This window comes from Anomalospiza imberbis, chromosome 2 (assembly GCF_031753505.1).
Source record: "Anomalospiza imberbis isolate Cuckoo-Finch-1a 21T00152 chromosome 2, ASM3175350v1, whole genome shotgun sequence".
NCBI classification, from domain to species: Eukaryota; Metazoa; Chordata; class Aves; order Passeriformes; family Viduidae; genus Anomalospiza; species Anomalospiza imberbis.
The window spans coordinates 81,716,415-81,860,593 of record NC_089682.1 but is presented as its reverse complement, the minus strand read 5'-3'; the positions used below and the strand labels follow the sequence as shown (position 1 = coordinate 81,860,593).

General features: G+C 39.4%; 1 protein-coding gene and 1 long non-coding RNA gene across 3 annotated transcripts in view; one reads left to right on the top strand and one right to left on the bottom strand.

Annotated features, from left to right (window-relative positions):
- Positions 1-43,809: 43,809 nt before the first annotated feature.
- Positions 43,810-125,512, bottom strand: UFM1 (ubiquitin fold modifier 1). Of its 2 annotated transcripts, none has more exons than XM_068182065.1 (6): positions 125,509-125,512; positions 52,174-52,230; positions 51,393-51,450; positions 49,237-49,276; positions 48,815-48,847; positions 43,810-45,157 (listed from the first exon to the last, which is right to left on the bottom strand). In XM_068182065.1, coding segments are annotated over exons 1-6 (258 nt in total). In that variant the 5' UTR covers positions 125,511-125,512; the 3' UTR covers positions 43,810-45,089. The 2 variants fall into 2 exon arrangements, with proteins under 2 accessions (XP_068038166.1, XP_068038165.1); XM_068182064.1 differs by lacking the exon at positions 125,509-125,512 and adding an exon at positions 52,328-52,415.
- A 13,626-nt stretch (positions 125,513-139,138) lies between these two features.
- The window catches only part of LOC137466860 (uncharacterized), an 11,157-nt gene continuing 6,116 nt past the window's right edge, over positions 139,139-144,179 (top strand). The window contains exon 1 of the long non-coding RNA XR_010995315.1: positions 139,139-139,266. This is a non-coding gene — a long non-coding RNA (uncharacterized lncRNA). The remainder of the gene's footprint in view (positions 139,267-144,179) is intronic.

Here is a 144,179-nt window from a genome sequence, read left to right as displayed (position 1 = left end):
CACCAAAGCTTGCCCCTTTGGTCCCCATTGGAATCGCAAGATTTCGTTTCCCTTCCCGAAAGGAAACTTTGTTTCCTTTCGGGAAGGGAAACGAAATCTTGCGGATCCGAAAAGAAAGGCTCCCTAAGACTCTGGAAAGGAGATATGAGCAAGTGAAATGCCCTTGAGAAAAAAAGCCAAAAATGGGAAATTGGGAAACGCAGTGAGCACCAGAAATCGGTCTGGGAGCAAAAGAATTGCAGTGGAAAGGAGCAAAACGTGCCAAAATTAAGCTGAGAAATGCTGCAAAATCAGGGAAAAAATCACGGAGGAAGAGAGGACACAGAGGGGAAGAGGGATGTGACATGGCATGCAGAGGGAAACAAAAATTGGAAAAACCTCGGCCCAAGCCAAAGGCAGCAAAAGTGATGGCATGGCAGCAAGAGCAGGGCTATGCACCAAAGCTTGCCCCTTTGGTCCCCATTGAAATCGCAAGATTTCGTTTCCCTTCCCGAAAGGAAACAAAGTTTCCTTTCGGGAAGGGAAACGAAATCTTGCGGATCCGAAAAGAAAGGCTCCCTAAGACTCTGGAAAGGAGATATGAGCAAGTGAAATGCCCTTGAGAAAAAAAGCCAAAAATGGGAAACTGGGAAACGCAGTGAGCACCAGAAATCGGTCTGGGAGCAAAAGAATTGCAGTGGAAAGGAGCAAAACATGCCAAAATTAAGCTGAGAAATGCTGCAAAATCAGGGAAAAAATCACGGGGGAAGAGAGGACACAGAGGGGGAGAGGGATGTGACATGGCATGCAGAGGGAAACAAAAATTGGAAAAACCTCGGCCCAAGCCAAAGGCAGCAAAAGTGATGGCATGGCAGCAAGAGCAGGGCTATGCACCAAAGCTTGCCCCTTTGGTCCCCATTGAAATCGCAAGATTTCGTTTCCCTTCCCGAAAGGAAACTTTGTTTCCTTTCGGGAAGGGAAACGAAATCTTGCAGATCCGAAAAGAAAGGCTCCCTAAGACTCTGGAAAGGAGATATGAGCAAGTGAAATGCCCTTGAGAAAAAAAGCCAAAAATGGGAAACTGGGAAACGCAGTGAGCACCAGAAATTGGTCTGGGAGCAAAAGAATTGCAGTGGAAAGGAGCAAAACGTGCCAAAATTAAGCTGAGAAATGCTGCAAAATCAGGGAAAAAATCACGGGGGAAGAGAGGACACAGAGGGGGAGAGGGATGTGACATGGCATGCAGAGGGAAACAAAAATTGGAAAAACCTCGGCCCAAGCCAAAGGCAGCAAAAGTGATGGCATGGCAGCAAGAGCAGGGCTATGCACCAAAGCTTGCCCCTTTGGTCCCCATTGAAATCGCAAGATTTCGTTTCCCTTCCCGAAAGGAAACTTTGTTTCCTTTCGGGAAGGGAAACGAAATCTTGCGGATCCAAAAAGAAAGGCTCCCTAAGACTCTGGAAAGGAGATATGAGCAAGTGAAATGCCCTTGAGAAAAAAAAGCCAAAAATGTGAAATTGGGAAACGCAGTGAGCACCAGAAATCGGTCTGGGAGCAAAAGAATTGCAGTGGAAAGGAGCAAAACGTGCCAAAATTAAGCTGAGAAATGCTGCAAAATCAGGGAAAAAATCACGGAGGAAGAGAGGACACAGAGGGGGAGAGGGATGTGACATGGCATGCAGAGGGAAACAAAAATTGGAAAAACCTCGGCCCAAGCCAAAGGCAGCAAAAGTGATGGCATGGCAGCAAGAGCAGGGCTATGCACCAAAGCTTGCCCCTTTGGTCCCCATTGAAATCGCAAGATTTCGTTTCCCTTCCCGAAAGGAAACTTTGTTTCCTTTCGGGAAGGGAAACGAAATCTTGCGGATCCAAAAAGAAAGGCTCCCTAAGACTCTGGAAAGGAGATATGAGCAAGTGAAATGCCCTTGAGAAAAAAAGCCAAAAATGTGAAATTGGGAAACGCAGTGAGCACCAGAAATCGGTCTGGGAGCAAAAGAATTGCAGTGGAAAGGAGCAAAACATGCCAAAATTAAGCTGAGAAATGCTGCAAAATCAGGGAAAAAATCACGGGGGAAGAGAGGACACAGAGGGGGAGAGGGATGTGACATGGCATGCAGAGGGAAACAAAAATTGGAAAAACCTCGGCCCAAGCCAAAGGCAGCAAAAGTGATGGCATGGCAGCAAGAGCAGGGCTATGCACCAAAGCTTGCCCCTTTGGTCCCCATTGAAATCGCAAGATTTCGTTTCCCTTCCCGAAAGGAAACAAAGTTTCCTTTCGGGAAGGGAAACGAAATCTTGCGGATCCGAAAAGAAAGGCTCCCTAAGACTCTGGAAAGGAGATATGAGCAAGTGAAATGCCCTTGAGAAAAAAAGCCAAAAATGGGAAATTGGGAAACGCAGTGAGCACCAGAAATCGGTCTGGGAGCAAAAGAATTGCAGTGGAAAGGAGCAAAACGTGCCAAAATTAAGCTGAGAAATGCTGCAAAATCAGGGAAAAAATCACGGAGGAAGAGAGGACACAGAGGGGAAGAGGGATGTGACATGGCATGCAGAGGGAAACAAAAATTGGAAAAACCTCGGCCCAAGCCAAAGGCAGCAAAAGTGATGGCATGGCAGCAAGAGCAGGGCTATGCACCAAAGCTTGCCCCTTTGGTCCCCATTGAAATCGCAAGATTTCGTTTCCCTTCCCGAAAGGAAACTTTGTTTCCTTTCGGGAAGGGAAACGAAATCTTGCGGATCCGAAAAGAAAGGCTCCCTAAGACTCTGGAAAGGAGATATGAGCAAGTGAAATGCCCTTGAGAAAAAAAGCCAAAAATGGGAAATTGGGAAACGCAGTGAGCACCAGAAATCGGTCTGGGAGCAAAAGAATTGCAGTGGAAAGGAGCAAAACGTGCCAAAATTAAGCTGAGAAATGCTGCAAAATCAGGGAAAAAATCACGGGGGAAGAGAGGACACAGAGGGGAAGAGGGATGTGACATGGCATGCAGAGGGAAACAAAAATTGGAAAAACCTCGGCCCAAGCCAAAGGCAGCAAAAGTGATGGCATGGCAGCAAGAGCAGGGCTATGCACCAAAGCTTGCCCCTTTGGTCCCCATTGAAATCGCAAGATTTCGTTTCCCTTCCCGAAAGGAAACAAAGTTTCCTTTCGGGAAGGGAAACGAAATCTTGCGGATCCGAAAAGAAAGGCTCCCTAAGACTCTGGAAAGGAGATATGAGCAAGTGAAATGCCCTTGAGAAAAAAAGCCAAAAATGGGAAACTGGGAAACGCAGTGAGCACCAGAAATCGGTCTGGGAGCAAAAGAATTGCAGTGGAAAGGAGCAAAACGTGCCAAAATTAAGCTGAGAAATGCTGCAAAATCAGGGAAAAAATCACGGGGGAAGAGAGGACACAGAGGGGGAGAGGGATGTGACATGGCATGCAGAGGGAAACAAAAATTGGAAAAACCTCGGCCCAAGCCAAAGGCAGCAAAAGTGATGGCATGGCAGCAAGAGCAGGGCTATGCACCAAAGCTTGCCCCTTTGGTCCCCATTGAAATCGCAAGATTTCGTTTCCCTTCCCGAAAGTTTCCTTTCGGGAAGGGAAACGAAATCTTGCGGATCCGAAAAGAAAGGCTCCCTAAGACTCTGGAAAGGAGATATGAGCAAGTGAAATGCCCTTGAGAAAAAAAGCCAAAAATGGGAAATTGGGAAACGCAGTGAGCACCAGAAATCGGTCTGGGAGCAAAAGAATTGCAGTGGAAAGGAGCAAAACGTGCCAAAATTAAGCTGAGAAATGCTGCAAAATCAGGGAAAAAATCACGGGGGAAGAGAGGACACAGAGGGGGAGAGGGATGTGACATGGCATGCAGAGGGAAACAAAAATTGGAAAAACCTCGGCCCAAGCCAAAGGCAGCAAAAGTGATGGCATGGCAGCAAGAGCAGGGCTATGCACCAAAGCTTGCCCCTTTGGTCCCCATTGAAATCGCAAGATTTCGTTTCCCTTCCCGAAAGGAAACTTTGTTTCCTTTCGGGAAGGGAAACGAAATCTTGCGGATCCAAAAAGAAAGGCTCCCTAAGACTCTGGAAAGGAGATATGAGCAAGTGAAATGCCCTTGAGAAAAAAAGCCAAAAATGGGAAATTGGGAAACGCAGTGAGCACCAGAAATCGGTCTGGGAGCAAAAGAATTGCAGTGGAAAGGAGCAAAACGTGCCAAAATTAAGCTGAGAAATGCTGCAAAATCAGGGAAAAAATCACGGAGGAAGAGAGGACACAGAGGGGGAGAGGGATGTGACATGGCATGCAGAGGGAAACAAAAATTGGAAAAACCTCGGCCCAAGCCAAAGGCAGCAAAAGTGATGGCATGGCAGCAAGAGCAGGGCTATGCACCAAAGCTTGCCCCTTTGGTCCCCATTGAAATCGCAAGATTTCGTTTCCCTTCCCGAAAGGAAACTTTGTTTCCTTTCGGGAAGGGAAACGAAATCTTGCGGATCCAAAAAGAAAGGCTCCCTAAGACTCTGGAAAGGAGATATGAGCAAGTGAAATGCCCTTGAGAAAAAAAGCCAAAAATGTGAAATTGGGAAACGCAGTGAGCACCAGAAATCGGTCTGGGAGCAAAAGAATTGCAGTGGAAAGGAGCAAAACATGCCAAAATTAAGCTGAGAAATGCTGCAAAATCAGGGAAAAAATCACGGGGGAAGAGAGGACACAGAGGGGGAGAGGGATGTGACATGGCATGCAGAGGGAAACAAAAATTGGAAAAACCTCGGCCCAAGCCAAAGGCAGCAAAAGTGATGGCATGGCAGCAAGAGCAGGGCTATGCACCAAAGCTTGCCCCTTTGGTCCCCATTGAAATCGCAAGATTTCGTTTCCCTTCCCGAAAGGAAACTTTGTTTCCTTTCGGGAAGGGAAACGAAATCTTGCGGATCCAAAAAGAAAGGCTCCCTAAGACTCTGGAAAGGAGATATGAGCAAGTGAAATGCCCTTGAGAAAAAAAGCCAAAAATGGGAAATTGGGAAACGCAGTGAGCACCAGAAATCGGTCTGGGAGCAAAAGAATTGCAGTGGAAAGGAGCAAAACGTGCCAAAATTAAGCTGAGAAATGCTGCAAAATCAGGGAAAAAATCACGGGGGAAGAGAGGACACAGAGGGGGAGAGGGATGTGACATGGCATGCAGAGGGAAACAAAAATTGGAAAAACCTCGGCCCAAGCCAAAGGCAGCAAAAGTGATGGCATGGCAGCAAGAGCAGGGCTATGCACCAAAGCTTGCCCCTTTGGTCCCCATTGAAATCGCAAGATTTCGTTTCCCTTCCCGAAAGGAAACTTTGTTTCCTTTCGGGAAGGGAAACGAAATCTTGCGGATCCGAAAAGAAAGGCTCCCTAAGACTCTGGAAAGGAGATATGACCAAGTGAAATGCCCTTGAGAAAAAAAGCCAAAAATGGGAAATTGGGAAACGCAGTGAGCACCAGAAATCGGTCTGGGAGCAAAAGAATTGCAGTGGAAAGGAGCAAAACGTGCCAAAATTAAGCTGAGAAATGCTGCAAAATCAGGGAAAAAATCACGGAGGAAGAGAGGACACAGAGGGGGAGAGGGATGTGACATGGCATGCAGAGGGAAACAAAAATTGGAAAAACCTCGGCCCAAGCCAAAGGCAGCAAAAGTGATGGCATGGCAGCAAGAGCAGGGCTATGCACCAAAGCTTGCCCCTTTGGTCCCCATTGAAATCGCAAGATTTCGTTTCCCTTCCCGAAAGGAAACTTTGTTTCCTTTCGGGAAGGGAAACGAAATCTTGCAGATCCGAAAAGAAAGGCTCCCTAAGACTCTGGAAAGGAGATATGAGCAAGTGAAATGCCCTTGAGAAAAAAAGCCAAAAATGGGAAACTGGGAAACGCAGTGAGCACCAGAAATCGGTCTGGGAGCAAAAGAATTGCAGTGGAAAGGAGCAAAACATGCCAAAATTAAGCTGAGAAATGCTGCAAAATCAGGGAAAAAATCACGGGGGAAGAGAGGACACAGAGGGGGAGAGGGATGTGACATGGCATGCAGAGGGAAACAAAAATTGGAAAAACCTCGGCCCAAGCCAAAGGCAGCAAAAGTGATGGCATGGCAGCAAGAGCAGGGCTATGCACCAAAGCTTGCCCCTTTGGTCCCCATTGAAATCGCAAGATTTCGTTTCCCTTCCCGAAAGGAAACTTTGTTTCCTTTCGGGAAGGGAAACGAAATCTTGCGGATCCAAAAAGAAAGGCTCCCTAAGACTCTGGAAAGGAGATATGAGCAAGTGAAATGCCCTTGAGAAAAAAAGCCAAAAATGGGAAATTGGGAAACGCAGTGAGCACCAGAAATCGGTCTGGGAGCAAAAGAATTGCAGTGGAAAGGAGCAAAACGTGCCAAAATTAAGCTGAGAAATGCTGCAAAATCAGGGAAAAAATCACGGGGGAAGAGAGGACACAGAGGGGGAGAGGGATGTGACATGGCATGCAGAGGGAAACAAAAATTGGAAAAACCTCGGCCCAAGCCAAAGGCAGCAAAAGTGATGGCATGGCAGCAAGAGCAGGGCTATGCACCAAAGCTTGCCCCTTTGGTCCCCATTGAAATCGCAAGATTTCGTTTCCCTTCCCGAAAGGAAACTTTGTTTCCTTTCGGGAAGGGAAACGAAATCTTGCGGATCCAAAAAGAAAGGCTCCCTAAGACTCTGGAAAGGAGATATGAGCAAGTGAAATGCCCTTGAGAAAAAAAGCCAAAAATGGGAAATTGGGAAACGCAGTGAGCACCAGAAATCGGTCTGGGAGCAAAAGAATTGCAGTGGAAAGGAGCAAAACGTGCCAAAATTAAGCTGAGAAATGCTGCAAAATCAGGGAAAAAATCACGGGGGAAGAGAGGACACAGAGGGGGAGAGGGATGTGACATGGCATGCAGAGAGAAACAAAAATTGGAAAAACCTCGGCCCAAGCCAAAGGCAGAAAAAGTGATGGCATGGCAGCAAGAGCAGGGCTATGCACCAAAGCTTGCCCCTTTGGTCCCCATTGAAATCGCAAGATTTCGTTTCCCTTCCCGAAAGGAAACTTTGTTTCCTTTCGGGAAGGGAAACGAAATCTTGCGGATCCGAAAAGAAAGGCTCCCTAAGACTCTGGAAAGGAGATATGACCAAGTGAAATGCCCTTGAGAAAAAAAGCCAAAAATGGGAAATTGGGAAACGCAGTGAGCACCAGAAATCGGTCTGGGAGCAAAAGAATTGCAGTGGAAAGGAGCAAAACGTGCCAAAATTAAGCTGAGAAATGCTGCAAAATCAGGGAAAAAATCACGGGGGAAGAGAGGACACAGAGGGGGAGAGGGATGTGACATGGCATGCAGAGGGAAACAAAAATTGGAAAAACCTCGGCCCAAGCCAAAGGCAGCAAAAGTGATGGCATGGCAGCAAGAGCAGGGCTATGCACCAAAGCTTGCCCCTTTGGTCCCCATTGAAATCGCAAGATTTCGTTTCCCTTCCCGAAAGGAAACTTTGTTTCCTTTCGGGAAGGGAAACGAAATCTTGCGGATCCAAAAAGAAAGGCTCCCTAAGACTCTGGAAAGGAGATATGAGCAAGTGAAATGCCCTTGAGAAAAAAAGCCAAAAATGGGAAATTGGGAAACGCAGTGAGCACCAGAAATCGGTCTGGGAGCAAAAGAATTGCAGTGGAAAGGAGCAAAACGTGCCAAAATTAAGCTGAGAAATGCTGCAAAATCAGGGAAAAAATCACGGAGGAAGAGAGGACACAGAGGGGGAGAGGGATGTGACATGGCATGCAGAGGGAAACAAAAATTGGAAAAACCTCGGCCCAAGCCAAAGGCAGCAAAAGTGATGGCATGGCAGCAAGAGCAGGGCTATGCACCAAAGCTTGCCCCTTTGGTCCCCATTGAAATCGCAAGATTTCGTTTCCCTTCCCGAAAGGAAACTTTGTTTCCTTTCGGGAAGGGAAACGAAATCTTGCGGATCCAAAAAGAAAGGCTCCCTAAGACTCTGGAAAGGAGATATGAGCAAGTGAAATGCCCTTGAGAAAAAAAGCCAAAAATGTGAAATTGGGAAACGCAGTGAGCACCAGAAATCGGTCTGGGAGCAAAAGAATTGCAGTGGAAAGGAGCAAAACATGCCAAAATTAAGCTGAGAAATGCTGCAAAATCAGGGAAAAAATCACGGGGGAAGAGAGGACACAGAGGGGGAGAGGGATGTGACATGGCATGCAGAGGGAAACAAAAATTGGAAAAACCTCGGCCCAAGCCAAAGGCAGCAAAAGTGATGGCATGGCAGCAAGAGCAGGGCTATGCACCAAAGCTTGCCCCTTTGGTCCCCATTGGAATCGCAAGATTTCGTTTCCCTTCCCGAAAGGAAACTTTGTTTCCTTTCGGGAAGGGAAACGAAATCTTGCGGATCCGAAAAGAAAGGCTCCCTAAGACTCTGGAAAGGAGATATGAGCAAGTGAAATGCCCTTGAGAAAAAAAGCCAAAAATGGGAAATTGGGAAACGCAGTGAGCACCAGAAATCGGTCTGGGAGCAAAAGAATTGCAGTGGAAAGGAGCAAAACGTGCCAAAATTAAGCTGAGAAATGCTGCAAAATCAGGGAAAAAATCACGGAGGAAGAGAGGACACAGAGGGGAAGAGGGATGTGACATGGCATGCAGAGGGAAACAAAAATTGGAAAAACCTCGGCCCAAGCCAAAGGCAGCAAAAGTGATGGCATGGCAGCAAGAGCAGGGCTATGCACCAAAGCTTGCCCCTTTGGTCCCCATTGAAATCGCAAGATTTCGTTTCCCTTCCCGAAAGGAAACTTTGTTTCCTTTCGGGAAGGGAAACGAAATCTTGCGGATCCGAAAAGAAAGGCTCCCTAAGACTCTGGAAAGGAGATATGAGCAAGTGAAATGCCCTTGAGAAAAAAAGCCAAAAATGGGAAATTGGGAAACGCAGTGAGCACCAGAAATCGGTCTGGGAGCAAAAGAATTGCAGTGGAAAGGAGCAAAACGTGCCAAAATTAAGCTGAGAAATGCTGCAAAATCAGGGAAAAAATCACGGGGGAAGAGAGGACACAGAGGGGGAGAGGGATGTGACATGGCATGCAGAGGGAAACAAAAATTGGAAAAACCTCGGCCCAAGCCAAAGGCAGCAAAAGTGATGGCATGGCAGCAAGAGCAGGGCTATGCACCAAAGCTTGCCCCTTTGGTCCCCATTGAAATCGCAAGATTTCGTTTCCCTTCCCGAAAGGAAACTTTGTTTCCTTTCGGGAAGGGAAACGAAATCTTGCGGATCCGAAAAGAAAGGCTCCCTAAGACTCTGGAAAGGAGATATGACCAAGTGAAATGCCCTTGAGAAAAAAAGCCAAAAATGGGAAATTGGGAAACGCAGTGAGCACCAGAAATCGGTCTGGGAGCAAAAGAATTGCAGTGGAAAGGAGCAAAACGTGCCAAAATTAAGCTGAGAAATGCTGCAAAATCAGGGAAAAAATCACGGGGGAAGAGAGGACACAGAGGGGGAGAGGGATGTGACATGGCATGCAGAGGGAAACAAAAATTGGAAAAACCTCGGCCCAAGCCAAAGGCAGCAAAAGTGATGGCATGGCAGCAAGAGCAGGGCTATGCACCAAAGCTTGCCCCTTTGGTCCCCATTGAAATCGCAAGATTTCGTTTCCCTTCCCGAAAGGAAACTTTGTTTCCTTTCGGGAAGGGAAACGAAATCTTGCGGATCCGAAAAGAAAGGCTCCCTAAGACTCTGGAAAGGAGATATGAGCAAGTGAAATGCCCTTGAGAAAAAAAGCCAAAAATGGGAAACTGGGAAACGCAGTGAGCACCAGAAATCGGTCTGGGAGCAAAAGAATTGCAGTGGAAAGGAGCAAAACGTGCCAAAATTAAGCTGAGAAATGCTGCAAAATCAGGGAAAAAATCACGGGGGAAGAGAGGACACAGAGGGGGAGAGGGATGTGACATGGCATGCAGAGGGAAACAAAAATTGGAAAAACCTCGGCCCAAGCCAAAGGCAGCAAAAGTGATGGCATGGCAGCAAGAGCAGGGCTATGCACCAAAGCTTGCCCCTTTGGTCCCCATTGAAATCGCAAGATTTCGTTTCCCTTCCCGAAAGGAAACAAAGTTTCCTTTCGGGAAGGGAAACGAAATCTTGCGGATCCAAAAAGAAAGGCTCCCTAAGACTCTGGAAAGGAGATATGAGCAAGTGAAATGCCCTTGAGAAAAAAAGCCAAAAATGGGAAATTGGGAAACGCAGTGAGCACCAGAAATCGGTCTGGGAGCAAAAGAATTGCAGTGGAAAGGAGCAAAACGTGCCAAAATTAAGCTGAGAAATGCTGCAAAATCAGGGAAAAAATCACGGGGGAAGAGAGGACACAGAGGGGGAGAGGGATGTGACATGGCATGCAGAGGGAAACAAAAATTGGAAAAACCTCGGCCCAAGCCAAAGGCAGCAAAAGTGATGGCATGGCAGCAAGAGCAGGGCTATGCACCAAAGCTTGCCCCTTTGGTCCCCATTGAAATCGCAAGATTTCGTTTCCCTTCCCGAAAGGAAACTTTGTTTCCTTTCGGGAAGGGAAACGAAATCTTGCGGATCCGAAAAGAAAGGCTCCCTAAGACTCTGGAAAGGAGATATGAGCAAGTGAAATGCCCTTGAGAAAAAAAGCCAAAAATGGGAAATTGGGAAACGCAGTGAGCACCAGAAATCGGTCTGGGAGCAAAAGAATTGCAGTGGAAAGGAGCAAAACGTGCCAAAATTAAGCTGAGAAATGCTGCAAAATCAGGGAAAAAATCACGGGGGAAGAGAGGACACAGAGGGGGAGAGGGATGTGACATGGCATGCAGAGGGAAACAAAAATTGGAAAAACCTCGGCCCAAGCCAAAGGCAGCAAAAGTGATGGCATGGCAGCAAGAGCAGGGCTATGCACCAAAGCTTGCCCCTTTGGTCCCCATTGAAATCGCAAGATTTCGTTTCCCTTCCCGAAAGGAAACAAAGTTTCCTTTCGGGAAGGGAAACGAAATCTTGCGGATCCAAAAAGAAAGGCTCCCTAAGACTCTGGAAAGGAGATATGAGCAAGTGAAATGCCCTTGAGAAAAAAAGCCAAAAATGGGAAACTGGGAAACGCAGTGAGCACCAGAAATCGGTCTGGGAGCAAAAGAATTGCAGTGGAAAGGAGCAAAACATGCCAAAATTAAGCTGAGAAATGCTGCAAAATCAGGGAAAAAATCACGGGGGAAGAGAGGACACAGAGGGGGAGAGGGATGTGACATGGCATGCAGAGGGAAACAAAAATTGGAAAAACCTCGGCCCAAGCCAAAGGCAGCAAAAGTGATGGCATGGCAGCAAGAGCAGGGCTATGCACCAAAGCTTGCCCCTTTGGTCCCCATTGAAATCGCAAGATTTCGTTTCCCTTCCCGAAAGGAAACTTTGTTTCCTTTCGGGAAGGGAAACGAAATCTTGCGGATCCGAAAAGAAAGGCTCCCTAAGACTCTGGAAAGGAGATATGACCAAGTGAAATGCCCTTGAGAAAAAAAGCCAAAAATGGGAAATTGGGAAACGCAGTGAGCACCAGAAATCGGTCTGGGAGCAAAAGAATTGCAGTGGAAAGGAGCAAAACGTGCCAAAATTAAGCTGAGAAATGCTGCAAAATCAGGGAAAAAATCACGGGGGAAGAGAGGACACAGAGGGGGAGAGGGATGTGACATGGCATGCAGAGGGAAACAAAAATTGGAAAAACCTCGGCCCAAGCCAAAGGCAGCAAAAGTGATGGCATGGCAGCAAGAGCAGGGCTATGCACCAAAGCTTGCCCCTTTGGTCCCCATTGAAATCGCAAGATTTCGTTTCCCTTCCCGAAAGGAAACAAAGTTTCCTTTCGGGAAGGGAAACGAAATCTTGCGGATCCGAAAAGAAAGGCTCCCTAAGACTCTGGAAAGGAGATATGAGCAAGTGAAATGCCCTTGAGAAAAAAAGCCAAAAATGGGAAACTGGGAAACGCAGTGAGCACCAGAAATCGGTCTGGGAGCAAAAGAATTGCAGTGGAAAGGAGCAAAACGTGCCAAAATTAAGCTGAGAAATGCTGCAAAATCAGGGAAAAAATCACGGGGGAAGAGAGGACACAGAGGGGGAGAGGGATGTGACATGGCATGCAGAGGGAAACAAAAATTGGAAAAACCTCGGCCCAAGCCAAAGGCAGCAAAAGTGATGGCATGGCAGCAAGAGCAGGGCTATGCACCAAAGCTTGCCCCTTTGGTCCCCATTGAAATCGCAAGATTTCGTTTCCCTTCCCGAAAGGAAACTTTGTTTCCTTTCGGGAAGGGAAACGAAATCTTGCGGATCCAAAAAGAAAGGCTCCCTAAGACTCTGGAAAGGAGATATGAGCAAGTGAAATGCCCTTGAGAAAAAAAGCCAAAAATGGGAAATTGGGAAACGCAGTGAGCACCAGAAATCGGTCTGGGAGCAAAAGAATTGCAGTGGAAAGGAGCAAAACATGCCAAAATTAAGCTGAGAAATGCTGCAAAATCAGGGAAAAAATCACGGGGGAAGAGAGGACACAGAGGGGGAGAGGGATGTGACATGGCATGCAGAGGGAAACAAAAATTGGAAAAACCTCGGCCCAAGCCAAAGGCAGCAAAAGTGATGGCATGGCAGCAAGAGCAGGGCTATGCACCAAAGCTTGCCCCTTTGGTCCCCATTGAAATCGCAAGATTTCGTTTCCCTTCCCGAAAGGAAACTTTGTTTCCTTTCGGGAAGGGAAACGAAATCTTGCGGATCCAAAAAGAAAGGCTCCCTAAGACTCTGGAAAGGAGATATGAGCAAGTGAAATGCCCTTGAGAAAAAAAGCCAAAAATGGGAAATTGGGAAACGCAGTGAGCACCAGAAATCGGTCTGGGAGCAAAAGAATTGCAGTGGAAAGGAGCAAAACGTGCCAAAATTAAGCTGAGAAATGCTGCAAAATCAGGGAAAAAATCACGGGGGAAGAGAGGACACAGAGGGGGAGAGGGATGTGACATGGCATGCAGAGGGAAACAAAAATTGGAAAAACCTCGGCCCAAGCCAAAGGCAGCAAAAGTGATGGCATGGCAGCAAGAGCAGGGCTATGCACCAAAGCTTGCCCCTTTGGTCCCCATTGAAATCGCAAGATTTCGTTTCCCTTCCCGAAAGGAAACTTTGTTTCCTTTCGGGAAGGGAAACGAAATCTTGCGGATCCGAAAAGAAAGGCTCCCTAAGACTCTGGAAAGGAGATATGAGCAAGTGAAATGCCCTTGAGAAAAAAAGCCAAAAATGGGAAATTGGGAAACGCAGTGAGCACCAGAAATCGGTCTGGGAGCAAAAGAATTGCAGTGGAAAGGAGCAAAACGTGCCAAAATTAAGCTGAGAAATGCTGCAAAATCAGGGAAAAAATCACGGAGGAAGAGAGGACACAGAGGGGAAGAGGGATGTGACATGGCATGCAGAGGGAAACAAAAATTGGAAAAACCTCGGCCCAAGCCAAAGGCAGCAAAAGTGATGGCATGGCAGCAAGAGCAGGGCTATGCACCAAAGCTTGCCCCTTTGGTCCCCATTGAAATCGCAAGATTTCGTTTCCCTTCCCGAAAGGAAACTTTGTTTCCTTTCGGGAAGGGAAACGAAATCTTGCGGATCCGAAAAGAAAGGCTCCCTAAGACTCTGGAAAGGAGATATGAGCAAGTGAAATGCCCTTGAGAAAAAAAGCCAAAAATGGGAAATTGGGAAATGCAGTGAGCACCAGAAATCGGTCTGGGAGCAAAAGAATTGCAGTGGAAAGGAGCAAAACATGCCAAAATTAAGCTGAGAAATGCTGCAAAATCAGGGAAAAAATCACGGAGGAAGAGAGGACACAGAGGGGAAGAGGGATGTGACATGGCATGCAGAGGGAAACAAAAATTGGAAAAACCTCGGCCCAAGCCAAAGGCAGCAAAAGTGATGGCATGGCAGCAAGAGCAGGGCTATGCACCAAAGCTTGCCCCTTTGGTCCCCATTGAAATCGCAAGATTTCGTTTCCCTTCCCGAAAGGAAACTTTGTTTCCTTTCGGGAAGGGAAACGAAATCTTGCGGATCCGAAAAGAAAGGCTCCCTAAGACTCTGGAAAGGAGATATGACCAAGTGAAATGCCCTTGAGAAAAAAAGCCAAAAATGGGAAACTGGGAAACGCAGTGAGCACCAGAAATCGGTCTGGGAGCAAAAGAATTGCAGTGGAAAGGAGCAAAACATGCCAAAATTAAGCTGAGAAATGCTGCAAAATCAGGGAAAAAATCACGGGGGAAGAGAGGACACAGAGGGGGAGAGGGATGTGACATGGCATGCAGAGGGAAACAAAAATTGGAAAAACCTCGGCCCAAGCCAAAGGCAGCAAAAGTGATGGCATGGCAGCAAGAGCAGGGCTATGCACCAAAGCTTGCCCCTTTGGTCCCCATTGAAATCGCAAGATTTCGTTTCCCTTCCCGAAAGGAAACTTTGTTTCCTTTCGGGAAGGGAAACGAAATCTTGCGGATCCAAAAAGAAAGGCTCCCTAAGACTCTGGAAAGGAGATATGAGCAAGTGAAATGCCCTTGAGAAAAAAAGCCAAAAATGGGAAACTGGGAAACGCAGTGAGCACCAGAAATCAGTCTGGGAGCAAAAGAATTGCAGTGGAAAGGAGCAAAACATGCCAAAATTAAGCTGAGAAATGCTGCAAAATCAGGGAAAAAATCACGGGGGAAGAGAGGACACAGAGGGGGAGAGGGATGTGACATGGCATGCAGAGGGAAACAAAAATTGGAAAAACCTCGGCCCAAGCCAAAGGCAGCAAAAGTGATGGCATGGCAGCAAGAGCAGGGCTATGCACCAAAGCTTGCCCCTTTGGTCCCCATTGAAATCGCAAGATTTCGTTTCCCTTCCCGAAAGGAAACTTTGTTTCCTTTCGGGAAGGGAAACGAAATCTTGCGGATCCAAAAAGAAAGGCTCCCTAAGACTCTGGAAAGGAGATATGAGCAAGTGAAATGCCCTTGAGAAAAAAAGCCAAAAATGGGAAATTGGGAAACGCAGTGAGCACCAGAAATCGGTCTGGGAGCAAAAGAATTGCAGTGGAAAGGAGCAAAACGTGCCAAAATTAAGCTGAGAAATGCTGCAAAATCAGGGAAAAAATCACGGGGGAAGAGAGGACACAGAGGGGGAGAGGGATGTGACATGGCATGCAGAGGGAAACAAAAATTGGAAAAACCTCGGCCCAAGCCAAAGGCAGCAAAAGTGATGGCATGGCAGCAAGAGCAGGGCTATGCACCAAAGCTTGCCCCTTTGGTCCCCATTGAAATCGCAAGATTTCGTTTCCCTTCGCGAAAGGAAACTTTGTTTCCTTTCGGGAAGGGAAACGAAATCTTGCGGATCCGAAAAGAAAGGCTCCCTAAGACTCTGGAAAGGAGATATGAGCAAGTGAAATGCCCTTGAGAAAAAAAGCCAAAAATGGGAAATTGGGAAACGCATTGAGCACCAGAAATCGGTCTGGGAGCAAAAGAATTGCAGTGGAAAGGAGCAAAACGTGCCAAAATTAAGCTGAGAAATGCTGCAAAATCAGGGAAAAAATCACGGAGGAAGAGAGGACACAGAGGGGGAGAGGGATGTGACATGGCATGCAGAGGGAAACAAAAATTGGAAAAACCTCGGCCCAAGCCAAAGGCAGCAAAAGTGATGGCATGGCAGCAAGAGCAGGGCTATGCACCAAAGCTTGCCCCTTTGGTCCCCATTGAAATCGCAAGATTTCGTTTCCCTTCCCGAAAGGAAACTTTGTTTCCTTTCGGGAAGGGAAACGAAATCTTGCGGATCCAAAAAGAAAGGCTCCCTAAGACTCTGGAAAGGAGATATGAGCAAGTGAAATGCCCTTGAGAAAAAAAGCCAAAAATGGGAAACTGGGAAACGCAGTGAGCACCAGAAATCGGTCTGGGAGCAAAAGAATTGCAGTGGAAAGGAGCAAAACATGCCAAAATTAAGCTGAGAAATGCTGCAAAATCAGGGAAAAAATCACGGGGGAAGAGAGGACACAGAGGGGGAGAGGGATGTGACATGGCATGCAGAGGGAAACAAAAATTGGAAAAACCTCGGCCCAAGCCAAAGGCAGCAAAAGTGATGGCATGGCAGCAAGAGCAGGGCTATGCACCAAAGCTTGCCCCTTTGGTCCCCATTGAAATCGCAAGATTTCGTTTCCCTTCCCGAAAGGAAACTTTGTTTCCTTTCGGGAAGGGAAACGAAATCTTGCGGATCCAAAAAGAAAGGCTCCCTAAGACTCTGGAAAGGAGATATGAGCAAGTGAAATGCCCTTGAGAAAAAAAGCCAAAAATGGGAAATTGGGAAACGCAGTGAGCACCAGAAATCGGTCTGGGAGCAAAAGAATTGCAGTGGAAAGGAGCAAAACGTGCCAAAATTAAGCTGAGAAATGCTGCAAAATCAGGGAAAAAATCACGGGGGAAGAGAGGACACAGAGGGGGAGAGGGATGTGACATGGCATGCAGAGGGAAACAAAAATTGGAAAAACCTCGGCCCAAGCCAAAGGCAGCAAAAGTGATGGCATGGCAGCAAGAGCAGGGCTATGCACCAAAGCTTGCCCCTTTGGTCCCCATTGAAATCGCAAGATTTCGTTTCCCTTCCCGAAAGGAAACTTTGTTTCCTTTCGGGAAGGGAAACGAAATCTTGCGGATCCGAAAAGAAAGGCTCCCTAAGACTCTGGAAAGGAGATATGACCAAGTGAAATGCCCTTGAGAAAAAAAGCCAAAAATGGGAAATTGGGAAACGCAGTGAGCACCAGAAATCGGTCTGGGAGCAAAAGAATTGCAGTGGAAAGGAGCAAAACGTGCCAAAATTAAGCTGAGAAATGCTGCAAAATCAGGGAAAAAATCACGGGGGAAGAGAGGACACAGAGGGGGAGAGGGATGTGACATGGCATGCAGAGGGAAACAAAAATTGGAAAAACCTCGGCCCAAGCCAAAGGCAGCAAAAGTGATGGCATGGCAGCAAGAGCAGGGCTATGCACCAAAGCTTGCCCCTTTGGTCCCCATTGAAATCGCAAGATTTCGTTTCCCTTCCCGAAAGGAAACTTTGTTTCCTTTCGGGAAGGGAAACGAAATCTTGCGGATCCGAAAAGAAAGGCTCCCTAAGACTCTGGAAAGGAGATATGAGCAAGTGAAATGCCCTTGAGAAAAAAAGCCAAAAATGGGAAATTGGGAAACGCAGTGAGCACCAGAAATCGGTCTGGGAGCAAAAGAATTGCAGTGGAAAGGAGCAAAACGTGCCAAAATTAAGCTGAGAAATGCTGCAAAATCAGGGAAAAAATCACGGAGGAAGAGAGGACACAGAGGGGAAGAGGGATGTGACATGGCATGCAGAGGGAAACAAAAATTGGAAAAACCTCGGCCCAAGCCAAAGGCAGCAAAAGTGATGGCATGGCAGCAAGAGCAGGGCTATGCACCAAAGCTTGCCCCTTTGGTCCCCATTGAAATCGCAAGATTTCGTTTCCCTTCCCGAAAGGAAACTTTGTTTCCTTTCGGGAAGGGAAACGAAATCTTGCGGATCCGAAAAGAAAGGCTCCCTAAGACTCTGGAAAGGAGATATGAGCAAGTGAAATGCCCTTGAGAAAAAAAGCCAAAAATGGGAAACTGGGAAACGCAGTGAGCACCAGAAATCGGTCTGGGAGCAAAAGAATTGCAGTGGAAAGGAGCAAAACATGCCAAAATTAAGCTGAGAAATGCTGCAAAATCAGGGAAAAAATCACGGGGGAAGAGAGGACACAGAGGGGGAGAGGGATGTGACATGGCATGCAGAGGGAAACAAAAATTGGAAAAACCTCGGCCCAAGCCAAAGGCAGCAAAAGTGATGGCATGGCAGCAAGAGCAGGGCTATGCACCAAAGCTTGCCCCTTTGGTCCCCATTGAAATCGCAAGATTTCGTTTCCCTTCCCGAAAGGAAACTTTGTTTCCTTTCGGGAAGGGAAACGAAATCTTGCGGATCCAAAAAGAAAGGCTCCCTAAGACTCTGGAAAGGAGATATGAGCAAGTGAAATGCCCTTGAGAAAAAAAGCCAAAAATGGGAAACTGGGAAACGCAGTGAGCACCAGAAATCAGTCTGGGAGCAAAAGAATTGCAGTGGAAAGGAGCAAAACATGCCAAAATTAAGCTGAGAAATGCTGCAAAATCAGGGAAAAAATCACGGGGGAAGAGAGGACACAGAGGGGGAGAGGGATGTGACATGGCATGCAGAGGGAAACAAAAATTGGAAAAACCTCGGCCCAAGCCAAAGGCAGCAAAAGTGATGGCATGGCAGCAAGAGCAGGGCTATGCACCAAAGCTTGCCCCTTTGGTCCCCATTGAAATCGCAAGATTTCGTTTCCCTTCCCGAAAGGAAACTTTGTTTCCTTTCGGGAAGGGAAACGAAATCTTGCGGATCCAAAAAGAAAGGCTCCCTAAGACTCTGGAAAGGAGATATGAGCAAGTGAAATGCCCTTGAGAAAAAAAGCCAAAAATGGGAAATTGGGAAACGCAGTGAGCACCAGAAATCGGTCTGGGAGCAAAAGAATTGCAGTGGAAAGGAGCAAAACGTGCCAAAATTAAGCTGAGAAATGCTGCAAAATCAGGGAAAAAATCACGGGGGAAGAGAGGACACAGAGGGGGAGAGGGATGTGACATGGCATGCAGAGGGAAACAAAAATTGGAAAAACCTCGGCCCAAGCCAAAGGCAGCAAAAGTGATGGCATGGCAGCAAGAGCAGGGCTATGCACCAAAGCTTGCCCCTTTGGTCCCCATTGAAATCGCAAGATTTCGTTTCCCTTCGCGAAAGGAAACTTTGTTTCCTTTCGGGAAGGGAAACGAAATCTTGCGGATCCGAAAAGAAAGGCTCCCTAAGACTCTGGAAAGGAGATATGACCAAGTGAAATGCCCTTGAGAAAAAAAGCCAAAAATGGGAAATTGGGAAACGCAGTGAGCACCAGAAATCGGTCTGGGAGCAAAAGAATTGCAGTGGAAAGGAGCAAAACGTGCCAAAATTAAGCTGAGAAATGCTGCAAAATCAGGGAAAAAATCACGGGGGAAGAGAGGACACAGAGGGGGAGAGGGATGTGACATGGCATGCAGAGGGAAACAAAAATTGGAAAAACCTCGGCCCAAGCCAAAGGCAGCAAAAGTGATGGCATGGCAGCAAGAGCAGGGCTATGCACCAAAGCTTGCCCCTTTGGTCCCCATTGAAATCGCAAGATTTCGTTTCCCTTCCCGAAAGGAAACTTTGTTTCCTTTCGGGAAGGGAAACGAAATCTTGCGGATCCAAAAAGAAAGGCTCCCTAAGACTCTGGAAAGGAGATATGAGCAAGTGAAATGCCCTTGAGAAAAAAAGCCAAAAATGTGAAATTGGGAAACGCAGTGAGCACCAGAAATCGGTCTGGGAGCAAAAGAATTGCAGTGGAAAGGAGCAAAACATGCCAAAATTAAGCTGAGAAATGCTGCAAAATCAGGGAAAAAATCACGGGGGAAGAGAGGACACAGAGGGGGAGAGGGATGTGACATGGCATGCAGAGGGAAACAAAAATTGGAAAAACCTCGGCCCAAGCCAAAGGCAGCAAAAGTGATGGCATGGCAGCAAGAGCAGGGCTATGCACCAAAGCTTGCCCCTTTGGTCCCCATTGGAATCGCAAGATTTCGTTTCCCTTCCCGAAAGGAAACAAAGTTTCCTTTCGGGAAGGGAAACGAAATCTTGCGGATCCGAAAAGAAAGGCTCCCTAAGACTCTGGAAAGGAGATATGAGCAAGTGAAATGCCCTTGAGAAAAAAAGCCAAAAATGGGAAATTGGGAAACGCAGTGAGCACCAGAAATCGGTCTGGGAGCAAAAGAATTGCAGTGGAAAGGAGCAAAACGTGCCAAAATTAAGCTGAGAAATGCTGCAAAATCAGGGAAAAAATCACGGAGGAAGAGAGGACACAGAGGGGAAGAGGGATGTGACATGGCATGCAGAGGGAAACAAAAATTGGAAAAACCTCGGCCCAAGCCAAAGGCAGCAAAAGTGATGGCATGGCAGCAAGAGCAGGGCTATGCACCAAAGCTTGCCCCTTTGGTCCCCATTGAAATCGCAAGATTTCGTTTCCCTTCCCGAAAGGAAACTTTGTTTCCTTTCGGGAAGGGAAACGAAATCTTGCGGATCCGAAAAGAAAGGCTCCCTAAGACTCTGGAAAGGAGATATGAGCAAGTGAAATGCCCTTGAGAAAAAAAGCCAAAAATGGGAAACTGGGAAACGCAGTGAGCACCAGAAATCGGTCTGGGAGCAAAAGAATTGCAGTGGAAAGGAGCAAAACGTGCCAAAATTAAGCTGAGAAATGCTGCAAAATCAGGGAAAAAATCACGGGGGAAGAGAGGACACAGAGGGGGAGAGGGATGTGACATGGCATGCAGAGGGAAACAAAAATTGGAAAAACCTCGGCCCAAGCCAAAGGCAGCAAAAGTGATGGCATGGCAGCAAGAGCAGGGCTATGCACCAAAGCTTGCCCCTTTGGTCCCCATTGAAATCGCAAGATTTCGTTTCCCTTCCCGAAAGGAAACTTTGTTTCCTTTCGGGAAGGGAAACGAAATCTTGCGGATCCGAAAAGAAAGGCTCCCTAAGACTCTGGAAAGGAGATATGACCAAGTGAAATGCCCTTGAGAAAAAAAGCCAAAAATGGGAAATTGGGAAACGCAGTGAGCACCAGAAATCGGTCTGGGAGCAAAAGAATTGCAGTGGAAAGGAGCAAAACGTGCCAAAATTAAGCTGAGAAATGCTGCAAAATCAGGGAAAAAATCACGGGGGAAGAGAGGACACAGAGGGGGAGAGGGATGTGACATGGCATGCAGAGGGAAACAAAAATTGGAAAAACCTCGGCCCAAGCCAAAGGCAGCAAAAGTGATGGCATGGCAGCAAGAGCAGGGCTATGCACCAAAGCTTGCCCCTTTGGTCCCCATTGAAATCGCAAGATTTCGTTTCCCTTCCCGAAAGGAAACAAAGTTTCCTTTCGGGAAGGGAAACGAAATCTTGCGGATCCGAAAAGAAAGGCTCCCTAAGACTCTGGAAAGGAGATATGAGCAAGTGAAATGCCCTTGAGAAAAAAAGCCAAAAATGGGAAACTGGGAAACGCAGTGAGCACCAGAAATCGGTCTGGGAGCAAAAGAATTGCAGTGGAAAGGAGCAAAACGTGCCAAAATTAAGCTGAGAAATGCTGCAAAATCAGGGAAAAAATCACGGGGGAAGAGAGGACACAGAGGGGGAGAGGGATGTGACATGGCATGCAGAGGGAAACAAAAATTGGAAAAACCTCGGCCCAAGCCAAAGGCAGCAAAAGTGATGGCATGGCAGCAAGAGCAGGGCTATGCACCAAAGCTTGCCCCTTTGGTCCCCATTGAAATCGCAAGATTTCGTTTCCCTTCCCGAAAGGAAACTTTGTTTCCTTTCGGGAAGGGAAACGAAATCTTGCGGATCCGAAAAGAAAGGCTCCCTAAGACTCTGGAAAGGAGATATGAGCAAGTGAAATGCCCTTGAGAAAAAAAGCCAAAAATGGGAAATTGGGAAACGCAGTGAGCACCAGAAATCGGTCTGGGAGCAAAAGAATTGCAGTGGAAAGGAGCAAAACGTGCCAAAATTAAGCTGAGAAATGCTGCAAAATCAGGGAAAAAATCACGGGGGAAGAGAGGACACAGAGGGGGAGAGGGATGTGACATGGCATGCAGAGGGAAACAAAAATTGGAAAAACCTCGGCCCAAGCCAAAGGCAGCAAAAGTGATGGCATGGCAGCAAGAGCAGGGCTATGCACCAAAGCTTGCCCCTTTGGTCCCCATTGAAATCGCAAGATTTCGTTTCCCTTCCCGAAAGGAAACAAAGTTTCCTTTCGGGAAGGGAAACGAAATCTTGCGGATCCAAAAAGAAAGGCTCCCTAAGACTCTGGAAAGGAGATATGAGCAAGTGAAATGCCCTTGAGAAAAAAAGCCAAAAATGGGAAACTGGGAAACGCAGTGAGCACCAGAAATCGGTCTGGGAGCAAAAGAATTGCAGTGGAAAGGAGCAAAACGTGCCAAAATTAAGCTGAGAAATGCTGCAAAATCAGGGAAAAAATCACGGGGGAAGAGAGGACACAGAGGGGGAGAGGGATGTGACATGGCATGCAGAGGGAAACAAAAATTGGAAAAACCTCGGCCCAAGCCAAAGGCAGCAAAAGTGATGGCATGGCAGCAAGAGCAGGGCTATGCACCAAAGCTTGCCCCTTTGGTCCCCATTGAAATCGCAAGATTTCGTTTCCCTTCCCGAAAGGAAACTTTGTTTCCTTTCGGGAAGGGAAACGAAATCTTGCGGATCCAAAAAGAAAGGCTCCCTAAGACTCTGGAAAGGAGATATGAGCAAGTGAAATGCCCTTGAGAAAAAAAGCCAAAAATGGGAAATTGGGAAACGCAGTGAGCACCAGAAATCGGTCTGGGAGCAAAAGAATTGCAGTGGAAAGGAGCAAAACGTGCCAAAATTAAGCTGAGAAATGCTGCAAAATCAGGGAAAAAATCACGGAGGAAGAGAGGACACAGAGGGGGAGAGGGATGTGACATGGCATGCAGAGGGAAACAAAAATTGGAAAAACCTCGGCCCAAGCCAAAGGCAGCAAAAGTGATGGCATGGCAGCAAGAGCAGGGCTATGCACCAAAGCTTGCCCCTTTGGTCCCCATTGAAATCGCAAGATTTCGTTTCCCTTCCCGAAAGGAAACTTTGTTTCCTTTCGGGAAGGGAAACGAAATCTTGCGGATCCAAAAAGAAAGGCTCCCTAAGACTCTGGAAAGGAGATATGAGCAAGTGAAATGCCCTTGAGAAAAAAAGCCAAAAATGTGAAATTGGGAAACGCAGTGAGCACCAGAAATCGGTCTGGGAGCAAAAGAATTGCAGTGGAAAGGAGCAAAACATGCCAAAATTAAGCTGAGAAATGCTGCAAAATCAGGGAAAAAATCACGGGGGAAGAGAGGACACAGAGGGGGAGAGGGATGTGACATGGCATGCAGAGGGAAACAAAAATTGGAAAAACCTCGGCCCAAGCCAAAGGCAGCAAAAGTGATGGCATGGCAGCAAGAGCAGGGCTATGCACCAAAGCTTGCCCCTTTGGTCCCCATTGAAATCGCAAGATTGCGTTTCCCTTCCCGAAAGGAAACAAAGTTTCCTTTCGGGAAGGGAAACGAAATCTTGCGGATCCGAAAAGAAAGGCTCCCTAAGACTCTGGAAAGGAGATATGAGCAAGTGAAATGCCCTTGAGAAAAAAAGCCAAAAATGGGAAATTGGGAAACGCAGTGAGCACCAGAAATCGGTCTGGGAGCAAAAGAATTGCAGTGGAAAGGAGCAAAACGTGCCAAAATTAAGCTGAGAAATGCTGCAAAATCAGGGAAAAAATCACGGGGGAAGAGAGGACACAGAGGGGGAGAGGGATGTGACATGGCATGCAGAGGGAAACAAAAATTGGAAAAACCTCGGCCCAAGCCAAAGGCAGCAAAAGTGATGGCATGGCAGCAAGAGCAGGGCTATGCACCAAAGCTTGCCCCTTTGGTCCCCATTGAAATCGCAAGATTTCGTTTCCCTTCCCGAAAGGAAACTTTGTTTCCTTTCGGGAAGGGAAACGAAATCTTGCGGATCCGAAAAGAAAGGCTCCCTAAGACTCTGGAAAGGAGATATGACCAAGTGAAATGCCCTTGAGAAAAAAAGCCAAAAATGGGAAATTGGGAAACGCAGTGAGCACCAGAAATCGGTCTGGGAGCAAAAGAATTGCAGTGGAAAGGAGCAAAACGTGCCAAAATTAAGCTGAGAAATGCTGCAAAATCAGGGAAAAAATCACGGAGGAAGAGAGGACACAGAGGGGAAGAGGGATGTGACATGGCATGCAGAGGGAAACAAAAATTGGAAAAACCTCGGCCCAAGCCAAAGGCAGCAAAAGTGATGGCATGGCAGCAAGAGCAGGGCTATGCACCAAAGCTTGCCCCTTTGGTCCCCATTGAAATCGCAAGATTTCGTTTCCCTTCCCGAAAGGAAACTTTGTTTCCTTTCGGGAAGGGAAACGAAATCTTGCGGATCCGAAAAGAAAGGCTCCCTAAGACTCTGGAAAGGAGATATGACCAAGTGAAATGCCCTTGAGAAAAAAAGCCAAAAATGGGAAATTGGGAAACGCAGTGAGCACCAGAAATCGGTCTGGGAGCAAAAGAATTGCAGTGGAAAGGAGCAAAACGTGCCAAAATTAAGCTGAGAAATGCTGCAAAATCAGGGAAAAAATCACGGGGGAAGAGAGGACACAGAGGGGGAGAGGGATGTGACATGGCATGCAGAGGGAAACAAAAATTGGAAAAACCTCGGCCCAAGCCAAAGGCAGCAAAAGTGATGGCATGGCAGCAAGAGCAGGGCTATGCACCAAAGCTTGCCCCTTTGGTCCCCATTGAAATCGCAAGATTTCGTTTCCCTTCCCGAAAGGAAACTTTGTTTCCTTTCGGGAAGGGAAACGAAATCTTGCGGATCCGAAAAGAAAGGCTCCCTAAGACTCTGGAAAGGAGATATGAGCAAGTGAAATGCCCTTGAGAAAAAAAGCCAAAAATGGGAAACTGGGAAACGCAGTGAGCACCAGAAATCGGTCTGGGAGCAAAAGAATTGCAGTGGAAAGGAGCAAAACATGCCAAAATTAAGCTGAGAAATGCTGCAAAATCAGGGAAAAAATCACGGGGGAAGAGAGGACACAGAGGGGGAGAGGGATGTGACATGGCATGCAGAGGGAAACAAAAATTGGAAAAACCTCGGCCCAAGCCAAAGGCAGCAAAAGTGATGGCATGGCAGCAAGAGCAGGGCTATGCACCAAAGCTTGCCCCTTTGGTCCCCATTGAAATCGCAAGATTTCGTTTCCCTTCCCGAAAGGAAACTTTGTTTCCTTTCGGGAAGGGAAACGAAATCTTGCGGATCCAAAAAGAAAGGCTCCCTAAGACTCTGGAAAGGAGATATGAGCAAGTGAAATGCCCTTGAGAAAAAAAGCCAAAAATGGGAAACTGGGAAACGCAGTGAGCACCAGAAATCAGTCTGGGAGCAAAAGAATTGCAGTGGAAAGGAGCAAAACATGCCAAAATTAAGCTGAGAAATGCTGCAAAATCAGGGAAAAAATCACGGGGGAAGAGAGGACACAGAGGGGGAGAGGGATGTGACATGGCATGCAGAGGGAAACAAAAATTGGAAAAACCTCGGCCCAAGCCAAAGGCAGCAAAAGTGATGGCATGGCAGCAAGAGCAGGGCTATGCACCAAAGCTTGCCCCTTTGGTCCCCATTGAAATCGCAAGATTTCGTTTCCCTTCCCGAAAGGAAACTTTGTTTCCTTTCGGGAAGGGAAACGAAATCTTGCGGATCCAAAAAGAAAGGCTCCCTAAGACTCTGGAAAGGAGATATGAGCAAGTGAAATGCCCTTGAGAAAAAAAGCCAAAAATGGGAAATTGGGAAACGCAGTGAGCACCAGAAATCGGTCTGGGAGCAAAAGAATTGCAGTGGAAAGGAGCAAAACGTGCCAAAATTAAGCTGAGAAATGCTGCAAAATCAGGGAAAAAATCACGGGGGAAGAGAGGACACAGAGGGGGAGAGGGATGTGACATGGCATGCAGAGGGAAACAAAAATTGGAAAAACCTCGGCCCAAGCCAAAGGCAGCAAAAGTGATGGCATGGCAGCAAGAGCAGGGCTATGCACCAAAGCTTGCCCCTTTGGTCCCCATTGAAATCGCAAGATTTCGTTTCCCTTCCCGAAAGGAAACTTTGTTTCCTTTCGGGAAGGGAAACGAAATCTTGCGGATCCGAAAAGAAAGGCTCCCTAAGACTCTGGAAAGGAGATATGACCAAGTGAAATGCCCTTGAGAAAAAAAGCCAAAAATGGGAAATTGGGAAACGCAGTGAGCACCAGAAATCGGTCTGGGAGCAAAAGAATTGCAGTGGAAAGGAGCAAAACGTGCCAAAATTAAGCTGAGAAATGCTGCAAAATCAGGGAAAAAATCACGGAGGAAGAGAGGACACAGAGGGGGAGAGGGATGTGACATGGCATGCAGAGGGAAACAAAAATTGGAAAAACCTCGGCCCAAGCCAAAGGCAGCAAAAGTGATGGCATGGCAGCAAGAGCAGGGCTATGCACCAAAGCTTGCCCCTTTGGTCCCCATTGAAATCGCAAGATTTCGTTTCCCTTCCCGAAAGGAAACTTTGTTTCCTTTCGGGAAGGGAAACGAAATCTTGCGGATCCAAAAAGAAAGGCTCCCTAAGACTCTGGAAAGGAGATATGAGCAAGTGAAATGCCCTTGAGAAAAAAAGCCAAAAATGGGAAACTGGGAAACGCAGTGAGCACCAGAAATCGGTCTGGGAGCAAAAGAATTGCAGTGGAAAGGAGCAAAACATGCCAAAATTAAGCTGAGAAATGCTGCAAAATCAGGGAAAAAATCACGGGGGAAGAGAGGACACAGAGGGGGAGAGGGATGTGACATGGCATGCAGAGGGAAACAAAAATTGGAAAAACCTCGGCCCAAGCCAAAGGCAGCAAAAGTGATGGCATGGCAGCAAGAGCAGGGCTATGCACCAAAGCTTGCCCCTTTGGTCCCCATTGAAATCGCAAGATTTCGTTTCCCTTCCCGAAAGGAAACTTTGTTTCCTTTCGGGAAGGGAAACGAAATCTTGCGGATCCAAAAAGAAAGGCTCCCTAAGACTCTGGAAAGGAGATATGAGCAAGTGAAATGCCCTTGAGAAAAAAAGCCAAAAATGGGAAATTGGGAAACGCAGTGAGCACCAGAAATCGGTCTGGGAGCAAAAGAATTGCAGTGGAAAGGAGCAAAACGTGCCAAAATTAAGCTGAGAAATGCTGCAAAATCAGGGAAAAAATCACGGGGGAAGAGAGGACACAGAGGGGGAGAGGGATGTGACATGGCATGCAGAGGGAAACAAAAATTGGAAAAACCTCGGCCCAAGCCAAAGGCAGCAAAAGTGATGGCATGGCAGCAAGAGCAGGGCTATGCACCAAAGCTTGCCCCTTTGGTCCCCATTGAAATCGCAAGATTTCGTTTCCCTTCCCGAAAGGAAACTTTGTTTCCTTTCGGGAAGGGAAACGAAATCTTGCGGATCCGAAAAGAAAGGCTCCCTAAGACTCTGGAAAGGAGATATGAGCAAGTGAAATGCCCTTGAGAAAAAAAGCCAAAAATGGGAAATTGGGAAACGCAGTGAGCACCAGAAATCGGTCTGGGAGCAAAAGAATTGCAGTGGAAAGGAGCAAAACGTGCCAAAATTAAGCTGAGAAATGCTGCAAAATCAGGGAAAAAATCACGGAGGAAGAGAGGACACAGAGGGGGAGAGGGATGTGACATGGCATGCAGAGGGAAACAAAAATTGGAAAAACCTCGGCCCAAGCCAAAGGCAGCAAAAGTGATGGCATGGCAGCAAGAGCAGGGCTATGCACCAAAGCTTGCCCCTTTGGTCCCCATTGAAATCGCAAGATTTCGTTTCCCTTCCCGAAAGGAAACTTTGTTTCCTTTCGGGAAGGGAAACGAAATCTTGCGGATCCAAAAAGAAAGGCTCCCTAAGACTCTGGAAAGGAGATATGAGCAAGTGAAATGCCCTTGAGAAAAAAAGCCAAAAATGGGAAACTGGGAAACGCAGTGAGCAGCAGAAATCGGTCTGGGAGCAAAAGAATTGCAGTGGAAAGGAGCAAAACATGCCAAAATTAAGCTGAGAAATGCTGCAAAATCAGGGAAAAAATCACGGGGGAAGAGAGGACACAGAGGGGGAGAGGGATGTGACATGGCATGCAGAGGGAAACAAAAATTGGAAAAACCTCGGCCCAAGCCAAAGGCAGCAAAAGTGATGGCATGGCAGCAAGAGCAGGGCTATGCACCAAAGCTTGCCCCTTTGGTCCCCATTGAAATCGCAAGATTTCGTTTCCCTTCCCGAAAGGAAACTTTGTTTCCTTTCGGGAAGGGAAACGAAATCTTGCGGATCCAAAAAGAAAGGCTCCCTAAGACTCTGGAAAGGAGATATGAGCAAGTGAAATGCCCTTGAGAAAAAAAGCCAAAAATGGGAAATTGGGAAACGCAGTGAGCACCAGAAATCGGTCTGGGAGCAAAAGAATTGCAGTGGAAAGGAGCAAAACGTGCCAAAATTAAGCTGAGAAATGCTGCAAAATCAGGGAAAAAATCACGGGGGAAGAGAGGACACAGAGGGGGAGAGGGATGTGACATGGCATGCAGAGGGAAACAAAAATTGGAAAAACCTCGGCCCAAGCCAAAGGCAGCAAAAGTGATGGCATGGCAGCAAGAGCAGGGCTATGCACCAAAGCTTGCCCCTTTGGTCCCCATTGAAATCGCAAGATTTCGTTTCCCTTCCCGAAAGGAAACTTTGTTTCCTTTCGGGAAGGGAAACGAAATCTTGCGGATCCGAAAAGAAAGGCTCCCTAAGACTCTGGAAAGGAGATATGAGCAAGTGAAATGCCCTTGAGAAAAAAAGCCAAAAATGGGAAATTGGGAAACGCAGTGAGCACCAGAAATCGGTCTGGGAGCAAAAGAATTGCAGTGGAAAGGAGCAAAACGTGCCAAAATTAAGCTGAGAAATGCTGCAAAATCAGGGAAAAAATCACGGAGGAAGAGAGGACACAGAGGGGAAGAGGGATGTGACATGGCATGCAGAGGGAAACAAAAATTGGAAAAACCTCGGCCCAAGCCAAAGGCAGCAAAAGTGATGGCATGGCAGCAAGAGCAGGGCTATGCACCAAAGCTTGCCCCTTTGGTCCCCATTGAAATCGCAAGATTTCGTTTCCCTTCCCGAAAGGAAACTTTGTTTCCTTTCGGGAAGGGAAACGAAATCTTGCGGATCCGAAAAGAAAGGCTCCCTAAGACTCTGGAAAGGAGATATGAGCAAGTGAAATGCCCTTGAGAAAAAAAGCCAAAAATGGGAAATTGGGAAACGCAGTGAGCACCAGAAATCGGTCTGGGAGCAAAAGAATTGCAGTGGAAAGGAGCAAAACGTGCCAAAATTAAGCTGAGAAATGCTGCAAAATCAGGGAAAAAATCACGGAGGAAGAGAGGACACAGAGGGGAAGAGGGATGTGACATGGCATGCAGAGGGAAACAAAAATTGGAAAAACCTCGGCCCAAGCCAAAGGCAGCAAAAGTGATGGCATGGCAGCAAGAGCAGGGCTATGCACCAAAGCTTGCCCCTTTGGTCCCCATTGAAATCGCAAGATTTCGTTTCCCTTCCCGAAAGGAAACTTTGTTTCCTTTCGGGAAGGGAAACGAAATCTTGCGGATCCGAAAAGAAAGGCTCCCTAAGACTCTGGAAAGGAGATATGAGCAAGTGAAATGCCCTTGAGAAAAAAAGCCAAAAATGGGAAACTGGGAAACGCAGTGAGCACCAGAAATCGGTCTGGGAGCAAAAGAATTGCAGTGGAAAGGAGCAAAACATGCCAAAATTAAGCTGAGAAATGCTGCAAAATCAGGGAAAAAATCACGGGGGAAGAGAGGACACAGAGGGGGAGAGGGATGTGACATGGCATGCAGAGGGAAACAAAAATTGGAAAAACCTCGGCCCAAGCCAAAGGCAGCAAAAGTGATGGCATGGCAGCAAGAGCAGGGCTATGCACCAAAGCTTGCCCCTTTGGTCCCCATTGAAATCGCAAGATTTCGTTTCCCTTCCCGAAAGGAAACAAAGTTTCCTTTCGGGAAGGGAAACGAAATCTTGCGGATCCAAAAAGAAAGGCTCCCTAAGACTCTGGAAAGGAGATATGAGCAAGTGAAATGCCCTTGAGAAAAAAAGCCAAAAATGGGAAATTGGGAAACGCAGTGAGCACCAGAAATCGGTCTGGGAGCAAAAGAATTGCAGTGGAAAGGAGCAAAACGTGCCAAAATTAAGCTGAGAAATGCTGCAAAATCAGGGAAAAAATCACGGGGGAAGAGAGGACACAGAGGGGGAGAGGGATGTGACATGGCATGCAGAGGGAAACAAAAATTGGAAAAACCTCGGCCCAAGCCAAAGGCAGAAAAAGTGATGGCATGGCAGCAAGAGCAGGGCTATGCACCAAAGCTTGCCCCTTTGGTCCCCATTGAAATCGCAAGATTTCGTTTCCCTTCCCGAAAGGAAACTTTGTTTCCTTTCGGGAAGGGAAACGAAATCTTGCGGATCCGAAAAGAAAGGCTCCCTAAGACTCTGGAAAGGAGATATGACCAAGTGAAATGCCCTTGAGAAAAAAAGCCAAAAATGGGAAATTGGGAAACGCAGTGAGCACCAGAAATCGGTCTGGGAGCAAAAGAATTGCAGTGGAAAGGAGCAAAACGTGCCAAAATTAAGCTGAGAAATGCTGCAAAATCAGGGAAAAAATCACGGGGGAAGAGAGGACACAGAGGGGGAGAGGGATGTGACATGGCATGCAGAGGGAAACAAAAATTGGAAAAACCTCGGCCCAAGCCAAAGGCAGCAAAAGTGATGGCATGGCAGCAAGAGCAGGGCTATGCACCAAAGCTTGCCCCTTTGGTCCCCATTGAAATCGCAAGATTTCGTTTCCCTTCCCGAAAGGAAACTTTGTTTCCTTTCGGGAAGGGAAACGAAATCTTGCGGATCCGAAAAGAAAGGCTCCCTAAGACTCTGGAAAGGAGATATGACCAAGTGAAATGCCCTTGAGAAAAAAAGCCAAAAATGGGAAATTGGGAAACGCAGTGAGCACCAGAAATCGGTCTGGGAGCAAAAGAATTGCAGTGGAAAGGAGCAAAACGTGCCAAAATTAAGCTGAGAAATGCTGCAAAATCAGGGAAAAAATCACGGGGGAAGAGAGGACACAGAGGGGGAGAGGGATGTGACATGGCATGCAGAGGGAAACAAAAATTGGAAAAACCTCGGCCCAAGCCAAAGGCAGCAAAAGTGATGGCATGGCAGCAAGAGCAGGGCTATGCACCAAAGCTTGCCCCTTTGGTCCCCATTGAAATCGCAAGATTTCGTTTCCCTTCCCGAAAGGAAACTTTGTTTCCTTTCGGGAAGGGAAACGAAATCTTGCGGATCCGAAAAGAAAGGCTCCCTAAGACTCTGGAAAGGAGATATGAGCAAGTGAAATGCCCTTGAGAAAAAAAGCCAAAAATGGGAAACTGGGAAACGCAGTGAGCACCAGAAATCGGTCTGGGAGCAAAAGAATTGCAGTGGAAAGGAGCAAAACATGCCAAAATTAAGCTGAGAAATGCTGCAAAATCAGGGAAAAAATCACGGGGGAAGAGAGGACACAGAGGGGGAGAGGGATGTGACATGGCATGCAGAGAGAAACAAAAATTGGAAAAACCTCGGCCCAAGCCAAAGGCAGAAAAAGTGATGGCATGGCAGCAAGAGCAGGGCTATGCACCAAAGCTTGCCCCTTTGGTCCCCATTGAAATCGCAAGATTTCGTTTCCCTTCCCGAAAGGAAACTTTGTTTCCTTTCGGGAAGGGAAACGAAATCTTGCGGATCCGAAAAGAAAGGCTCCCTAAGACTCTGGAAAGGAGATATGAGCAAGTGAAATGCCCTTGAGAAAAAAAGCCAAAAATGGGAAACTGGGAAACGCAGTGAGCACCAGAAATCGGTCTGGGAGCAAAAGAATTGCAGTGGAAAGGAGCAAAACGTGCCAAAATTAAGCTGAGAAATGCTGCAAAATCAGGGAAAAAATCACGGGGGAAGAGAGGACACAGAGGGGGAGAGGGATGTGACATGGCATGCAGAGGGAAACAAAAATTGGAAAAACCTCGGCCCAAGCCAAAGGCAGCAAAAGTGATGGCATGGCAGCAAGAGCAGGGCTATGCACCAAAGCTTGCCCCTTTGGTCCCCATTGAAATCGCAAGATTTCGTTTCCCTTCCCGAAAGGAAACTTTGTTTCCTTTCGGGAAGGGAAACGAAATCTTGCGGATCCGAAAAGAAAGGCTCCCTAAGACTCTGGAAAGGAGATATGACCAAGTGAAATGCCCTTGAGAAAAAAAGCCAAAAATGGGAAACTGGGAAACGCAGTGAGCACCAGAAATCGGTCTGGGAGCAAAAGAATTGCAGTGGAAAGGAGCAAAACGTGCCAAAATTAAGCTGAGAAATGCTGCAAAATCAGGGAAAAAATCACGGGGGAAGAGAGGACACAGAGGGGGAGAGGGATGTGACATGGCATGCAGAGGGAAACAAAAATTGGAAAAACCTCGGCCCAAGCCAAAGGCAGCAAAAGTGATGGCATGGCAGCAAGAGCAGGGCTATGCACCAAAGCTTGCCCCTTTGGTCCCCATTGAAATCGCAAGATTTCGTTTCCCTTCCCGAAAGGAAACTTTGTTTCCTTTCGGGAAGGGAAACGAAATCTTGCGGATCCGAAAAGAAAGGCTCCCTAAGACTCTGGAAAGGAGATATGACCAAGTGAAATGCCCTTGAGAAAAAAAGCCAAAAATGGGAAATTGGGAAACGCAGTGAGCACCAGAAATCGGTCTGGGAGCAAAAGAATTGCAGTGGAAAGGAGCAAAACATGCCAAAATTAAGCTGAGAAATGCTGCAAAATCAGGGAAAAAATCACGGAGGAAGAGAGGACACAGAGGGGAAGAGGGATGTGACATGGCATGCAGAGGGAAACAAAAATTGGAAAAACCTCGGCCCAAGCCAAAGGCAGCAAAAGTGATGGCATGGCAGCAAGAGCAGGGCTATGCACCAAAGCTTGCCCCTTTGGTCCCCATTGAAATCGCAAGATTTCGTTTCCTTTCGGGAAGGGAAACGAAATCTTGCGGATCCGAAAAGAAAGGCTCCCTAAGACTCTGGAAAGGAGATATGACCAAGTGAAATGCCCTTGAGAAAAAAAGCCAAAAATGGGAAATTGGGAAACCAGTGAGCACCAGAAATCCGTCTGGGAGCAAAAGAATTGCAGTGGAAAGGAGCAAAACGTGCCAAAATTAAGCTGAGAAATGCTGCAAAATCAGGGAAAAAATCACGGGGGAAGAGAGGACACAGAGGGGGAGAGGGATGTGACATGGCATGCAGAGGGAAACAAAAATTGGAAAAACCTCGGCCCAAGCCAAAGGCAGCAAAAGTGATGGCATGGCAGCAAGAGCAGGGCTATGCACCAAAGCTTGCCCCTTTGGTCCCCATTGAAATCGCAAGATTTCGTTTCCCTTCCCGAAAGGAAACTTTGTTTCCTTTCGGGAAGGGAAACGAAATCTTGCGGATCCGAAAAGAAAGGCTCCCTAAGACTCTGGAAAGGAGATATGAGCAAGTGAAATGCCCTTGAGAAAAAAAGCCAAAAATGGGAAATTGGGAAACGCAGTGAGCACCAGAAATCGGTCTGGGAGCAAAAGAATTGCAGTGGAAAGGAGCAAAACGTGCCAAAATTAAGCTGAGAAATGCTGCAAAATCAGGGAAAAAATCACGGGGGAAGAGAGGACACAGAGGGGAAGAGGGATGTGACATGGCATGCAGAGAGAAACAAAAATTGGAAAAACCTCGGCCCAAGCCAAAGGCAGCAAAAGTGATGGCATGGCAGCAAGAGCAGGGCTATGCACCAAAGCTTGCCCCTTTGGTCCCCATTGAAATCGCAAGATTTCGTTTCCCTTCCCGAAAGGAAACTTTGTTTCCTTTCGGGAAGGGAAACGAAATCTTGCGGATCCGAAAAGAAAGGAAAAATGTAACCTAGGAGGGGAAGCTTGCATCTTCCCAGGAGACCTAATGCTCGGGTTGAAGGAAGGGCTCCAGGGTGCAAGAAGCAGGAGCTGGAAAAATGCAGCGAGGAAGACGAAGATGCCTAAAGAGGTAAAAAACTTCCCTGAGACCAGAGGGATGGCACAGAGTGGTCTCCAATACAGAACACCATTGAGCTGTGTGTAAAGAAAAACCTGCTCCACTGGGTATGGCAGATGAGCAAGACAATAATGGACAAAGCCTGTTTCCTTTTTCATTAGTCTACTTATTGCCCTCGAGTTTTCAATATTTAAAAAATATAATATATAATTTAGTCAAAAAGGGTGTGTTTCACATTCCCCCAAATCTCACAAAGCAGACACACAAGATGAGGCCTTGGTCAAACAATGATGCCACCTTGCTGCCAAGGGGTGCAGTCAGAGTTCCCTCCACAGTTTTAAGAAAATTCAATATTTAATGTTGCTGCTAGCAAGAGTCTGTACCAAACCCTACACTTTTAACGACTTCAGGTATTAATTTTTGTAAACAGGAATTTATTCTGGATTTTTAGATAGAAATCAAATTTCCCAGGCAGCTCTACATAATAATACTGTATCAGAAAGTTTTTCCTGGTCCTTAAATAGACATTTTTTGTCTTTGTGCTATGGTAGTCTTGCTTAGAAGTGTTATTTTACATAGTGCCAAAATGTACAATTTATGTTTTTAAGAGATGAAACAGATGTGTACTGAGTTTGTAGCCATTTAAGGCATTTTCCTTCACAGAAAGCTACATCATGAGGCATTCATTTAAACTCTCACCTGCCCTCTGCTACACAAAAAACTGAACTCAGAAAGCAGCCTTAATGAAGCAATAAAGTTTGATTAATTAAATTCTTTTGCCTTGCTTTCTCTTAAGAACATAGCAAATGCACTTTTGTCCCCTTCTGGAGTCATAGATCTGTATAAAAAATCCTAATATTTTCAGAGGAATAAAATAAGTTCTTCCTCGACTACTTTCCATCTTGCAATGCCTTTGTGTCTTCCATACACAGAAGTGCAGCCACACCAGTTTTTGTCACTTGAGGCTTTTCATTCTCTGGGGTGATTTTATCCCCTCCCTCACACACCTGAGATTTTAAGAAGAAAGCTTTCCCATTCCATCAACTTTGTGTTTTTCCTGATGAAAAAAACCCTGTGATCAAAACCAAGACTGATCTGAAATCCTACCCTAAAAATGTATGAGCCAACAGGAAGTGCTCACTGAGGAATTAGAAACTGAAAATTCCTGTTGTCTTATTGACTGATGAACATCTGCACCAGAAAAGCAATTTATATTGGGTTCATATACACACTGTTCTGCTTGGTTTCTCATCTGTATATAACCTACATCAATGGTTCCAGCATTGCTGGCTCTCCTGCTTGATATTAGTACCTACTTGCTGGAACTGTATCTCCTGAGACAAAACTTTCTAGGGCTTTCAGTACTGGAAATAAACATTTTTCCAAGATAATCTAACTTTCATTGCTAGAACAAAAATGTCTGTAGCTCAGTACAGCCCTTGAAGGAAACAGGTCAGGAAAGAAAAGTAAAGCTCTTCCAGTGTTATCATACCTCTGGTGTCAGGGAGCCCTTATGTTACATTTACCCTCTTTTCTGGGGAAACACATGTTCTTTTAGGGGTGGGGAGGAAGTTTTGCAGTTTAAAGTCCTTCCTCAGTGATGTGCAGAAGGGACCTACATTGGGAATACTAGAAATGAAAGGGACAGAGTTGGAATAGGACCAGGTCTAATGTCTTCCTTCTCTCCATATCCCACCTTGGTTTATGTATGAGACAAGGGCAGGTATTCCAAGTGCAGCAGATAGAAAGCAGCCATAACTAAAGAGAAGGCTTGTGTATCAATTCTCTTGCCTGTAAATTGGATTAAAAATGTTAAGTTAGCATTTCTTGGGGCCAGACAGCTGAATTGCTATAGAGTTTTCTGAAACAAATCAAGTCACCCACGGTTTGAGCTAGTAAGCCACAAAGCTGAAAGTTAATACAGGTTGCTTTCCACAATCCACTAATAACAGGAACATTGCTATTCAACAAACCACAGAGCTTTGCAAAGTGTTTTCTTTAACAATAGCATAAATGTGCTGCAAAGTGGAAAGATCAAACACAGTAAGAATCCACCAATTTGTGCACCCCTGCAAGGCACACACTGGATGAAATGCATGAGCTGTACCCTCCAACAACACAAACCCTATATTAGATTTCACATTTCTGAAGGGAAGGCAGATTTGCACTGTGTTTGGGGTGGGATGGTGCCAATCTGTCAGATTCTGCTCCCTTTATTCAAGATAAGTGGACCTTTGCTCAGCAATGAGTAGATGGAGATGCTATTTAGCAGGAGAAAAGGCAGTGCATGGGGGTGGGGGCACAGCACCAAACATGTCAGGAATTCACACACACACACACACACACACACACACACACACCCCTTTAGAGATATCAGTATCCTATTTCAAGATAAGCAGACTCTTGGATGCTGAGGCCCCTGCTGTAACTTCACCTCCATTTTTTTCCTAGATCAGGTAATTTCACTTAGATCATCTCCCACTTATAATAAAAAACCTTCATGAGGTGTTCCCTCCCTCCTCAGAAGAGGACAGTTCTGTGCATCTGCCTGAGATTAGCCCCTCACTGCTTGAGTTTTTTCATACCTCCATTACCACAAAAATCCTATGTCCCTTAATTGAGTAAACTGCAATTTTTAAAGTCTCTTGCTGCAGTTAGGATTATTTTAAAATGCCTGAAATAGTTTCTTATGCTCTGTTTATTGTCTTTCTCACTGCTCTGCATGAGCTGGCTGGACTCATTATCAGCTGCTGTAGTTAGCAAGGAAATAATGTATGGAGGATTTGTAGGATAATGGGATTAAAGCATGCTTTTAGAACTATTCCAGAAGGAAGAAAAAAGCTAAAAAAAGTAAAAAGAGAAAATAAACAGACCAAAAAGTTTAAAACAAGAGAAAACTACAGAGAAAAATCAGGCACAACAGCATTAGGTTTCCTAGCTCACACAATGGCCTTCCAGCTCTCAACCTTTTGAGTAACACAGACTTAGTTCTGTGTGGAGCTATGTGGAGAATATGAAGAAGCAGACAAAACTAATTTCATGTTTGAGTTGTCCAGACTGATATAATGTGCTTGATATTTCCATATTTCCAGAATACTAGAGCCTGTGTTCTGCATGCCAGATTTTTTTTTTTTTTTGTAAAACTCTATTTGGTGTAGAGGATACTTTTTCAGCTACCTATATTAATATTCTAGCACATCCTCATACACCAAATCAGCCATGGGGCCAGGAAGAGCAAAAATATAGTCAGGGTATCAGCTAGATTGGGAATTAAGAAAACTGAACTGGCAGGAGTGTTGTTCAGCAATCCATAACAAGCTAGCCACACAGACTTTAATTTTCCTACATTAATTAACAGAAATCAGGACTGTGGAAAGGTCTCAGGAAAATAAGGGAAAAATGGAATTCAAAAAGCTGTGGTGGAACAAGGTAATGTCAGACAATCTGAATTGGATTAAAACAAAGGAAGAAGAAAATTATTAAAAAGTAGATGAGAAGAGAAATCTAAGGGGAAAAAAACCCAAGGATGGGCACTCGGAGTCTCCAAGGAACTGGTCACAGCACTGAGCCTGACAGAGTTCAAGAACTGTTTGGATAATGATTTCAAGCACATGGTGTGACTCTTAGGGTTGCCCTGTTCAGGGCTGAGAATTGGACTCGATGATCCTTGTGGATCCCTACCAACTCAGCATATTCTGTGATAAAGTGTGAAAATGGCAGCAAAACCTAAGTGAAAAAATCACCTTGGAGAAGAAAAATTAGCATCTTTAAATGTACGACACAATAAATTGAGTTATTTATAAGATCTTAAATTCATTTATTGCCTGAATACCTCTGACAGGAGTTTAATTAAAGCACAATCTACAGAGATTGTTTCAAACAGATTCTTAAACTGCCTGTGTTTATGACCAGCAGTACTGTGGTTAGCTAAAGAAGCTCATAAAACCAATGATATGCAGGGAACAGGAAGCATCATCTTCCCCACCTGGGCTGGTTCATGCTTGTTTTCCGTAAAAGCCTCCCTGACTGGAATCCATCATACCTGAGCTAGCACTAGCAGTTCACTTAGCATGAACTTATAGACCAGGCTTCTCCTATGGTCTGTAGAAATAGGTACCTGCAGGCATTGGTCCCATTGGTTGTCCTAGATACATGCTGGGAAAGGAGGAAAAAAGCAGGCTTAATTTTCACAAATTAAAATGGAGTTTGCTTAAAACTTTCTAAATATAAGTGTAGTAGAGCACTGGTCTACAAAACTCCAGAGACTGGCACTACATTTTAAAGAACCATATTTACAGAGACACTTTCTAGTACTGTTAGAATTATTCTTGCCTTTTTCTTTAAATGCTGCAAGACCAGCAGTTATACCAGATCAAATTTATTCTGCCTTTTCAACTTTGGGCCCCTAACAAATTTCCAGAACAGTTCTAGAGCCCTTTGGAAATTCTACATATGTAGAATGTACATAATTCACACAAGTCAACAACAAAAGTAGTTGAAGAATTACTGTATTAAAGAAATTAAATTTCTTTGTACATAATCTTCTGCATTAAATCAAATGGAATGGTGCTGAGGATTCTTCTGGCAAACCAAAATGATGCATAGTCTGCATTTTGGTTGCAGATCTTCCCCACCCATAAGAGTATTACATTTTTTAATACTAAAAATTTTTCTTGAGCTCAAGTAGATGATCATACATTTTATTGATACCATAACTGTTTATTTGCCACCTCACAGTTCAGAGTTCCTTCTTTTTCTTTTTTGGACAGAATTGATGTTCCAGTCCACAATCACTAAATAATGGAAATGATTATTTGTCTTTCTTTAGCTTTTACACTGGAACATGAACTGCAGTACAGTGTACAAGATTTGAGGTGCAGTGACATGCCTCACTCATACCAGAGAAGCAATATTAAAACTAATATTTGAGCACTAATAAGCAGGGATTTGTTCTGCATTAAGCAATTGTCAAATGTTCAGAAAAAAAAAAAAAAAAAACCAACAAAAAAACAAACCTGTGCAGGATTTTATTTAAATAATTTTGCCTAACCAGCCAAACCCTAAGTTAAAACATCTTGACAAATATCTTAATTTTGTGCTGAACACTAGAGGCTGTTACAGCCTTTCTTTGCCATTCTAATTTGAGGTCATCAATCAATGCAAGCATATCACAGCGGCAATTTAATAGGCTTCATTTTCCAGGTGATTTCACTGTCCAAGCTAAAAGTAAAATTCGCAGTTAAGGCAAAATATGAAGAAGAATGCATACTTTAACTTGGATAGCTGACACTTTCAGGATGACATGGTAAAGTTACAGGTTTTCTTTCAATTTCATTTTAGAGAACTAAAAATACCTGATAACTTTAAATTAGAATAGAGGACAATTTATGTATTTGCTATGTTTCCTTAGGTGCAAGGACTTTCCCAGTGTAAACTGCATTACTTAATCATCTAGAGATAAATTAGTCTACACTACTGCAATGACAAAAGACATGATATCTGCAAGTGAAGCATAATTGATATCAGACAGATGACAGCCCTGAATGATCAGAATTGAAAGCAGGATATTTCTTTAGAGATGTTTAGAGACAAGTCACCTCTTCAGTTTGTAAGTGTATGGAACTGGGGTAACAGAATGATGACAGGGCAGAGGTCACCAATAAATTTCAACCAACAAAATTTTGAGAACTGCAAAACTGAAATAGGATGTCAGGTTTCATCAGGCCCTGTAGTACCCATGTGCTCTCATTTTTAGATTCTCCTTTTTTTTTACTCTCCCTTAATATTTTTCATGGCTGCAAAATTTTCTGACATTATTAAACTCCTCTGGCATCTCAGTAGGGCAGAAGAAATTTAAGCCTAATTCACAAAATCACATGGCTAAAATTGCTTTCCTGTTATTTACAGACATTTAGATATGGCACTTTAAACTTCAGCAGTCCCTGACCAGAAGAGCTGAAAATCAGTGGAAGCTCTCCACTTTAAATTTTCATGGCCACAGGATGAGAAATAAAAATGAAATGCATAAACTTCAGAACAACAACAGATTCTCAGATGTGAGGCCCCATAGAACTGACTGTCCTGCAATCACACTGTGGAACAGACCTCTCTTGGACAGAGTTGGAGCTGTCCAAAACAGAGTCATGAAATGAGAATGATGAGTACCTGAGGTCACTGTGGACACTCTGTGCTACACACACATATTAATCTGGAACAGCATTTAGCCAAGAAGTGGGAATTAAATGAACCTGACATAAATAATAAGACCATTTGATTATCACTGTCACCTATAATGGATCATGTCAACTACAGAACAGCTGGCAAGATGTACTGTGCTCTTGCTCATGTACTAATAACCACCCAGCTCTGCATGGGTGGTGCTTTACTGACTTTGAGTGCTTATACAAACCTTCACCCTTCGTGCTGCTGGTAAGGATGCCTGGCTGCTCTTATTGTTAGCCACTATTATTTGTATACTATTCAAGAGCCCATAGCAATAGAACAGAACCCTGTCACAAATTAATGGGTCTCTACTAACTGAAAATGTCAATGCAAAAATGAATTTAAAGATGTTAATTTTTCAAGCAACATGAATCGCCTGACAGCACTTTATTACAGCAATGTTATTTACTCCTTCCCCCTCCCACGGTTTAAAAAGCTACTGCAATAAACATCAGCCGATTAGCTACATCCAGCATTGCCTTTTTGTTTTCAGTTTACACATAAAAAATTTAATTTATAGAATGGCTGAGAGCAGCCTGGCCTAATGGAAAGCATCCCTGCCCATGGCAGAGGGATTGAATCTAGATGATCTTTAAGGTCCCTTCCTCAGGGGAGTTATGAGTGCTGCTTATGTCAGTCACTTTCACATGGATATATATTCAAGGTCTGCATAAACCCAGCTTGAGGCATAAGCAGCATCCCTAAACTCTACAAAAATCATAGCACGAAGTTTGGCCCATAGTAAAAATTAACAGCACTTTAGCAAATCTAGCAAGCAATCAAAAGTATTACAAACTACTTCACAAAAAACAGACCTGAAAAGCAGTTCAAAACAAGGCCTGATGCTTTTAAAGCATTAGAAGCATGCATCATTATTAAAACCAAGCTATTTCTGATCATCCATAGCAAGGGTTCCCTAGATGTGGATATGCTTCATATGTCTATTTGTTTCGCATTTACTGCCTTACAAATAGCCCTCAGCTCTTTAGCTGAATTTCTAAGATGTTTAATAGCAAACATTTACTAAAATCTGGTTGTTTCTCCAATAAGAAGTCACACAGCGTGATCCTCGAATTGCAAAATGATCTCATGGCTCAATAGGCACGACAAAGATTATTCCCCACTCCCTTTTCATTTTAAACTTTTCATCAGACAGCATGGATTTTTATGAAGCCAAGTCTTCTGAAGATACAGATGCTGCACTTCTCAGTTTACACTTCACCTTTGAGACAGAATTCCACAGGGAGAAGTCCAGTTATTTAATGGTAAGACTGTCCCAGACTTACTTCTTGTCAAATATAATCAAATTTATCTATTGTCCAAAATCAAAGAGCAATTCTATCCATTAAAATGATCAAAAGCCTCTAGGGTTGTTACAGCTGTTACCACATCTGGTATTTCTCAGCAGTGAGAGACACTGACAGCTCCCACTCATAGCCTCAGGATTGTCTCTTAGTAGTAAACAGGAGCACCTGCACCCAGTCCTTTTATTAGTGGCTATTTGTATACATTCAAAACCCTTCAAAATCTGCTTGCCAGGAACATTTAACCACTTCAGAGAGATAAAGGAGACCAAATCCATATTCTAAAAAGATGCAGTAATAGAATCTTCTGTTTTCTTCTTCAGTACACACATTTTCTTATTTGTAAAGAGAACTAATTTTAACCTGGAAAAGCTTTCTGTAAAAAAATGAAAAGCCTTCCTCGCACTACTACCAAGGTAGTAGTAACTAACTGAACCTACTGTAGAAGGAAAAAAAAATTGTTTTAAAGTAATTACATTAGAAAGTAGTTTTGATTTCATGCAAAAAGGTTCTTGTGATTTTGAACAAGTCCCTGGGAACTGTGCATCATGTGTTAATCAAGATCAAACAAGACTGAGTGTATATAACATATAACAGGTATATAACACATATTTAAGGGAGGGGAAAAGTATGAACTGGGGAAGGTATACAGAAGGGTTAACATTAGCCCCTGCAGGCTCTCTAGCCAGTGAAGAGATAAAGGATTCTCAGAGAGTCATTCACAACTGCAGATTTATTTAGCTACACTGAATCTCTCTGGAGGCCTTCAGCTTGTTAACTTCAGAAGCAGCCTGCAGAGATTAGCTTCAAAAAGATCACACTTGCTTTTGTCAACACTCCCCAGTATTTATTTATTTACCTTCCATCAGCAGCTGAAATTCACTACTGAGATGTACTGTTGGGTATACTGTATTTAACTCTGAACACTGTGCATTGCACATAGACTGAGGTTCACCCAGCTGGAGCTTAGCACTCCTGCTAGAATCACTGGAACAGTATCCACAGCACTGCTAGGATGACTGCAGGATTGAATTTTTCCAAGGGCCCCATTGAAGTGCTCTGTTTGAAGGCCACCTGCATGCTGCCGTACAAAGGACTGCCGTGCTCCAGCACCTTCAGAATCCACTCTGTGCAGCCATGCTGGCACAGCTCCTTCTCTCACTCTGACTGCTCCTTGTATCTCTGGAGCAGCAGTGGGAGCTGGGCTTTTGTGAGCAAGCTAAACACAAAGAATAAGAATTCTCAACTTTTGAGAGCTACTCTCAACAATTTTTAAGATTCTTACATAGTAACAAGAAAGAAAAATTACTTTTTCATCTCAAACACATAATAAAGTTGGATTTTGTGACAAAAACACAGGAAAAAGCCATACTGCTGGCAGAACTTATTAAAAGGGCCATTTTCTAACCTCTCCTGTTCTACTGTATTTCATCAGATCAATATGCTTTCCTCCCTGAAAAATGTCCATGATATTTTCAAATTTTATCAAAATAAAACTTCTATGAACTCATATAAACCAAAAGAAAAGTAAGAGATACTTGAAAGTTTTGGTGGGAGCTTTCACAATTTATGTTTCCACCAAATTTTTTTTTTTCCACAGACTATCTTTGTAACATAAATCAGCCATCCTTTCATAAATGTAGAATACAGAAAAAAGACTCTTCAAATAGACTTCATCAAAGGTGCAACAAAATGAATCATGCACACCAAAAAAATCTTTTTTTTTAATACCATTCAGGTTATAATCAGAACTGAAAACAACACAACTGCCAGGTAGAGTTGATTTCCAAAGTACACCATAAAGTATGGACAGACAGTCCAGTACTAAACTGGGAGCACAGCATTTCCAGAATCTTCTAACAACTCCCAAGCCCTAGAAACTAAAAGTTGCCTATACAACCACATCAAACATGACTTAATAAAATGAACTTGCAAAGGTCAAGTCAACTTGCAAAGTTTGGTAAATATGTTTTAGCACTGAAATCATCTCTTTACCAAACAGAAAAGGCATGTTCAGATTTTAGAGGCCATACTGAGACAAAGGTGTAATGAACAGAGTACTAAAAATACCAGTTATTTTTCCAAATGAACAAATCCTTAGCATGTTACATAAACTACCTGCAATGCAGTATGTCAAATACTTTATGCTCTGTTATAACCTAAGTAACAGTGTGAGAAATGTTAGCCACCACATGAAATAATTTTTAAATAACCCTCAGTTATATAAACATCAGAGCATCCTAGTTTCAAAATGCAATTAACCATGATTCCCTTTCAAAAACACTGCACCTTTAGACAGGAATAAAAAGATTCCTGTTTGTTATACTCCAGTATCAGGTGCTTTCTCAAGCATTCAGTCAAGAGATCTGCAGCTAAAAATTAAAAGCAATTAATTTTGCTCATACTAATTATATTGTGGCATTAGACTAACAAAAAACAAGGCACTCTGCCCTTGGGGCAATGTTCCATAGAATTCTGCATAATAACTATCTTTTGGCTCAAAATGAATCTCAAAGCATGCTGAATAATTAACGAGAACAGTTTTTAATTATTGTCAAACTCTAAGAATAGGAGAGGAACAACGTTTGCACTTTTTCATTTAATTGTTTATTAAAGTAAAGAAAAATACGGAATTTTACAGTTTATCTTAAATTTGGAAGTTGTTTATAGGCAAATATTGATTTCTGGGGAGTTTTTCTTTACTTCCTGAGCTTACATCCACTCAGAAGGCCATTTTGTACTTCTGCATTATCTGACACATTATCTGAACATCTTTCTAAAGCATGACGATTGCACAGGACAGTCGTATTTGTGAGAATACTCATTTAACCAAGCACTGCAATACCCATTGTTCCTTCTGTTCAACTCAGTAGAACAGAAAAAAAAGCAATATGGTAAGATTTTGCCAAATATATTAAATCACGGCATAGACAACCAGTTCAAGAAAAGCAGCAATTTCTCTACTTAAAATACACAACTGATAGTTTACACATGGCAATTTCTAATCTGAACAAACATATTTCAGTGAATTCTATGCTGTTTTCCATGTAACAGGCAGCAACAAAATCAAGACTTCTGGAAAGAACCAGTATTAGTTTACTAAAAAAGGAATGACATATTTTACCAGTCTACACATTCCCAAATTACACTGCAATCCTTCCGAGATGATGGCACTTCATATGAGACTAGGTCTCACAAATTCTCTGATTTTTAATTTAATTTAACTTCACAGTATGTCAAAATGAAGTCTTAAAACACAGAAATCTCTGTATTCTCCTTTATCTCAAATACTTGTAGCAATTAAAACTTAGAATTACTTTGGAATATTTGGCAGCTGATTACTTATTTGAGTAATAAACTCCTGAAATTTCCCCTCTACTTGAGACCAATACTTGAGCCAGGTGAAAGCTGTTCCCCTAAACATAGAAATAACTAGAAAAAAAAATTAGAGGAAAACCCCCAACTTTTAGCACACAGTAGGAATAATTTCTTTGTAGCAATATCATTACACAGTTTTCCCTTTCATGAAGTAGGCTCAACAATATCCAGTATTTTAAGTATTGATGGTGGCTGTGTTTACTCTTGTGGTGTCAGTAACACCTGGAGAGAAGTCTGCCTTTCTTACAGCAACATAACATGCAATCAGCCTGTTCTACTAGTCAGGGAAGAATCAGTGCATGAGTTAATGTATTTTAACAGGACAATTAACCTTTATCTCTGTTTCCAAAGAAAAAAATCAATTCCTGGGAAGTCATTTCTGTTTGCTTTAATAAAGTCCAATTCATCAGTTGCATTTTGGAGTTCCAAAATAAATAGACCTCTGCTGCATAGCAATGACACCTATTCCCCAGCTTTCAGTGGGTGTTATGAGCTCCCAACACGATCTCTGGGAATGAGCCGTAGATCTGAACCATGTTTTAGAAACACATTTCCTAAACAAAAAAAGAAAACAGGATGTATTACTAACCAAGAAAATACAATGTTCCCTCAACAAACACATTTAAAGGATAACAGTGTTAAGTCAGTGTTTAACAGCTTCAGAGTAATTGCTCTGACATACCAGAAATAAAGTTTTTGTGCTTCCATAGAATTTTACCTTGCCCCTCTCTTTCCAGAGCTCTTAATTTTAAATGAAAATGCTAGACCTTGCGAAGTGTAGCCTTTCAAACTCTGCAGTTCCACAATCAAATGCCTCATTTCACTTACAAGCCATAATAATTTCAAGAACAGAAAACAAAATTTTACTTTTCCACAATTATTTTGTTTTCTTGAGGTCATTCATGCATTCATTCATTTATTTTTAGGTCTCTCCTTGGTTCAGTACTTACGGACTTCAAACTTCAGAACCTCAGTTTCTTCTAGGAAGGTTCTCCAAATGTCGAAGCGTAAGTTAGTCTCATTTTAGCATAAAAATTATGCCTTCAGCTTCTTATTTATTACTGTATTGTCTTAATCATCATAGTCTTTTCAAGAAGACAATAAAAATTAGAAGTTTCTAATACTTAGATGTGTTGATTTTTTTAATGTATTCAGGTTGCTATTTTTTACTAAATGTAACACTTGAAAATTAAACCATATCACTAAGTGATGTATTTATTTAATATATGGAATATTTACTTTTTTACTTCATACTACTACTGCACAGAATCAACCATATTTGATTACTTATTCAACCTTGAATTAACTTCTAAAACAGTAATTCTAATTCTGTCCCAAGCATCCTATTCCAGTGATGTAGAGTGCTCTCACAAATAAGATTAAGATACTTGACATCCATTTAATTTGTTTGCATACAGAGCAAAGCTACCCTTTTTTGAATTCCACTTCTCCAGCAAGTGGATCAGGATCAAAATCATTGTATATATTTTGACACAAAGACACTTCAGAAATCAATTTAAAATGTATCAGAAGACATTCTGATCTTATAGATCTGCCAAGACATGGTACTGAAGAGATCTATAAAACCCACTGAATGCAAGCCTGTCTCACCAGCAAAACAGAGAACTGCCTCCTAACTTTACTATTCTAGATTGGAAACATCCTTTTGTAATGGTCATGATAAAATTCTGAATATTTTAAAACAGGCCTCAGCTGCATCTCATGGAGACAGTAGCTTGCCTACTCACCTCAGTCTGTTTTCACCATTAATTGGTTTTATTAAAGTTATAGCATACTACTCCCCAAACTATCAAGGATTTAAAATTGAAATCAATACAGGTATTAAGTGCTAAGCCTAGCTTTTTCAGCTTTCATTTCCCCTGCTCCACGAAATCATGTAAGGAAAATGGAAGTCATACTTGAGTGCTTTTTTTCAGAAAGGAAGGGAAATTGTGCAACAGTACAAAATCTCTGAAATTCCCAAGGATTACTAAAATTTTATTCCCGTGCATCTTATTTTGGAAGGTTTTGAAGACTAAAATAACTTTTCAATCTGTAGGAACTTTGATATATGAAAAAAATAGAAAGAAGAAGGGAAAAAAGTAGATTTTGAGATACCAATTAATGAGGCTGAACAGAAGATTATACCTAAATTATGTATGTTTACTTGCACACTGAGGAGGGATTTTGGTCTGAGCACTAGGTTTAGTGTAGGCTGTACTTTGCTTGTTTTGTTTGGGTTTATTTTAGAGGTTTGTTTTATCGTGGACTGGTTTGTTTTGTTCCCAGTTAAGGGCAACATCACACAGCATTGCCAGAACACCTATGCTAAAAAAAAACATAAACCATGTTACATAAACCTAATGTTACATCTGCAGAATAAGGCAGTGATGACAACATTTTGCACCTAGATGCTTTTAATTTACCTGTTGATTATGTGATGCTGTCTTATACTACTGAATAATTCCTCAATATTTATAAGAGCTTAAGGAGAGGTAAAGCAAATCAACTGCAGATGTGAATTCAATATGCACAGCTGCAAGTACAATGAACTACTGCATGGATACTTTCATTCAGCAGTCAAGTAGTTCTAAATACACTTACTTTAAAGGATTAAGCTACAACTAATTTAAACTACATAATACAAGATGAAAGCATACTGCTGGGGAAGAGAAACAGCCTAAGTATACCTTAAGCAATAATACCATTTTGCCTAAGTATTCATCAGTGGTCATGTGAAAGTGTGGCTTTACGTGTGGGTGATGATCTAGTAACTAAAGTAAATTATTAGATTTATTATCTGTTTTTAATACACTCAGTCATGGGAATCATGATAAGGACAGCATCAGCTGAGAAGTCTGCCTGAGGTAGTACACCTGTGAAATCATAATCCAGGTGTACTAAGGCAGGACAGAAGTCTCTGGTGGAGCAGAAAGCCAAACACTTATTTGATCTTCATTTTCAAATGTTGTTGATGCAATCACAGACATCAGAAATAGGTCTCTACACTTTAATTGTTTCTTTTACAACTCCAAGAAATTCCCCAAACTAATGTCAAGCAACTGCTTTTCTCACCATCAGATACTGTTCTGTGCTTTGCAAGGATTTACTTCATACTCTCAGGTTTACACAGCTAAGTGTGCTGATAATACCTTGTTTTATTTTTCCTGTGTAATGACTGGCCTTCAGTAATGATTGGCAGTAAAAGGCATAAATGAGATGGTTGGATGCATGGATTTCATGCAAAAACGAGAAAAGCAGCATGTCTCCCTCAACCATTCATCATGTTTGCAAGTGGGAGTAAAATTATTCAGTTTTCACTGGATGACTGGATTCCATAAGCAGCAAAGCCATTTTTACTAGTACTTAGTAGGTAAGAAATGTTCACAACTTTCTATCAAGATACTCTGTTACAGTCTCTTCTCAAATGGTTTAAGATTAGACTATTGTAATTATTTCCTAATTAGTTTAAAAGTATAGCTCTTCAAGAACAAGTCCACACAATCTGCCTTCAGATAGCAGACCATTATTGGTACAACTCAACCTCTGTACTCTGTTTCCATGTATTTCAGGAGGTGATGGGAAAGGGCCTTACACTTTCCTGTGACAGAGATAAACTCTTCTCTCATAGCCAGCCTTGACATCTGAAATCAGGGATTTCTGACAGGGAACCCCTTGGTGAGAACAAGAGAGCTATCAGTAAGAATCAAAAAATGGTTTGATTTGGAAGAGACCTTTATGATCACCTAGTTACGACCCAACTCTTCTGAAAACACACTCTCCAAAGCCCCTGGAGTTCCTGCTCTAAAACTCTTACTTTTTTTAAGTAAGAGTATCTCATGAAAAGTGCTGCTAGAACAGCAAGTACTACTGAATTAGATAGAGCAGGGGGGAAATACAGCTGTTACTTATTACTGCAGTAGTATGTAATACTGTATTGCTTTTAGACTGCAATTTAAATGCAAAGCTCTGAAGATCAGAAGCTCACCACTTTTTCACAGAGCTAAATAAAAACTGAACAAAAAAAAACCAAACACTGTTTTTTGGATTTAACCTTTTATACACTACAATGACTGTAGTTTGCAACTACTGGGTAATGCTCCTCCCATTTAAGACAAAACCTAAAATGTAATACAACCCCATGTGCTATATATTAGATGGAAAGAAAAACAACAAGTTTTAAATACTGGAATTCATACACAGTAACTTACCTGCTGTCTGTGCAGGGTTTATTCCTATACCATCTAGGAAGAAGGAAAAAAAGAGAAAAAAAAAAGATGAAACAGACATCTTACAATTTATTACATTAAACTTGCAGCTCAAAAAAATATACCAACAAGATACAACTATTACATCAAGTCATCATGCAGCTATTTCCTATAGCCAAAAAATGGGAACTGACAAGAAAGCTTCAGCACAGAAAAGTCCAAGCTAAACATTTGGACAAAACTGAATTAGTGGTTTAGTATATTCACCTCATGCATAATAAATTCAAATAATGCTGCAATATTATTAAATTCAATTTGCAGTATGTAGAGTTTATGAAACATGAGACAGCATTGATTTTATCAATAAACTTTCAGTGAAACTTCAATACAAAAACTATTAAAATATATATCAACTATATTCTTACCATTTGTTATAATGGCACTTGTTGCTGCAGGAACTTTGAACTATAGGAAGTAAGAGTAGGACAAAACAGCATAAGAGACATAGATAAAGCATAAAAATATATGGGTAATATTAAAATTATAATTTTAGCTGGTTCACATACAAAAAAATGAGAAAATAGGTCATTGAGATTTATAGATATAAGTAACTTTAATGGAAATGGATGATTATTTTAGTAGTAATTCCACAAACGTAATGGAAATGTTTTTCTAACTGTCGTGCAAATGCATACCTAAGACATGTACCAGTGGTAGCTCTAAAACATGAAGGAAAAACCCAATAGATACCACACACTAAAAATGAGTTTTTTTTCTATCTAGGGCAAGTCTAATTATGAGTAGGCAAATTTTGAGTTTCTGAGAGATGCTTCAGTAGAAACTTGCTAAGGCCAAATAGCCAGAATTAAACACTTCTCTGCCCTGAGAATTTAAATCACAGAGAGGATAATGCACTTCCCCTGGAGAACAACTAACAACTTTGCCCAAATTTTGATCTTTTCCATGTATGTATAACTTAAGGTACTGTGAAACTGGTTCTTGAATCACAACACACTACATAAGTTAATGTTAAGCTTTGCAGTTCAAGGAATGAAAAACATTCATATAACACAGAAGTTATCTGTCATTCTTTTCAATGCCACTTCAAAAGGGGCTTCATTCCTGGGGAAGAGTTAACAATCTTTTTTAGCTCTTTGTTAACAAAGCACTTCATTCTGCCTGGTCTCAAAGAGATGCAAAAAAGCTTCAGTGCTGATCCAGAATAGCCTGAAGTCAAACTCTCATACTCAAAATACTCACACCAATTAAAAGAATGGCTGCTAAATGTGAATATTTAATTTAGTAATGATTCTCTAAATACATTACTCAGATGATCCTATCACTAACATTGTGATTCCATAAGTAGGTGAAGTTAACAGGTTCAGTGACAACCCCCACCAGAAATGGCACCTCCCTTTCAACATCTCCAACTACTCAGTCATCACACTCATTTCTGGTACCTCACACTTGCTTGTTAGACTTTTCAGTCTAGGTCTCTATGTATGGGTTGTGTTGGCACAGCTGTATTAATACAGAATAAAAATAACTGGGGAAAACATAGTAAAAACCCCCAATTAAATAATCAAATATCTTTAACAGCAAGTAATATTCTGTATAATGTTCTCTTCATGTTAATTTGCAACAAAACCAATCCACAACTTTCCCCCAGAAGCTGTTTCCTCAAGTAGTTTCTGTCCCATCATGGTGTAACAGTAACAACCTAAGGAGACTCAAGACCTGGCGTCTATTATCCTTCCTAACTATTTCATTGCAATTGCAATGCTCAAACAAAGGAAATTTTCAATAACCCAAAACTTCCCAGGTTTTCCCAAAAAGACAGAGGGAGAATTGCAAGAACAGACTCTCAGCTGACTTTCTGCCAGTTAGATGAAGAGACTCATCATGCTTCTGAGCACTCGATTTTACCATTTACATCCAGTGAATGTCTGTTAATCTTTGTGTGCTTAATCTGAAACAACATGATACATCTCTTCAAACAAATTATGTGGGCAATTTAAACACCTAATGATATAGGACTCCATGTGAAAGATCAACACACTGAAGCCAAAGAACACACTATCCAAATTTTCCCTTAAGTCAGTTTCTTGAATCTATCCCATATGGCTGATCTCAATACCTTCCACAATCAAAAACTCTATGTCTGCCAAAGTCAGGGATTACTAGAACTGAATGTGAAAAGAGTTTAAGAGTTTCCTGGATAATTCTGAAGAACTTTCCTGATATTTCACATAAGAAATTTCAGTATTAAGTATCCAATAGCAGTACTTTTTAATTCTCTTCAATGTCACAAATTTTTATATCACTGCTATAAAACAGTTAATTACAAAACCCAGAAATCACCTCAATGCCATCTGCTGATGCATAAATTGTGCAAAGATCACTAACTTTAGGATTCTGCAAGTTCTGCCAGCCCCCACTGAGACCAGTAAAGCTTGTGACCATCTGTAACCAAGAGCAGTTCCTTGTGCTGAATTAACCACTGCATTTTTATCATTAAAAAAGCTTTAGCTTTCAAGAACATGCAAAATGTTAAAACCTAACATCATCACTCTCTACTTACTTCTTCTGCAGCAAACTTGAGGACAGCTGTGAAAGGTGTGCTCTCAGGCACGCTTAACCTGAAATCACAACACAAGTAAATACGTGGCTGCCAAAACAAACCGAAAAGCAACTTAATCTGCTGTTAAACTACTGACTGAAACTTCATTTTTACCAATGGAAATACTTTTGCCGAAGCTGTGAAAGTACTGTTCAAGGGGTGAATAGGGCCCTGGGGGGGGGTGTGAGATGCTTCAAGAGAAGCACTTTTAGCAGAGAATAGGAACACCTTTAAATTTCAGCAGATGTGGCAAATCTCAGGAGGTGTGGGATTAAGCTCCATAGCAATGTCCTCTCCAGGAGGAGAGAAATCGGCCTTAAGCTGTGGCAGGGACGGTTCAGGTGGGAACATCAGAAGAAATTCTTCACTGAAAGGGTTGTCAAACGCTGGAACGGGAGCTGGTGGAGTCACCGTCCCTGGAGGGCTGGAGAGGCCTGGCGGCGGCCCGTAGTGCCATGCTCTGGTTGACAAGGCAGTGATCGGGCAAAGGTTGGACTCCATGACCTCAAAGATCTTTCCCAACCTGAACGATTCTGTGGCTCTGGGGAAAACGCGCACGGCAGTGGGGCAAAGCGGGAAAGCCCCCAGAGCAGGGCTAACCACGGACATCGCCTGTCATTCCACACGGAGGAGACAAACGCCGTTCCCGCTGGCGGAATGCCCCGCCGGGATGGTCACTAGAGGCCATCCGCGATGTGCGCCGTTTTCGCTTCCCGCCGCCCCACGCAGCGCCGGCACTCACACTTTGTAAGGCAACCGGGGGTCCGAGGTGAGCGTCACTTTAAAGGTGACCTTGGACCTGTGGAGAGAGCAGACGGTGAGGGCTGGGTGGGGGAGCGCGGGGGCTGCGGGACCCCCGGGCGGTCCCTCCCTCCCTCCCTCCCTCCCTCACTCACATGGCGCTGCCGGGGCCGCCGCCGCTCCCACCGACACGTCAGCGCCGCCCGCAGCACGGGGGCCTTCGCCCGGCCCTGAGCTGCCCCAGGTGCGCCTGGCCACAAAGGGAAGAAAACATGCCCCCGCCGACCCGCTGTGAGGCAGGGAGTGGCCGTGTTCTTCCTCAGTGCCTCACTGTAGCTGAGAAAGAGAGAGTCTGAGGGGTGGGCGAGGTGCAGCGGAGAAGGGCGAGGAGGATTTCTACTGAGGCAGTGGCCCTGGCTGTTCCGCGGCCGAGCTAGGACCTCGGCACCGGGACTGCCGGCGCTTCCGTAGGCGCTGCAGGGAGACGCAGGCGGGACGAGGAGGGAGCGGGGCCGGGGTCGGGGTCGGGGTCGGGCCGGGAATGCGGGATCGGCGGGCTGTGGTCATACGGGGAGTACGTAGGAGTGGAGGGTTTGGTAACCGGACACCACATCTGGTGTGCTGTGCCCAGTGGTGGACTCCTCGGTGCAAGAGGCAAGGGGCTCCTGGAGAGGGTCCAGCGCAAGAGCACAGAAATGGTGAAGGGTCTGGAACATCTTACGAGAGAGAGAGAGAGAGAGGAGAGCTGGGCCTGTTCAGTCTGGAGAAATGACTGAGAGGGGATCTCATTAATGCTTATAAATACCCAAAGAGGAGTGCAAGAGAGTGGTGCCAAACTTTTCAGTGGTGCCCAGCGACGGGGTGAGGAGCGACGGCCAGGAACTGAGACACAGGAAGTTCCATCTCGACATGAGCAACAACAACTTCTTTACATTGAGGGCTGCAGAGCACTGGAACTGGCTGCCTAGGGGAAAGGTGGAGTTTCCCATTCTGGAGACATTCAAAACCCACCTGGACACGTTCCTGTGTAATCTGTGCTAGGGGACCCTGCCTTGGCAGGGGTTTGGAGTGGATGATCTCCAGAGGTCCTTTCCCAACCCTAATGTTATAAACGCCAATCACTTGGTTTTTAAAATTTTAAAAGTTTAATAATAATAAAATAGTTATAAAAATAGTAATACAATTAGAGTAATGAAAATTTAGAGTTAGGACAATTACAAGACAATAAAAAGCAAAGAATTACGGACGTCCGGATGCTCTCGGGCACTTAAGCCCGATAAGCATGCCTTGTGAACAAAGGAATAATCTTTAAAAGCAATAGCCTGTTGCATATTCATACATCTCATACATGATGCATAAATTCCTTGCAAATTAAGAACTTTTCTAGTTTTTGTCAACTTCTTCCCCTTAATCCTGGTGGTTCCATAAAGACGGAGAGAAGGTGGAAGAATGTTTGTCTTTTCCGATAAGGAGGCAGTAATTCTTTATGGGCCCCCATCATTGTCATCTCTGTGTGAAGAGTTTCTTCATTATCTCATCTCTTGCTTGAGCTAGTAAAAAAAACCCCACATACATAGGTTCTATTTTAACTACAAAACTACATTTACCATACTATTAAAATGTTAATACAGCACTTCTAATAAATATAACATAATACATATAGTATTCAATTTAATATTTGCGAAAAGCCAATCATAAAATATGCATTTTTCACACCTAATAATTTTGTGATCCTGTTTTGCTCTCAAATCAAAATCATCTGCAGATGCTTGTTAAAGTTATGCAGGCAAAAGTGGATGCAAACACTGATTCCTATCCCCTTAATATTTAAAACTGTTCACATTTTCCTTGTGATGAGGGAGCTTGAACTGGAGTTTTGTTTGGATAGTGATGCATACTTTTATGGCAGAAAAGCAGCAGGTTCCAGTTTTGTCTGTCTGTGACTTGACAAATCAATTTCTCTTTGTGGCATGGAAATGCAGAGTAGTTTTTGTCTTTAATACTCATTTATCTGCTAATGCAGTTAACGACTGAGTTTTCAACACTGATATGTCAGTATTTTCCTTATAGAAGATATTTTGTCAGATTTCCCCAGTTTCTGCTGTCTGCAGGGAAGGACAGCATTCACTGCAGATTAAGTGCTTGATGTCACACGCTGCTTGCCAAACTGGTCATGGCAAAGCACTTTGTTGTGTTCACCTTTGCTGGGGTCTCATTAGGGTTAAAGTAGATGAGATGCTGTAAAAAAGGCAGGTGATACATTGGAGTCAAAAATTTTTTTTCGAAGGACTGCCTTCTTGCCCAGGTATCAAATCCAGCTTTTCACCCTTGTGCTGTTCTTATATGAACATAGATCAAACTGGAAAAGAAAATTAAACAAAAATGTCACTATCAGCTTGTCCAATGGCCTTCACATTTCTCAGTATCTCCTATTCATGTTACTGCGTCTTTTTTCATAGCTGTATTGAATGTGTGGATTGTATGCATCTTGTAATCCATTAATGATCTCATGGCTTTTTCATCCCCCTGCTTTTAAGCTATCACACCTGATATTGGAGCTAATTAATAGTCATCTCTTAGTATTTAAGCTTGCATTTAGTGCATTTAGCTAAATGTCATCCTATATGTATCATTGCCCTTTTCAAAATCAGCTGTTTTTTTTATGTATGTATGATGTTATGGCTTTTTTTTATGTTGCTCTTTTATCTGCAGCTTTCGTTAATGCATTGCTGTCTCTTGTTTTCCAAGGTCTTGAATGCAGTTGTGAAATAAAATGTCGTGGTTTGACATGGAAGTGATTTTTTTTTTTCTTCAGGAAGTTGGGTCAAACCAATCAGTGGTCAAGTTTGGATATTGGCACCTGAAGTGACCACTGAAGATAGGGATACGCCTCTGAGAACACAGGGGGTTAAAAGCAAGAACTCCCAAAAGCTCGCTCTTTTTGGTTCCGGTCAAGGTGCTGTGCGGACCTCCCCTGCCCAGCCATGGGGCTGGGTGGGGGAGGGGAAGCCATGAGGCCTGGTCGAGGTGAGCCGAGGGGTAGAAGGACTGGAACCGAGCCAGCTCCTGTGGACGGAAGGGTGGAGAGAAGCGGAGATGTCTTTGTCACCCCCCCCCCCAGAGGGAAGAGATAGAGAGTCCGGACGGCACCTGTAACTTTGCCGGCGCGGAGGAGAAGGAGAGGGGGGGGAAGGCGCCCAGCCTTGGCCTTGGGAATAGGCTGCTGGGCAGAGATATCAGCCGTCCAGGGAGTCTGAGCTTTTAACCCTTTCCTGAGAAATGAAGGCTTTGTGAAATATTACTCCTCCTTGATTTGAAGTAGAAGAGAGACAGTAGAAGAGAGAGTCTGGGATCCGAGATGATAGAAGAAGAAATTCTCGAGTTGGAAGGAGATGATGGAGTGGCTTGTGGCTGGACTTCTCTTGTTAGCCATAGACTGAACCAAATTCTCCTAACAGAAGCTGCACTTAGGGTGGTGCGTTGGTGTGCCAGGAGACCTGTTTCAGTGATTACCAGCAGAGGAGTAGAGAGAAGGTGTGGAGAAGCCCTCTATCTTCAAGGAAGAAGAAGAGGAGCGGAAGACCTCTGTTCTTGGACCCTCAGCCCCAGGGGAAAATGGGGGGGACTGTAGTCCCAAAATGAGAAACTGAACTGTTGTCTCTTTTGGTTCATGGCAAAGCATCCTTAAAGGAGCCCTATGAGCAGTCTGTCCATGCCCAGTGGTGAGAGCACTGTGACATGGAAAGGAGAGTGTCACCATGGCAGATTTTCTCCGGGCGGTCGCCATGTGTGACATGGAAACACAAGGGTGGCAATTGTGTTTCCTGGGGGGGGTCTGTGGCACAGGAGAGACTCCTGTCTCCCTTGAAAGACTGAGTATTCGAATATCTGAAGGGTGGCAACTTGATCAGGATCCTGGGTGGTGTCTCACTGTTGAGTTTGTTTAGGAATTAGGTAGGAGGAGGAGGGGTGTTTTAGAAAGTCTTCATCCAGGATTTAGTGTTTGTAGTTTTTATAGTAGTAGTAGTTTAATAAAGTTCTTTCCTTAGTTACTAAGTTTGGGCCTGCTCTGCTCTGTTCCTGATCACATCTCACAGCAATTATTTTAAAAAGTATATTTTCATGGAGGCGCTGGCATCGTGCCAGTGTCAAACCATGACATAAAAGAATGATCTTTTCAGCACTTCATTCTGGCTCTCACTATAAGTACTTCTCCTCTGAGGAAATAAGCAGATCCAGATTTTCATGTTGTTGGAACTGGACTGTGTTTAGTACCCAGATTTCCTTGGTTAAATCCAGTTTGAGCATATGTGTGCTATAGTGCTGAGAACAGTCTAACTCCAGGCCTGGCTAGTCCTGTGTTATGGCCACGTGGTCTTGTCCTCTGTCAAGCAAAAGAGCCAACACTTGTGACCAGGTAGAGGATCTGTTCAGAAAACTGATTTGGCAAAATCCCCAAAAATTTCCTTTTAGTTGGTTTAATTTGGTTATCTCCAGAAACCACCAGCGAAGAAGGACATGAGGAAGCACAGCTAGTTGGCAGTGATACTGTATTGCACCTTAGGTCAGCTTGAGATGCTGTGGAGCTGTATTCTGAACAGGCATCAAGAGATTCATGGTGATGCCAGGGGTGGTGGGCCGACCCTGGCTGGATGCCGGCTGCCTAGGGAAGCTGCTCTGTTACTCCCCTCCTCAGCTGGACAGGGGAATGAAAACATAATGAAAGGCTCATTGGCTGAGATAAGGGCAGGGAGACTTCAGTCACCAATTACTGCCATGGGCAAAACAGACTCGAGTTGGGGAAATTATCACACTAGAGTATGGTAATGAGAAGTAAAATGAAATCTTAAAAATATCACCCTCACCCCCTGCCTTCTAGACTGAGCATTGCCTCAGAGTTCTCTACCTCTTCCCCCCTGTAAGGTCCCTTTCACAAACTACTCCAGCATGGTTCCCTCCCGGGGATCACAAGTCCTTCAGCAAACCTAGTGTGGCACCTGGAGCACCTCCTCCTACTCCTCCACTGACCTTGGTGCTTGCAGAGTGGTTTCTTTTGCATATTCTCAGTCCTCTCTCTACTCTTCTGTGATTTTGGGTTTTTTTTTTCTCCTTGAATCTGTTGTCCTAGAGATGCTGATGGGCTCAGCTTTGGCCAGAGCCAGGTTCATCTTGGAGCTGTCTGGCATCGGCTCCATCAGACATGGGGAAGCTTTTGACAGCATCTCACAGACATCCCTGTAGCACCTGCCACAACCAAAACCTTGCCATGCAAACCCAACATACAGGATCGGGATCTTCTGATGTAGAGTCAGGAATCCCAGTGATCTCACAAAAGGAAGACCTTTTCAGTGCTGCAAATTAAGAATTTTCCCGTGCTGTCTCAACCTGTTCAAAACGCTGGCAGGGTTGATTTTTTTCCTTTTACGAGAATTTACAGTGAAGGAGAATGCACATGATTTTTTTCTTTTGGATGGGAAAGTTAATGGGACTCGTCCTGTCTGCAAACAAGTCAGGGCTGCTTTAGAGGATTGTATTAAACTAATGGGTTTATATAGAACATTCTCTTCAACACCAGAAAAACTGGTTCATTTAAAGAAAAAGTCTGCCCTCATTTCCCTGTGAGTAAAGCCTGGGAAAAAAATTAATTAGTCATAAAATTTGTTTTTTCTACAGCTCTTAATTACCCAGACTCAAATATGTTGTGTTATAGCAATGAGACCTAACTTTGATTTTCCTAGCTGTGTAAATGACAAAAGAAATGACAATTTCAGCACTTAATTAAAACAGTTGGGATCTCTGGCAATATGTAAACACAGTTGTTCTACTGAAAGCTTTTAGGTTAAGAAAATGAAAAAAAAATTACAAATCAGAAAATAACAGTATAGCCCCCCGGATGCTGTGGATGCTACTGAGATGAGCTAGAATACTTCTGACAACTCTTTGGGCAAGACCTTCTAGTTGTTAATAGCATTGCAAGAGAAAATAACTGCAGTAAATAGAAGCTGTTCATCCCATGTGCCTATATTCCTCCTGGCTGGGCCTAGTGTAATTGAGTTGAGAAGGAAAATAAATAAAACAATAGCCACAGCACAGAGTGGAAAGTACTGGTGTACTGTGTTTATTGTTACTTAACCTGCTTTTATTCTTCCCTGCTTTGTTTCCTAGCCTCCCTTGCTGTAGTCTCTGTTAGCTACAATATATTGCTGAGCATTCAAGTAGAGCTTCCCCGTGATACATGACTGGGACTCACAATTTCCAACTCCTTCAGCAACAAGTGAACATGACCAGATTGGAGTCTGGCCATAAAATTAAGCTTAAGTGTTTGTATTTTTGAAAGATTTATCCTTTGCTTCTGAAGCACACACTGTGACTTAAATCTTCTAACCTTTGTTACATTTCTATGTTCATGAGTGCATGTGCCATTTGAAGGATGCTAATTTTTGTGCCCATGTGGAGGAAGAGCTTATTACATAAGTATCTATGCTAAGAACTCTATGGAAATATCAAATATGGAATTTTAAGAAATGCAGTAAAACATCTTCCCCCTGCAAAATGTGCTTTTAGCTTGTCAGTTTTGGACTGGATAATGAAAGTTTGACTTCCAGGAATCTTTGGTGAAAAAGTTCTGAATTAAGCCTTTTAGCAGGTACCAGAAAATTAAGTCTTGGCACCAGCATACTTTTCTTCTATGCTTGCAGTGAATTAAATAATGAGCATTGCCAAGCAATGTGTTACAGGAGGGAGAGGCAGGAGAAGCACAGCATTTCTCTAACCAACCACTTCCATACCAAGCACATGGAACACTCTGATCCCTTCAGCTCTTCGTGAGGCTGGGATTTCACCGGGGGATTGAGTAGTGCTAATTCCCTTGAAAAAGGACAAATCCTGTTTTTTACCCCCACTTTTGCATTGCAATCTGTTCCTGGCCTTCTGGATACTTCTTGACCTGTTTTTGTACTTGGGGGACCCAGCAGTGAGTCACTTCCAATCAGCAGAAGACATGGATGTTTCTTTGCTGACAGCATTGAACCAGCTCAGGGTCAGCTCTGAGCTGACACAGCAGAGGAGGCAAGGAGATCTTCCCCTTTTGTCAGCAGGGAATCACAGAATCATTGAATTCCTTAGGTTGGAAAAGACCTTTAAGATCATTAAGTCAAGTGTTAACATGTTTGGACTTGATGGTCTTAAAGGTCTTGGGAGTAAGGTTTCCTCTTGATACCATTTCCTATAGTCGGGGTGCTGGAGTCCTCCTTTGGCTGGTACGTCCCCTTAACTCTCCTTTGGCTCAGCATGATGGCATCTCTTGGCACTCCCCTGATTTTCCAAGCTCATCAGTGGTAACTCTGTGACCCATCCCAGTGCACAGAGGTACCTGCTTGGCTGCAGACTCCTCCTATGTCAGCAGAAGTCAGCTGCCTTTCTCAAGCAGAATCTGGTAGGATCCTTCTGTAGAAAGTTCATCCTTCCAGAAAGGAAGCAGTAGCACTGCATTATCTCTTAAGTTGTTTTTGTTGCTGTTTTTTTACTCCCAAATGATTACAGATTCTATGTTTTCTCTTCTTTCTTTTATTTTTTTTTTTTTTAACAGAATTAGTGGTGTAACATACCACATGAGTTTAGCCTATTTAAACTAGCCTGTTGTTACACTCCAGTAAGGAAACTTTATCCTTCTTTAAACAGGGAGTTTCTACTTTCATGAGCCTGCAGCCCATATGAGACTTTTGTTCCTTATTGTGTGACGGCATTTCTCTGTAAAATATAGGCATACATTGGGCTTTCAAAAAACGTTGTTAAGCCAAAGATAGAGGAAGATTATAACACTTTAGAAATGCCATGCAAAGTTAATCATCAGACAATTTGACACGTCTTCATAATCTTCCGCTAACAAAACAATAATTAAAACCTATTACAGTTCTCTTGTGTCACAAACATTTTACTGAAATAATTCATCAACATAAGATGATCACGTACAAATGTCATGTTAGTCATATAGAAATCACAATGCTAGGTCTCTAGACTCCAGAAATTTTATTTTATGTGTGTATGTGGTTAAATAGAACCGATAACCACCTATCAAAACTAGTATTCATCTTCTGAAGTACCAGCACTGGATTTTTTTTTATAATTGCTTTGAAAAAGTAATTATTAAGAAATTTTTATAATAATCAAAATGATAATTCAAGAATCAAGCAATATTATAATAGGAAATAGCCCCAGGTTCTGCCAGGGGAGGTTTAGACCAGACATTTGGAAAAATTTCCTCACCAAAAGGGTTGTCAAACACTGGAACAGGCTGCTTAGGGAAGTAGTTGAGTCACCATCCCTAGAGGTATTTAAAAGACTTGTAGATATGGCAGTGAGGGGCATGGTTTAGTGGTGGACTTGCCAGGGTTAGGTTTGTGGTTGGACTTGATGATCTTAAAAGTATTTTCCAACCTAAACAATTCCATGATTCTATTAGAATAAGCATCTATCAGGATAAAAGTGTCGAGAGGAACCAAAATTGTGTACTCTTTCTTGTATCTGACTTTTTTTGTTATGGAATTTGATTCATGTGGTAGGGGCATGACACCATTACATATATATAGTGTGTCCTATTTTCAAGAATTTGTATAAAATCATTTTCCTTCTGAATAATTTTCCAGGTGAATAGGTTTTTGGGTATCCCAGTCATCTTAAAAGTATTTTGATTTATCTCTCTTTTGTCATGATGACAATTATGTATGCTTTTAGTGATGGCAATGCTTTTGTGATACTTTGCTTTTATATGCAGGAAATGGTTTTAAAATGTTTTCCATAAGAGTCATATCCATTTTAATTGGGCACTAAGAAATGAAATTCCATCTTTTCTTTTGAGCTTTTTTAATAAACTGTAACTATTCAAGTCTGGGGGGAGGTCATCCATTCTTCTGGTGAGGAAAGAAATACATTTTTATGGAAGGTATGGATATAAAGAAAATACATCCAGATCTAGATATTTAACCTTTTCACAGCAATTGTTAACTTTATCAAAATTATTTTTGTTTGATTATGCAATGAGGACAGTTATCTTTGGGCTTGATGGAATATTTTTATTACTCTGTTTTGGAGAATTGTGAGGAGATTGTATTTTGTCAGCTAGTCAGCTGTCTCAGAAAATACATATACCTTTATTACCTGTCTGCGGCAAGCAGTAAATTCTGTGATCTGAGCATGCTGGTCTGAAATGGCCCAGTATTTATTTCATATAATTATGCAGATTCTTTTCTCTAGTAAACTGCTCTGTGTGGTGATTTTCTTGTGCCCATCATCAAACTGTCCAGTTCTGTCATTTAGTTTTGCTACTATTATGCATTACAGTGGGTTGGCTTGCTACTGGAGATAAAATCACCTTATTTACAAGATGATACAGAGAATTGGACAATACACACAAACGTATTGCAGACTCCGACAGTAAAACGTAAGAGTGTGCTGAAGCATAAATTCAGGTTAAGAATATTTTTATTGTAGTATTCCTTTTTTTTCCCTGTAGAGAATAAATACCAATCCAACCAAGGTGCTTTTGCAATACTACCAGGGTGGTTTTCTTATTGTGCTGTTTCATTTCTTAAGCAGGCTGGGCTTTACATGCAGATTTAAATTGTTACTAGCATAGTGAAAAATTTACTGAGAATTTTTCATCCAAAATTTCATACTTTATGTGCAGCAAGAATCCTGATTCAGCTCCTACTGCAATTTAATTATTCATAACATGCCTAGGCTATTAGATTTTTTAACAAGGAATACTTTTTTTATAAACTTTAAATAAATCAGGTTATTCTAGTGACTTCACAGTTAACATTTAACTAAAAAGAGCTACACAGATCCTTGCTGAAGTGAAGCAAGAAATTAGGCCAAATTCTGTTTCCTTTTTTGAATGTAAAGACTGGTGAAGAGACAGAGACAAAGAAATTATTTTCAGATCCAGGAAGTTGTGATTCCAAGAGGCCTAGTACAAGATTTCAACTGTCATATCCCTCACAGTTCTTTAAACAAGGTGACCTTGTATATATTCTCTTTATTGTGTCATGTGTTATGAAGTTACCTCTTGTATTTTTCCTCTCCATTTTGTTCTCTTGGATGGCAAGCCCAGAAGAGAGTTTATATAATCTGCAAGTATTATTGCAAGAGGATAGTTTTCACTGTCATGCAGCTGAAGTTACACAGATCACTAGTTTAGTGTTTGAAGGGATTAGAAGACAGATTTACAGAAGGTGGTGCATCTCTGTGCAAATGAAAGAGAAGTGAAAACTTCTGTTGTGTTTGCAAAGGCTGGACTTTTAAATTGCCAAAGCTTTTTTTTTTTTTTGGCAAAAAGATAAACACGACCTTTAATTTTCTTCATCTAGAACAGGCCTTTCTAACCTGCTGTGGTTCAGGACACCAGCCTTCACATTGTGGCTCTGTTTATTAGGATTTGCATTCTAATTTCTTTGGGTACAAAGCCAAGTATTTCTCTGCATGTCGCTTTCCTGTAGACTTATTAATTGATTGGAGGTTTAGCTGGAATGTTCTGACCTGGGAAATATGTCTCCTTGTGCAGTGCTTGCTGTAGCACAATGCTGAAGGTTTTTCTGAACACTTAAGATGCTTTTAAGGTAGATGTGGTAAGAAACTTCTTTTTTCTGGACCATTACCCATAAAACAAAATCAATTCTAGTAAATGCAAAATTATATTGGCGTAAGGGAATTTTAAGCTCTGAAGCATAACTGTTTAGAAATAGTCAAGAAACATGCAGAGAACAGAAAATGACCTTTAACTAGCAAATGAAGACCAGAGTCACAACTTCTTCTGCCAAATGAGTTTCTGAAGGATGTATTAGTTCATTTCAGTAACTTTGTGCTTTCCGTTGCAGGGGTTTTTATCTTGTTAAAATCTTGTTAAAATATCTTTATCTTGTTAAAATATCTTCATGCCATCTCCTAATTGTTACTGTTTAGCAAGGCTTAGGAAAATATATTAACATCTTTCAGTCCTCTGATTGCAATAAATTTTAACTGCAAATCCAACACTACAACAGAACTTGTAGTGTTCAGCTGAACAAATCTTGATGCCAACTTTGTAAATATCTATACCTAAGCTAGTTCCATTGTGTTCCCTTTATATTCAAAGTGAAAAGAAGGTACTTCTAGTGCACAATTTGTATTATTTTGAAGTAGACATCTGAAAAGATGAGCTGTTTCCTCAAAGTGCCAGATTCTTCCCAAACTGACAGCAGGGAGAGCCTATACTGGCTAGCTCTCATATGGACATCTACTTTGTGCAAACAACAGGGTTTGGTGACATGAATCCTACACCCTGTTCATGCCCCTAAATTGTTCTGGAGCTTTATTATTCAGGCCCCTCTTCTACTGTTCCTCTTGTATGACTTCAGGTAACCAGTTGAATTCAACTTAATTTTGTATGGTTCTTTCATTAGAATATGGGGAGGCAAAGCATAAAAGATAATATCAGTCTTTTAGAAAACCCAGAAAAATACCAGTTAACAATCATCCATTGGAATGAAATTAAAATCATATTAAGATCTGAAAGAAGAAGAAAGTGCAAATAGCACTTCAGTGGATAAATGCAGTAATGGTTACCATTTTCATGCTAAAGCAAAGGAATAACCACATTTCACATTTCGGGGCAACTTCAGTTGATGTGATGCCTTTCATCTATCAAATTAAACTCTTTAAGTCTTCCACCTATGAAAAGAGAAAAAAACAATGTTTTTATGTTTATTTAAATGTTCACCTAAATATTGTACCTTCATGCCCTCTATCCTGAAGACTTTGCTTTTACTGGGATCAGTTGTTCCACCACATGGAGTCAGTTTAGGCTATTACATTTCTAGCAGATAATTCTCTTTTCCCAAAAGCTTCATTGCACCTATTTCCTTCAGCAATTGCTTTGGGAACTCTCCTAAATATAAATCAGGATTATGTTTGTTAGAAGGGCTCAGTAATGTACAGAGTAGTAAATGGTGGCATAGAACTTAATAAAAGAAATTAAATGGGAAAAAAAAAGCAAAAGGATGATTGAATAAACTCATTGGAAAGAAGATATCACAGAATCTCAGAATGATTGAGATGGGAGGGGACTTCTGGAGGTCGTTTGATCCAATTATTGCTCAAGCAGGGCCACCTAGAGCGGGTGGCAGAGGACCATGTGTACTTGTCTTCTGAGTGTCTTCAAGGATGAAGATTCCATATATCCCTGGACAACCTGTGGCAGTGTTTGGTCCCCTTTACAGTGAAAAATTTTTTTCTGCTGCCCTCTTGTCTTTCAATTTGTGCCCATTGTCTCTGATTCAATACAGCAATTCAAAGGAAATGAGCTGTCCAGGAAAGTGATGGAAGAAGAAAAAAATACAAATTAGATTGGAAAATAATGGACAAAATCTGAGGGTATTACCACTCTACTGCTCAGAAGAGTGGAACCAAAATGGCAAAACCACAAGGATTGTTAATGAAAGTAGTATGATCTAGTAGTATGACTGAAGCTACATAAAATGGGAAAATGAAATGAGCAAGTATGTGATAACATCAAACACATTGTTAACTTGCAAAATCTATCCAAAACTGATAGAGGAAAAAACATTCTCTGATTTTTTTTTCCCCATAGTTTAATTATTGTTTATGTTTGTATTGTCTCTATTTGGACACTTTTTTGTAGTAGTCCAGCAAAAAACTTCTGCCAATATGCTTTTGTATATATTTCTTCTTCTTCTATATAAAATTATTTTTTTTATCCTGAATAACTTCAGCATTACTTATATTTTCTCTTTTTTTTTCTGATTTCCTTTGCTGATCCCTACTTTATTTTCAGTCCAAGCGTATTTTTCCACTTATGTCTCTGACTTCCCCATGGTGTACGCCCTCAGTCCTGTTTGTATTGCACAAATTACCAGTTCTTCACCATTTCTCACCTTCCGTCTGTTTTTCCTTGATATGTAAGCCAAGAAATGGCTGCTGCAAGACTATCTAGCATTAAATTCATAGTATTATCTGTTACATTGAAACGTGTTGTCCTATGTGGATAATAAACTCCTGGATCTCTTTGTTTTCCTATAGAGGGTAATCAGTGATGCAGATTCGGACAATGTATTCCAGGTGAATCACCTGTACAGAGAAGCCAAAGTAAATGTTGCCTAAAAAGAGGATTAGTGTGTTTCCTTGGCAATATGTCACATTATACCTACTGTAAAAACAGCAGATTTCCAAACACAGAAGACCTATTCTAAAAATTAAAAAAATACCACATGGAAATGCTATACATGATTTAATAAAGTGTATAATATTAACATCTATCATAAAATGTAAAATGTGTCATATTAACAATTGTCCTTGTTTTTTTTTTTTTTTGCGATTCACAATGAAGCATGTTGTTTTGGCAGGAAGCTCAGAAACTAAAATGGTAATGTGACATTCATTATGGTGTAGTAATTGGTCTTAATATCAAGTTGTAGCAGGAATCATATTCTTACAAAATTGAGCATTCAGGATTTAGTAGGTTCCAAAATCATAATATGTCAATTAAGAGCTAAAGACAAATATCCTCAGAAATAATTCAAACTCATTTGTTAGACTTATTGCTTCTAATAGATTTGTACCATAGTTTTTAATCCACATTCTTCCTACCTATATCACAAATAAACTGATCACCTTCAATAAAGTGTCTGGAAAACTCTTGTTAGCTCAAGGAAATCCTGTATTCTCAAAAGTTCCTCCAAGTTGTGATTTTTATAGGAAATTATTTAGATAGTTTAGGGGACTTAGAAAAATTTTAGTTTAGTTTAGTTTAGTTTGACTTCTAATTAGATGTATTTATTTTGAAATTGACAATGTCAGTTAAGTTTAGGTTTTTGAAGAGTGCATGTAGGTAGTAAGTGAAGTCCATGGTCTATTCTACAGATTCAGAATAGCCAAAACCCCCAAGAACAGATAAGAGTGCATTTTCTCTATTTTGCCTGTTGTTTTCTTGCACAGTTCATGCTGCATGAGATAGAACATATCTGTTCCAGGTAAAGCTTCTGTTAACTCCCTAGACAGGAAGATGATTGTGGAAACTAATGATCTTCTGAAGTGGAATGACTGAGTTTGTTGAATGACTTGGCACCACATGTGAAATGGTTGTGCATGCTATTGATATTTTGTCGGACTAAACTAGTATTTTTCACTTCAAAGAGAATTTTATTAACTCTGTTGCAAAGCCCATGGAGGCATGTTTTATCAAAGGCTTTATCGCTACGGTGGAAATGGATTTTCTAAGAAACCTATTGACTTCTTGAGTAAATTATTCTGTTCAAGCTGCTTGTATGGTTTTCATAACATGAATGTTACTGCAAAGAGGTAATCTTGCTATTTTTTTGGCATGCTGAAGATTTTTATGTTGTTATCTATGTTATTCTTTTCAAAATTGCAGAGTATTTGAAGCTATAAGGTGCCTCTGGCGATGGTTCTCTTCACCTTTCCTCCTAAAGCCAGTATTACCTAAAGCTGATTACCCAGATCTTTTTCCAGTTAAATTTGGAATATCTCTAAAGACAAAGACTTCACAGACTATCTGGACAACCTATGCCAGTGTTTGACTTCTCTCAGAGTAAAAGGATCACCTCCTTTGATGTGCCAGTGATGCTCTTAATGTAGCCCAGGATGCAGCTGGTGTCCTTTGCCACTGTCAGCACATTGGTGGCTCATGGTCAGCTTGTTGTCCACCAGCTCTGTGAGTAATTTTCTGCAAAACTTAAAGCCAGCCAGACCAGGCCTGTACTGGTACAGGAATTAGCAGTATCAGTGTTTATGACCTGGAACAATGTGAAGAAAATTTGATTTAACTTTTCATTCTGTGACACCTAGAGGAACAAAATAATCAGAATATTTTTCTGTCTAAAGACAGTACTCTGGATGCAGCCTCAGGTGCTGTGTGCAGAAGAATCACTTCCCTTTATTTTGCTGATCTCACTTTCTAATGCAGCCCAGTAATGCACTTGACCTTCATTGCTCACTTTTCTGCAAAACTGATCTTCCTCAACCAGTTTTGTTACCTGATGATATTCCATCCCAGACACAGGACTTGCTTTTGCTGCTGTTGAACTCTCTGAGTTTCCTTGAAAACTGTAGCAAAGCCAGGGTAAATGACATCCAGTGTTTTCCCATCAGCTGCGTAGCTGACCATCTCATCATAGAAAGCTATTAAGTTGCTCAAACAGAGTTTGCCCTTTTTAAATTGGTATTGATTAAATTGGTACCCAGTCACCTTGAGTCCATCATATGTCCCAGATAAAGAATCCAGGAGGATTTGCTCCATAAACTCCTCACTGACATTAGAACATCTATTTTGTAGTTGTTGAGTTCTTCTTTCTCTTCTTGGTTCTGATGTTTCTATTTTAACAGTCACCAGGAACCCTTCATGCTTGTCACAACCTTTCTAAGGCCCTGTAGTGCAGCTTTGCAGGGGCACTGGCTGTTTCCCTCAGCACAATCTTGTTTACTGAAAAAAAACCCTTCATCGTAGATGCTGTGCTTTAGCATTTGTAATTCTGCTTCTCTCTTCCTCCCTGTAAACATATATATCAAGAAAGAGAGAAATGTACAGGTTAATGTAGAGAAATTCCAGGCCAGTGAAAGAAAAATACAGATCTTCAAGAAAATGATAGAAGAGAACAGAGCTTATATTTCTGAACTTTTTGAAGGGATCTTTGCAATTTACTTCAATCAATCAAAAATTTCCCTCACACATATTTATGACATATTAAATTTGGAACCTAAAGCTGCCTTTGAATTAAGTGCAGAAATTCCTTTGAATCTTTTTCTAAAGTTTTAGAGAGAAAAAGTAATTGAAACTGAGAAAAAACAAAAAGCAAAAACTGGGAATACTCACAGTTTTGGTTGTTTTTTTTCTGTAAACTCTTGTCTAATTCTGTTAAAGAAATGGGGTGTGACCTTAATAAAAATTAATTTCAATTTTTTGATTCACAGCAGATCTTTATGATGGGTTAATTTTAACCCATTCATGTGACTCTGTTCATATAACATTGGTTAATACTCAAGCTAGATACAGCTAAGTACACAAAAAGAAAGAAAATGTTTCCTAAATATATACCAAACTGTAAGACATGCATCTACAAACACTTAGAAAAGAAAAGGATTAGTTTTGATCCACATGAAATAGTAAATTCAGCTGAAAAGACGTAGAAATGATTGTGCTTGAGCAATTTGGCTCTTAATCCAGTCTGTTAAATAAAACTGAAAAAGAACACATCCTACTTTTAATATTTGCAAGTTGCTTAGTTGGGAAGAGTTATTTTTGCTTTTGGCAAGAGTTTAGTTGTATTTTTTTTAAACTTCAATTCTGCAATACATATTTAGAACCAATGTGTTAACATTTGCTTTGCTTGTTCAAATAATGCTTATTTTACCTTGTATTAAGTCTTGTCAGATCAACTCAGATTTGTTTTCACCGTACACTTCCATATAAAAACTAATAGTGATGGTGTGACTTTCTTATCAACTTTTCCTTAGGAAGCATCAGGTCTTGTTTTGTTACGTGGCATGGTGGAACTAGGCAAGGAGAGTGCAACAAAGTGACTTTTATCATGGACTAGCATGGCATGTGCCATCTTCATGCCATGCCTATCACATGGACTTCCTTCTTGTGGATCTTCAGTATGTCCAATCAGTCAGTCTGAAACCTGTGCTGAAGATCCTGCTTGGAAAGGAAAATTTCTTAGCAATGGTGTGTCTTATGGAGGTGCCTCAAAACCTTTTCCAAGAATTCCAAGAATTCTTCAGAATGGTCTAGCAGACACATTTCTTTCTCACTGTAAAAAAAGAGTGTGGAAACCACTGAAACATCTGATTTCGCTATGCTCTCATCTGTTCATATAATTATATAATTGCAGGGTGGTTGCATTTGGGTAGGACAGGATTCAGTTACCTAAAAGTAATTTTGTTCGTACCACTTGAAACACTCTATTGATCTAAGCCCACTACAACGGGCTGGAAAAGATTATACATTTCAGAGAGATTTTCACTCTTCTTGCTCCTCAGTATGAAACCCAGGATACCAGATAAAATGGTCCAAACTTCCGCCATTGCACATCTAAGTACTATATCTAGTGGCTGGACACCTAAATCGCTCTTTAGTCTCAGGGTTACCATCTGCATCAGTGCTGAGTAAAGCAGCTTAACCACTTAGATTTTGGCGGTCATAACCTCTAAATGAATCCCACTCTGGTTGCCTTGACTCCCATTAAAGACTTCTCTTCTCGAGTGGGATTCACCTGCACTATTTGATATTTTTGCCTTCAGATATTTTGCATCCTTAAACTTCCTGTTTCTTGTTAGTTGTTTCTGAGGGATGCCACATATATGTGTCTGATTTTTGTGTATTCCACCCCATTTGTGTTTGGTGACTCAGCTGCTTGGCTTAACAATGCAAATTGGTTTTGACACAGAAAGTATTGGAACTTATTGCCAACAAGATGCATGATATAGCAAATAATTTGTCTTCCAAATAATGAGTAAAAGAGAGTCTGTCATAACCTACCTGCATGTTTTGTAGATTAAAAAACATTCAAATTATTTTTGTGATGCTTTGCCATTATTACTTATCACACCTTAATTATGGTTACTTACATTGCTTTTCCAATTTCTCTCATATTAAGCATGTATTATTCTTTCATGGGTAATATTGATATTGTGCAGCACAGTGATTAAGTAAATATGGGTGTTTCAGTAAATTCGGCCTTCCCTCTATCTAAAAAGGACTGGAAAATAAGTAAAGAATAGAAAATCAAAAGTCATTGCTCAAACATTAAACATTAAAATCTTGTTAAATTTCTAGCTCAGGAGAACTAGATGTAATATACCTGCATTCAAAAATTAAACCCACTGTAATAATCTAGAGGAGTGTAAGGAGTAAATTTCCCCACTTTTCTTTTTCTTTAGATATATACATATATAGTATTTAGATGTAACTATATGCTCTAGATATATTCAGGATTTGTAAGTTTCTTAATGTGCAAATGATTTCTGAGAAATATATATATATATCTGCTGTAGTTTTTGTTCAGTATAGTAATCCTACTCTGATGTAAAAGCTTTGTCTTTCATTAGTAAGGATTTGCATTCTGTGTAGAAAGCCAAAGAGAGATATTGTTTGTCATTAGCATGATTTTATATTAAAACAAGTTATATTAATCACCTTGCAGATATTCTCAGCATGTCTAAAAGTAATTAAAATAAGTATGTAACTTATAATGTGAAGTTTATTCACAGATTTTTATTAGGCAGCTTTGCCAGTATTCAAAAGATCAGAACATCAGTAGAAAGCTGAAGAAGAAAACACTGTGTGAACAAACACGTCCTACTCCATTAGAAATGGTAAACAAGTAAGAATGAAGACTGAAAACAGATTTGTGTTTTGGCCTACTTCATTTCCCTATCCCATTTCTAAAACTAGTTCTTCTCCATTTATCTTAGTGCTAGGGATCGATTGACCAATGCATTTTTAAATACTCAGACTAAATCAGTTAGCATAGGAAGTTTTTGGCATAATTCTGCTTAAGAACTGCATGTTCTTTTTTCATTTAAATTTTGAATGCAAGCACTACCTTATTTAGATAAAATAAGAAAAATCCCAGGCTTATCATGCAGAATGCCATAAATCTGCTTTGGAAAAGTCTCACGCAGACTTTCATATGGGAGTGAAAAATGATGCAGTGCAATTATTCTTTAAGAAAATAAGCAAAACCCCACAACAAGTATCTTAAAAGTGTAATCAGGCTTTTTGTTGTAAGCTACAGTGGTAAACATGTAATGAAGGAGCTCTGCTGTTACCTTTTTATTCTTTAGATGGAGTTGGAAAAGTCTCTCCCTGTCCAAAGGCCCTGTTTCACAGGCTGCTATCCAAGGACTCGCTGACCTTGGTGAGAATGAGATGCAGTATTACAGTAACTGCAAAAGAATGGGACATCGCATTGTTGGTGCCACATACACATGGTTTATTTTACTGTTGAAATCTAAAGTAATTAAAACACTAAAGATCAAACTTAAAATTCTGATTTACGGTGAAAGATTGAAAGGCACACATGCAAAATGCTTTGATGTTTTCTGTCTGAAAATCAGCAGCCTTAATTGATTCTGTCAGGAGTGACGAAGTGGTCTTCACAGAAAAGCTGGTTGCTGTAATGGTAACACGACTGGAAGCATTAGAGATGAAAATTCCATTTTGTTGCACCAGTAAGGGCACGCTGAACACAGATGGAAAAAGCATGTTCTCTGGCTGTGACTTTTGCTTGATAATGCTACGTGCAAAAAAAACCCAAGTGGATGTTTGTACCACAGACAGTAACAGGCATCACTTCTATGTGTTTCCTTGAATTGCCAGATAACTCTATAGTGCACATACAGTAGATAATAAGCAGCTGGTTTTGCATGTGTCACAAGTTTTTTTGAAATTTGTGTATGGATGACCCAGGTAAGAAGAAAGAAAGCATCAAATCTTACTTTTTATGGTTGTATGACCAGACCTGCCTCCTCTTTCACTGTGTTTTGTATTATAAGAGGGAAAAGCATTTTGTGTCTCCATAGAAGCCCTTAGAACATAAGAATATTTTCCTCAACCTTGTTTTTTTTCTTTATTTACAATTGTGTGGTATCTCTGTCTTGTCTGTCCCATTTTCTCTCATTGTCTCCCCACCATTATGGGCTGCTTCCTTCATGTCCCACACATTGGCCTTTGAGAAATCCAGTAACAGGCCATATTCTTTGCACACAGAAAGTTAAATAGCTGTGCCTTTTTTGCACTGACAAGTTATTAATCAAGAAAAATGTCAAAATAGAGAGCAAGATATGGCATTTTAGTACAACAAAATTCAATAATTCTTTTTGTGATATTTCCCTGAGCTGAAGAATGCTAATACCGAATGAAGATGGAGGACAGAAACTGAGATGTGTCAGTGGAGCATAACAAATCCACAGGAAGGGCTTAGTATTACTGAAATTCATCTACTATTTTATATCTGCAGTCATTCTAAGCAAAGTTACCTAAGAATTAATTGACACAAAGACAATAGATGCTCATTATGAATCAGAAAATTATTCTGATCCAAGACAGATTTGTTTAAATAGTCAGAGACTGGCAATCCTGAAAGTAGCAGTTTTGTATGGTCTTTTAAGAAATACTTCTTTTGTAATGATAGAAAAAGTGGAAACACCTTTGAATTCAACCAGTTTGATGAGTAAAGTATGAGACCAGATATCAGCTACCTTGACTGGGAATCTGTGATGTGAAGACAAAAGGAGAACTACTAATACTAATAAATAGTAATGTGTTCAAAGAACAGACTTTCCCAACATTTGTCCTGCTGCCTTATTTTAACCTAGATGCTTTAAGCGTAGATAGTTTGAAGGAGCACTCTGGCTGAGTGGTACAACATTCTCTGCAGAGCTTTTTTCTTCCTGTGGTAGTGTGTAGAGGAGGTGCTCCAGACTTCTCAGAAGAGCATGGCTACAGAGCAGAAGGCGATAGCCACAAGTTGCAACGGAGGAAACTTTGACCAAGTATTAGAAAAAAAAAAAAAAAAAAAAGAATTCTGGGTGGGGGTGATTGGACATTGGCACAGATTATCCAGAGAAGCTGAGAAATCTTCACTGCTGGAGATGCTCAGAACACAGTGAGGCAAGGGCCTGTGTTTGCTGAGCTAATTGATGCTGATCTGAGCGGCCTTTGCACCAGATGACCTGCAGGATCCTGTCCAACTTCAGTTGCTCTGTGATTCTGTGGATCCAAGGCTAAGCTAAACCCACGAGGTTTTACTTACCTGGTTATCTGCCCTATCTTTTTGTCTTGTTCTTTTTGCTTTTACAGTCTAGTCAAAAGAAGATACCTAAAATTTATGCATAACTCTTGGGCTTTTTTCCAGCCTTAAATTCAAGTTTCTTGTCTCCATTGTTAACATCTCCAAGGTATTATCCTGTTTATATTATCATCTCTGTCAAGAATTAATGTGTTACAGTTCTCTGACCTGATCCACTAGATGTATCCCATGTAAAGTACAACTGAAAAAATTAAAATCTTCTCTTGTTCAAAGGAATCAAGTGCTATTTCTTTTATTTCAGAAAAAGCATTTGATCTAATGAACTGAAAGATTGCATGGGGTCAAAACTTCCATGCAGGACTGGAATGGGTTTTTTTTCATTGCAATTGAACCAGTCAACATAAAGAAATAGCAATAGAGACTCACAGAGCCTGCATTTGCCACTGGCAATAACAACACAATAGAATGGAAGTATTTTCTCTGAGAATATCACAATATATATCACTGAGCTGTAGACAACCTTTTCTAAAAATCAAGTAAATCTAGCAGATTCTAAAAGCAAGTAAATCTAGCAAAATGTGAGATTCACTGTGATAAATTCATAATGCCACATACTAAATCAAAATACCATAGTACATGTTTTGCAGACTGGAAGTACATCCGAGAGGCAGAAAGAAATAAAAGATTTGGGAATTAGTGTTAATAAGGAAGAAAGTAAAATTGCCTGGGCAGCAAAATGAGTTCTTCAGATTCTGTCTGGCTTCGTGGAAACCAGGAATTCCATTAAAGAATACAGATAAGAGGAAAATCAGCTGGAGTGTGTATGTGTCAGACAGACAGATTTAGCAACCATAATTTTTAAGGAAAAAAATCAAACTGGGTCAAAGGTGCAGTGAGTTTTGAGTACTTAAATGACTATTTTTTTTGACACAAGATTTAAATCACTTGTTTAAAAAGCCAGACCATGGTGGGAAAGTTTATGAATGACTGAATCAAGAAAAAGAAGAGTGTTTTGTTGAAATGCTGTCTTCCTAAATAAGCTGCTGAAAGTACATTGGGCAAACCTATAAACAACTGAGGGAACACATCATATTTCATATGTCATATTTCAAGGGACAACAAATTTCCCCACTTGCCTGTTCATCTTGCTGTGTGTTGCCAACACCTGGGAAGGCACTTAGTCACTCTGAATATATTTTGTAGGGAATACTTAAGTATTCCCTTACGTAACAGACATTAACAGCTTAAGTAACAGACATTAGAGTAGTTTATCCCAGTGCAAATGAAAATTTGTGAGGTAGTTCAGTTTATGAATAATAACACCTAGAATGATGGTTATAAAATTTCTGTTTGTAATGCAATAAAGATTGCATATAAATGTAATCATTTTATATAAGGAAAATGGTTTTGTTTTGTTTTCTTGAAGATCATTACATCAAAGGTATTTCAAGTGAAAAGAAAGAGCAGGGTAATGATCAATCATAATCAGTGAGGGGAAAGTAGCCCTAATGTTAAATGAAAGCTGGAATTTGAGCAACCTTCTCTGTAACAGCTCAGCATATTGAAATATTCTGCTAGTTTGCCTGCAGTACTACAAATCATAATCAGAAAGATCACATTTTTATATATATATATATATATATATATATATATCTACACATACACACACACATATTTAGGTCATCATGGGACACTAAGCAAAGTTACAGAATTTCGTCAGAGAATACAGAATTCTTCCTGTGGTCAAGCCTTAAAAATTATTTTGCTAATTCATTTTTCCTTCCATATTTTACAGACCTGTATGGAATAAGTGACAGTGTCTTCACATAAGTGATTTATTGTTCAGATTTCCTGTTAAACATAATAGTGAAATTTCAAATAGCAGTATTTAAATTGTGTAAGTAGAGTGTGATTTAGTAAGCTATTTTTAGTGGTCAGTTCAATATCTACCCTATATACAGACACCCAGATTCAAAACTTTTCAACCACATTTTATTTCTTTGCAAGTGATTGTGGTGGGGAGAGGGCAGCTGAATAAGATATCATCTACCATTTCATATCTCTCCAGGGTTTTCTTTCCTGAACCTCATAAAAATGCTGCTGCCTATCTCGGCCTGGGGTTCCGGGGGTCCGTCTGGCCCCCTAGGCAGCTGCCGCCATAGGTGTCCCGGATAGCGCTGTGCTGATGAGGCACAACCTCTCTGGGTCTCTCGGGCTAGCTCCCAGCCGCAAGCAACCTAAGCGAGCACTCTTGAGTGGTTGCAGCTCTGTGAGTTCAGCTCTTAGTGATTCCAGCTCTGTGCTCGCAAAGGTGCCTCGGCAGACGCAGGGATTGAGAGAGGAGAAGCCTGTGTAGAGTTCCGCAGCGGTGTCTTTATTATCAGGGTCCTGTGAAGGGTTCCAGTGACAGCTCTTCCACTGAACTGGGCAGAGATGGGGGTTTAAGTAGGCTACTGGGGTGTTGGAAATTGTCCAATGGCCAGGGTTGAGGAGGATACGACCTATAGCCTTACAGAGAGATAACAAGGGTCCGAAGACGGAAGAGGGGCTGCTTTGGTCCACTCATCATGATTCTGCATTTCTCGTCTTAGGCGGGTAACCGCCAGGGAGGCCTTACAGGGCCTCTGGCTGCTACAGCTGCCAGTCTTTTCAAAATTCCCACCCCACCTCCCAGATTCCAGGATTGTCAGGGAATTTATTGATACCACTCTAATGTCCTGTTATTTGCTGGCCTTTCATAATGAAATGTATCTTTTTTATCACTACAGTGTGGTTCTTCTAGCTCTGTAATTTTGCAAGGGGAAAATACATCAGGGCAAATAAACTGGCAGAGCTTGGGAAGGAGGTCAGTATCTGGTTAGAATTATGTTTTAGATGCTTTTCTGTTGAAACTGTTTTGCCTTTTTTCAGATCTGATCACAAGTTCTCAGTACATAACAGCTCTCTGTAAAAGCCTGCATTTATAAAGGAGCTTGTCCAGGGCACGGTCAGGCTGTTTCATCACTGGGGGGTTCTCTGAGAAGGATAAGTTACCGAAGAAGGCAATGACTCACCGAGAAGCATTTTAGTGATGATCAGTTTCAACTGTGTTTTGGAAGACAAAGACAGTGTTTGTCAATCTATTTAAAGAGCTTCCCAGTGAGAAGTTTAATGCATTTGTGGGAATTGAGTTTCTGTTTTCTAAAGTAAACACTGTAAATCATGAACACAAAGCCACAGAAAATGAGAAATAAATAGGTACATTATATTTCAAATTATAGGTTTGAACTTTCCACATCAACTAAGAAATAGTAATTTTATTTAATGGACATATTACTGAAGATACATGAAGATTATTTTACCCTGGAGTTACAGCTTCTGTCATTGGTATGTATGAACAGTGAAGGTGTCTGTCAAATGTTAATTTTTCTGCTTTCCTCCAAAGAAATCCTACTGGCCATCTCAAAGTGTAGTAAGGATAAAATCTTGAAAAAGGATTTCCAATTTCTTTGGCTGCCTTTTAAAACTATATACTCTGTAGTTCATAACTTCAGCTGCCCCCTCAGGTTCGGTAACACTGGGGCTGAACCTACCTAGAATGACTTGCACAATAATGTGTAGTTGCTTTGGAAGAAATTATTTCCCTTTGCAATTGGTCCAACAGTTGATGTGGGGAGGCTGTATGCATTTGGACTGGTGTGTTAGTCTTCCAGAGGAGGATTTATGTGTCTTTCTCTATTTTCCTGGCTTTTAAATACTGTCTGTTCCCTTTTAGCTTTCCTCAAAAATCCTCCTGTCTTGTTTGGCTTTCTTCTTTATCTGTGCTAAGACATATGAGCAAAATGAAACAAGGAAGATTCCTTCCTCTGTGTTTTCAGGGGAGGGGAGACTGTAGATTATGATAAATCTCTCTTTCCGGGAAGACCAATAAAAAAGAGACCCAAACTCTTCCATTCTTCTGCGCTCAGCCAGCTGGGTGAAACAGGCTCTCTGGGAAGGAAAGAGTGGTAGGTGTAGGAGGTGGGAGAGGGGCAAACCTGCTGTTGAGTGGGTTGGGCTGTTTCACAGCTAGAGCAACGGCTCTTTCCAACAGGAGAGAGCTCTAAATGCATTAGTAAGCCATTTGGTTCAGAGAAAATAAAAGATGTGAAGAAATAAAAAAGAACCCCCCCCACTTCTTTCCCATTTGAACATGCTGGATTTTCATTATAATCCATTAACCTACTCATAGCCTTTCATTAGAGCCCTGGGGAGACTGGAATATTTTTGGCAATGTACTGTTATGAAAAAATACAAGTTAAAAACCCACATAACTTCCCCCTTCCCAGAAAGTGGAGTGGTCAAAGAGAAATTTGAATCTTTTCTCATACCATACCATGAAGAGTGTGAAATTGCATGAGCATCAGATATGTTTTATTCTATATTTGCATGATTTTTGTGAAGAATAAAAAAATTCCCCATAATTTGCCATGATTTGTCTACTTAGTTAGTACTTAGTACATAAGGTGCACACAAAGACTTTTAAATATATGTAATTAGGAAAAAATGCCTATAGGCTGAGAGAAATAATGCAATTTTAGTTTAGAAAGTAGTTTTAAAAATACACTGTTTAACCGGTAAATTCTTCTGATTACCACAGAACTATTCTATTTATTTCATTGAAGGTACCTCTAGTGTAAAACTAGAAGTTTCTGGTCTTTCTTGGTTATGTGGTAGCATATTGTTTTCCAGGTTCAGCCTAAGTCACTGCTGTGATACTTTACAATATATACCTAATGTTTTTTAAAAGACCTACCAGATGCCCATTTAATTACCTAAGCTGGCATCTTCTTAACTACTGTCAGGGGTGGCACCAAAGGTGATGGGGATTAACTGTGTGAGAAACAATACCGTCCGTATTGTACTCAGCAGTTTTTTAAAAAGTTTTTGAAATATGGAGTTCTAAAGTCTCCAATCAAAACCTCTGAAAAGAGGATAATAATCTTCCTGCATTTTTGCTAGACTTCTTAATATGTCATCATTATCCCATAGATGCTTAAAGAAATTACATTAAGTATCTCTATTCCCACTTCTGTGCATTAATCTAAGGAGAATTTTTTTTTTTACTTTTACAAAATACTCCCTTCCAGATACCTCTTTGAAGTCCATATATTTGACTTGGAAAAGGTGCTGCAAATTTGTGGAGAAAGTAAAATTGGAAACACTTTAAATTTTATATCTAATAAGTGAGATTTTATATCCGCTGCAATGTTTCTGATTTCTCTTGTGGAAACTGGATTTTCTAAATTTAATACTGAGAGCTTGCATTGTTTAACATGTAAACTATGGATGTTCAATGTTTTACCAGCAGATTATGTTTGAGCCATTGCAGAGGTGCTATAGAAATATGGTAAAAGATATCGGAAAGACATTAGAGCACTGGTACCACAATTATGACTTTAAAATACTGTATTTGAAGCTTTCTTTTTGCTTGAAATTGACCTCTTATTAACTAAATTAACCCAATTTGCTTTATGGTAATTGGTTAAGAATGACACCTTTTATCTCTTTCAGCTCTGGAGAGTGCTTTTCAGAGCTTTTCAGCTCTGAAGAGTGCTTATGGATTTAGAGAAATCCATGGTGAAAATATGATGGTAGGAAGCCTCAGACAGAAATATGCCCTATTTTTTTGATTCAGTTATTTGTTGTAGCTGAGATATGCTATACAAATGAATTATCAGTACATACATCTTGTTGCAGCAATATTCTATTCTTCTTTCTAATAGCTATTTTTATAATTTCTAATAGCCCTTTGTGAGTTCAGAATTCTTAGCATCAGCTGCTGGGTAAGAAAATTTCATTGATTTTCCACAAGGTGGCACGTAAGAATCAGCCTGTATTTTAATTAATATAATTCTGTTAATGTACACTTGGTAAATGTCAAATGCATGTGTATACTCCGTGAAGAAGGAATACGTTCCTAGTCCAGAGTGTAATGTAAATGGCAATTTAAATACAGCATAGCAAGTGCTGCTCTATCTCTTGCTGAATTGTGTTGACTGCTATTGTAGAATAGGTTATCAAAATAAAATCTAACCTAAGCATGTCACAGTTACTTGTATCGTGAAATGAGATTAAAAACTGATTCACATAATGAAATCCCTTGGAATTGTGCAGGAATTAGCTTAGAATAAATTATTTATTCATTATTTAATATTATTTATTCATGCTTACATTTTATGAAAGACAAGCATCAGTATCAATATGTTTCCTTAAAGTAGATAAATAATTTTAAAATGAGCATTTAGTTATTAAAAACTCTTCATACAGTCATTTAATTAGTGAGTTTTGGTGCAGTTTCTGTGCTAGAGAACTTCCTTATCAAACCAAGAAATAGGTCTGATCCAAGTTCCCATCCAAGCAGAAACTAGTCAAGATATTGCATATCTAACAGAGCTAAGTTAATGAGTGGTTTCTTCTGGTGCTAGAGATCACCACATACTCTAAATTTCCTAACATTACAGTAAAAAAAATAAAATTGGCTGACCTACCACCAAAAAGTTGCTACTATGGTATTTTTTGCATCTCAAGTAGATTCTGAGTGGACAATCAATCAGAGAAACTCTGTGCTTATAACAGACTTTGAGCAAAAGAAAATTTTGGTAATAGTTTCCAAAAACAGACACCAATCTATGCAGTCAGTAATAAACTGTAGGCCCAGACAAATCCGACCAAGAAAGAAAATTACATTTTTATCAGACTGAAAACACCGTAGACAAGGAATTTAATTTTGCAATTACTCTGCAGTGGATCTCTGTCTCTTTCAACAAATGGGAAATATGATCTAGCAGTATATAGCAATGTTCTTAAGTCCATATCAATGACATATTATTTCCATCTGCTCGGAAATGTTCCCTGATATTCCCTGAAATTTGCATTTTTAATTTTATTCCTCAGAATTATTATTTTCCCATGGTTAATGAAAGGGCAATATCATCAGGGAACGTCTATATCCTATTGATGTTATATGTGAATTAGAGAAGTATGTATAAGGGATTAGAAGGAAGAAAAAACCAACACATCTTTGGTGATCAAATTCTAAATTCAGGGTCATTATGATAAGTAAAAGGGCTAATTAACATTTTGTCTGAAATACTTAGTATTCTTAACCCAGGAGAATGTCAATCGTGAATTGTTCAACTTGATCCTTGATCTGAGACTGTTCAGCTCTAGAACTGATTATCTCTGAAATTAATCCTTTTTCAACTAAAATTCTCAGAAGGCCACAGAGGTGTCTCTGTATTTGAGGCCTTGAAGGAAAGGAGTTTCCAAGTTTGCTGTTGAAATTTCCCCTATGTTTCTGTACAGAAAAAAAAATAACATTCAAAATTCCCACATTTTAGGAAATGAGATTCCCTGTCACTTTAGGAAACAAAATTTCCAGGCAGTATAGAAGACAGGAGATGATAGAGGGACAAACAAGCAATTAAGAACAGTAATGACCTCGGGCATCCTGCAAGCTCTACATACAGTGACAGTGGATGGTCTGTGCACAGTGCAGCTGCTGGTCTGCTGACATTAATGATCTGGGGGCTCTTGCCTCCTTACCCAGCACATCACATTGACAGCTGAAGGGCAGTTAGCTGCACTGGTGGCAGAAGAATTTATTATTTTGTGCTGGTGATGACTGATGCTTGCCATTTTCTGCTAAAACTGTTCCTTTGAGCTGTGATACAGAATTTGAGCATCAGGTAATTTTTTTCTTCTGAAAGAACTGCTGTTTCAACCACTGCCATGTGTCCACTTGCACTTCTGAGGTGAAGAGTTACTGAATTTTTTTGTACTGGCGGAAGACTTAATTTGATTTTTATGTTGAGGCACCAGCTCATTCACTAGTTGTCTCAAGATGTTTGCTACTTAAAAAAAGTGAAGTAAGAACTATCAGGGGTTGTGGTTTTAATGCGTTATTTCCTTACTTTTCCTGTGCACAACAGCCTAAAGCTGGGGCAGCAGAGGTGTGAGATAGCAGAGCATAGACTGGCTGTTTTCAAAGCTCTTTCTCAATGGTATGCCAGAAACTGCATATGCCTCCTTGGAATATTTTCACTGCAATGACTTTGAACCTTCCTTGAATCAAAGGAAGAGTCATTTCCTCTTGCTATTGCTAAAACAATTCCAAATTACTGCAGCCCCAAAAAGGATTGGCTAGTGTGCAAAGCAGCTCGCTAGCTTTCTGGAAAATTGCAATTATCAGTAATTAAGTAAACAAGGCAGCCATAAGATGTTCTTGAGTTGCTGCATGACAGGTTTTGTAACTTTATGAACACTGCTTTACAATCCATATGAAGGATTGCCATTCACTCAATGATTATTCCAAAGTAATTTCAACTAGAATTATGCTACTAAATACAGAAGTGTACAAGTCTAGTTAATGTAATTACCTGAAAACCTTGTAATATTCTTATGTTAATATAAAAAATTTTGAAATTATATTATCCACCTACATGCTGAAAAAGAAATCCAGCATTGATTAGTTTTTCCAGCATTGATAGTTTAACTGACTATTTGTAATTAAATAGAAGTAAAGTGTGCTGAATAAAATTTAGGTGACAAATACTTAAGTGACTAAAAAAAGTTTTTGTATTTTCTGTCTCTGTGGAAAAAGAATAAATTTTCATTCTTAATAGCAGTTCTCATTCAGAGGATGTATAATAAGAATGCAAAGAAGCCGACTACTTTGCACTTCATTATTGCTATGAACATGGCCCCAAAGCAAAAAAAAAAGTTTATATATTCCCCTGAGCGTATTCATTAAACAAACTGACATGCTTTTTCTGCTTTGAAGAAACATCAGTGGACTGAAATGTTACATCCTCAAAAATGGTACATATAGATAATGTGAGTGATGTCAGATAATTACTGCTAACCCACAAAAACATTGCTAGAAAAATGATATTTTAGTAAAATCCATTTTCTTTCTCTTAGCCTTTTTTAGTGTTAGTCCTATTTGTACCTTTGTAATTGATTTTAAATATCATGAAGACCATACCTGCAGAAATGTCTCCCAAATCAGATTTATCTTTCTTGATGTGAAAAAGGCAAAGTTAGAATGTTTGTTCTTGATAAGATAGCCTTCTGTTGACATACAGCATAGTTTTAAACATGTTGTAGATTTCTGTCTTCACATTGCTAGTCTCTTTCCTCTGTGATCCATCTCAAAGTATCTTCACCTTTCTTTCACATTTCATCAGGCTTCAGCAAGGTGCTGGAATAGGAATTCTGCAACTTTTCCTTTTTCTGCATTTGCTGCATCTGTATTTGATTTTTATTTTCTTCTGTGACACCAAGAGACTGGAATGGAGGCCACTTAGTGAGGTCTGTCCATATCTTCTGAGATTCTCACTGTGTCACCCTGAAAATATTTGCTGGAATTTTGTGAAGTCTAACATTAAAATAGGATTTTAGAAAAAAATTTATTGGGTTAAACCATATTTTTGGATTTAAGAAGTCACATCCCTGGTCATTCAGACAAGGAAATTATATTAAAATAGTATTATACCTGCCATGATTTCAGTATCTGAAGTTGTTTTTTCTCTGTCTTTGATACTGATTAAATAGTTTCTAGTAGTTCCTAGTCATGCATTTACTGAGTACATTTACTGAGTTTTTAATAAAAGTTCAGTGTGTTTGTAATGACAGAGGCTGTAAAACTGATATATCAAGCCAAACCTTATTTTAGTGGACTGGCTATGGGGATTACTAGAGATAGAGCTTTCTTTTTTTTTTTTTTTCAACCAGTACTACAAATCAACAACACAGAAATTCTCCATTTCAGTAATTGCACATTTATTGCTAATAAATGTTAATATTGTTAACATTAACAATGTTAATGTTAATATTGTTAATATACTCACTTGTTAATATACTCACTTTTATTTTTCTTAGCCTTCTATATATTCACATAATGGTCAGTGGAAGTAACTAGTAACACATTCTATCTAGAGGAATATGTATGTATTAGAAAAAGGAGATTCTCAGAATAAAGGGCTCAAATTGTCTTTTCAACATATCTGTATCTGTGCCCTTATAAATCCTCCTTATAAAAGCTGAGCCGTCTCCTCCTTTGACTTAAGTGATTTTTTTCACTCAAGCTTGGGTTGGCATCCATCTCATCCAATCAAGTCTACAGACTAGAGGCAAACATCTGAGCTACTACCTCAAACTCCAAGTGTTGTCAAAGGAGAATAACAACAATTTCCTAAGCCAAATCTGGCCTGTTTCAGAAGGTCATATTAGAAAGAAATAAGGTATGGCATTAAAAAGCTTATTTCTCTCCCTTGTCTTTCAGAGGGATTGTTGATAACTCATATCTGGAAGTCTAGAGGATAGTCTCATCCCTTGTGTTAATAGCCTACAGCTATGCTTTAATTGTTTAAAGAAAGAGAATTGGACAAAATCCTTGGGAACTGTAGACCTTTCACTTACCTGACAGTTATACTTAAAGAGCATCATTTATTTCTGGACAAAAGCCTGATAGCAGAGGCTCCATCAGAAGTGCTGCAGCTTGCCCTCCTAGCCTTGGGATAGCTCTCCTGCATATCTCTGCTCTGAGGCTGAACAGCTTCAGTGTATTTTCTCTTGCCTAAGTGTAGATGCTGCATCTGAACCAGACATTCTTATTGCCAGAGGACAAAAAGAAGGCGTTTTCAGGACATGATTCCTCAGCTCTAGTTACATTTTTACCTTTTTTTCCACATAGAAAAGTAGTTCAGCTACTCCACATAGCTACGTTAGCTCTCCACATAACTAAGTGGTTCACCTCTGAAGGAAGACCTGCATTCCAGATGTCTCTAGGCAGGTGAGATGAATTCTTCTTATCCAATCCATGCAACACAGTGAGACAGTTACCTTGACCTTAGTTTCATTGAAATTCTATTTTCTTGAGTGTTTGCCTCATTCTTACACTACATGTTTGCTTTGCCTTTTATATATACCCTATATTTATATATACCTATATACCTTGACTCCCTAACATTGCTTCCTCCAGGGATTCCTTAAATTCAGACAAACCATAAAAATATCCTTACTCCATTAATGAGATGCTGTCCATGACCATATAAGCTTTTGAAAAGATGCTACAATACCCTTCCTGGACAGCACAAGTCGGAATCCTTTTCTTCATCTAAAGTTTTGAAAATAAATCAATCATAAAAGCATAGGTATGGTTTATTTCTCAGTAATAATAGCTCTACATATGCTACAAATATATTATCTATTTTTAAGCTTACCAATAACCTCAGTCGTGGCAAATATTCATTAAACATCCCAATGTTGTAGTATTTTTCTTCGATTTAGTGTATTAAATATAAGCTATTAGCTTTCTGTGCAATCCATTTCAAATGATGATGTCTTTCTATAAAGATAAATAGCCTTGAAAAACATGTTTTAGAAATTCTGTCATGACAAGACAGATTTGTATCAGTACAGGGGTAATTACATTTCTTAAAAGCTTTTCCATTCCGGTATCAATTAGGGACATTGTGGCTTTCTTCCACTATTTCATAACACTTACCCAGAAGATGGTTTTTCTTTTTAATGCTTTCTGCTGTAGAGTTGTGTATTTATGCTTACAAACTTGAGTGATTAAATTCTAAGAACTATCTGGACTCCCATGACTCCTTGAAAGCAAGCATGGTAATATATTGAAGCACACATGCTGTGCCCCATTGTAGCTCTCATCTTGACACTTGTAATTTTCAAAGGTTAAATTTGTAATATGTGAACTTTGTAAAATTCATTTTTTCCTAAATAAACAAAAGACCATCATGCAGATAGATGCATTTCCAGAATGAGCTTCCATTGTTGCCCACAGAGAAGACTGAATTGCCTGCCATATAAATTGTTGTGGAAAGGAAATCTTTCGTCATGTATGAAACACAAATACATATGCCAACATGTCTATGGGTCATAGAATATTGTACTTTAAATTAGCACTGATTTATCAGAGCAGGAGTTTCATGTGTGTTGTCTTTTTGGAGCTGAATATTATTTCTTGATTGGTTTTCACCCATATATTTAAGTGGGTCACTAGTCATTATCTATTTATGTATCTACCAGTTCAGAATAAATAACTACATTTCACTGATAGAACTGTATGCTTCAAACACTCTAGAGTAAGATACATGAAAGTATTTATTTATTTGGGGGAGTAAATTATCCATGTCTGATTGAAATGCCAAATGAAAATGGATCACAATTCTGACAGATCTAATTTTATTAAATACACTGCTGTTCTTAAAGGTGCAACTCCTACCTTTTCTACTGTCTGTGTGTGTACACGCAGCCTTTGCTGGGAGGCAAGTGCAGTGTTTGGTGACTCCATGTTGATGAGAAGCCTAGTCTGGAGGTCTGGAGCCTTCACGCACTTGCTACTGACAGCTCAAAACCCAAACCCGAGGTGAAATGCACCCTCAGAGTTCAAAACCTGTAATCCCCACTGTGAGCTGAACTTGGTAGCTGAGTCTACTAGGATTTGACATGTAGAGCAAGCTACAGTGTGGTAACCAGAGGCTACTTTACATCATACACCCATGTTTTAGAACCCTTGAGACTGCTTTCACTGTGAATTTTCTCAGCTTTCCTGCTAACATGTGTAAAGGCAATACCTGATTCTCAGCCTCCTCAGCACTCACCTACCACCTCAGACCTGTCAAATGCTTATGCTAAAATATGAATGCAAATTGGACATAATTAAGTTCAAATTATAGCAATTGTTTTACATTTTGCATAGACTTTGTTTCTTATGTATGAAGCCTGAAGAAAATCCATGATTATCTGAAAACTAGTCTGTTTATCTGCTGATATAACTCAGTGTAATGAAAGACAATATTTTTCTCTTCAACACATGCACTGTTTAAGAGCATGTCCACAGAGTTTTAAAGTGTTAGCAGGTAGCTGAATATTAGTGATCACACGGTTACCCATGGCTGTGAAGCAGATTATGAAAATTAGTATTTACCTGCCTACTCTCAAGACTCTTTGGGAGGTTTGCTAGTTGCCCTCACCCTACTTTTACTGCTTTTTGTGGGGCTGTCTGTGTAGTGGCCAGTCCTCTGGACAGAGAAAGCTGTCTACTGGCACAGCACATAGCTGAAGGGCAGAGATGGGCAACACAAATGAACAGCACCTTAACAGCTTTCTTTAAGCATATACATTAGCAATATTTAAAACTGGATGAGGTGAATAACACCCAGATAAATTGTGATTAAGTCACCTCTTGACTTTTTTTCATGACAACCTAAAAAGGGACAAAGTGTCCCTGAAAGCAAAGGCTAGTTCATGTAATGTGTTCTCTAGAATTATGGCAATCAAAAATAGAGTTAAAGAAGTTAAACTATGTGTAACAAAACCAGAATATGAATGTGGTAACCTTCATTTCTCATTCCTTTAAAAGTTTAGTCATGCAGTTATTCAAAAATTCCTGAAGTCATACCTGACCTGAACAGATTTATTTTGTATCAGAGGTCTTGTACACTCTGCTGCCAGTTCTGTTGTTCATAATATTTAATCTGTAGAGCAGCATCTTGTGTCCTTCAGCTTTTAAAAGCAGGCAATCACAAGATGCTTACCATAAATTAAGTGGCAGATCCATATTTCCTCATAATTTAGCATGATGAGCTCTTTTTATACCCATGTGAAAAAAAAAGTAATTTCGTGGATGTTTTGACAGCGGCCATCAATTATTTTTTTTCAGAAGACTGAGCAAGCTTTTGATCTTTCCTGAAAATTAATGAACTATTGAACCGAAAAAGAAGCAAGCAAGAAAGGAAAAATCATCCTCATTTTTCCTCTGTTAATAGAGTAATTTCCCGCAAAGAAAATAGGTTTATGTGAGGAATCGATACAGGAGATTTATTTCTCTACCAGAAAATCCAAGGTGTAAAACACAGAACTACCGCACAACAAATAGCAGGTGAATTCAGAGGAAGAGGGGCTGGGAGCAGCTTTGCTGCTTTGAAGGTTATAATGTGAAGTTACACATTTCCATTGTAAAACCATAGTCATCTCTTTCATAATCACTCTGTTTTTACCATGTGGCCCTAATAACTCATCTGATCTTCTAGTAGCTATGAGGTATAGTCTCAGATTTATACTAGACAAGATCTCTGTCTTATCTTCAAATAAAAACATTTCAAGGGTAAAAACTACTTGCTGTTTAGCTGAATGCATTAGGGAGGATTCTTTCCAGAAAATTTTGGGTGAAGATGAATTTATATGTATATATAGTGTGTTTCATATTTTCTAAACAAAAACTGACTTACTAGAAAACTTCAGAAAAGCTCAGGTCAGCCCTTCTTTTGTATTCTGATGAAATACCATAAGTTAGCTCATGCAATTGGCTCAGCTGGAACTGGCCAGAGTATTTTTTTCACCAAAGTCATACAAAGCAGGACATGACTATTTTCACATCTGACAGTATTTCTCTCCTCCATTAAAGTGAATCAAGTCAGCTGGAGAAGTATTTATTTGGGGCTTAATTAGACTAGTCATGGACTTTCAGTTTTAAATGTGAATCAGCCTGTTGAGCTGGAACCATTTTGTTCCTTACTGAAATGAATCAATTTAGCACTTGTATAGGCATTGTGCATTCAACTCTAATTTTTACTTGGGCTTTGCCCAATGATGTTCTTCGTCTGTCTTTTAAACAGGAGAAAAATTGACAAGGATTTCAGAAATCCTTAATCCTAGTTGCTAAGGCAAATACTCTTCAAATCAGGCCTCCTCCAGGGAGAGGACACTAGGAAACAAACTCAGTCCCTGTAGTCTTTTAGTACCTTTCTCATGCTGCCCTCTGAAGGGGTAAATTATGTTTATTGTGCTTTCTATAGCTATCTGGAAGAAAACCTTGGCCATCCCAGTTTTTTCCTATTCCTGTTTTACCTGGTGTTTACATGTAAGCGGAGTGATGGAGGCCACAGTGATACATCCAAGAGTCTGCAGTGGGCACTGCAGAGCAGACCAATGTTAACAACAGAGAACAGGGCCAGAGCAATGATATCCAGGTGTAGTGTAACTTCTAGGTCACATTAGAGCTTGAGCAGTTCCACGTCAATCCAAGTCTTGGATTTTAAATGAAGCACCAGCATCGTTGGATTTTTTTACTCTGGTGGCATAGTCCCAGCAGTAAAAGAATATAGGGAAAATGCCACTTTTAGGTGATGGTCATATTAGACTAGAAAATAGTTGAGAAGTGCTCCAAGCACAATGTTTCTTTGTCCAAACCCTACTGATTTTCACCAGCCTTTCTCACTACAATCTCAACATATTCTGTCATTCTGCACCTTTTAGGTGTATATGTACCTTTCATACCTTGTCTGTCAAATCAGTGGGATGCTGAAAAGAACATGGAAAGGATTTTTTTCCCTCTTGCTTAACTAATTGCTCTTTAAAACGTCTTGGAGTAAATAAAATTATTGACAGTTACAGGACACTTATTGTGTTGATGTCATGAGAATCTCCCAAGCCCAAGAAGAAGAAAAACAGAAGAAAATATCAAAAATAATTGTGTTCAAGGTGAAGTGCTCATAACTTTGGGATAGGTTGTTCAGCTTAATTTTGCAAGCGATTTTTTCCTCTCTAAGTTGTATACAGATCAGTTTCTAGAACTTCTCTTTTCTCCTGTGCATTATTAGTTATCTTTATTTCTGCTCAGCAAGAATATTCTGTACAACAAGAGATGCTCAGGTCAAAAAAAGGACAGGATCAAGCATTTGCCTCCCATCAAAACCACTTATATTTATGGCAGATATGGGAATTTTGAAAAGAAGTATCCATATGTAGTACAGCTCTGGAATACAAAGTGCTTAATGCATTGCTTTCATGCACTAGTCTTGGTGGTATTGGTTTTATTTAATTGCACCCTAAGGCTTGCACAAAAAAAACCCTTTTAAAATACATTAGAAATGGCACGTGTACCATTTTTGAGGTACCAGACGTTATCGGAAAATGTGGATTTACTATACGAGAAGAAGTAAATCTGCTTTGGTAATTTTCAGCACTGAATCTTTCATGGGAACAACATCTAGTTGCTGACAGTGATTGTACTAAGTAGGTCAGTTAAGTAGACCCTGAGTCTCACAGCAGCATCGGTTTCTATCCTGAAGTGCTTAAAATATTTTAAAAGGCACATGGTAGAAGAAAAAGGAAGATGGAAAAGAAGAAGGAAGTTATAACAGGCAACCCAGAGGCAGTGGGATTAGCCCTTGCCACTTGAAAGGATTCATTTAATTGGATGGTTAAAAGGCCAAACCAAAAACTGTGGAAGATGTGGTGGAGTTATCCTTAATTCAGGGAAGGTTTTTGTTTAGTTGGACTTCCTTTCTTTGTTGAGGGATTCCTCTGGGATTCTGAAGTTTGCCCTTGTCTGTGTGAGAGCGGAATTGTAGTGTGGCAGTAACACTGGATCCTCACTTCCAATAATTTCTTATTCAGGGAATCTATAGCAGCCGCCTTCTAATAAAGTGCTTATTCTTTAGCGTGAAAAGGATTGCAATAATGGCGAAGAAAAATTTAATAACCAATCTCTTCCAGTCTTTTGACATGTCACCTTGGAAAACAAATACTGAACAAAGTAGGTCAACCAAATGGGAGAAAGGCGATTACACTGTTCCAAATATGTGTGATATGCTGGCTGTCTTGGGAAGAGGATGGACAGATGAGGCAGCTGCATATGTCTCATGGCAATGCTCAGATAATGATAGGCACAGCACGACAGCTCTGAAGGCGTGCTATGGTAGGCCTGTTCCTCATATTCCATTGTGGGCTTAATTTCCCCCAGGCAAAATAGCTTCCATGCTTTGTTGTGCTATACCTTTGAACATCTTTGTTGCTAACTATTTTCTAAAGCATGCTTTATTTTGCCTAACTGTAAAGCAAAATAATTTCTTATTAAAAAGTGCATACCGTTAAGAAAAAGCAAATTCTCTATATTACTACATCTTTCTGTTCAGTGTGTTTCCAGTTATACTGACCCATTTGCTTGTTAATCATTGATTTAATGACAGTATCTCAGAGCAGCATTTGAAGTCAAAAACTCACCGAGGCTTTCAATGAATAAACAAACCAAGAGCTCATCCCTGCCAATCCACATCATTACTGGCACAAGCAAATTGGGCCCCAAAGTCACTTTGAGTTGAAGTGGAGACTGCCTGGAGGGCCAAGGATTCACAGGCTTCAAATATTTAGTTTCATATGTAATTCTTCATGGAAGCATTTTTGCTGGACATTTCTCTTTTTGAAGTTATCAGATAATGTCTAGCTAGAAATTTAAGTCTTGTGAGAGATTGCCTAAAATTTATATACTGTGAGGACCTTTATCTCCTCAGTTCTTCGGTCCACAACAGTTTATTTCTGACACATAATCCTTGTGTTTCAGAGAGAAATTTAACTTGAAAATATTGATCAATTATAAAGATATGTGCTGTTATTTTAGAGCATTATTTTTTATAATGTTCTTCTGCTTTTTTGAGGTCTTTTCAGAACAGACTAGATTAAATCATGGCTGAAATTACTTAAATTGTAATTAAACTTTAAGATATACCCATCATATTCCAGAATTCACTGGAGGAGGAAATTGCACATCAGAAGTAACCAGTCCAGCTGTGTACATGATGCATAAAACTGTAGCTCTTTAGTCTATGACACTTTTTGTGAGTCACTTTTCAGAGGAGATAAATGAATCACACCCAATTTACTTCAAATCACAAGATGCCATTATCTACTACAATCAGGCATTGTTACAACTCTTACTACAATAAAAATCCAGGCTGGCAGCCGTTCAGTCTTCTTGCATGCTGGCAATGATTCTGAAGGTATCCTGTCTGGTTTGTTTTAGACTGCACTCTACAGACCTGGACTTTTTCAGCTTCGGAACAGAATAGGTCATTCAGAAGTGATACTTTGCAGCTTACAGTTATAACACAGATATAAACTTCTAAGTTCTACAAGAAACAGTCAAACACTTCTTAATTCATGGACCCCAAGGGTTTTGTTTTCTTTTATAAAATATACATGTAATTTTTCAGTAGTGTATTGTGTAAAGGAGGGAACTCAAGTTCATAAAATGTATTTTTTTCTTACTCTTTTTCCAGTAAGATCATGGGACACCATTCCTGTCTGCATGGAATTTCCCTGTGAAAGATTTGGAAATAAATAAAGAGATATTAAGAAATAGAGATAAATAGACAAAAATAGAAAGAATGTCTGGGTGGTCTGGTTTCAAACTGAACACAACTTCCTAAGCATAAAGAAAAAAAAAGGAACCATACATTGAATACCAAATCTTAGGGAAGTGTTTTGGTAGCTAATTCAAAGTAGAAGATGTTGTATTAATAACATTTCAAAGCAATATTTCCTCAAGCAGTTTTATGTGAAGGAATTAATTCAGAAAGGAATCAAATAGCAAAAATGATAATGGAAAGTATATGAAAAAATTCTGCAGCTTTCAGGGGCAGTTTTTAGTTTAATCAAGAGTCTGAAGAAGCCTCATGTCCAGCAGTGTCCACCTGGATTCCATGTCAAGTTTAAAAGTTGAACAAAAACCCTAGCAACAACAGTTCCTTTACATTAGGGAGGCAAAATTTTCCTTTCAAAATTATAACGATGATGATTAGGGTGACATGAAGAAACTAAACTTTCCCCTGTATTTTGGTGGAATCCTGCTGAAAGAATCTTAGATCTGTGAGTGAAGGAACTATTTACTCTTGCTTTTTCTCACAAAAAAAAAAATGTCTGGAAAACACACCTTCATGCAAAATTCTTGAGCAAACAGAACTGTGCCAAGGACATACCTAAGCTATCACAAAATATTCTTACAAAACGCAAGCTGCAAGACTCAAAACTTTAACTATCTTCTAGGGGACAAGGGTGTAATAACAGAAAGAAAAATAAGGAAGAGTTTTGATGTATAATCAACCCACCTAACTCCTAATTTAAATGATTAGAGTAGGAGTGGATTCACACTTGGCTCCAATGTTAGTCAAAAGTGTGATAGTAAAAGTGTGTTCTGGAGGTATCTTCAGCACAAGACTTCTATCAGCAATTAGCTTTGTCTGTATAGAGAACCAAGAACAAATGCAGGGGTACCAAGAGAAAATTCAATTTGTTCTGGAATACAGAAAAGAATTAGGGAGAATCTAGACTGCATTTTTTTTTATACATAAACCCCACTCATTTATAAAATGAAATAGTAGAATGCATCATTTTTTCATAAAGAGAACAGCTTCTTTGTCTGGAATGATCATTTCAAATTGCACAGAACTTCATATTGCAGGGGTACCTTTCCTAAATTTTTTTCAAATGCTTCTGTCTGTAGTTCTGCTGTGTTCTGATAATTCAAGATTTTCTGGGAGAACTACTGGTCTTGGTCATTTACCTTTACACATCATCAGTTCAATTTTAGGTCTTGACCACTTGGTGAATGCCATTAAAAAAAAAGTAATTTTTAGCAGTTCTAACAACTTTGATAGGGAAAGAAAGAATGTGGGGAAGTCAAAATCAGTATATTTGCTTAGGAGTAATTGTTTGTATAACTCCATTCATCCATAAAAGAAAAGAAAATAACATAAAATTACTTCATAATTTGACATCAATGAGCAATCCCTGTGTATATTGAATTGTGAAGAGTGATTCTGGTAATGTATTTAGCAAATGCTGGAAAAATAATTTTCAAATGTAAGTATTCAATCATGTAATTGCATATTATTCCCATAATTTAGTTTTTCCCCTTTTTTTCTTTTCTTGTTCACGAGTATTGAAGTAGTATTTCCAGTCCTATTGCTGTCTTAGTGACATCAGTACGAATAGATTTCAAATATTTTTCCTTGTCTGTTTTTGGAATATATTGTCCTCTGAATAAGAAACCAACTGGAGTCAAATAGTCCTGCTAGATACATTCGGTAATGACAAAATTCATTTTTTAAAAAGTCATCCAAAACCACAGTATCTGGTTTGGGGATTGTATTTCATCTAATACTGTGGCATTGCTGGAAGTTTTGTGACAGGATATTGAAGTCGCTTGGCCATCTAATGTCGTCTGGATCCTGTCTCAGTTGAATCCTCTCTCTCAGAATACCTCCACTGCAAAGGGGACAATTGATGTCAGAGACAGCTGAAGCAGCTGGGCTCATTTGGAAGGAAGACCTCAAAATGAAATTTTTCAGAAGGACTTTTAGGGAGAGTGAAAGTTCCCATCCAAGAAGACAGCTTAAAATCTTTCTTGCTCAAAGAATTTCTTAAATAGAGCACCAGTTCCCAGTCCTGGTTGAAATTTATCAAAACCTCTTCCTTACATGAGGTTTCTCAAGATAAGGTTACCAATGGGCAGACTTTCCTGTGGCTGAATCAGAATCTGTAACTGTACTTTCATCTATTATTTTCATAGTTCTTCTGCTCCTATGTCCATGTTTTACAGTAATACTTCCCATCACATGGTATTCTTTCTCCTCTCAGTTAATTTCAGATAGAATCTTTGGTGTCATAGAAATCCGTTCCTTTAAGATTTGCCAGAGGTAACTTGAACTTGTCTTGAAACAGCTGCACAACAGTTTCAAAACCAAAAAATGAAGCTTATCAAATTGTACTTGTCATCTTCTTAAGGTGGAAGATGCTACAGAAGACAGTGCTTTTTTCTCCCTAAAGCTTTCTTTTTCCAGGTCAGCTATAAATATTCTTCAGCATCAATATTGAAAAGTTGTTCTTGTGCTGTCTGTTAAAGGCTTAGTTGTGCTTTGGAATATATACCTGCAAAAATGTTGAAGCAGCAGAAAACATCCTTTTTTTCCCCCTACCTAAATATATGCAGCTGACTGGGGACAAAAAGTAATTTCCTTACCTTTTTTTTTTTTTTTTTCCCAAACAGGAAATGCTCCTAGGAACATAATCTGTGGCAATTTTTCATCCTGTTTCACTGAAGTCTTTCCCCTGTATATTGCTTTGTACTTTACCATTTTCTTCCTGGGTTATCCTCCATTTGTATTTGCATGTCCTTCACTTCCCGTTGGTATTTTCACAGTGCCATATAAAGATTTAATTTGGTGAAAACTGTTTGAAGCAGAGCAGCATGGTGTTGGATTAATTAGGCAGTTAAATTTAGCTAGAGGAGTTCTTCTCCTGCAAACCCTCAGACACACCATTCATTGATTATGTATACCCATGGGAATATAAATTAGAAAGGTTGGTTCATCTGATGCCCAAAACCCAGATGCAAGTTTGAAGATTGAATTACAAAGAGAATTTTGCAGTCTAGTATAACTGATTTATATTTGCACAGAAAAAAGTGTTTCAAGAATGAAATACAGTTGCATAAGAATAAAAGGAACTGTTAAGATAAGGGTACAAAAATACTCTTTAGCAACTTATTAGCAAAGACTTTGAATATGCTTGAAATGAAGCTAATTTATTTTACTTATTAGTTAATATAGATTTTTTTTGTTTTTTTAAAGAAATAATTTATTTTAAAAAATTCCACAAAGCTTGCCTTTTAACAGAATTCCTGAGTTTTTATCCTGCAGATTTTAGGAGTTCTGCATACAATGGTGAGAGAAGATCCATGTCTGTGTGCTTGTTACAAATTTCAGTGATAATAATGACAAGGGTAACTTCAGTGTCTTCTGTAGAGTCCCTGATGATGCATTGCAGAACAATGGGTGTTGGCCCCTCCTTTTATGAATAGGTGACCAACCTACTGGGTGCAGGGAAGGCTACCTGGACTTGTCTACCTGGACTTCAGCAGGGCTTTTGACACTGTCTCTCACAGGATACTCCTGGAAAAGCTGGCAACCCACAGCTTGGTCAGGAGCACTCTTTGCTGGGTTCAGAACTGGCTGGATGGCTGGGCCCAGAGAGTGCTGGTGAATGGTACTGCATCCACTTGGTAGCCAGTCACCAGTGATGTCCCCCAGGGATCAGTTTGGCCCTGTGCTGTATAATGTCTTTAGTGATAATCTGGATGGGGGGATTGAGTCCACCATCAGTAAATTTGCAGATGAGACCAAACTGGGGGCAAGTGTTGATCTTCTGGTGTGTAGGAAGGCTCTCTAAAGGAAATAGATGGACAGGCTGAATAGATGGGCAGAAACCAACAATATGAGGTTTAACAAGTCCAAGTGCTGAGTCCTGCACTTTGGCCATAACAACGCCATGAAGCACTACAGAGGAAAGAGTGGCTGGACAGCTTTCTGTCAGAAAAGGATCTGGGGGTGCTGGTTGATAGCAGCTGAACATGATCCAGCAGTGTGCCCAGATGGCCAAGAAGGCCAATGGCATCCTGGCCTGTATCAGGAATAATGTGGCCAGCAGGACCTGGACAGTGATTGTCCCTCTGTACTCAGCACTGGTGAAGCCACACTTCAAATCCTGTGTCCAGTTCTGGTGCCCTAACTATAAGAAGAACATTCAGGTGCTGGAGCGTGTCCAGAAAAGGGCAATGGAGCTGGTGAAGGGTCTTGAGCACAAGTCCTGTGAGGAGCAGCCGAGGGAGCTGGGGGTCTTTATCCTGGAGAGGAGGAGGCTCAGGGGAGACCTTATCATTCTCTACAGCTGAAAGGAGAGTGTAGCCAGTGGGGGTTCATCTTTTATCCCAGGCAACCAGCAGTAGGACACAAGAGGACACAGACTCAATCTGCACCAGGGGAGGTTTCGGTAGGACATTAGGAAGAAATTCTTCACAGAAAGGATAATTAGATATCAGAATGGGCTGTGCAGGGAGATTGTGTAGTCACTGCTCCTAGAGGTGTTAAAGGAAAACCTGTATGCGGCACTCAGTGCCATAGTTTTGTTGACATCGTGGTGTTGGGTGATAGGCTGGACTCAATGTTTGCAGAGGTGTTTTCCAACCTAATTGACTGTGATTGGGAAATTCCAGTTACCTCCTTGGAGTCAGCCTCACTGTCCATGCCAGCAGCTACCTGCTTTGCTAATGTTGGATCTGCCACTGACTCTCTTACCCTGCACCTCTTCCACTATAAGCCCCCTATTTTTCCACTTTAACATCGTCCTGGTCTGTTGGAGTGCAATGTGTATTGACCAGTGGATTAGGTGGTCAGAAAGTGCATGCTATTCTCCTCTGGCCACATCACCAAATGAAACTGTGTCATCAGTCAGATCTAGTGTAATAAAATAAAGAAACCTGCCAGATTTTTTTTTTTTTTCCACTTAGAAATATGAGGTTTCAAGCCATTGGATGTAGTTTTGAGTTGCTGTTAATGGCAGGAAGAAATTCCTTTATTTAGTGAGTTATATTGACTGGTTGATTGTACACATATCTCTCCCCTATTCCACAGACCATTCTGTTGCCCAAGGAAGCAGTTCCTACTTCTGGAGCTATGCTAACAATGTTCTCCTAAACATCTCATCGACCTCATGCTTTGCTTGTCTTTTTATTTCTCTGGGTCGAATGTTTACATTGCTTCTTGAACATTTTGATCTGCTGTTTTAGGAACAATGGATTCCCCAAGAATTCATTTTTTTCTTTTAAAGGGCAAGGAAATACTTGTCATTCATTTTACCTAGAGGAACTTTAGTGGGAAATACAGGGAACATTCACCTCTATCTATGGGGACCAGAGAAGACTAGAAAACTAGCAATAATAATAATCATTTTGACAATGCTCAAACTAATATAATAACTTCAATCTCAAAACTCATGAGTTGTCCTGGACATTATATAAATTTGGTCTTGTTTTATACTTAACCTTTATGCATTTTTTTTCTCCCTTGGATCAAGATTATTTAGAAAAGAGGATCTATGTGTGACTCAGTTTAGTTATTCTTAAATCCTTATACACTCTAAAAATGACACAAAAGTTTAATTCTTCATCAGAATTCCATGAACATTATATAAGAAAATAGGACTAGATGGCAAAAGGTGGATTATAAAAACCTACAGCTGCAAAAAGCTGTTGTATAGATGTTAGTCTGGGCTTATCTGTTATGTGCTTTCCAAAAAACACACTGCAGCCTGCAACCAAAAGTTATTATACATTGCAGGAACAATGAACAAGCACCACCAGTATCTGAGAATATTGTGTATGTCTAATTAGGTGAATGTGAGAAGTAGATTAAAAAAATCTGAATATGTTTCTGACCATTTGAATTTTAATTAAAAGTATTTTTATACAGCTCAGTAAGCAACCTGAAGTTAGTCTCTTTGCAATTAAGTCTTTAATGCTGCAAACGGTGAATTTGTCACAGCAAATAATTTAATAATAGTAAGGTTGACCTGCTATGTTTAATCCTTGCTAATTACTGTTCTTTAGATATCTACTATGGCAACTGTAGAATAAACATAGAAAATGAGATATTTCTTCCTTTTGTTGCCATAAATAATGTGATGATAAATTTCCCATTCTCATTGACCTTTTTCTCCTCTGGATCGCAACAGTACCAGCTCAATGGTACTTTCAAAGGTCACAGTTATGCCTCTGAACTCTACACTTATTTATGGGCCATCTACCCTGAACTGGCTGACCACTGCTTTGTGCCTTATCCTTCATTTTTTGACAACAGCTGTTCCAGTTAGTGTTCATCAGGTATAAATAGCTGCCAAGAGTCCATGGATTCTGTTTGAAATATTTTTTATTCGATGTCTAAATGGATGCAATCTCTAAAGTATTCAGTTCCTCTCTTTAAGTTAGCTAAGGTGTATTTCTAAATGAATAAGGATGTGTGGGAAGTATTGAAGAGAACAGAAAGCATGTGTCTAGGGTGACTTGCTACTTTAGGATATTTTCCACAAAATGTGTTGTACCTAAATGGATTTGGACATTAAAATGTGGACTACAGCTCATAATGTTGAAAGAGTTTCTGTGCACTAAACTGCAAGGGCTCTAAGAAAGGCCTTAGGTTTACAGATGTGTCTAGGAAGTAGAGCAGGCCAATAGAATTGGATCTACAAAATGATAGAGCTGATTCTGAGGATCTGACATCAAAAATGTATGTATTTTTCTGTTTTGGGGTTTTTTCTCTTCCATCAAGGAATGTGTCCATTTGTGACTGAAATGCATTAGATTTACACCTAGAATTGCTTCCAGTTGCTTCCAAATGCTTCCATCTTCCATCTGGTTTCATGGAAAAGGAATTGCAGTTGGCTTCTCATGACTACTCTGTGATGGAAATTGAAATGGAGTATATGGGAAAACCAGAAAATTCACCTTCAAGGTACACACCTCATCTGAATTAGCACACTAATGGGGTGGGGGGAAAATTAATAAAGAGCAAGGAGTGGGTGAGAGGAAGTATATGCTGCATTTTTAAGTGAAATAATGATATATGGTATTTAGTTCTCTTATATACATTTACAAGGATATTCATAAAACAGAAATTACTCAAGAAAATGAATCAGTGAAAGCAAATAAGCTCATATCAGAGTTTGATCTGTTTAAATTATTAAAAAAAACCCAAATAAAATTAACCCAAAAGCAGGTATAAGTAATTTCACAGAAAAAAACCACTATCTAATAACTAATGTGTTACTATAGTGAAGAGAGGATAAATCATACAGCTAAGGCCTCAATAGAAGTTGAATGAATGTAAATGAATTTGAATTATAAATAGAGCAATAAATCCATAACTATGCTTAAGGATAAAAAATCTACAAGGAAGTGACGAACTCTGCATCATTTAATACTTTCCAAAAACTGGTATTTGGTGTTTGTCAGTAAAGATTTTGTAAGAGCTTCAACAGACAATTGCAATATTTTTTCTACGATGTCAGGAAAGAAATTGGACTGAGTGGATAAAAATGAAACTTAGAAATGAAAGATGTAGAAATTAAATAAAAGATGCTATTTGGTGCATTACTGCTTATTTTCTCTTTCATAATTCATTAGAAAGTGAATTAGGACATGTAATTTGCTGCTTTAATCTTATTTCCTCTTCACAAATACTTCTCACAAAATGTATGTTTGTCTTGTTATTGGTCTAACCAGACAAATGAAAAAACCCCAGAAAAATCAATGAATATTAATTTTCCATATTTTGGTAACCTGATACCAAATGAATTACAAGTATTTCTTCAGCCTTTAAAATGCTAGAATGAATTATTGGGAAATTCTATTGTTCCTACAACAGTACACCTAAAAGAAACTCTGTCTCCCGCAGTTTTGTTGGGGTTTTTTAACATTCATTTATATTAACCCTGAACACATCCAGGGATGGAGTATCCAGAACTTCTTGGGGCAACCTGTGCCAGTGTCTCACCAGAATTTCTTCCTAATATCTAGTCTAAGTCAATTCTCATCCAGTTTAAAGCCATTGCTCTGTGTCCTATCACTACATACCTTCGTCAAAAGTCCCTCTCCAGCTCTCTTCTAGCCCCTTCTGGTACTGGAAGGTCTTTAAGATCATCTCAGAATCTTCTCTGCCTCAGGAAGAGCAGCTCCAGCTCTCTCAGCCTGTCTTAACAGGACAGGTGCTCCAGCCCTCTGATCATTACCATGACCCTCCTCGGGACACTCACCAACAAGCCCTTGTCATCTTATTCATCCCATGATGAAGGTACCACCATGAGGTATCCCATAAACATCCCTTTAGATAGCATCTGAAGCTTTTTTCACCCCCATTTTGATAAGAACCAGAGCATGTGTTACGTTATCCTGTCAATTACATAAATGCAATTAGTCTGTTATCCTTAACCAATTAGAGTGAGAGAAGAGGTGTTTATAAAAACAAACAAACAAACAAACAAACAAAAAACCAACAACAACAACAAAAAAAACAAACCCTTTGCAGGAATAAAACTTCTTTTCATGTGAGTTGAACAAAAAGCGTTTTGTTACACTTTCTTTAATTGATACTTTAGACAATATTGGACCTGATTTCCTAGATTTTAAAGCTGCCGAGACTGCTTTTCCTTGCCTGAATTAGCAAGGTTTTAAAACATTACTATAATTAATTATTTAATTCAGAATCTAGCAATTACCTGTTTTAAGGCATGACTCCTTCTCCCTGTGTCACTTATCTCTTCTTTGAAGTGTATTTTTTAGGATATTGAAATCCAGGAAAACTGTTGGGCCTAATCAAAATATCTGTGTTTTCACATGTGCTTAAGTTCCCTCACTGTATAGGGTGCTAATTTCTTTATTGGGAATGAAATCCTATAGCTAGATACTTATCAGGAGTTGCCATATTCTACATTTCTCAACAGATTTCTGTTGACTTTGATTCCCTTATCATTGAAAACAGTTATCCATTTGTTGGGTCTGATATGTTTTCATGTATAGATACTCAGATAATTTCCTTGGGAGAAGTTAACAGAATAGAAGAAAAATTATGTTCTACATTAAATTTCCCATTTGCTTTAAGATGATAAATATAACATAACATTTAAATATTTACCATCATAACTCACCAGAAAGAGCAGTTCACCTAGTCAGATAGGAGAAACAACAGTTTTCTGATAAAAGAGTGTTTATCAGAACACAAAGATAAACACAGAGTATTTATCTTTCACCTATTTCTTTGAGGGTATTTCTCTGAAGTTTGGAGGTTTATAATTTTATTATTCTTCATCTTTTATATTTTCTCTTTATTTATCTATACAATCTATGTGCAGTGAACCTTCAGGAGTTCCTCCACCCAGTGTACAGTTGTCTCTGAGGAATTATGGATTTTGAGAAGCACCCCTGAGAGTCATGCAAGCATTTAAATTAAATTTAAAAGAGAAGAACTTTTTGTTCCTAATTAAATATTGCAGCCACAAATGTTGTTGCAAAAAGTAGACCCATTAGATATGGTTAGACAGACTTTGGGTCCTAATTTAACAGGAAATATTTGGTTCCTGGTTCCAGAAATGTGTCACTTGAACATAGAAAATCAAGCATTTCAGTGCAGTGCAAACCAGACAGCTGCAAACACTGAAGAGAAAAACCAGTGTAAAATCTTGCCACATTCTCAGATGAAGCAAACAAATTGTCTTTGGATGACCTAATCTTATATAAGACTAATTTTTGAGAAGTAGGTAGAAATGTTTTTTTTAAATGGATCTGAGAATATGCCTTTTTAATGGAGGAAGAGAATTTTTCTAAGAGCTTGTAAGCAAGTATGTCAAAATATTTTTTTAAAAATCATAAACCTAGGGGGAAAACTTACTAGGCATTTTTTTGGAAAATCAGAGAATTTAATTTGGCTTTCAGATATTCTAATAATTGAGTAGTAATGTGAAATCAGCACACTTTTCTTGGTCTATTTAACTTTTTGGAAACTGGTTAAACATTAATTTGATTGTGGTCAAGAAGTTCCATACAGCCAGTCAATCTTTGTGCAATCTCATATAAAGTCTTTGATAGCTAATGGCTGGAAACATACTAGAGAGTCTGAAAGCAAAATGTTTTAGAAAGTTGCAGCTGCCTCTTGGAATAACAGGGCTGGGACTGAAGGAAATTATCTTTTCTTCATATTATCCAGAGGAATAAAGTAGAAGCAAAAAAAGTGACTCATATGCAGTCCATTGAGAAACCTTTCAAGACCCTTCTTCCTTTTGAGAAGTGTCACTAATAATGTAGTGAGTAGGGGAATATGGGGAAACAGCAAATATCTAGGAGAGCCTGAGGTGGCTAAGATCAGGAATCTGCCTGATTTAGACTTTGTCTTATTTGAGTTATGCGTTTTTTCCTTAAGTCCACTTGTTCAGTTTGTACAGTTCAAAACAAAAGTGTTATGGTTCCTGCCCTCTTTGGCTGAGTCACAAGGGTACAGTCTTAGATTTATGTAACCCCTCAAATTGTGTCCATATGTGGTTTAGACTAAGATGTCCTTGCTTGCCCATGGGTACTGTCCTATGAAAGCAATATGCTATGGGCAGCATCCCTCTTATTTCTTCATAGCAGCAGCCAGCTGCTACTTCTCATGTGTTTTTGGAGGGCTTTGTTGGCAGCAAGACAACTCTTGAGCCGTGCGCTGAAGACTGGTGTAAATGCCCATGCATGAATTGTCAAATCAAATGTTCTGATTTGTCCTTTGCTGCAAGTCAGGCTGGGTAATCAAAACAGTCCTTTCTGCCTTGGTATGTGTTCAGCCCGCTAGCTGGCTTTAAAAAGAAAAATTTCAGGCTTTTATTTTCCAACAGATTTCCAGGACAAAAAATAAAGCAGTTTGCTGACATTTCAGAGCACTTGCAAATACGTAATGTGCTATAAAAATGGATGAGGCAACGAAGGACTTATTCAACATATTAAAGGATTCAGAGAAATTATCAAGAATTAAAGATTGAAGAAGAGAAGCTGAGTTAAGAAACTCCCTTTAAGAGAGTTGATAAATACAGAACAGTAAAGAATGGTGAAGTATTTTGGTCTAATCCTTAAAAAGCATATTGAACTATCTATTAAAACAGCAACAACAACAAAGTGAAGCAATAGCAGAAGCAAAAACAAACCAAAACCAATGCAGAGTCTCCAGAAAATAACTCTAGAATTTTTCTGTGTTTGTGTGAAGTATAGCAACCTGTCTTTTCAGTTTCACTGAGGAAAATGGGAGAAGGACAGTGGGAAGTTAGGTCTGGCCTTGTATTCTCATGCTTTAATGCATTTCATGGGGAGCAGTTATGGCACCTAACATGTTCTTCCCTCATTGCAGTTGAGTCCAAAGTAAATTTGTCCAGTAAAGTAAATTTATCTGATAATCTAGATAAAGATTTAAAATGTGTAGTAGGTCCTAATGGAGGCTATATTCCTGCCTTTTGGTGTTTTGGATATTTTGGCTTTGATGATTCTTAGAACCAGAGAATTCTGCTACACACCTTGGAAATTACCAAGGAAGGGACAATTCTAGAAACTTTTGACATGAATTTTCCTCCTATACACATCAATTTTTTAAATTTAGAATCAGACTATTCTTTTGCCAATATATCACCAGACTTCAGTAAAGCAAGTAAACAAAAAAACTTTTGTAGAAAATCCGTGTCATAACTGCTGGCAAAATTCTGTATTAGTCTGCTGCTATGAAGCTCAGATGTAGACTTGTTCTGTTCAGGCAGAAATAACCTGTGTCTGGAAAGATAACCTGTGGTTATTAGACACTCTAGATTTTAAAATTATTAGAAACCTCGCCTTATGGAAGTCAGGGAAAATGGTAGTTATTTCAGTGGATCAGGTTTTAATTTATTTTTCTCCTTCTTTTCATTTTGTTTGACAACTTATCTGAAAATAATTCTGTAACCACTGGTCAGAAAAAGAAATAATGTCAGAGAAAGAAAGCAACTTTTCAAAAAGTTACCTAATTTTGAAGAGTTAGATAACTTTTATTCATTGATCACATAGTGATTCCTGAAGAGAAAATCATCATCTCTGTGGTTTTAAGATACTTTATATAGTATTAAAACTGTGCTAGAAGGGCATAGGCACTTAAATGTATATAAGTTTTTCTGCAGATCTTCAGCCATTGTTTTCTTTTGAGAATCTTTGTTTTGACAGCAAGGAGTATTCTTGTATATTTCTTTTTGAGAAGCTGTCTTTCTTTAGTAATATAAGAATCCATTGATGGATTTAATTAAATTTAATTAAATTTGATTTTGATTAATATGGTAAATTGTAATTGCAATTTTGGAGGGTGTCTACTATAAGACACAGTGATTTATTAGCATAATTACAGACTGTCTATTCAAAGGTCATTCTTGCTTCCCAGTTTTATTTATTTTATTTATCTTGCCCTCAAGATAAGGCAATGTGGAAAGAACTTTAATATATTTAGTTTAATTTTAAAAATGTAAAAGTTATTTCTAAGAAGGTATGTTTTAATGACAATTAATTACTTTGAAAAGCAACAGCTGGAAGTCAAAAGTGTCCTGATATGTGTAAAGCTGACAATTCCTAAGTTCTGAGCAAGTTCAGTAAATAAAATTAGATTATTGCTGGAAAATTTAGTTCCTGTTTTGACATTGTCAGAATCAGAGAGATGAATTTTGTTCAGATTGCTTGGTCAGAAATCCCACGGCTACCTTACATTAGCACTTTTAAATGCTCAAGTACTTTTCAAGGGAAAATGAATGGGAACAAATGTTAAAAATAATAGATTAGAAGGAATGGTTACGTCAGACAGTGAGTAAGTAGAAAAATTACCCAGCACTATTTTTAAAGAGAGTAATTTATCCCTGGTATAAACTAAAAATAAGAGGTAGATTGAAAAGAAAACTCATTTTAAAAGGAGTAGAGTGGAATTCTTGTAGAGATAGGAATGATATGGTCAGTTTATTCAATATTTTATGTGAAACATTTAGATAAAAGGCACTTTGGAATGCTACAATAGAGGTAAAACATCTTTTTTTCTTGCACAGCTTGCAGGAAAATCAAAATACAGTTTCTTCAAGTTTATGAAACTTGATTGAAACTAGCAAATAAACAAACTATTCATTACTACCTGACAAGACTCAGCAGCACAACAGAGCTCATGAGAGTCTGAGATCAGTGATTACCATTTTCTAGCTGAATGCCATGTCCCAGCTCTTCAGGGTAGGTTTATCATCATGTATTCAAGTACCGGTGTAACATTTCCTTCTCTTTGAATATGTGTGAATGTGAGGTTCAGAGCGCTGTTCCACAGATTTCAAAAAAAATTTTTTTTTCAAGAAAACAATGTAATCCTCTTTTAGAAACCCTTCCATTAAAAAGAGAAGGTATTCAAGGTATTCATCACAGTCCCACAACCAGGCTTGCTCTCATGTGGAAGTACTAAGCAGCCCTGTGGCACAGAAGCCAAGGTCCCACCTACAGAAATGTACTTCGTTCATCTCAGCACATGTTACTCCAGTCTAAATCTTGATCGAATATCAACTAAGTGCTATGGCTTCATCTGGACCATCTGTCTAAAATGCCTTCTTATTCAAAACACTTAAACAGTATTGGGTCCCTCTGCAGAAAAACGACTCTCCTGACCTGGGACCACAGGTGTGCCAGCTGAGGATGGACATCATTAATTTACTTTTGCTAAGTCACCATCAGAATTTTTCTTCCCAACATACAGGCATGATGAGATTTTTGTTTTCAAATTATAATGAAAAATTCTATTACAGCTAGTTAGTGTGCTTGGTTCCACACAGGTGCATGGCATTTGTGCTATGAAAGCTGATTGAAAACAGCAATGCTATGAAGATAAAGAAAACTCATTTGAGCTCTGAATGAACTTGCAGTGAACTCTTATTTTGGGGTTTTTTACCCCATCATTGAGGCTGCATTCACCTATATTTTTTTCTGAAACTTCTGCAGTTTTCTCAGACGAGCAGTGATCATGAATAATGAAAAAGCACCCACTTTTGAGAGGCTTGGTTGCTGCATTGTGGGCTGGAGCCACTTCACATCATCTGAGCTGCTCTCAGGATCGTTCCCTGCATGGGTGATGGTAGCCATATAAGCTACCATACTCAGTACGAAAGGACAGGGCTACCAAGTGGGGGGCACTAGGGTGGGGGGTCAGAGCAGGGTGGAAACGTGAGTTATACAGTGGTGGGTTACCTGCGGGCGTGGCTCCGGGGACAGCTCCATGACACTAAAGCTGAGCATGGCTGTGCTTTTCCCTCCACTCTTTGGTCATCTGTGAACACAGCTGCAGCTGCAGAGGGCACACGGGGCAGCACAGTCCCCCTATGGCCATAAGCCACCGAAATACTTCATTTTTCTTTCAAGAAAATCCACCCTTAATTAAATCTCCTTGACTATATTAGTGTTAAGACCAGGTGCCAGATTTGTTTATATTATAAATGAGTAGGGCTAAGAGGACATCAGCTAAATTACTCTCTAAGTAGATTTGACTCACAATTAGCAAAGGCTGTTCAAAAATGTGGGCTGAGGTTACAATAAGGAAAAAGATATTATGCTGTCACAGCCTGTGCCAGCACAACAGATAGCCTTGACAATGCAGGACTGAGGAATACACTACCAGGTATTGGCCTGAAATACCTGCTGTTTTTTGAGATCTGAAGAAGAAATATTCATAATAATTAATTTTGTTTTCTTTTTCATTATTAAGGCATATAGTTCAAACAGATAGACTTCAGAGCCATTTTAATGATGTACGAAAAGTGTAATTAGCATGCAAAATAATATCTCACTCTAAATTTTCTGTATTTGCTCTGGGAAAATGTTTTAGTAATTATGCTGTAGGTGCCAAATGCCATGAAGAAAACTCATTCCTAAGATACTTGGCATATGTCTCATTCTGTCCAATTTAGTTTTCTGCATGTTGAAGAGAAATGCCAGCTTTTACTTTTCCCCCCCCTTTTTTTTTATTAGTGGTGGGATAGTTTTTGTTAGCTTTTTCATGCTTTGCTTGCTTCTCTTCAGTGTAATTTCTTTATCAGGCAAACAAGATAATAAGACTAATGTGAGATAATAGCCTGATACTTTATAGAACCTGGAGTGAAATTTTTATTAGGAAAATTTTATGCTTTAAGGTGCACCAAAATGAAATTGTATTGCATTTATAATGAGGCTTGAAGTAATTTAGGAAACATAATTTTGAAAGAGAGTTTCATTAAAGAAATAAATCAGGAAAAAAAATACCTGCACTGTAACTTGAGTTTAGGTCCTAAGAAAGCTGTGAGGAAGCAGACCAATAATCATAAATATTTTTATATGACTATCTAATATGAAGGGATCAAAAAAAAAAGTGTCTTTTGGGGAGGAAGCTTGACAACTATTTGTATGCAGAAACAATCTGCATTTGTTGCAGCAATTGCTGTTTGCTTAATCCTTCAAATATGATTGAACAGTTTTCTTAGTAAAACTCAGTATCTGAGTTCCTGAAGTAGAGATATTGAAGATACATCAAAAATATAATGACCAAAAAAAAAAGAAAAAAGGATTGTAAGTTGTATGATGACTTGTTCTCGTTTGTAGGCTTATTATTAGCCTATTGCTATTTATTTTTTTATCACTTATTCTCAATAATGGCATTTATTCTGTGTATATTATTCTCTTTCTGAAATGTCTTCTCTTTCTAAAAGTAATGCAGTGTGATACAGTTTAAGACATGTAGTTCAGGCCATAAATTTAAAGCTAGTTATAATTCTCCAGTTACGAGAGAAGTGTTCCTTCTCTTCTCTGACACTTTCAGCATCTGGATAAAAGTTTCAGAGCATATTTGAAAATAATCTTAAAAATGAAGCATGGTGAGATACAAATGAATTGTGGTGACAATAATTCTTGATAAATTTTCTTGATATGCCCAGTGAACATGGGAGGATAGAGGGGATTCATTGGTAGTCTTACAACAGCCCAAGAGGTGTTGTCATTTTATGTATCTCAACAGCCACAAATAGCTCTTTAAACACTTCCTTTATTCTAAGATTTGTCTTGATGCCTGGGAAGGATAAAGTCATCAAAAGCCGAGCTATACAGCAGAGAGGACTTAGCCATTTTATATTCTGAAGGAATTCATTCACACTCAATGTGCTGATGTGTGTGGAAATTTCTAGGTCGTTGTACTTAGTATTAGTACTATCCTAGCAAAATCCATGCTGACATTATATAATCCTAATTTGATTATAGATCCAGCATTCATAAACTCAATACCTCAATAACATACACACCAGCAAATACTCAGCAAGAGGAGACTGTAGTTTCTTATTGCAGATGAGGATAAGGAAAGATAATTCTTATGCATTTTTGTAAGCATTTCATACTGTATTTGCATCTGAAGTTCAGTTTGACAACCTAACCTCTCCTCAAGAGAAAAATTAATTTGGTCAGAATGATGTAAAATAGTGATGCTTACAAATATGTAGACCAACTTACTCTTTCTAGACTCAGGGTGAGGAACAGAAACAACTCAAACCTTACTTGTAACTGCTGCATGATACCACTGTCTCTCTAGTGGAATGTTTTTTTTCCAGTCAGTGTCATACAATGTTTCTATGTTATAGCAATGATGTCACTGACACTGTGTGTGAATCAGTCTAATTTCAAAGAATGGCTGTGAAAGCCTTGTTTGCCCAAAAAAGCTTTGTTTCAAGACAGAGATTTCAGTAAACATTGCCCTCTTCAACTCATGAGCATAAATTGCATAAATGCACAGTTTACTCTGGACCAGTTTACCAAGGGAGAATGTTCACATATAGAGAAAAGATAATAATATATATATATTATATATAACACATATTTTAGCCTATATTTTCACTCATTTTGTCCTAATTTGTTCACTCATCTTTTTTTTGAGATAAACCCTGAAAATGAGCAGATTCTAGATGTTTTCAATTAAATGCCAGAAATGCATACCTTCTTTCCTACCCTGTAAGAAGACTTGCTGAGTCTTTGGAGCTCTCAGGTCTTTCTGTACTGAGCTGTGTGTGCAGCCATGCTGTTCCACACAGAGAGATGTTGTAAGGATGCAGCTCAGTAGCCTCTGGCACACACATCTAAAATCACACACAGCCAGAATTTGAGTGGGATGTGATGGGCTGTCACGGGGAGAGTGTTCCAAGGCAGGGCCTCAGTAGGTTCCAGCTCACACAAAGGTTCAAAGTCACTTCAGGACCACACCTGCAAAGGTCTGAATCTGGAGCCAAAAGCTTCAGCTTCTCACATGGTTCAGGTGAGGTGACTTGCCATGACATATCTCTTTGAGAGGCAAGTTTTCCCACCCTCCATTGCATTTCCATTGTCACACTGAATCTCAATATGTTGTGGGAAAACTTTCCTGAAAAAGGCAGTATTTAACAAGAATTATTTCAAAGCAAAGAAATCAGTCTGAAAATGATCAGTATCCTAATACTGTAACACCAAATCTTTCACTAACAAAAACTGTACTGGGATCAAAATACAGAATGTTCAGATAACCGCAGGGTTCCTAATTATAGTTGTTAGGATTAGGGCTTGTGTGCTAGTTTCTTTATTTCATTGCTGATAATTTGCCTACAAATATGTTTTGCTGTTCTTAGATTCAGCTAAACAATATTAAGCCCAAATTGATGGAATGACTAAACTTGTAAGCTGATGATTCAGATACCTCAATAATTGGAGTTCAGGAGAGGTTTGCAATAAATAATTTTTAAAAAAACCTATCTTAAAATACAAAGTGAAAACTCTGGGTTTAAATGCTCATTTTAGTTTACTGCATATTCTATCTAGACCTTGGTTTGCTCCTTTCTGAAAGTCATAAATGTGTTGAATTAACTAGGGTTTTTTGTACTGTGCACTTGGAACTTCAGTAGAATCATATACAGCAATTCTGTAGAGAAGCTACAGGCATGAGGAATGCTGCTGTTGAACAATCATGCCCTAGAATACTATCATACCACACTTTAGCTAAATCCAAAAAAATTAACTTATTGACTACTAAACAAGGTATTCCACAGTCTAACAGAACTAACTGGGAAAAACAGTCTAACTGGGGAAAAAAGAAGTATGAGACTGAGTCTGAATTTTCTTTGGAAAATTTCAGGCATACAGTATAGCAGCTCCTAGACTTTAATACTCAACTTGATGTAAAATGCTCTCCTTTGACAAAGTTGGTTTATATCACTATGAATTATTAGAAACCAAAACAATAATATTTAATCTGGATTAATACCACAATTTAGGCACTTTGCATGATTTCACTGGGTTTTATGTTTTTCTAGGAGTAGCAGAGCTTTTAGTCTTTACAAAAAAGGACTTTTTGTTCCCTTTAAAAGACAAAACCATTTCATAGTTGCAGTAAAAGGACCCAAACTATACAGGTTATCACTTATGCTCTATTATGCTATCACACAGCTGTATTATTGCCACATTCACCTCTCTTTCCCCATTTCCCTTAAGGTATTTGTCATTTCACATGTATTCAGAAGAGCTGATTTTTAATTATCATTCTCAGGAGGAAATTCTTTTTTCAGAAATGTATCGGCCATGTGGTAACTCTTGTGAGCCCACAAGAGTTGTGGGCAGAGGTGAAAGCCATGCTGTACTACCTCCACTGAATAAAAACATAATGAAGCACAGCCTTTTCCAGAAAGCTCCCATGTAAAAGGAGAAAAGCAGCAAATACATTCAAAGCAATGGAGTTTTGTCTCCTTGTTTAATAATGCAGAAATCAAGACAAAATCCCTACTCTCAGCTGGGCCCTTCTCATAGCCCAAAGGAGTTGTGGGCCCGTCCAGAATTGCTCAAAGGCAGAAATCCAGGTGGAGTGAACTGCACTTAGAAGTCACTAATTTCTTCCAAGGACTTCCAAGGGACACTGGGCTAACTGACTCTGATTAGAGAGCCAATTTCTAGTGGCTAGAATTCAGCATCTTATTGCTGTAACAATTATCACTAATTTCACTGTTGCCTTTGTTCATAAAGAGCTTAAATTCCAGCACAGTCCCTCACTGCATTAGGACCTTGTCTCCTAATGCATTTGAAAAGGAAAAGTCTTTCTCTTCCTTATTACTTTGTTGGCTAGCATTAAGTGACAATTTTTTTTATCTCACTGGTGTATTGTGAGAAATAATTAATGCTTGTGTACCGCTTTGAAAATTAACATCATTGCATCAATTGCTAGTTTGAGGAGAAAGATGCTTTTTGATGTTCTTATCTGTTTTGTTCAGGCTTTAATTGGCTCTGTATTAATCTTCCTCTCACTCTTATGATTGTGAGTTCAACTCTTTTTTAACCTTTGATCTTTGAGTGGTTTCTCTGAAAACTCTCAACTGTCATTCAATCTTCTCCATTCGTGTCTGTCAGATATTTTAGAGCCCAGGGAGAAGAAGGAGATGAAGACAAATTTTCAGGTTACAGGGATGCTATGATGGACCTGGATGCTGGTTAAGTGGCCTGAGGAGAAGATTTTTGAAGGGCTTGTAGGGAAGAAAGATTACCCCTAAAAAAAGGAGGAGAGAAGTCACCATTGTTGTTCCTGTGGTTTTTTTCCCACTCTGAGAAGTCCTTCCCTGGGATGGGATTCCTGTCTCATGTGAAGAGTAGGAAGTTCTTTTAGTTTTTTGGAAGATTTTTGATTCTGAGTTTGCTTCAGATAGATGAGAGGAAATGCAAGTAGAACAACTGATCAAATAATGGGTTTACAACCTGAAGGAAAAGAAAAATGTAATGACCAGCTCTCATTGGACTTGGATACACCTTATATCTCTGTAGAGAAAAAATCATTGACACTTGAAAATTGTGAAAATAAACTGAATAAACCTGCAGAAAAACATATGGTAATGTGGAAATATTACCAAAAAAATAGTGTTTTACAAAGTGTCCCAGAACTACTTGTATTACTAGTTCTAGAACCTTGAGATTTTGTGCCATACAGATAGCTAAATTTTCTTTTACATCTTTCACAAAAATGCATGGTAATCTAAACATAGAAATGTGAACAATCTACATCTGACAGTGATCTAATTACAGGAATTTGAGAACACTGGCTAGTTATTTTTCAAAAGCCTGACATTGTAAAAGCTGGAAAACATGTTAATGTTGTTATTTTTTAGATGACTCACATTAAAACAAAATAATCTTCTGGAAACTCACACTTACATACACAAAATCTGAATAAAGCATGTAGAAGTGAAAAAAGCAAAGAAGAGATCCAGTACTTGTAAGTCTGGAAAGAATTTATCTAAAATATTATAAGAAATGTATCCAGATCTGAATACCTTTGCTCTGGACTATATCTGATTTTCATACTACATTTTCTAAAATTTACCCAATGCTTTAGAATGGATAGAGACTTTGTTTATATACTTGGTAATGTCAAGTGAATATTTGACTGTGAGTTTCATTTAATCATGAAAATAAAATGATTCTTTTTAATACCAAAAATTTAGTTTGGTTGGAAGCAACTTTTTATGATTACATTTTTGACCAGAGATTGCAAGCAGTGCCATGAGATTTAGCTGGCCATCTGTACAGCTTGAGCACTGAGTAGTGAGTCTCTCAAACTTAGTACAGTATGTGTTTATGGTAGGCTGCTTGCAAGGTATTGATAAACCAGAAATTCATTCTCTGTCTTAATGAATTTTCAGTACTCAGTAAAACTCACAACCTGTATAAGCACAAATAACACAGCAAAATAGGGGGGTTGATGGTAGATTAGATTTTATGCCCTTTATCTTTTATATTCCAGAATAGCCTGTTTTAAAGCAGTTTTCCCTTTTGAAGTAATTCTGGATTTGCAGTCTCAAAAAAAAAAAAAAAAGTATATAATTAAAACTTATTTTAGCAGTATTATTTTGAAGCAGAGCTTCTGAATTAGAAAACAAATTCCAGTAGATTAGGTTTCAAGTGAAGAAAAGCAGAGACATTATTATTTTTACCTTCTATTAATTACCAAATGGACAGAAAAATAATAAAAATAAATTTAAATTGTCTGTCAGTGATTTTGCTGGGTTTGCTTTTCCTAACCAGTGATTTCTTGGATTGAATCATTGGTCATGCCATGTTGATAAAGAAAAGTGCTTGGGCAAAATTTCAATTAATTCACACAAAACCTTTTCTTGTACTTACCTGTCTGACCTTACGTTGCTGTCAGAATGCTTCCTGCATCATAGGCGCACAAAACTTTATTTTTACCTTTGCACAATTTCTTGTGTAGTTTAGTCTTTCATTGCATCAGCTGAATTTGTTCCTGTATTTTGTTATTGTTGTTGTTATCCATATCATAAGACTTCACCTTATTACTATGAAGATGATGAAAATAATTTGCAAAAGTTTGCAGGGTGTTTTCCTTTTCTGAAAATGTACTTCAAAGTAATAGAGTAATATTTAGTATAACCATTTTATCTTATAACTATTATCAGAGAAACAGCACAAAACATCATACCATCTCTTCATCTCTGCTCCTTCCTGTCCCTCCAATACTTCCCTTGTTCCACTGGTTCAAGTCAATAAATTTTTTTTGTTAACTTCCTTTCAAGTTCTGATAGTAACTGTGATCTGGATAAAACCATTGGAACTATGTCAAGACATCGTAAAGTTACTGGGATTTATGTGGGAAGTAGAGATCTTAGATGCTGTGGATAGAAACTTTATGAGCAGAAGGGAAAAGGGCAAAGAACACATCAGGACTGACCTGCTAATGAATAAACTCCACAATGCTTACACTAGAATACAGCTTTTTTGTTTGGGGAGCTCCACAATGATCTCTAAGTCCACCTGTGCCTAAAAAGAAAAATTATATTCAGATTAAATACATACATTGCTCAGTGAATATAATTTATAGTGTTTATCATAGTTATTGGTGGTAAAGAAATGATGTTTTGTTCCAGGGTGCATCCCAGAGCAGCAGATGTTAGTTGTTGAGAAACATGTCTTGATGTGTCCAGGGATGTAGCAGCATTTTCTGGAGGTTCAGCACAGGTTGTCTCTGCCTTGTGTTCACTTCTACTCATGTCTGTGGGCCCTGAGATGCAGCTGGAGATGGGATGACAGTGCCCATGGTGCCTTGGCCACGCAGCATTCCCTGCACACATGTTAAAACAGGTAGTGTGGTATATTTTGAGAGCTGCCACAAGTGAGGTGTTCCCCAGTCTGTCTGGGAGGACCAGGGCACAGTTTAGCATGTGATTTTCTCTGTTTTCTGAAAAGCACTAGCCTTTACTTGAGTATTACAGCAAAACTAACAAGTAGCATTACATCATTTCCTGAGCTAGTAATAATAGCCAAAACTCTAATCTGGAGGGAGTGCAGCCAAATATCATCAAGTTGTAATTAGCAGAGGACTACATTTTGAAACCTGCTCTTTATTAAGATTTAAAAATTACTCATTAAATGGAATATGTTCAAAGTGCACTTGGATGTGTCCCTTCTTTATGTTTTCAGTATGTTCTGTGACCTGCACTCTTACTTAGAGCTGTGTAGAAGCATTTAATCTGCTTTTCTCTTTCTCCAAAATCAGCCAGACATTCCTTCTGCAGAGAAAGGACTTAGGATTTTTTATACTATTTAAAGTCCTTAAGAAAGATCACCAAACCACACAGCCTGAGGACACCTTTTTAAAGACACTGAGCTTCTATTCAAGGACATATGTGCATAGTGGATTTATAATTTAAAATTTCTGTTTCCTTGTAGTTTCTAACTATTTTTACTTTTAAATATGGGCCAAGTTCTTTTGTGTCTGTAGATCAGCTATATCCAACTTAGCAAACAATTTAGTACCACTGAATATGCTAGTAGAGCAAAGAAAACTTTGAGCAGGTTGCTCAAGATGTTTACATCTGATCAGATGCAGTTTGATTCCCTGAACAGAACATCCTCTGCCTGCAGGCTGTTTGAAGGTACTTCAAGGCACAGTCACTGATTCAGATCCAAATATCCCTTTTGGGGCTGAGGGAATGTGATGGAGAGTTCCTGCTTTGTTGCCTATGAAATAAGTGGCATTCACTTGTGCACAAACCACTTCCTACAGAGGCCCATGCATGGGGACTGCAGGTTGTTCAGGATTTTGCTGTAAAATGGCTTGATTGTTCAAGATCAAAACAGTGTCAAGGGCACTAACTTCAACACTGGTTCATTGCAAATATATTTTTTGCCAGGGGTGTTTATCTCCAAACACTGCAGAAAATCTTGTAGAACCAGAAGTGCATCACATGAGGGTAAAATACCTAGAACAGTCAAGATTACTATAGAAATAAACACAGAGTTTGAGAACCTTTTCATAACATCCTAAAACAAGGAAAACTTGCCAGTTCACATCTAAACATTATTAATTTGCCTTGCAGAAGGAATGAAATTCAAGAGAGAGAAAAATATGATTATCTTCTAAAACAGTTATGAGGAAATAAAATTATCATGTGTTTGGCTACTTTGAAGTCAAAACAAGTTCTTGAAGGTTTTAATTTTCTTATGGTAAGCCAAAGGAGAGATGGAACAAATGAGAAAACACGATTTTTGAAAGTAGAATTCTTTTTATGCATTGTGGGTTTGTTAGCACATCTAACAAAGCATTCTGTTTTGTTGGAAACTTGCAATTCTACCAAGACTGATAGGAATTTTTTTCTGGACTGCCACTGTATTCAGCAGTAAAAAAAGGTAACCATTGTGACTGTGAAAAGTGACATTGAATTGATTTTCTTATTAGTATTAGAAAGCATTAAAGTCTTTCATGAGCAATAGAAAACTATATGACAAGGAGAGGAGAGCATCATACAGAACTGTGACAGAAAAGGCAATTGATATAATTAAACTGCAAAACAAATTTAGTGTCTGAAAGACAAGAAAAGAATATGTGCTTTTGGGTGAACTCGGGTCCCAAAGATTATTAAGACAGAACTGGGCTTTTCATTTGAGACACTTAATTGAATCAGATTTTTCTGCTAACTTAGTTTGATCAGATTTAACATTGATATTTAACTTATTTGGCTGTCATGCTACACCTTTCTTTCTGGGAGCATTAACACATAATTGCATAAAACTTTTTCCTCTTGGTTTTAAAGTCCTTCAATATTTAGAGGTATTCTGAGTCTAGGGTTTGAATTCAAGCTTATCACAGTTTATATAAAGTGTCTGTCAGGCTGAGGTACCCATATCACATAAAAGCTTACCCCAAGATTTCCACCGAGGCAGAGAGAAGAAAGTGGGACATCTTGGTTCTGTGTCCCCCTCGGGAGCCTGAGGGGGTTTGACTTTCCTTAGTACTTGGCCAAACAAGAAACCCAAACACAAAGCACATGATTAGGGGCAACTCACCATCCCCACAGTTGGAGCTGGGAATCTGTGGTCTGTAGAAAAAGGGTGTAAATTATAAAGCCAAACAGAAAGGCTGAAGCAGGAGCAGCATGGCTGAAGATATTTATCTAGTGGTTCCCTAGGGCCACACACAGAAACAGGGCCTGCAACGGGACAGGAAACAAGGGTTTAATTTCATGTAGCACTGTTTCTTAATAGCCCTGGCAGGTTTATCAAGAGACAGCTTCTTCAAGCCCTTTATTATAAATAAAATCATAAAAAAAAGAGACATTTTTAATCTCAACCCAGTGTTACAGAAATAAAGCATTCTGATGCATGGGTCACACATTGCTGTAGCAGAGAATTCCTTTGGCAGCAAGAGCATTTTAATCTGGTCTGCAGTGTTTCAACAGGGAATCGTGGAGCCACATTCATCTCATTTGTGACAACTGAACTTCATTTCTTTTGCTGGGCAACAACTATTATAACTGTGTGCCAATTTTTTGGTACATGGGTTTTTTTAAAGTCTGATCTATGTAGTTCTTAAGGTGGATTAAATGCTTGTTAAGTCCATCCTCTTTTTTCTTTATTCTCTATTCTCTCTCTATTCTCTATTTATACCCTGAAAAATTCAAATACAAAATGAATATTTGAATTAAATGTAAAAAAATGTAAAAATTAAAGTGATCATAATACAGAAATTGAAACTTAACAATATGACAAAACTAACTGTCATTTATGATTCATTATAGAAATATAAACCAAACATCTACAACAAATTCTATTTCTTCTTGTACCAAAAATTCAAAGACAGCAACACTGGTGTTTCAGTTTATTGTTGAGAAGGCCTGAGCTCTGGCCTGAGAGGGGCCAGAAGCAGCACCAGCTGGGTGGACAGCTTTCAGGTCATAGATGTTATTCTTTCTATGCCCAATCACTGCCGTTCTGGCAAGATAAACAAAATCAAGAAAAGCAAGCAAAAAAACTAGGCAAGTATAAAGATTTTCATGTACAGTACGACTTTATGTCCAAGAAAGTTGGCTCATATGACCACCCTATCACACTAACACTCATCAACCATTTTCTTTAGGTGGAAGATAAAGGATAGTGACTTTTTTATGTAACTTCAAAGGAAGCAATAAAGTACCACCGTTTACTGGAGATTATGCTTAGCATTTTTTTGTAACTGGCATTGTCATTGCAATGAATATTTGTGTTGTCCTTATGAGTTCAAAAAGATTTTTCTCCTTCTCCAGGGGAAGGTCCTTTCTTTTCTTCAGTATTCTGTCCATGAGAAAACAAAAGGAAATAGTGAGTGATCTTTGGCATTGGATAGGACAGTTGTATGGCTCCAAGTTAGTTTTTCTCAAAAACCTTATTCTCAAAGTAGTGTTACAGGCACTGTTCACTTTATTTTTTATTTTGCATATAAAGCATATGAAAATCTTTTGGCCGTTCCGTTAGCTCCTGCCAGGTAGACAGATCAGGTATGCCAAGTGAGTTGAGCAACAAGAAAAACATTAATTTCTCCCATTACTTTTTGTTAATTAGACTATTATCAGGATTCAAAGCAACATTTAACATAGTATTCAAACATTGTAAGGAATCGCCATAATCTTTATAGTATGACTGTACTCCAAAAACTCAGTGCAACAGCTGCTTAGGGGTTTAACTGTCTGAGACTTGATGGCAATTAAATATAAGTTATACTATTACAAAAATAAACTGGACTCGTATGAAAGGAACTACATATTTATTACGATAAAACTGACTGATGAAATTCTGATATATTATGTCAATTTTGGAAAAAAAAACACAGCAAATAAAGGTAATTGTGATTCCAAATTTTAGGCTAGATGTCAAAATCAGCTCCATGAAAAAGACTTATATCTAACAAATTGTTCATCCAAATGTTTGAAGTAATTTTCAAGTACAGGCAATCTGGATGAACATTTCAGTTTCTTCACACCTAGTGACTATGTATGTAGATGTGTTTATTACAGCATATGTTTTCACTAGTATTTAGTTTAGAATCTGAAAATGTATCATTTCCACCATTAAATATTTCAACTAAGATCCCTAGCCTGTGATCCATATAATAGCTGTAAACCACTTGTGCTGATGAGCTAATATTTATTTCATGATTTAAGAGGGTGAAAGTTATTAAACCACATAATTTCTAAGAACATTCACCCTTGTATGGAAGAGTCTGAAATGAAGAGATTACTTGAACCTTCAAAAATGGGCAATTATGAAAAACAATTTCTGATGGCTCATTAAGGAAGTTACTCGGATTGCACAAATGATAGCTTTTATGAAACCTCAGTCAAACTGCCAAAAATATTGTCTTCACTAGGAATATATATACTGCATGTGTCTCCTTAATAGCATAATTTTAGCTGTATTGCTCTTGTTGCCTGATGATTGAAGGCAAAACAATGGTCATTTAACTGTTCCAATTGTTGAAAAAATATGCAAAAGTATTTTAATTAGAAATATCTTTTATATTTTCTCTTTTTTTCATTTATAGTTGAAAAAATAAAGATTTAATTAAAAATATGGAGGGAAATGGGTTCTTCAAATTTCTATAAAGTTTTACTGAATGGCTTTCTGACAAAAGTTTTTCATTATGGCTGTCCTACAGAGCTGGTGCTCCTTGTGTTACAGAAGATAACTTTTGGACAATTTTAATTAAATGTAAAAAAATATTGCATATGTGTTTGAATATAATCATCAGAACACCCTAAGGTAGAAAATTTTGTTGCAAGAAATCAGATTTCTGAGGTTGCCCAAGTAAACTATAGAAATTTATCTACGGTCAGAAATATCTCATGATGAAATTTCAAAGGTCTTCTGTTCTTTTGTTGTCTCCTCATCATGGCATCAATGAGACAGACACAGCTTATGCTGCTCTGGTTTCTCAGGTCCTGTTAAGAGCAGGAAACTACATTGAGATGTATGTTTGTATAAATAGCTGTTAGATTTCAGATGCTTAAATGTATATAAAAATGAACACAGTTACATAATTGTAAATACTTACAGAAACAAAGAAGAAGCATGTCAAATCAGCCAAGTGTTGGTTTTCATAGAATCAATAGAGAAAAGAGACAAAATAAAAAGTAACAGTAACTATCTCAGAACTTATTTTCTTTGGGATCACAATTTCCCTTCTGTTCATACAGTTTTGACATAATTTGAGTTCTAACAGAGATCCAATTTTGTGCAGCCATCAAGAACACTGATTTGACTCTGAATATGCAAAAATTCTTATGGTCATTTGGAATGTATCTTCTGTACCAAGAACTGATGAATTGCTCAATATTTTCTTTGCTGTTATCAAGGTAAAAGGCTTAAATAAATGCAATTATTTTGAAAGGCTAAATTATTTTTTGTTATCCACTTGTTTGCTTTGCAACTTGTACTTTTGATATCTCTTTCTATTAGGAAAATTTTTAACTCCAAAGTATTTTGCAGCTTCTGTCAAGGCCATGGTATTCTGTCTTTCTATGCCTACTTTTGTAGATCAAGCAAAACCAAATTTCTTCATGCTAATTGAAATCCTGCCTGCTGGTGAAGCATTTCTTAATGTCCAAGAGGTAGGCAGAAACAAGCCAGAAAGACTTAAATGTTGCAAAAGCCGTAAGTAGGAATGCCCAGTAGAGAAGGTCTGGGAAACTAGATTGGAGTGGATTTCAGGCTCACACATCATCCTTTGGTCACTCATGAAGTTTAGTTACTAGCATACTCCTTGCTGCAGTTATACAGTGAATGAGCCCCCTCCCAGGAAAATTCCAGACTGCAGTTCCGTGTTTGCCCACAGTTCTGGAGATGGCATGGACCACGGACTCTTCTTGGTAGGCAGGACGGATGTGGGCATCATATTTTGAGGCAGGCAGTTGAGCCATATGGACATAAGCCATGCCAGACAACTTTTCCTGAGGGTAGAGAATGGGCACCAGTCCAAGAGAGATTTGTTTAGCCTGTGCACACAGCTCAGCTTTCCAGAATACCAAGTCAGTAAGAAGCTGGATCTCCACTTCAGCAGAAATAAATACTTTGGATAGAAACAGTCTTCCAAAATAAAATCCCATGTGGCTGCAAGAAGGCTGGGTCCTATGCTTTGCCAAGCAAAGCTTTGTGGGTCATGGTTATATACAGCTCACACACACAGTCCATAGGAAGCATGCAGCAAGTTTGCTGAAGGGCTAAATCCTGCTTCCTGCGCTGAATCATGCAGACATAGAGTAATATTTTCAGAGGCTGTATTGATTTAAGTCATTGTGGAAGACAACAATAAGGCCCATGCAAAGGTTATCTTTCTTCTAATGGCTTCTTTGCTGAACCATCAGTATTTTTCTATATGTTCTATTTATCCAATGTTTGGTTTGTCTTCTGTTTCTAAACAGTACTCAGATTAACTTGAAGGGATAATTTCTCTCTGAATGAGTTCACCTTCCTACAAACAATTCCTCAAATGACAAAGATAAGGTGTTGCTTCTGAGACAAACTATTATATGTGAATATGTATGTGGCATTTGCAATAACAGCAACAATAATATGCATTATATACGTAATTTTGTGTTCTTCCCCAGTTAATTGCATTAATGAAAATGAACTATCTGATACTTCGTTTCTTTGCTCATTACTCCTTCTCATGCTGCTGTCAAATAACCGACATACCATGTGTAATTGTTGGAAAACAAAGTTAATTTGAAACATTGTTTGAGTATCATCATTTCAATTTCAGACTTCACTTTCTTCTCACTTTTACCAGTTTAAATATAAGTATCTTTTCACCTGGATTATTTCTGCTTTGCACCAGTGATACTGCAAGGCAACCAGTCCTATAACCTTTCAGTGGCTGACACATGACTCTGTACCAGCAAATTAGATATGCATCCCAAGCACCACAGCCAGGTGGTAGAGCTTTTGTTGATTTTTCTAGTCTCCAAAAACAGAGAGACCACATGCAAAAGACCCTCCTGCAGCACCCTCTACTTGGGTATCATACCTAGGAATTATTAGGAAGAGTGATGCACGTGCCATAATCACACCAGGGGACATTCCAGGCACTTGACAGTATAGATGAACATCTACAAGTGTCTGGGAGCATTCCTGGGCACGATTTAGGACATTAATACAGACAAAGCCATGATGGTCTGGGATTCTAATGGAGAATAGGAAATGTGATTGAATGGCTCTATTGAAAAATGTTAAATGGTATTAAAATTTTTGCCTGTATTGTCTCATTTTCCACTTCATAAAAGTTAACTATTCCAGGCTGTACCAGACTTACTAGCATCTTTCTGTATTTTTTAGCTCCTAAGGCAAAACAAAAACTTTGTCCATCTATGAGCTGCGGTCACTTTTCTGACTTGAATAGGAGTAAGAATATTTTGGTAGTTCACTGACTGCACTCAAAATATTTTTTGAGAAATTTCTTAATATGGTTGCATTCAGATGTCATCAGCCTTTGCAAGACATGTCTTTTTGTTAGGTCAGGAATTGAATTTACTGCTGATGCTGTAATACTTGGATATGTTATGTTCTTTTCCCTCAATGCTGATCTCTGAAAATGCATAATGATCTAAAATAGATTTCCCAGGGGTCTTCTTGTATTGTGGTTTGGGTTTTTTAATTTATTTTCCTATGCTTTTCCAATTCTATTTAATATTGAAAATCCTCTAGGTAGCATGAAACATAAAATACAGAAGTTTCTTTATTATATCTTTTTCAAAAGTCCTTGAGAACTTAGGCCAGGATTTCATGGGTCTACCAAACCCTGCTATGTGTGTTGATTAAAAAAATTCCCTCTTGCTCTTTCTTACCCTGAGTGGCAGGAATCACACTTTAATGTTGTGATTCTAGCATAGTGAATCATACCAAATAGATTCTGCTGTGTGATGGCATAAAAGAACCTCAAGGACTTTTGTCAGACCAACCACAATTTCCTTACTAATCTCAATTATTGCAGGTATTTTTTTCCTCTCTTGGTATAACTAATAGTCTGCTTACCTAGTAAAACCATAGCAACCACAGAGTGGCCAGAAACATGAACAGGTTCACTAATGCCTGCTAACTTGGGACCTCTGAGAAATCACTGAAGAATATCCTATTGCCAAACACCAGGGGAAAACACAAATTCCCTGGGTTTTAATGAAGGGCATGTATGTAATGCACATCATCGTTACACTGAGAGCTGTCTTCCACTGTCCTATGGGATTCTAGTATCTCCTTCAATTAACCATGAAGCACTGATGAGTAAAAATAAAATCTGGATGGGAAAAAATGGGAAATTTATCTGGCATTGACCATATTAACTTATTATGGCTTAATTCTGGTGAAATCACCCCTCAATGGAAGAGCCATGGGTTAAGAGAGAGAAGAAATGCCTTATGAATTACTGCGTGAGATGTCTTATGAATTATTGACACAATAATAACAGAATTCACTTGGTTTCTCTTTAACTCTGGAATACGTCTGATTGCACTTTTTATTTTCAAATATCAGCCAGTGAGCTGATATAGAAATACTACTTAACATTAAAAGACAGGACACTCACTTAACATTAAATGATTTCATAAGAAAAAGAAGGATTTAGTATTCCTTTTTTGAAGGGATTTAAATTATTTTCTAAATGAATAATTTAAAAATATTATTTTAAACTTATTTAAAGAATATACATTAAGTAAAAATTAATGTATAAGTTATACTATTTAAATTATGGAACAATTTTCATATTTCCTTTGAAGGAATGTGGTTTTTAGGGAAACTACAAGCTCTACAAGTAAGAAGAAAATTTTCTCTATATATGTTATAAATAACCTAAAAGATGGTTAATTCCCAGAACTTAGGAAGTGGCATTTAGGAAAGAAATAGGCTACTTCTATATTAAGCTTCCTTGAATATATGCAAAAATGGTTTGTAATTTACAAATTGGAAAATGAAATTACCCTGTTCAAGGACAAACTATGTCCTTAACCAATGTTATTTGGTTCAGGTTATGTGCTTTGAAAGTAGTTGCCAATCTATTGAATACAACAGAAACACTTGGTTTCCATTATGTGGACAAACACTTTTAAAAATTGTCTTTAATATAGTACATTACTACTGGTTTCTCCCAAAAACTAAAAATTTTCAATTTTTAAAAATGTGTTTCAGGATCAATACTTTGGTTTCTCCGTACCTTGTTTAGATTAAATAGTTATGAATTCATCTTTATTTCTGGGTAACCTCCTTCAGCTCAGAATTTAAAACTGCATCAAGACTTTTTCTTTTTGTGAAGGCTGTGCAGGTCTGGGGCTCTCACCTCCTGTCTGTCCAAGCTTTCCCTTCTTCAGAGTGACTTCTGGTTCTTTTTTGAGGCTCATGCCTGGCATTCTCTCACAGAGAAGCCAGAGAAGAAGGTGCATAGTGCACAGCTGAGTCCTAAATCTAGAGGGATGTTAACACTCACAGGCTGAGCATTATCCCAGACAGGAGAAGCTCGAGTGCCTCTCAGCAAGGCACTTAAATATACTCACTTCAATGACAGCTGAATATGCATTCAATCTTGTATAACTGGTGGCAATGTGTGCCTTCATATTTGTCAAATATGTTTTACTAAACTCTCCTTCTTCAAACAGGAAGTGTATTTGTGGATAGCTGTTTTAAACATAATGTGCAACCTGTACTTTGAAATGAAAAAGCAGATGCACTATTCATGAATAGAAGTCACTGAATAAAATCTAGATCCTAAAGTGATGCATATTATTTTGGTACTTTTTAATTTCTTTACTGAGTGACATCATCTTTCTAGTTACCAGAGTGCTGGAAAAGCCAAACATTTGGACACATCTGTGAGCGAAAAGTAGGACAAAAGTATGTACACCCAAAATTTGGACTTTATACTGTATATAAGTATATAAATACTTATAGTCTATGAAATTCCTCTAAATTCAAAGAGTTGCAGATTCACGGAATTATTTGGGTTGGGAGGGACTTTAAAGATTGTCTAATTCCAGACTCCTGCCATGGTCAGGGACATCTGCCAACAGACCACGTTGCCCAAAGCCCCAGTCTGGTCATGAGAACTTCCAGAGATGGACCATCCAGAGCTTCTCTGGGAAACCTGTGCCAGTGCCTCACCACCTCATAGCAAAGAATGTCTAATCTAAACTTACTGTCTTTTAGTTCAAACCTGCTCCCCATTGTCCTATCACTACATGCCTTGCAAAAGGTCCCTCTCCAGCTCTCTTGTAGGCCCCTTTTAGGTACTGGAAGGCCAATAGAAGATATCCACAGAGCCTTGTCCAGGCTGAACAACCCCAAGTCTTTCAGTCTGTGTCTATAGGAGAGGTGATCCCTTATCCACCAATGCAATACTCCAGGTTTAGTCAGCTATCAAATTCTTCAAGCACAATTTGCTCTTGATGGAGCCATGTTAGTGTCACACATCACCTCCTTATTTTCCACACACCTTAGCAATTCTACTCCTGTGCATGGCAAGGTCTGCAGCCCAGGCAGTTTTCTGCTTTGATGGTGGCAAAGTTTGTGCAATGTTTCTGAACAACCTCCGCCATTGCAGAAACACAGGCCCTGCTTACCTCTCAAACACAAAATCAGGTGTTTGAAGAGCATCTGTGTGCTGGTGGGAGTGGTGGGCAGTTTCCTTTACCATCAGTTCATCATCTTGATGTTTGGATCACTGACTTGAGGTGGCATGCACTTTACCATTCCTGAGGTTATTCAGATCCACCCTTCCTAGGCAGAGAGCTCAGCTGCCAGCCTTTCCCTCAGCAAGTTGGAGTCACTATATTTTTTTTTCCCTAACTCAGCATTGCATCTTACAAACGTGGTAACTGGTTGCAGTAGATGATGCCTCCTAAAAATGTTAACTTTAAACAAAGGAAATCTCAGTGAGTAATTTTTGTCCTAACACTCACAATTAATGGAATAAGAAGAGATAATATTAGACGGGCTATTTTGTGTGCTTATTAAACTGTTATGGTCATCTAATCAGGCTGGTTCCCTTCTGCATTTTAAAGAAAAAACAATGGAAATAAAACCACTTAGTAGTTTCTGCATGAAAAAAGGTTTTCAGAACAGAAGTCTAACTTCAGAGGCTCTACTCAGGCATGTGTAAAGCTCTGTCTCTGCTTAGTATAAAGAAGTCTTAGGTTCAATAATCTTTCCATTAGTGACATATTTTTAAAAAAATTAAAAGCCTGAAATACTAAAAAGTATATTAAAGTATTTTTAAAAGGCAGACTAATATATCATAACAAGTCATAGTATATCAGTGTTAAAATGTGCAAATTGATTGTGCCCTGTTATTTCTTGCTAGCAGGTCCATTTTAAAATGCAAAAATTTTTCTCAGTACAGAATGTTACAGTACATCTCAGACACCTAATCTACATGGAGGCTCTACAAAACCTGAGATGAGCTCAGTTGGTCAGAGCATGGTAATAATAAAGCCAAGGTTCAATCCCCTTATGAGCCATTCACTTAAGAGCTGGACTCAGTGATCCTTGTGGGTCCCTTCCAACCCAAAATATTCTGTGTTCATTAGCAGTTCTGTCCTTTCTTTGTATTTAAAATCTTGCTTCAGCAGAGAAACTGGTCTGAATGGAAATGGAAACGCATACTATAGAATGATCTGTATAAAAGAATAATGTAGGGAAGTGATACAAAGGTACCAAGTTGGCAAGTTTTGTTTGTTGCTCATGTTTGAACTAGTTCTAACTTTTGTCTCACAGCTGTTGGGAGCTATTTTTATTTTTGTCATTAAATCCATTAAATCCAGCTCCCCATTCAGAATGCTATATGAAGAATCTACCTTTTGAAAAACTTGTCTCTTCATGCAATAAAAATTTTCACTATTCCATAATTACTCCCTATTCCTCACAAGTGTGCTATTGCACCACCTCTGATCTTCTACCATCTCTGCACCATGGTAGAGCACTGATGGTGCTGCTATGGCACCATCTCTGATTTTCTACATTTTCTTCATTGGAGGAAAAATTGAAGACTTCTTTGGCCCATGGGGTATCTACCCACAAAGGGAATGTATCTACTTGCAGTCTTGAAATGTGACTTATGTTAAAAGATTTATCCTGCATATTCAGTATTTGGAATAAACTCTGAAGCATATTTTTCAGATATTAGGGCAATTGACCAAAGCAAATATTAATATGTTTTTCTCTAAATATTCAAAATATAAGGGAAATATTTTGGAAAATTGATAGCTTATTTTATGCATGGAGAGAAAAACCTTGACATTCATTTATAGCAATGATTCAGAATTTCATCAGACTATTTTTCAGTGACAGTGCTGAAGGTGAGTAAAGAAAAGGAAATGTCTTTTGCTGGCATCTGCTCTGCTATAAGTTTGCCAAAACCACAGATATAAGCCCTTGAATTTGTTTCCTTTTGAACAAAGAGCACAAAAGGGAATAAATTCATAGGAAAGAAGTCGTTAATCACATTTTGACTTATTACTGTGGCAACGACCAATGTTTTAGCAGACAAAAACCTGCAATCAGTTTTCTAGAGTAGATTCTGACTATGACTAGGTGAATTAATCATGTTACTTGGAGAGATTTGCTTTGAAAAATAGAAAGTTTTGCTCAGTTTTTCATACAAGTTTCAGCTAAGGTTTTACATTCAAATTTTATTACTTGAGAATGTCCTCACAGGATAGTTTTAATTAGAATTTGCAATATTTTGATTGCTTTCCTACACTGTCACTATAATTGCTCTTGTCATGATCATTTCAAAGATCTTTTTTCCAGCAATGTATGGGAGCTGTTGCTGCTTTCAGATCTGTGCTGTAATTCTGTAGCTGTTGCTGAACAGTACTCATTCATGCAGTCATATTGACTACATTGTCAATGGTCACTTACAATCTCTACAAAGTAAATATTTGCAAGTCAGGGTTGTATAAACAGTTCTTCCAGTTACTGATGTCTACTGAAATGTTGGAAGAGCAAACCAGGATGGCTGCAGCCTTAACCCTGAGGCTGTTTCTGTAGAGTGACAGCAAATGAGGCACAGGCAGTGGTCAATGCCACTGAAGCCAGACAGGAGGGATTTGGTCCCCTCAGAAAAGAAGGCAGGTAATCTCACCCAAAACCTTTGGAGATACGCTGGGGAGGCTGAGTAAGATGGAGGGAGTGAAAACAAGTGCAGCCTTGGGGAAACTGCTTGTTGATCTTCTAAACTTAGGAGTGAGTGAACCATCCTCCAAACCAAAGGAAGATCCAGGGGAGCAAGCTAAGAGTTAGAGTGATCAGAGACTTGGGGTTTGAGTCTTTCCCTGCCTCTTTTTGTGTGGGAAATGGATTTTTAAAGAATTCTCAAAACCTGACAGAAAGCTCACACTGTCTTGTACATCTGTGTGCAAACTCTGAGATAAGGTGCTCTGACTTAAGAAGGCCATGGAATAGAGATGACATTGTTGAGAGATTGAACTAGAAATAAATTTCAACAAGTTTCAAAATACAGCCTTGCAAAAAGACCAGATATTTTAGAGAATTAGAACTGTGAAAGATGCATTGTAGCAGGACCACATGGGGAAAAAATACAGGTGATTGATGTTAGAAGTAATAGCAGCATTGTGGGGCAAAAGCTAATAGGCTGAAAAATATTTATAAGGTATTGTAACCAGGAATTAGGTTGCCTTCTGATGGAATGGAGTTGAGTTTTACATCTCTTGTGTCTCACTATTCATCAAGACTGATAATGGAATAAAATCTTTTAAAACACCTCTCAGCTCCCCATCTCTATAAAAACTGGAAAATCCAACATTTTTGATTTGAATTGGTGGTGTGCCTTGAGAAGCAGCAAAGCTGTCTGCCTCAGATTAGTGTGCTATTGATCCTTTTCTAAGAAAGCAGAAACATTACGAAGGCTGCAGAAGCAATCCAAATTAAAAAAAAAAAAATAGAAGAAAAATTTCGTGACAGTCTTCACCAGGATGTGGGAAACTGAATCACATCATTTAGGAAAAGAAAGAAAGGCATTGCTGCACAGTCCTGTCCAAAGAAAATGTGTTCACTGAATCCTAAAACTGAGTGAAAATATATTAGAATGAGAGACCATCCTGAAAATAAAGATATGAAAGCAAACAAAGAAACAAAGTGTGGCTTATCCACAGTTTTAATTGTGAATTGATTAGATCTGTAAGAGGTGAAGAAACTTGGCTTTATTTCTGACAGCAGTTTTGTATTTCCAATGGCATGTTGATAAAATTTGATCATTATCAAAAGAATTATGAAGACATCTGCCTTTTATTTAGTCCACCACACAAAATATCATCATCTACAAAAGTACCAGCTCATTTAAGGTTTTTTTTTTTCTTTTTTGTTATTTATTTCTAACTTTTGTGATGAAAACAAGCTCTTCTGCTAATTTGGCAACATTTTGCTAGAAAGAGATTCTTTCATCAGTGTTTATCATATCTCCTTAAACAAAAAGATGTCCCAGTGCTTAACGTTTATTTTTGATGTTTGTACAAAATAATAGTGAAATCAGTTTAAATGTTCTAAATAGATAACTATTTCAAGCAACCATTAAATATTAAGTTAATAAGTACTAAAATTGCTGAAGTAGTTGTCTGCATACAACAGACAGATATTATGCCACCATACAAGAATACTAGTCATACAAAGCCTGCTCTTGACCTTTTCAGAGAAATGAACAGTGTATTGGTTTATAAACTTTCTGGAGTGAATGCTGTCTGACTTATTAGGCTGCAATGGGAAAAACAAGCCTGAAAGCAGTATTGATAAGAAACCACATAGCAAATTTCAGGGAGGCAATTGCAGAGCAATTGCACATGTCCAAGCCACAGGACTCAGGTGTTCTGCTGGCTGGGAACAAGATGATAGAGAAGATACCCTGCAGCTTTTCCTAGAAGAGGAGTCAACCAATAAATGGCCCATGTGTAAGAGGAGAACCTGAGAAAGAACAGCACCCCCACAAAAGAAAGCTCCTCCAGTGGACCTTCTTGAAGATTTTAAATTGCCCTTTTTGCTGAAGTAGTTTGTTGCTTTGTAAGAAGTGTTTTTTTTTCTAAATAGATGGCTCACTTGTGACAGTGGACCATTACTGCAGGAGAGGGCAGAGACAGAAAGAGATATGGCTCAGCAGTGTTCTGGGAATTCTCACCTCCCCTGCAGGAGAAAGCTGGAGTTATGGTCACTTAAGGGGGTAGAGCATCTGTGAAAAAATGTGTAGGTGGTTCCAGGTTTTGTGTGAGGTGTGAAAGGGGTAGCACAGAGCAGAAAGTGCCAGCAAATTTCACTTTGACCAGTGGTACTACCTCCTTTTAATAAATATAAAGTAATAAATGGGAATTTGTATCTCTAAGAAAATTATACTTTAACATTAATTACTAATAGCAAAAAATGCTATTTGAAATAGAAACTCTGAAATTAAATACAGGAAAATTCTTGAAGGCCTCAAGAACTGTAAAGATGAAAAGCACAAAATCAATAGATAAAATTAATTTTTTATGCCTTACTTTTTTTAAGCAGGATGAGAACAAGCCTAAATCAAAACAAGAACATATGATGCAGAAATCCAAGACACTACCATCTGCAACTGGATGTGTTTGATATTTTTTTCTTAAAATATTCTTTAGAATAATTAATAAAGCTGTCTTTCAACAGAAATTGTACCTTAAAAACAATTTCTAAAGCAATTTTTGTGCTATTGAATTAGAAGACTGAGCCCCAAACAGGATATAGAAATTTTTCTTTTATCTAACGAACATTTTTTATTTCTTTCTCTGGTCAAAAACACACATTAACTCAGGATGAAGAATAAACATACCAAAAATAAAAATGTTCAGGAATAAGGATACAATTCTCAAAAATTCAAGGAATCGTGCTGCTGCTCTGGCTGCCTTTCACTTGGTAGCAGATTATATTATCCTTTTTGCTGAGACAGGAGACCTGTTTGCAACTTCTTCTGTTCTCTTGAATGAAGTTTTTAAAGTATTTTATTATGTCAGCTCTCTGTGAGTGCAATTCTTTATTGAAAATACCTAAAGAGATTAAAGCACAGACTATGCACAAAAGTTTATTTGATCTTAGGTGTTTTATTTATTTGTTTGCTTTGTTGCCACAGAATTTACTGAATATTCTGAATTGAAAGATTTGAGGCTGACTTGATTTTTTTTTTCATTCTTCCAACAACTGAAATAAAGATATATAGAGATGCATATGGATAAATTCCTACAGAGAACAATGTTCAGAAATTTTCTGTTTGGTGGAGTCTTTCCATTGTCACCAACTGCTGTCGATTTGATAGCAGCTTGTCTTTTGGCTAAAGGATTTAAAGGCTTGAAAAGGGTACCTATAGCTAACAGATTTTTTTTTCTTTATTATTCCTAATATTTCTCTGGGAACTGCAGCGGCTAGTAAGAACAATTTCACAAGGGAATTGCATCAATATCTCAACAAGTTATGTGGAAAATATGGGTTTTGATCATTTTATAGAAACTTATTAATCATCTTGGAATGTGCATATACCACCTGGCACAGCATATCAAGTCTGAGAGAACAGGGTGTGCGATCCTGCTGCCACGAAATCTCCATGCATATAGAGACAAAGCTCATATTAACATAAATTAATGCATATCCTGACCAAACTATACGGCTCAATGCTTTTTCTCTGTAGAGGTGTCCTCAGTGAATATTGCATGTTTTGGAGAGATATCACTGGCTGATTGCTTGCTGGTTCATTTGCAGTGTTAATTCCGTGAACAGTGTCACTCTCTCCATGATGGATAGGAAGTTGTTGACAGCAAGCCCTTTTCCAGAGATGGAACACCAGTTCCCCACAGAACTGATTTTCTCTTCTGTTGTGCATTCACTAAACCGAACCCATCTAATGGTTTTTGATAATTGCACTAAAAGGTTTCAAAACAAAATAAAAGAAAAAGAAACCAAAAAGGCAAAAATTTAACAGGACTTTATCTGCTCTTTGTCATTAGCTTTTGTTTTTATGGTTTGTCTTGGAATCGTAAAAATAACTCTGACATAAAAGCTTAATGTAGACAACAAGAGCAACAACAAAAGAAACAAAATGTTCTCAGGCTAACAAAACAACTGATTTTTCCTACCAGGACCAGGTTTAAGCTAGTGACAATACAAAACTAAGAATTTATCAGCATGATCAAACACCTTTGAACAGATGTCCAAAATGTTTTAATTGTAGTTAACTGTGCTGTAATAAGCAGCTGGTCTAGGCAATGCCTCCAAGGTCCTAGTCCAGCCTTATTTTCTATGACCTCTAGAAACTGAAAAAAAGAAAATATTTAGCAAAGTTCTGCACATTCTGTGTCAAAATTGTCTTAGTATGTTCTTAAGGTGTTCGGATATGGTGTGGTGAAGAAAAAGACCACAGTGACATCTGCACCATCCCACATTGTTCTCTTGAAAAGAGCAAACTCAGAAGTAGAGCCCCAAATCTATTTCTCACCCACCAGAGGCTCATTTCAGTTTCTCTCTTTCATGTTCATGGTTTAGCCAGATATTTCTGGCACTGATAGGGTATCAAAAGTACTTCTGTTTTCAATGTCCATCAGCTGAGTGAAGACATAGAGCAGGGCTTACCCTGTGTAAGTACAGACTCTGTGCATCCAAATTTTTAGCAAAGGGAACAGTCACTATAACGTACAATTATTTGAGTCTGAGTCTGGATTGCTAGAGACATGATTTAGAAAAAGTTAGATAAATGGCATGCTTCATTTTAGTCATGACCTTGGCATCATTGCTCACTCAAATTAAGAAAGGCTCAATCCTTGCCTTCGATGTTTCCTGCAAGCAATGATAAAAGACTGCAATTTGTGCAGCAAACAAAGCCAGTAAAGTCACACTGTTAAAGTTTGGGTAGAATAAATGATAAGCAGTAGAGATCAGAGCACATTGATAATTTTGTAGGCAACTTGGCAAAGAGGATTTTTATCAGAATAGTAATAGAACAGCTTTGTCCCTTCCAAGTATCATCAGGTAGTAGGCCAAAACTTTTCAAATTTTAAATTAAAAAGGAATGCACTTCAGCCAAGCTATTTCAATGAGCCCTCTCCACATAATCAGTTCTACAGCTGAGATATCAGAGGACTCTTGCAAGTGTAAATATGCAAGAGAAAGATTTTCCTGTGATCAGAGTTGAAACTTTGTTGAAACTGAAGAGGGCAAAAGTTTTCTTGAAGTCTCACCCAGCATTCCTTAGCTTGCATGGGCTGGATGCCTGTTAGAGCATAATCCTGGTCTTTTCATGGAATGCTGCAGGGTACTCTTTCATCATTTTTCAAAATCAGTGGTTAGAAATACTTTTTTTTCACATATTAGTAATACAGAAATGCCTGTCATGTATGCTCCTGCATAAAACATGTTTAAAAGGTAAATGAATGGTGTAAACAGCAATATATTTATCCAACTACCCTGTATGAAAGGTTAATTCTACATTAAAGACAAGTTGAGACTGGGCCTCTGCCACTGTGCTCTCTCTGAAGTCCCCTGGCTTTGCCTGCCCGGCAGAGGCACGGTCAGCAGTGAGGGACACTCCCCTGTGTCTCGTGGCAGATTCGGGGAGCGGCTAAGACAGAGCGCTTCGCTGTCTGCCTTGTATGGAGGAGAGGCGGCGTCCGAGAAGGTAATGAGGGAGTCGACTCACGGCTGAGGAAAAGTCTCAGGTTTATTGTAAGCTCCGAGGAGCTCAGAGTTCCATGTTCCTGCAGCCGAAAGTGAGTCACATGGCTTTCGTAATCACCTTAAGTACCGGGGCGGAGACAAGGGAGAGGGACGCTCACCGCCCAATGGGGGAGTGCGGGGGAGTGGAAGGCAGAAGGACAGACAGAAACACAAACCAATGGGGGAAGGTTAAGGGAGGGACCCGTGGCCTTTGTCCACTCACTCAATGCCCAAGGTGGAAAAATTTGTGAGGGTGGGATTAGAAGCTGCGTGATGGACAAGGCACCAGGGAGAGGTGTCATTGGAGGAAGGGTGGGAGAGCTCAGGGTCGAACCATTGGGGGAAAATGGGGGGTGAAGGGGCAAACCATTACAGAAATGTTACAAAGATATAAAAACACAATACAACAGGCCTCCAATATTGTCAAAGACAGATATAGCTGTAAGTAAACTCATTTTGTAAAGCAAGCTACATCAAATGCACAAAGTCACCACCTCTGGTACAAATGGTAGTTTTGCCATGTTGCAGTAGTGTGCTTTGATTGAATTAAGGCAAATGTACATCCCCCCACCCCCCACACTTTATCTAGGATTTTTGGCAGCCTTTGGAACACCAAAGTTAAGTGTGTCACCTTCACCTTCACATACTCTTGTACGCAGGCACGTATATACACGTTATACGTGCATATTTTTGTGCTCAAGGGCTGGTGAAAGGCAGAAGTTCCAATCCCATGTATTTTTTCACCTCTCAGTATTGCTATTTTTCATCACCTATAAGTTCCTTTTGCTTTTTCGAGTGCACATTTTCCCAGAGATTCATTGCTAGTTTGCTTCAAATACAGGAGCTTTATTTCTCCTGTGGGTACTTAGTAGCTCTTTGAGAGCATTTCTGTCTAGTGGTATTATGACATTACCAGCAAACTCATTGATACAGCTGATTTATTACCTCTGTGCACACTCTTTCCCCTTTAAATTGCTCCAGTTTCCGATCTAGTCACAATTAAAAAGGGATATTTATCATAGTTTTTCGAATGAATATCAGCAAAATGTTGCTTTGAGTCCTCAAAATGAGAATAATTAGTAAAAAATGTCCAAACAAACAACTATTTCCATGGTATAGTATAGTTCCAAAGCTGAAAACTGAAACAGGAGTCATCACCTTACAGAAAATTATAGAAGGCAAGAAATTATTTTATTGTTTCAGATTATCTGATATGGAAAAATTCAGCAGAAACTGGCTTTATCAGTGAACGGTCTGTTACCACAGACAGGTTAAAGAAACAGGATTTGCAAGCAATTGTTTTAACAAAAAAAATGGATTGTGGCTAATTAATACTATGATTTTTAGATGTCCCATGTCTGAACAAAATTTTGATTATCTCCTTTGTCTCTGAAATAAATAAAAATGCCTAAGTAGTGGATAATATATTCCTTTATTTATCTCAGCAGCAGTTCCTCCATGTTGCCTGAAATAATACCTCATGAGTCCTTGGTGAGCAGCAGCAGATATTTTCCCAGGCCTTTTAGAAAATTAGAGAGATCATGAGATCTTTCTTTCTACTGAGTAAATAACAGCGCAACATGACTAACAGAACAGTTGACTATGTCTAAATAATACTAACATTTGATAACAGTGCTCAAAATTCAGAGATAGTAGATATGTCCCTAGGACCTCTAAAGTGGATATGTCTTGCCATGCTTTTCTCAAGCTTGTAATGTCTTTTTAAAAGACACTCTTAAATTCCTAAATTCTACTCTCAGCAAAGCAGTTACCCAACACTTATTTAATTTGTAGCAATTTTGATTTCTACATAGATTTCTGTTTGTTTCCTTCCAGGCATTGAATCTATATGGTTTCTTAGAGAAAGAAATACATGAAAAATGTTAATAAAACACTTACAATGTTCTTACCCTGCCTTAAGTTGAATCTTGTTCCTGCTTTGCCAATAATTTTACTAATCTATTAACTTTTCTGAAAGAATAAAATAGCCTTCCTGAAAAGTCTAAAACTAAAATGCATGGTAATAAAGTGATAAATTTTTTTTGTTGTTGAGGAACTAAGATGTTTCCAACCTTTTTTATATCTCTTCTTTCTTAGCATCAGATTGATAGGCCACTGTTCTTTTACAGTCTTCTTCATTCTCCTTGGTCCAAGGATGTATTTCAGAAGGCTCAGAGAGGAATAGAGACCACAGCTTTGATACTTACAAAACCCAGGGAACAAAAGGCAAAGTCTTGTGGTCCACAAAAGGGAGCCCTGAGAATTAGGCAGAGCATATCTGATTACTCTAGAGTAGCAATTTATGTTTAGGAAATTAATAATCCTGTTTAGCTTTTCTCCAAGTTTGTTTCTTTGGTTTTTTTATTTTTTGGTCCTTTATAATTTATTTTTTTTTTTTGGCAGTAGAAAATGTGGGTATGCTCATGCTGTACAGTAAGCTTAGCAATCTGTCTACAGAAGTTCTGTCAGTCCATGCTGGTCTGAGAAAAAGTGAGGTATGGTGTGCACCTAATTAGGGTGAAAAATAAGTTAACAGCTTGCTTAGAATCCCAAGTGCTGAGAATTCTTCATTCAGAGAACAGAATACACTGTGCCACATGTAAAGGCAAGTAATTTGTATACTAACTTTGTCCTTTATAATTTGGATGTGCATCAGAGATTTTAGACACCTTTAAACAAGTTTTCATCTGAGTTACTCCTGACTTTAATGTTCACCCAAATCACCAGTTACATGCATAGCACAATTCAACCACAGGTAGCACTTCCCAGGTGCTTATTTTTTTTGCTAGTCTATTTCTGGTTGAGAAGAAACAGGGTTTTGAATGAGATTGGATTGCAATTCTTGCTATGAATTATGTTTATTTATTTCTCTCAATTCCCAGCTTTCTTGTGAACAATTCCATACTGAAGGCTTTTCAGTCATAGATAGTGGTCTGAATGCAACCGAAATTCACCAGGAGCTGGGGAATACCATGTCTTTTCCCACAAACTGACTTGTACAATATTGATTTAATTAGAAATAGGTACAGTGGCACTTTAGGCATAGACTTATTTGTGCTATGTAGCCAGCTCTCCAGTGTTATGAGCAAAGAACTGGAAAATACTGGATTGCCCTGTGGCAAAAAAGTTGACTTCAGACAGAAGTATTTGAAATCACACACCTTAATAATCCATTAATTTTTGGCACCCCAAATAAGAAAGACCCAAACGCAAAGGAGCTCAACAAGCTCAGGATTGTTGAGGGCTGGAGCAATTTTTATGCGAGAAGATGGAGTTGGGCTCATTCATCCTCAAGAAAAGTGATTTGGGGGGACTTAGGAGCCCTCCAGTACTGTAAGGATGAAGCCAGGCACTCTACAGTGGAGCAAGGGACAAGAGGCATTGGGCACAAGCTCACTGAATTGATGTTCAGAATGCACTAAGTTAAATTGAGAAGTTTTTTCTCCCTCGTGGAGATAGTCAACCAGAGAGACTGTACAGTCTCCAGAGATGCCCAAAACTCAGTAACATAAAAACACTGAGCAACTTGGTCTGATCACAACTGAAGGTTGTATTAGAGACCTCCTGAGGTCCCTTCCAGCCTGAATTATTCCAGGATTGTACAGTCCTAAAGTCAGTGTACAGGCACCTAATTACTCTTACCAGTTCTTTTTATTAAATGAACAGATTTCATGTGCACTGAAAAACATGCCACATGCTTGGGTATTTAAATACAGTTTTCAGAAAGGGTCTGTAATAGTAAGTCCTTCTGAAAACTTCCTATGTGCATTTCTAGGTACCTTACTTTCCTAAAAATAACCCTCGGAGATTAGACCTCAGTATCTGGAAGTCACATGTTGCTTAGAAAATTAACTGCCATGTGATTTGATATTTCTATTTTCCACTGAACTCTGGAGTGCTAGTTAATATAACAGAATGACAAGGGACCGATGTCATTGCTATACCAGAGTTCTGAGGCAATGTTTGGAGATGTGTGGTTTTTTTCTTCACTCTTTACCGGGGCAGTGCAGTGACACTCCAGAAGCAATTTGCTATGAAGTCTCTCAATGATGGCGCTTCCTGCCCAGGTGACACCACTGGCACACGTCTACACTGTAAGTGCCTGATAAAACAACTCTTCTGGTGCAAGCACACACGTTCCTGTACTGACAATGGGGGTGGAGAAGAAACTGTATCTGATCACTTCCTAAGGGAAGTCCTGGGCATTTAAATGTAGGCAAAGGTGCTCTTGAGAAGACCTCTTAAAGCACTACTCCTTCACTGGCTTCACTAAATTGCCTTCACAAACATTGCTTTGCTAAGGAACTAATATTTAGGTATTGGCCGGACATCTACATGAGGCAGAGTATATGTGATCTACAGCTCTCATTAAATTCCGATGCCAGCTAACAAAAAGTAGTATTCACAGTAATAGAGACTTTTTCTTTTATTTTTGTTGGTAGAGGCAGTAAGTGTTTCATAACCAGGAGTTTTCTCCTCTGTATGTTCATCAAATCTAACCTGCACTTTAGAGAAATCCTGTCAGGCAATTGTTAAGGCTCTGATCATCAACTTTTTACAGGAGGGGCACTGAGAAAGGAGTCTGTACTGATCAGCCCTTAGCGGGAAATGACAGAAGCCAGTAAAGTTATTTCTCTGCACAGGGAGGGTGGCATAATCCAGCTGTCAAAACTGGGATTTGATTCTTAGAGAAAATCTGTCATGTCACTTTAGGTAGACTTTTATTCTTCTGTTTTGCTTAAAGATCTCTGTAAAAAGACACCTCACCCTTTTAATTATTTACTCTAAGGACTTCTTGATTCATATTCAATGGAAATACATAGCTCTTAAAAAATAAATGAACTCTTCTCATAGATTTTAATGAGGCCATCTCCATGGTAATTAATTTCAGAGAGTGGCATTCACCTGGCATATACTATAATTACACTTTAATATTGAGGCTGATCTGACCAACTAACTGAAATGAATTATTAAAATATCTTTTGTTAAAGCTAATCAGGCTATGATTGTTTTTTACTATTATTATTATTATTATTATTATTATTATTATTTTACATGGATCTCAAATTCTTTTAAAACAGCATCTTTTTCTGGGAGCAAATACTCAGTTCATTTTGACATCATATGTTCTTAAGACCATACTGATGTCAGAGTGGTTTGTTTTTCATATTAGAAAATCAACCAAAGAAGATAATCTCTAGCTGACTACGATGTGTATTTTTATAACCTGGTGGTACATTAATACATAGCAATGATATATAAAGCAGTAACCATAATTATGCTAGTTTTTCAGATAGTAGATTTACGATATCTCATCTCCACGTTGACAGCATAGGCCTAAGATGTTTTTCTTCACTGTTTCATTTTCTAAAATCAAAACTAAGCATCCCTTTAGACAAAAATATCCTTTGTTGCATTGATTTTAATTTTTTTTCCAAGCAGGTGTAATGGATTTTATCTGTTCATCAGGATCTTATCCTGTACTGATTGCATACAGTGTGTGTTGATATTTTTGAATTCACAAAGCTGGTCATAGGCCTAATTTCTGTCTCCAAATTCTTTACCCTTTCAGCAATTCTGCATACTACTCCTTATTCTTACACACTGAAAAACAAACCGGCCGTCCATGTTGTTCTTGCCTTGCTCTCAGTCTAACCAAGTCATTATTTCCCAACACACACACACACACACACACACACACTGTTAATTCTATAATTATACATTCTATATGCACAAATATAAAACCATTTAAATCACACTGGTGTATATAATTGCATTTGGACAATTATTTAGAAGAATGTGTGCATGTACATAGAATAAACTGGGGGTGACATGGGTAATATTTGACAATGCTAAGACATTTATTTATTAAATGTAAACTAAAGATATAAATTTATAAAAATAAATTTTCTTTGCAATTTAAATGAAAATCAAGAAAGATTGTGATTTAGACAATTTGGCAAATTAAAATAGTGTTTCAAGCATGTTTTCTCAGGGTTTTCTTCAGATACCTCTTTCCTAAAACATGACTGTACACACTGAAGGAAAGGTTTATTCCAATGGAAAACTGTGCAAGTGATGTTTTGTTAAATCAGATTTTAGAACCTATAATGTGTGTTTTGCTCAGTACTCTTCCAGAGAAACCAAAAAATTAAATTACTGCTGGTATGGTTCATCATTTCCAAGCAAGAGATACACAAAGATGTGCTAAAACAAACCAAGGCTTGGGTTATGACTTCATTTATGACCATTATAATTTCCCCAAATCAACTGTGAAGTCCATTACAGTAATTTCTTTAGACTTTTGTTTGTAATATATCTCTGGATCTTTTCAGAAGAAAGCTTAAACTAACCATATTTTTTTGTGTTTAGGCAAACAGGGTCTATTACTGCTTCAATGTTGCATTTACTTTATACTGATTTTGCACAGGAATAGTTTGAGCCTGAAAGAAACAATATTAGCTGTAATGTCATTTCCATTCTCTCCGAAGATATATATATGCTTTGGAAGAACTAGTTTTTGAAATTATGGGTACTCTGACAGCCCATAAAGCAAAAATGAACAAGATGAGGCTGGAACTGATTATATTCAAGACTTTTGGTAAAATAAATGGAAATTGTAGATAATTCCTGTACAGCTACAATATGGGTAACTTTGATAACTTTTTTATTTTTTTCTACAGCAATGCTACTTTTCTCATAACATAGTAGTAACTGGAAAACACACTTTTTCTATAATTGCTTTCATACATTTTCATTGCTTTTATTACAGAAACTGCACTTCTGTAATAAAGTAAAACCAACTGTGAGCTGCTACATATTGTAAATATTTTATTCCTATCTTGCTATACTATTTATGATGCCTTATTCCTTTCTGTTTGTTATCTAGATCTGTATTATGAAATTTCTATTAAAGTAAAATGGGTGATTGCCTGAAAAGCACATAAGAAATGGGACATTTTGCGCCATACTAAAAGACTGCTTACCAGCTGTTCACTGTCAGAGAAAAAGGACGTTTCCAGTAAGTACCAGGGAGGTCTGCCTTGGTGTGGTATTATTGAATAGTTTTGTTAATGGCTTTGACCTCTCATTAGGACTGATTTGTAAAATTTATGGATGGCTTCCTGCCTCACAAATACTGAATGACATGATGAAAATTCAAAATGTCTGTGCTAAATTAGGCAGATGGTTTGATGTCAACAAGAATAAAGTAGTGCAGGCGATGGCAAAGTGCTTAATTTTAGAACAGAGAAATGGAATGCATAAAGGCAAAACTGGGACTCATTGTCTCAGCAGATCACTCTAGTAAAGGGTCTGGGAATAATTGGCACAAACTGACAAAGAGTCAGAAATATAATGCTGCTGTAAAAAGCAAAAACAAACAAATGAACAAACAAACAAAAACCCACAAAAAACCCTCCAAAAAAGCCATATTTCAGACCAGGATATATTAACATCAACATTAACTGCATGAAGGAGTAATTTCTATTCACATGTACCTGGCAGCAGAGAGACTTTGGGTAGAGTACTCTATCCACCTCTGGGCACTCTATTTTGCAGGCAGGTTCACATGTTGGACAAGGGAAACAACAAGAGGGAAATCAGATTAGACAGCTATCCAAAGAATGGAACCTAGGAAAGAAAAAAAAAGGCAGTTTAGTTTGGAAAATAAAAAGCTAATGGAGGATAAAAAGGAGTTGTTGTTGTTGCATTGTCCTCAATGTACAGCAAATGTGAAACAAGAAATAGTTGTTGTAATTCACCTCAGTGAATGTGCATATTAGATATAGGGAAATTCTTAACTGGAAGATGAATTAAATATTACAGCAGGCAAGCAAAAGATGTAGGAATGAGGAATATTTTTAAAAACATGGTTTTGTCTTGTATGATGTAGGCTCAAGAAATCCCTTTGGCCTCCAAGTAAGTGATTTCATGATGTCACCTCTGACTGTGCCTTGCCTCTGAAGGAAATTCAGTGTTATCAAAGGAAAAAAGTAATTTTGACCTCACTGTGCTGCTGGGGAAAAAAAAATGACCTAAACAAGCAAATTGGCCTTTGGGTCTCAAATTTTTAGATAAGGAGATTATAAGTAGCACTACAATAAGAAGAATAAAGTCACCTCTTTGTACAAATGTGATGATTCCTCATTTAAATGAAATAATAAGATTACCTAATAAGATGGGTATATCTTTCTTGTACCAACCAAATTAAAAATTCTAATGAAACTCCAAATAAATAGCTCCTGGATTGGTGACAGAGAAGTTGTGCTTAAGTAGTTCAACCTTTTTTCTCATTAAAAAGGGATTTAAAACAGCCTGATTACACAGTACATTTATCTCCATGGAAAAATATATGGGTGTGAAATATGCCTTGCTTCTAAAAGGTTTTTTCTCCCATCTGTATAGTATGCTCATGGGGACAATTAAAACCGGATGGCAAACTTCTGGTCCTCTGAATTTCCCCTATGAGGATCCTCTCTCTGGAGACAGAGCCCAGAGACAGTCTGCTTCACTGGGGTATAGGGACTGCCATCCTGAATGCCTCCATAATTTAGCAGCTGACAGCTGAAAGCAAGAGACAGAATCTTAAACAATGACAGTGATTAAGCTTGGGGAGTTTTTTTAAGGGAAATGGCATATCTTCTGCTATTTTTAAATCAAAGCTAGATGTCTCTGAAAGGTTTGCATTAGTCAAATAGAAAGCATGATTCAATAAAAGGAAAGTTACTGGTCTCACTAAAGGAATGAATGTCTGAAATGGAAGGGGTTATGATTCAAGTGATGAATAGTTTAAATAGAAGAAAAACATTGTTTTAAATTAGCAGTAAGAAATATGCAATAGTATGTCTAACACTCAAAAATAAGGTAATTTCAGACTGCTCTTTGATTTACCTTTTTGTTTCTTTCTGGGTCTAAAGGAGAAAAATATATCTTTGTTGGCAAGGTAAATTATTTGTAGTTCTAAATACAACTACACTGCTGTCAAAAGCACTGATGGGACCTGATGAGAACAGTCCATGCCATTTTGCCTCCTTGGCCTCTCTTTGTCTTCCTTTATTGAATTGTCTTGATTTGCATTTTCCTTATTTCTATTCTTATACCTACTAAAGAATTAAAACTTTGCAAGAGATCAGTATTTTAACAGTATGTTCCTGAAAGTCCAAAATTAGACTTTTTAAACTCTTAGTGGGAAAAAAAAAAAAAAAAAAAAAAAAGGAGAGCATTATTATCTATAAGTTATACCCTGCCTCCCTTTCCCCCATTTCTGCTAAAAATTTTCTGCCCTGCCTGGGGGTTGGAAGGATAACACTGCAGAAAGAGCTCCTCTACATGGACTTTTTTTAGAAGCTGTTGTTTATCTGTCTGTCCTTCCTTATTAAGCAAACTTTCAAACATAATCACATAAACACAGGGTGCACATGCAGATATCCTGGATCATAAAATTAAGGTATATCAAGATACCTGTTGTAGTCTTGCACTTAAATGCTTACTCTCTGCTACAAGATAAAACAGCTGCAATCAGAGGGTGGATTTAGGTTAGATATCAGGAGGAACCTTTTCACTGTGAGAGTGGTGAGGCACCGGAACAGGTTGATCAGAAAAGCTGTGGATGCCCCATCCCTGGAAATGCTCGATGCCTGTTTGGATGTGGCTTTGAGCAACCTGGCCTAGTGGAAGGTGTCCCTATCCAAGGCAGAGGCTTGGAACCAGACGATCTTTAAGGTCCTTTCCAAACCAAAGCATTCTGTGAGTTTATGAATTCCACAGAGTGTCTTTTGTGGTGTTAAAGTGCTTGGTATAATTCTGGGCAATGGAGTTGAACTTTTCTTAAATCAGACTGACAGTACTTGTGAGAGGAATGTGTTGAAGACAGCGCTAGAAATATCCATGATGTGAAAAGATTAGGAAATGGGGGGAAACTGAATAATCAGTTGTCAGCAAAATTTATATTCTCTGAAATAATTTTTTTTCTTCATGTAAGGGGAACAAGAATATAAATACACATAAATGTAATGGAAATACAACCAAAATTTAATTGCACTTGATTTTTTGTGAAAATATTCAGAACATGATTTTTTTTTTTGAATGATAAGAGATACATTTTCTTTAGTGACATTATATTGTTCTATATTGTAATTAAAATAAAGAAGGTGCTCCAGCTACATCAGGCTTCTTGCAATCTGACTAAATATATACGCAGAAACCCAAGACTTGGCAGAAAAGGGTTACACTGCAGCAAGGAAACAAGGTCCACCTGTGATATGGCAGAACTGCAAATTTTGAACCCTATGGGTCGGAATGGGCAGTGGCAGTCTCTGAGAGGAAGAAAGGTAAAATTATAAAGGGTATACTTTAGAAGAGGCTGACAGAATCACAGATTATGCTGAGTTGGAAGGGATGCACCAGGATTGAGTCAAACTCCTGGCCCTGCAAAGGACAAGTGTCTGCACAGATACCTCAAGTGTCATACCATGTGTCTGAGAGCATTGTCCAAACACTTCCTGAACTCTGTCAGGCTTGGTGCTGCAACCACTGCCCTGGAGAGCCTGTTCCAGTGCCCAAACACCCCCTGAGTGAAGAGCAGTCCTTAAATGGAAAGAAAAAATGAAAAGGCAGAAAAAAGGAGGCATGGGAATGTCAAATTCTGTTCCAATGACAGAGAATTAAAAGGGAGGAGTTTTTTACGGCTCAGAATAAGTTGTGTACTCTGAAAGGATATAATGGCATTTACAGTTTTCAAAGTTTTTACTGTCATTCATTCAAGTAAGAAGAGCTTTGGGTTTAGCCCATGCCACCATAAATTGAGAGCAAGGCCATCAAAGTCAATGAAAATGCACATCTAGAAACCACCCTGTGTTTGAGACATTTCAGTTAAAATCCAAATATCAATCATCTTTATTTTAACAGAGGTAGGATTAGAGAAGAAAAGTATCAAATTATATCATCATTGCTTTCTTCTGCTGCAGCCAAAACCTGTGATTAAACAAACACCAGATGAAAAGAAATTTTATACTCTGGAATTATTACTTTTCCCTGCCAAAAGTGTTTTATTAATAGATTTTGTATTCTTTTCTGTCAAATAAAGTCATTCTCATAAACAATCATCCTGAGAACTATGAATTCATTGCAGTCTTATTTTCTAATATTAAGTTTAAAGTAGATTTTATATCTTACTGAAGAATATTCCATCAAGAATGTGCATTCACTTGTTGTTTTCTCCATCTGAGAAACCAGAACATCTTTTTATTTTCTCTGGTGAAAGGTCAGAGTATTTGTGCCTAGTGTGGAGGTGGAAGAATAACTCCCAGTATCCTGTGTCAGTTCATCTGCTCTTCATAGGAACTGAATGAATTGGAGCATAATGACAAAAGAAAGGAGAGTGACCAGCTGTGGTCTGGATCTCAGTGTGGCTAACTTCCACTTCCAGAACAAAGTCTGCTGTAGAGTGACTGTTACATATCGGGCCAGATGTTTATGCTTCTGACACAGTTCTGAGAGCCTAAAGTAGCTGAAAAATTAGTGTACCTGTGACAACTCTTAGGGCCCTTTCAATTCAAAACAATTGGCGTAATTTTGCAGGTGAGAGCCAGTCCTTTTGAATGTCCATCTGCCTTTAGTATTCATAGGAAACCAGGTTTATAGGGTTTCATCATCTAGTACCTTTGATGTTTTTATCTCATTCTAGTGAGTTATAGAAGTTATAGAACTAGTTTTGCTAGCAGATTGTTAAGTAAATAAAATCCTGAGAGTTTAATGTGCTAAGGTAATGAGAATTACGTTCAAGTCATCCACAAAAATCTATGTTGAAGGAAGGAGCAAAAATTGAGTTTTTTAGAGTAAGAATGAGTTTGTAATGGATGAAATCCCAATGTAATCTCAATGGTGGCTGTTTGAAAATAGGAAAAAAGCTTTGGCTGAGGAACTGTGTCCTTC

Excerpts from the sequence above, each read along its gene's own strand:
- UFM1 (XM_068182065.1), bottom strand. Across the intron at positions 49,277-51,392 it reads TCAAGTTTGCTGCAGAAGAA|TTCAAAGTTCCTGCAGCAAC; the intron begins GTAAGTAGAGAG and ends TACTTCCTATAG. Across the intron at positions 48,848-49,236 it reads AAGTGCCATTATAACAAATG|ATGGTATAGGAATAAACCCT; the intron begins GTAAGAATATAG and ends CCTTCTTCCTAG.